The sequence below is a fragment of the Carettochelys insculpta genome, chromosome 1 (genome assembly GCF_033958435.1).
Source record: "Carettochelys insculpta isolate YL-2023 chromosome 1, ASM3395843v1, whole genome shotgun sequence".
Classification (NCBI taxonomy): Eukaryota; Metazoa; Chordata; order Testudines; family Carettochelyidae; genus Carettochelys; species Carettochelys insculpta.
Window position 1 is genome coordinate 114,215,077 of NC_134137.1, and position 144,179 is coordinate 114,359,255.

At 43.1% G+C, this 144,179-nt stretch overlaps 2 protein-coding genes and 1 long non-coding RNA gene across 5 annotated transcripts; 1 reads left to right on the forward strand and 2 right to left on the reverse strand.

Moving 5' to 3' along the window:
- Positions 1–5,509: 5,509 nt before the first annotated feature.
- EFNB2 (ephrin B2) lies at positions 5,510–67,872 on the reverse strand. Its single transcript, XM_074989905.1, has 5 exons — positions 66,937–67,872; positions 36,875–37,158; positions 13,265–13,357; positions 12,411–12,524; positions 5,510–10,807 (listed from the first exon to the last, which is right to left on the reverse strand). Exons 1-5 carry the CDS (start codon positions 67,062–67,064, stop codon positions 10,425–10,427), a joined length of 1,002 nt encoding a protein of 333 aa, XP_074846006.1. The 5' UTR covers positions 67,065–67,872; the 3' UTR covers positions 5,510–10,424.
- A 1,417-nt stretch (positions 67,873–69,289) lies between these two features.
- Positions 69,290–73,852, forward strand: LOC142006195 (uncharacterized). The gene is made up of 3 exons (XR_012643309.1): positions 69,290–69,332; positions 73,202–73,404; positions 73,498–73,852. It is a non-coding gene; the product is annotated as an uncharacterized LOC142006195 (long non-coding RNA).
- A 1,934-nt stretch (positions 73,853–75,786) lies between these two features.
- On the reverse strand, positions 75,787–87,800 carry ARGLU1 (arginine and glutamate rich 1). Of its 3 annotated transcripts, XR_012644963.1 has the most exons (5): positions 87,269–87,800; positions 81,435–81,660; positions 79,571–79,628; positions 79,066–79,149; positions 77,675–77,813 (listed from the first exon to the last, which is right to left on the reverse strand). XR_012644963.1 is itself a non-coding variant. In XM_074989918.1 (4 exons), exons 1-4 carry the CDS (start codon positions 87,616–87,618, stop codon positions 77,649–77,651), a joined length of 825 nt encoding a protein of 274 aa, XP_074846019.1. In that variant the 5' UTR covers positions 87,619–87,799; the 3' UTR covers positions 75,787–77,648. The 3 variants fall into 3 exon arrangements, 1 of the variants encoding a protein (XP_074846019.1); XM_074989918.1 differs by lacking the exon at positions 79,571–79,628 and having other exon boundaries at positions 75,787–77,813; positions 87,269–87,799; XR_012644957.1 differs by having other exon boundaries at positions 77,749–77,813; positions 79,066–79,628.
- Between the last annotated feature and the right edge of the window lie 56,379 nt (positions 87,801–144,179).

Genomic DNA, 144,179 nt, shown 5'->3' on the forward strand with positions numbered 1-144,179 from the left:
CTCTCTGTCATCCATTTCCAGTCTCTGACAACGAGGCTAGGGACATTATTCCTACCCATCCTGGCTAATATTCATTGATGGAATTAACCTCCATAAATTTATCTAGTTCTTTTTTGTATCCTGTTGAAGTCTTGGTCTTCACAACATCCTGTGGCAAAGAGTTCCATGGGCCTATTACGCTTTGCACAAATTAAAACTTCCTTTCATTAGTTTTAAACCTGCTACCCATTAATGTCATTTGGTGACCCCCGCCCCCGGTTCTTATGTTATGAGAACAAGTAAATAATTTGTCCTTATTCATTTTTCCACATCAGTCATGATTATATAGACTTCTTGCATGTCCATCCTTAGTTTTCTTTTTTCTAAACTGAAAAGACCTAATCTTTTTCATCTTTCTTCATATGGCAAAACACACCGAAACTTTTTTCAGTTTCTGAGTTTATGAAAATGGTAGAGACTTCTTGTCTTGATTTGGGCTGGTAAACATGCCTGAAATCTCCAAAATTTCCTGCCCACCTTAGCCAGGACCAAGGACAAAAAGACAGATCCCAAGACACATCAATCTCCATTGAGATCCCTCAGCTTAGACCAGAAAGAACACAAGGCTGTTTTGGCACATTATTGAAAAGAAAAAAAGCCTTTTGCATAACCCTTTGCTCTGTTGGAGCTCATGAATGACTCAGCATTACTTCTCACCATCAAATCATGACTGGAAAAAAGGAAGAAAAAAATCCAATTATAAATGATTTGCCCAAGATATGGAGAAGAACTCATTATAGACAAATGTATATTTAACATCTAGGTCCCTTGACGATTTGGCACAGTGAAATGTAACAGAGGAATTTTCCTGAAAGCCATTGTATGAAAGCTACATATACAGGTAAGTTGCCCTAACACTCACGTGTACCTAGGCATCAATGTATTTCTGGTGTCTTCAGTGAGGGAATGTTGTGCAAACTTTAGAAGCAGCCAGTTGCATGGAGAAATAAAAATGTGTGTGCAAGCACATTTCTGACAAATGCAATAGGCACTATTTTTATCTTAAAAGTGTTTTAACTTTTAGGGGTGGAAAGAAAGGGCGGGGAATGCCCTGCTGTAACAGACTGTTAGCATGGGGAGAAGGGGAATTTATGTTTTTGTTGGAGGAGCTGTGTTGGTATAGATTTCTTGTATTGTGTGTAATTACACAGGTTACACTGGCTGATATCCCACAGCCCCAGATTTCAGTTTTATCATTGTTTGTCATAAAAGATTGAGTGGACAGTGTCATATAAATAAGTCCAATAAGAAGGGTCTTCCAAAAAGGGGATTTCCTTCAGAAGGAGCCCCGTGTCCTTCCGAACAAGCCCCGTCTACATGGCTGCTTTGCTTCTAGAAGAGAATCTTCCAGAAGCAAGATTTTGCAGGGATATGCTAATGAGGCATGAGATATTCTAATCTGTGCCTCATTAGCATCTTCCCATCTGGTCATTATCATGCCCCTTCCAGAGGCTGGGGGTGGGAGGGGCAAATGTAGATGCAGCTAAATTGAATCAAATGAGATCATCTTCAATTTGTACTTAGGAATTTCACTGAATGCATTTTTTTATTCAGACACTCAATTTAATAAATCTAAAGTATCTGATTAAATAACATGGAAGTCAAGGTTAGTGGAGATTGAAAAATAGGGGTGTGCTAGAAAAGCATGAATATTTTCAAGAAAAAATTCTGATGAAGTGTCATTCAGATTCAGTCATACAACATGGAAGAAATTCTATGTTCAGACTGACAGGGAATCATTCTCTTTGCATCCTTAGGCACCTTTTGTACTGGAGCTTATTTTGGGCTAGATCTTCCTCTGGGGATGTGAATTTAAAGAATCTCTTTCCCCCTGCTGGAAGCAGCAGGGCATGATGTCACCTCAGGAAAACAACAAAGGGCACTGGCCAGTGCATCCCAAGCAAAAGAAAGCACGGTCATGGCAAAAACATGAGTCCATCTGTGACTAGCAACCAGACTGTAATGGGGGGTGCATTACAAAGCAGCAGCAAAATGCACCCCACAATTTGATCTGTAGGTTTGAACCAGAGAATGTGTTCTGGTCACACGAGTTCTTAGATCAGAAGATACATAGACCACTGTTCCTGCTCCCCTACCTGCTGACGCCAGGAAGGATTTTTCCTGTAACATCTACCAACTCTGTCTTGGAGCTGGCAATACTGGAACAATGGGTAAGTGACTGGGACACAGCTCGATGGAACGTAATTTAGCTGAAGGAAGATAATAATGTGTATATAAGATGACACCATTTTGGCAGACACCAGAAACTGAACTGGAGAACCCTCCAGAGATACAGAATGATTCTTTACAGCTAGGGTTAAGGAAGCAGGTTTTGTCACTAGGGTTGGTAACAGACTCACATCCTGTGTGGACCAGGCACAGAGAGAATCTGTCTCACACGCTGATGAGGGGAAGGGGATTATGCACGGAGGGAAAGGTAAGAGAAAGTGAGTAGTAGCTCATATGCAAGAAACGCATGACCAGTAGCGTCAACCTCACAAATTCAAAATTCATGAACTGGGCCCCCCAAAGTCATTAGATTGGCTTAAGAATTGCAGATTTTATAAAATAATAAATTTGGAGTCCTGCTTATTTGCCCTCTGGCTTTTGAGACATCAAGGTTGGTTGTTTTGAGACTTCCTTTGCAGTCAGGAAAACTACAAACTTATATTAAAACATAAAAAAAGAGTTGAGATTCCCTTGTGACCACAAATGTAGAACAGTGTTTCTTAAACTATGTTCCATGGAACACTGGTGTTCTGTGAACGACTTGCAGGAGTACCACAAGCGTTTGGAAAAATACATTGATGGTGTATATTTTCTGTTATTAAAACCAGATACAATGTTACTTCTTCATTGCTATGATACCTGATTAAATTACCTCATATTGATCTTTTTTTTTTTTTGATCTGCCAATTTTTTTAAAGGAAATGTTCAAAGGTGTTCCACATAAAAATATATTATTGTTTGGTGCTCTATGGTCTCAAAAACTTTAAGAAAGAATGCTCTAGAAGGAAACGTTTTAAAACAACAGATGTCATGAGACTCATAATAAAATTGCAATAGTTGGCAGCACTGGAAGCTCAGAATGTACAAGTGAAGAGATACTGTAAAAGTAACTATGGCGGCAGAGGCCGCTTGTGTGAGTGCAGAGTGTGCAGGGATGAGAAGGGACAGATTACTTGGTGGGTGGATTGCCTGACTGGAGCAGAGAGGGGACAGATCATCTGCATCTGATGGGTTGATACTGTGCCTGGTGCAGAGTTGGGCACAGTAAGTGAGTTTAAGTATTCAGAGAGGATAAAAAGAGACATTCATATTGAAACTATTTTTATTATACATTTGCTCATAATCCAGCCTACAACAGCTATTTTTGATAAAATTAAGTAGCAAACTGCTGTCAGTATCCAGTGAAATACAGATTACAATTTTGACATGGGGGGGGTGGGAGATAGCTCAGTGGTTTGAGCATTGGCCTGCTAAACCCATGGTTGTAAACTCAATCCTTGAGGAGGCCATTTAGGGATTGGGGCAAATAGATGTCACAGATGGTGCTCAGCCCTGCTAAGAGGGCAGGGGACTGGACTCAATGATTTCCAAAGGTCCCTTCTAGTCCCAGGAGAAGTGTACCTCCAATTATTTTTATTTATATATATGTATATAAATAAATATCACTTATAAACACATTGCCATTCACATGGTTTTCAGGCCAATATTGTAGTGCTACATGCAGTGACACTTCTATAAAGCCTCCTCTCCCTCCAGGAAGTTGGGATGCCCCAAGACAATCTAACCTATCCCAACATTGTCGATGAATGCAGAATTTAGGACTGTGAGAAGACTGAAGCAGATACTCAACTGAGCCATGTTAGTTTACACCAGCTGAAGATCTGGCTCAGGCAATACAAAAATATCTGTTAGCCTATAAGTACCAAGGACTTCTTGTTGTTTTCCCACATTTGAAACTCAAAGACTGGAGACATGAGGCCCACCCTACTAATTATTTAATTTAGTTGTATTCCAGCCACTGGTATTGTTTATATACTTACATAAAGCCCACAAACTCTGGTTATGAATAGGAGGGATTGAACCTACAACCTCAGGGGCTAAAGACCTGTGGTTCTCTACTACATGAGTGAAAAGCAGACGGGCATTTAGCTAAGGCTGTAGAGCAGATGTCACTTGCCCCTTGTCAGTGCTCTCAGCACTTCTGGATTTCACATGTATAAAAACACAGACTAGGCCTGTACAGCTCAGAATCCAAGTGGCAAGCAGGCTCGCACTTTTGGATCTTTTGTAATCTGGTCAAGTCCAGTTCCTGGTGACTCTGTATATGCCACTGGTTTCCACTTTGTTCTTGTCTGTGGCATATTTGAATGCTGGTTCCCACTCTCCTCTCAGTAGACATCGGCAGAACTGACTAGAACGTGGCTTCCCCCCCACCCTCCTGTTCATAATACAAGCCATCACCTGAAGGTCCTAATTTCCCTTCCCAGGGTCAGCATTCTTCTCTATGTTCAGTTCAGCAACATCTTTTCCAAAACTTTTACCAAGCCATCATCACCACCCATGACATTTCTTGTCTCCAGTACCACCAGAACTGGGTCTGACATCTAGGTCCAGTTTCACTCCCCTCTGCTCTCGCAATTACTGATTCTTCTCTGCATCTCTTCCTGCCATTCCTAAAACTGTTCAAATTCTTCCCAGTGTGATTCCGCCCCATCCTTCCGCAGGGCCCGCTGTCCTTTGCCCCATCTCCGTTGTGTTTCGGCAGAACCTTGCCCAGGTTTGGCAAGGATGTTAGGCTCTATTCCCACTTCTAGCCTAGGCAGATGTTCCAAGCATGAATAGGAAAATGCCATGTGAAAACCACACCTCCTTTCATCCTTCTTTGCATCATCCCTATCCCCACTGAATTTACTTGTCTAACAACTTCTAAGAGGAACATGAAGCCCTGATTAATTAGGCCTCATATTGTGCCTGTTGAGTTAAACTGTATGTAGATATAATCTCATTTTGCTAACAAGAGAAGAGTCAACAAGCCAAGCCTATGCAGTCCTTCAGTGACAACAGCACCAAGTAGATCTAATTCCCAGCTCCTTTCCAGGTGAGCTGGAACCATTTTTACACGTGGTCATGCCGAGAGTCATTGACCTAAACTGTACGCTCTGTACCTAATGGAAACCACTTCAAGCCAGGGAGCGCTGCAGCATTCCTAATTCCAGCACCTGTGCTCTCTTCTTTTTCCCCAAAGTCATCAGCCTACTTGTAATCTGATGCTCTTTTATTGAAGAAGCCACTGTGCCACCAGCGTATTTTGTACTTGACCCCCACCAAGATTTGCATTCCCCCTCGCCCCTCTGATTTTACCTTTAGTGGCTATAAAGACCAAGATCATCCTCAAAAGTCATTTTCCACATTTTATTGACTTATCTCATTTCTTGTGCTATCCATTACACCAGTATTTGAACAGAAATTTTTCTGTGTAAAGGAAATTTACAATGTTCACACAATCAACGCGTGTCACTCACTAAGCATTTGATCATTGCACCATTGGGATGTTCAAAAGAGAGAGAGAACATTTTAGTCATAGGAAGCAACATTTTGCTTTGTTTACTCTGTGAGACAATATTTCACGTAATAGATTCTCACTCCATTTTAGATGGATAACAACTGTACATTATAAATTTATTTGCCACTTAGCAGAGCCTATTGACTCAGACAGACTCCTACTGGGGATCCAGGCTTCATAATGAGGGCAGTAAATTTTGATTTTGTGCTTGTTTGATAATTAATACTGCAGTGTCAGCAACTGTGCAAAAATGCAAGTACATTTCTTTTCTCTGCATGTTATAAAAGATGAGCTGTAAGTCAGCAGTTTTAGGTTGGCTGTATTTCTGTAAGGCACAGACCATTCACCAAAAGAAACATCATAGACTGAATGTCTATTTACTGATATGCCTCGGCCCTATTTATTTATATGCCTCCACCCTGTTTGTATTCAGCATCTCACAATGGTGAATGCATACTCCCATGGTACTCTAGTAGAACAGTACAGCATTTCCCATATACAACTAGGGAAGGGAGACAAGGAGATCAATGCTTTGGACCAGCAAAGCATCCCAGCAACTTTAAGCATGAGTAGTTCCAAGTAAAGTCACAAATGCATAAGATTTTATAGCATCAGGCAGAAGTGACTTGCCTGAAAAGTCAGTGGAACTTAAGTGCTTTCCTGGAGCAGGGCCCAAGTGATTGGCCCAAGGTCATAAAGGGTGTCTATGGCACAGCAAATTAAAATCATTGACATTCTCCAGGTGTCCCTTAAGTCCGTATCAAAAAATGTGCCACTGCAACACATGCTTCAACTATGAAAGTTACCTTCTACCTGTCAACCATTCTTTCCCTGATTATTCAGCAAAGACAAATAATTTGACAAATGGGAATTACACGGCCAAAAGCTATGAACAACTAGCTGCCTTTCTCGAATGGAAACTCTTAAGGCAACTTGGCATCAATTGTTAAAGTGACAAAGGCATCTTCCCCTTCCTCAGACCTCCCCACATATTACTCTACTGATGATTGTTCAAATTACGTGCTTTCATGGTGGCTGGGCTTTGTGAAAAAAAATGACAGTGTTTGTTAAATGTGGGTGTTAGATGTTTTAGTGAAAATTATAGAGCAGCACATCCACATATTCTATGTTAAGGCTTGTGTTAGCTTGTATGGCATAGGACCCAATCCTGTAAAATCTTACACGTTTCTTTAACTTTACTGATGTGAGTAGTCACATTGATTTCATTAGAACTAGTCACTGACAGTAAAATTAAACATGTAGATAAGTATTTGGAGCATTGGGACTGTGAGCAATCCCACTGACTTCGAATTAATTGTCTGCAGGCCAGACACTAGGCCCTGTTTTGCAAGCTGATCTATGTTACACCTTAATGGCAGCCACTCCTTTCAGAGGGGCTTCACATTGGCATAATAATCAAAATGGATCAGGTTGCAGGATCAGGGCCCTAATTTGAAATGAAATTAGACAAGTTTCCCCTATAAAGTAGTAGTAGCTACAGAGAGGTTGTTGTTTTTGTTTTTTTAAGAAAAAGAAAACTAAGAAAAAGGAAAAAAATAACTAATCAAAAACCAAAGAAAATACTTAGAAGGCAAGATTTCCATAGGAAAAAAATATTTTATTTTTTAAGAACAAAGTCAGCTTGAAACAGAGGTGGAATGTGATTTTCATAGTTTTCATTTTCTGGGGGCTAATTGCAACGTGAAACTAAAACAGATTTCAAACCTATGACAGGCTAATTAAAAGAAAGAAAAAAGAAAGAAAATTATTTATAACTGAAGCGTAATACTGTGTTACTTACAAACTGGACAAAGAAATTCTTAAATAAATATTCATGGTACACACTTACAGCACAAATATGCAGCAATTTGGCAACCTTTTATACCATTTTTTTCCTCAATACAGTGCAAAGGGGGATGACACTGCTTTTAAACAAGCTGTAGCTAAATACATTGCAAAATTCAAATTTTATACAAAACATCCTGCTTAGACTTTATAAAAAACCAACATTGCTCTATATACACAATCTGGTTAAGAAAAGCCATTTCTATCTTGTTTTCATGTGTATTTTCTTTATTTAAAAAGGTGAATAAGGCTACTGTAACACCCCAAATCCATATACAGTAAATCTGAACCTATTTACAGCATCTTCACTTAGACATGATGGTGCAAATTCCAAGTTGGGTGACTAGGGATGATAATACAAGCAAGGCATTTACAGTAACTTTTCAAAGCTGAACCAACGTCAAATAAAGGAACAGTTGGTAGATTGTCATAATGCTGCACCAAACACAAAACAGAAGCACAGTACATTTTTTTTCAATTGGTTGCAGGTCGCTCTTCATCAATTCCTCTGATTTTTTTCACAGTTTAGTACATAACCAGAATGTAACCAACTGATGAAAGACACATTTGATTTAATTAAAATCAGACACACTATGCCTATCTTTTCCCTTTCTCCCCACTCCTTCAAAATAAAATCTTAATAACTTACAAGAAAATCTTGTATTGATGGATTCACAGATAGGAGGGGTTGTTGGAAAGAATTACACATGTACTCTACTTAGTCACCATGGTAACCTTCCACAGAATCATGCTTTTTTCTTCTCTTTTCTTCCCTCCCCCCCCCCTCCTTTTTGACCAACATCATTTTCAGGTTCAGAAAATCGAGAGAGTAATCATTTCTATGACAGTTCATTTTTTTGCAGATGCTTGCTGGAGGTTTGAGAACCTTAAAATGCTGTTGCTACATTTTCTTTCCAATTCGGAAAGCAAAGTGTTACCATAGTAACATGACTATGTTAAAGATGTCTATTTTGCATAGCACATAAAAAGTAGAATTTTTTCAGCTTGGAGGATGAGGGGAGGGAAAAAAAAAAACAAGCTAAAGCAGAAAAACTTTAACCTGAAACTCCCCTGCTACGTGACCTGCTGAAATATACAGAACACTTCAGTCCATAAGGCAAGGGAAAACACAACACAGAAAATAAATGCTGGAACATCTTGTCATTGTTAAATATATGATGTGCTAACACTGATTTCCTGGATTTCTGGGCTTGTATTTCCTAGGCTAGTGTTATGAGAGATGTCTTCACAGGGCTTTGTTATTTTTGCATTTGCTCAGATTATTGTTATTTTTGGAACAAAGTTGTTTTTTTTCTAAAAACAGTCATCCAATTTTTATTTTTAATGCTATCAAATTAAAACCATTAAATTGACACAAATTAATTTCACATCTTCTGGTGTAGATTCTGTGCAATCTCAAATATATATTAGAAAGCAATCTTTCACTTTATATTCTTGTGTTCTATATACCTATTATAAATAAGTCATATCATCCTTCTCCCTTTCCATGTCACAATTTATTTTATCCTTATGGTAAGAGGTTTACCATATGTGCTTTAATGTTGAAACAGAGCACCAATGAACTGCTGTGTCAATCACCGTACCTGCACTACACTGTGTAGAGATAGTCTCACCATAAACCAAAGAGTCAAAAGGCTTGATCTGATACAAAATCCTGATCTATTTTGAGAGAGAAGAAAGTATTTAATAATTCATTAGTGATGGAATTACAGATCTTTTGACCCATTGGCTTATAATCCTCTGTGTCAGATTTGGCTTTCTGCTATTTTCTTAAATGCTTTCCCTGTGTTTAATAAAATGTGTTAAGTATAGCAGCGGAGTCCGCTTAAAGGTCATCCAAAGCAGACCAAGATTCTGTGACAGCTTGCGAGCTGTATATCTTATTGCCAGTACCACAACAGTTCTTCCCGAACACATCATCAGCGGCTTACTACTGTCTTGTCCTCCAAATGCAATTGTTTTAACAATACCCCTTTGTCCTACTGTATTGAAGGTACTACTTTTTTTTTTCCTGCACATTGCTATTTGATAACCATGAGCCCCTTCAAATGCAGCCCTAATCCACTACACATGTTGTGTCTCCTACTTGCCTCTTAAAACTTAGCATACCAAAGTGCTGTGCTACCTACATTATATTTCTTCCCATCTTCTAATTCAGAGGCAGCAGCATTCAACTGCAATTGCAGTTGGCCCTTCCCTGCTACCGCCCAGTCCTGGTCTTGACTTCACTGACAGCCTAGCTTTTGGCTGGAAGGCTCCTTATTAGCAAACATAGTTTCTATAAATATATTACCCATTCGAGAGAGGCTGCTGTGGCAGATGGATGGAGTGTGGAACTCCAAACGTTAACGTTCCATTAGTGATGCAGATGGTGGAGTGAAAGGAAATCTCATGTGAAGGATGGCAGAACCCTGGACAACAGAAATAAATGTAACAGTGACAGACTAAAAGCAAGAGAACTTTAAAAGTCTTACTTATATGCCGAGGTCTGTGTGACAACTCCAGTCTGCACTGAGAAAGACTCACAAAAAGTCGTAAGATTGCATTTCAAGCCTGATGTCCTAGAGCCTGATGTCCTAGAGCACCTTCCCAGGATGCCTAGAACAATTCAACATCCACCAATCACTCCATCTTCCCTTGGTTTTGTACATGCCCAGACATCTGCAGCACATGGCTCTGAAGATGACAAATGTAACCAGAACACAGCAATCAGAGAACGGGTATCTTCTACGGAAAGTCTTCCAGCTTTTAGTGAATGTTTGGTCACGGAGACAGGAATTCTACAGACTAGATAAGCTGTCCAGCTCAAAAAGGCTCTCTGAGAAAGGGGTGCTGCCTTTCCCCACTGTGCCTGAGTCAGTACTAGCACACAAGGGGTCATCACCAACCCCCACAGAAAGCATCTGACCAGTAAGTTTCCTCTATCACTCAAAAGTACCACAGTTTGTCAGACTTTGTAATAAATGTTTGCTGGACTCTGAGGAGGCATCTCTTGAACTATATACACTGGATGTCCATAGTCTCCACTGACCTTTTCATAGTGAGGGCAAAAAACACTGTCTGCAGTCCTTAGGGGGATAATAATGTCACTGGGTTCAGAACCATTGTTGTTGCCACTACGTTTTGGGGTGGCTAACGTACTGAGCGACAGAGTCGTAGTGTGCTGTGGTGAATGCTTCCTGTGTCTTCGCCGGTACTTCAATAAGAGAACCACCAAAGTGATGATGATGACGATGAAAATGATACACCCTGATGCAATTCCTGCAAATAAGGCCACCTCTGAACCAAGTATACTGGAGTGCCCAGCTTTGCTGCCCTCTGTGCTGGATCCTAGGAAGAAGGGAGAGCACAAAGAAAAGTTATTGCTGCCCTGTGACCATGTGATGGTGGTTCAAAATGTGACGAGTCAGCAGGATGGGAAGAATGAAGTGGCAGCTAAGCTTTGGCAAACCAATTACCTTCTTAGGTAGCTAAAAGCAAACAGCTGAAGTCAGCAATCAATATTAAACAAGACTTTGTGTCTGCTGTTCTTACTTTTATGCTGCTCCCTATCCGCACTGTTTTCTTTTCATATATCATCATCCATCAGTAGCAAGGCCTGGGACTGACAAGGCAGCCTTTGATACATTCTGCATCTTTTAACAGATGCCGGCTGGCTCAAGGCAACAATCAGGTGAAAAAAAAAGCAGGGAAATGGCAAGTCTCAGGACAGCGGACACTATGGTATCATAGTTTTGCTACTTTCTCTTTCAAATACTAGTTAAAGTTAAACCACTGACAGTGTCTATATATTTTTCTTATTAATAAAACAAGGAGGCTTGAGACAGCATGGGAAGTAGATAAAAAAATTATGACTAAACCAGTTTTTAGTATTTAAATAATATTTATTGATATTATATATATATTGATATTATATATATATATATACGTATTTGGACAGCAGAAAAAAGCTCTTACACGGACTAACCTGCTGTGTGCGTGCCATCATGACATTGTCACAAGATTCAACACATATTCACTTGACACTTTCTTACTTAGAAAGCCTGAAATAACTTCCGTCTCCCAATGCACAGTTCCAGATGGAATAATGCTGCAGATGCTAAATTCACGTAACTATCAACCATGTCTACAATAACCTTAGCACAAAATTGCTGATGCCTGTTCAACAACTGCCAGCTCAAAGATTCATTAGCAGGGTAGCAAATAATGTAGCCAGTGAGGAAAGATCTGAAGCCATTGTTGAGAACCCAGAGTCGACCGATAACCAGCATGGTTTTGTAATGTTCTAAATTTGTTCATTCACACTGACCTTTACAATTTATATTTTTGCTTTGAGAATTAAATGCAGTTGGAAGATATAGGTCTGAAAATCATGAGCTCCTCATATCAAAAAGATACCTTTTAAAAATACCTTTAAATTTAGAGAAGTTTCAATCGGTCATTTCCAGACTTTATCTGAAGAGCTAAGAGATTAGAGCATCAATTATACATGTGTTAAAATAAACCTTACAAATGACTGTCAAGAACCACTTGATAATGGATCAGACAGGGAGAGAGAGAGAGAGAAAGAGAGAGAAATATTCTCTCATCTGCCAGGGTACGAGCATAAGGCAGCACTTTCCTCTGTAAAGCTATTCAGAGAAACTACTACCCAAAAACTTTCCTGGAAACGAATGATTTTCTTATAAGATGTAATTTATTCCTTCTGCAAAACGGGGTGAGGCAATGTGTGCACTGGCCAAAGAATACAGTTTCTAGTTGCCATCCACTGGTGCATCACAACACAATTTTGTTTGATTTCCCTATGCAAATCTTTGATTTTAACAATTTCCAATGCTGAAGTAATGACGAAGGAAAAACAAAAAACAATTAAAAAATGTTATGATGGCACTTCCCAAAACCAAAACTAAAAAAAAAAAATTCTAGCATGTACCTGAGTTATCCTTGACAAATGGGCTCGTTGTAGAGCTTTTTCCATTAGTACCAGCTTCTTGTTCTGGACGTTTAGTTGGATCAGTATTACGGGGTGATCCACCAGAATTGGGATCTGTAAGAAAGGAAAATGATTGATTTAGACAACTGAAGTTATTAAGCTGTATAAGGCTGCCACATATGATAAAGCAGAAGTAGCTTTGAATAGAAGATTCTTTATGCAAAGGGCTATGAGATAGAAGAATGTAATTTTCCTTTTAAAGCAAAATTGCTCCCCCGCCCCAGAGGTTTTAGACTTTGAGGCCATCTGCAGAAACTATAGGGATTCCTGTAATTGGCAAGAAAAGCTTTGCAGATGACATTTCAGTTTAACTGAGCAAGTTGAGTGACTCCTAAACCAACTTCTAATTAGAAGAATAATTCTTTCTTTCTGTACAATAGGTTATCTATATTCAAAAAGAAACAATGAACAAAAACCTCTTCTGTAGTTAGAATCCATAACAAGAAAACTATAGAAACATTAGCTTCCCTCCTTTCATTTATTCCAAATACATTTGAACAGTGAAGTTGTGGTTTTTGTTTTTAAAATAAAAATGACTGAAATACATTATTACTGGCTGTCCTTCTCTTCTAGGGACCTCTGCAATAAAGAGATGTTGTTACACTACCACTGCTCTTGTAGAAATCTGTCAGTAGCTTAGGTACAGAAAATAGGCTTTGCTCTCAAAATCTAAGGGAAGAATGACCAAATGAGACTCAGCTGGCACTGTTCTATGCTTTTAAAAGAAGCCTGCACACTAAGTGGGGTACTGAGACTAATCAAAATGATTTTGTGAAACAGCAGATGGTCTTTACCTTGTCCAACTTTCATGAGGATCTTCATGGCTTTTGTCTGGCACACCCCTCCCTCCTGGTTATCCAGGCCCTCTAAAGACCCATTTGATGTTGCTGATTAAAAACAAAACAAAACAAACAAAAAAAGATGTCAGAAAATCAGTAGGCAAAGTGATGTGAATATAAGTGCATGAAAAAAGGGATTCCTTTAACCTACTGGAATCTGTTCTTGTTGCTCAGGTTGACCTAGGAAAAAGCTGTGACATGTTGAAAGCCAAAAGAATGAATACATTGCTAAGTCGTACATTATGTACAAATGCTGGAATGAGTTATCAGATTTCAAATTTACACAGCCACTTTTTCTTCTATGTACAATTGACTGACTTACTATTATGCCCCTGGATGTAATGCCATCACCTTCCAAATAAAGGTAATGGAATCAGCTGAAAAAGAACCCTTGTCAGGCTCAAAGAACCTAAGTACTTAATTCACTCTTCTTTTTTTAAAACAGCATCGCAATAATCACCACAGTACACCTGCTTCCTCTGTGACAGATCTCCTGTTTAAGGAAATGCATGCATACAAAAGGCAAGGTGAAATCTGAGATTCCACATCGATTGGAAAATAGCATTTTATTTTTTTAAAACACAGTCTTATTTTTCTTTGTTTTCTTAAAACGAATGTTCTGCTTTAACCAAAACTTCAGCTTCCATAATGTTTAAATTGTTCTTTTTTGTCTGTGTGCTTTCTTGAACTCTGCACACCCACTTGCAGCCCACTGCTAGCTAGTATTTTAATCTGATTTGTATATGAAGCACAATTCCCTTCAGGAATTCATACAAATCAAGAGTTTACACAATTTTACTCTATTGCTAATATTCGGGGTGGGGAGGAGGTGTAGAGTTCTTCCATGATACACTAACACTGCGCTGTACTGTATTCTTAGGATCACAATGTATTGCATCCCTTACTAGCTTCATCCTTATAAGTATGCTCCTGACAGACAATATTGCAGACAGACAACAATGCAGATTAACCAGATACATTAACAACAATGCAGAATTGAAGAGTTGGATAGGATTCTAAATCTCCTTCACTTCATAATTTGTATGAGCTTTTTGCCCATTTCCCTTCGTTTCCCAAAGCACACACACTTTGCTACAGAACCGCCTAGTGCAAATAAATAAATAAATAAATAGACACACTGGAATTCCCATGATCTGTTTAAATTAAACAGAACTTCTCAGTCTTTTCATAGGAGAACCTAACTGAGCAAGGGTCCCATACTGTCCACGTCTTTGTTTTCAGTTCCCTTTTCCTCTCCGTTCAGCTTCCTCTGGAATTTCTTTTAATATAGCTTATGTGTATTTCCTACTTCCTTTACAGTGTCTTCCCAGTAGGATTTTAATATTTTTTTCTACTTTAAACTTCTCCTTCGCTGTGCAAGATGTAAACCCTTTACATAGAACCTACCTTCTGAACCTGTAAGCCTCTTCTAGTTGTAATTCCACTTCTGCCTCTTTTACATGTTACTTATTTCCCTCCCACTGTGTAAAATTTTGAACCCATTACTCATTCACATATACTTCTCTTTCTGTATGTTTGGACTCTCCCAGGTTTTTCCCCCTTTGCAACTAATCACATTTATACCTCCCTGACTGCATAATCACCACACAAAGAAAGTTGTTAAAAATTTCAGTTTTTTATTTCTAATCTTTTCTTTTAAAAGTTTTCAAAATAAAAAAAATAATAAACCCCAGCAACCCACACCACAATAAGTAATTTAAGATAAAAGCAGATATGAAATGTGCCATTGCATTGCCAGACTCAGAAAATAATGGAGACATATAGTTTGGGGGTTTTCTTTGTTTTGTTTTCCAGAGAGAGAAAAAAATCAATACTAAGAACTAGTTCTGGACATAAATCAAATGCGTCTTTGCTGAAAGTGTTTTTTATGACCTATTTGCCAATGTACAGGCACAAGGACAGGAAAAGAAGCAGTAAATAGAAATATCAAAACTGAGCATCATCTGAGAGTACAGCTAATAAACACTGACTTTATTTTGTTTGTGGGTTTTTGTTTTGATCTAGGCTACAGGGATTCATATCACTTTAAACTCCACTTTCTCAAGATTTTAATTGAATAGAGTCTGGCCCATTCTCAATATCAGTACTCTTTAAAAATATGTCTGATTTAATCAAAAGTGTCAGACATGACAATAAAATCAGAAGACCCACAATTTTAATCTCAGTCTAATACACAGAAAGTAAGATGGCAACTGGAGTGCAAAACCCTGCTACAATGCCTTGGTGTCCATTAAGATGGTCCAACATTACAATGAAGTGGGTGTGTTGTGCTTTTAAGAGTTCAAAGGGCCTTGTTTGCTTAATAAAAGAAAGCTTTCGGAGCTTTGATGCTGGGTGAATAAATTTGCAGGAGTATTCACTTTTTCCACAGTCCACAGGGTTTTTCTGAAAGATGGTGTTACAATTTTGGGAGATAACACCATACCCTGTGGAATGAGGAGTATTCAGTGAAGTGTATATTCCAGTGGCAAAGCAACTTCTCCTCTTAATTAAACTAACAATTAGCCAAGGCTGCTGGAGGAAAATATTTGAAAAATTTCATTAAGGCTGTCAAGATATTACCTCATATATGTGTGTGTGGGGAGGAAGGGGCAGTTTAAACAGTTTTAAGATCAAGAAAATAGGAATTTTCACTGAGAGAGAAAAACAAGACGAGGTATCAGAGAAAACATTGTTTCCCATTGAAAGCTTAGTCTGAAGAAGTCAAACAAGGGAAAAAGTGCAAAATATTCCTTCCTGGAATAATTGTAGCTGTTTTTATGTTTGATCGTTGAGTGAAAATTACACCTATGGTAATCTAACCTTCCTCTATTAAAACATACATACTTGAGGTGGGTAACACTGTCTTTGCAGTTCTGATCACATTAATGTTGCATCCTGGTTCCTAACAATTATTTAAAAATCATTAAAAGGTGTTTTCTTTGATGTTACAGGCAATGATCACAAACAGAAATCACAAAATTAATTACCTGCATTTCAAAGTAGCCTTAGTAATCTGAAATTTGTGTAATTATAAAATATTGAACCAAAATCTTAAATTCTCCTCTCAGTTTATTTAAAAAAGAATGAGCAGGTCTACTCCATAAAAGAAATTCAACCTAAGATCAACTCCAGCTATGAGAATTGCATAGCTGGAGTTGACATACCCAAAATCAAATTTCCAGCATGGCCCTAGTGGGTAGGTTGATGGGAGCAGTACAGCAGTCAACAGGTACACCCCATGAGACTGATTTAGCACATCCCTACCAGATGCACTAAACTGAATTCCAAAAGATTGACCATGCCAGTATAAAAATTCCACGTAGTGAAGACGTATCCTATGCTTGATCTGTTTTGGAAACATTTCCTCCAATTATTTCATATGACACCCTACTGTCATGCTAAGGAGAAAGAGCAATGGATACTTAATTTATTAGGCTCTAGTTCAGGGGTCCGCAACCCCCAGCATAGGTGCCAAGAGTGGCATGCAACCCAATTTTCATCAGCACATCAGGTGGGAGCTCAGGCCCATGCCTACGCAGCCAGGAGCTTGCTCAAAGCCATGCCGCCTGTGGATTAACAAAAGACAGCTAATACTATCTACCTCCACCTAAACAGAGAAGCTCTGCAGCTTAATTTATTTATTAATGAAGCTGTTGTAAGTAGGGCATATCATATATAGAGATACACATATCTCATAGAACTGGAAGGGACCTCAAGAGGTCATCGAGTCCAGTCCTCTGCCCTCTCAGCAGGACCACGGACTATTAGAGACTTCAAAAAGTATCACCAGCACTCCGACTGTACATAAAGGTCAAAAGGTCAAGTTTTGGCATTCCACGTCTGACAGGTTGCCGACCCCCGTTCTAGTTCAATGATGACTGTGATGCTGTATGATTGAAGATGACCATTTGTATCACTGTTGCTACCACTGTTATAAAATTGCAACAGAGTTTGTACAAAGGGATTATGCAAAGTGTCAACAGAAAAATTACAAGTTGTCAAGTATGATTACCCTGCTTAAATACATGTACCATCAATTATGGCTATTGGCTCTGTATTTGTTTCTCAAGTGTGCTTGTTCTTGGGGTAATACCCACAACGTAGGCTTCTTCTACACTAGCACTTCGGTCAATAAAACTGATGTCACTCAGAGGTGTGAAAAAGCACATAGAGTAAACCCTCGATTTTACGGATCCTGATTTAGCAGACTGTGGGAACAACGGACATCTGCCAGCCCCCCGTTGCTCCCCAGGTCTGATTAACTGTGGCCCATGAATTCCTAAATCCTGCTCTCCACCTCCAAAAACGTAAGGGGACTTACCTGAGCCACCACTGCTGAACCCTCCACCGTGGCTCGTACTGCTGCCACTGGAGCTGCCACACACTCCTCCCACCAGGGTGGAGTGCGTACATGGGCAGATGGCACTCGTGTATATGCCCCACCACTGGTGGGAGACACATGGAAGTCCCTCTGGCAGCACAGTGGGCCAGCCACTGCAGCCCACATGGCAGCAGGCTCTGGTGTCTCCAGCCACTGCAGGCCGGCAACTCCAGCACTGTGCAGCAGCAGGGCCGCTCTGGCAGCCCCAGGTGTGGTGGGCTGACAGCTTCAGTCCCGTGCAGCAATGGGCCCCAGTGGCTCCTCCAACAATGGTGGCGGGCTTCAGTGGCTTCTCCAACAGCAGCGGCTCTGGTGAGTCATTGGCATTTTGGGGACGGGGAGCTAGGGGGCTGGGGGAGCCTGGCGGGGTGGGTGGGCAGTAAATCCTCATATTTAAGGGAATTTGGGGTTTAACGGACACCCCTCCCCCATTAGTCCATTAAATTGAGGGATTACTGTATAACCAATGTAAGTTACACAGATAGAAGCCCTGTTGTGGACAGGCTATGTCATTTGGAAATGCTCTCCTACCCATATAGGTGCCACCCCTTGTTGTGGGTGGTTTAATTAGGTCAACGGGAGCAGCTACCTAAGAGATCTTATGGCAATGCAGTTGCATCGGTATATCCAGGGTGGATGTGGTGCCTGGAACAACTCCCACCTCCTCTGCCCCAGACCCCTTCCTGCCTCTGCACCATCTCTTCCCCCTCTCCTCCAGAACAACACTGGGAGACAACAGAACAGAGTGGGCTGGGGCCAAGTGGCTTGGCTTCCTGCCACTACCAGCGAATGCTGTCCTTAGCCCCACTCCCTCCAAAGTCTGGGGCTCAGGGCAGTTGCCCTGAACCATCCTATAGAAATCTTACCAGACAAAGCCAGGTACCCATTCTTTTACCAGACTTTCTGGTCAAAAGCCAGGCACCTAGCGACCCCAGGCAGAGAACAGAAGAGACACCTGAGATATCTCCATTTTCCCTCATTTCTGCTCTAATTCTCTGGACTGTGAATTTAGAATGAAAAAGAGGTATTTTGAACTATGGACAGAGGACCTTCCAATCTCTTGCAAGTTACCAAAGAGATTTTTGCAAGCCAGCAGTATTTTCATCAGTGTTATGGTCATCTATGATCCTCATCTACAAACATTGAAAATCACTCATCTGTGTGTCGTTCAATACCCCTCTTTTCCTTCATGCATAAAATCTCTAGTTAGTTTGCTAATGATTGGGTGACAGCACAATTTTTGGATAAGTTCTGAAATATATATTAACCTTTGGAGTAAGTATCTGATTCCTTGGGATTGGTAGAAACTCATCTATGGTCAACAGCGTTTTCAGTAACATCTTACCAGGTTACACCTACTTGTCTGGATGGGAGACAAGGGCTAGAATGCTAAAGGGGACTGACTGTGTTTGGCTTCTGATTAACTAAATGTTATAGAAACTCCTTTGTTACTGCTTTGGTGAACCTAATTATAGAATAAACCACCAGCTTGGAGGGACTGTGATTCTGTGACTATCTGTCCAGTTTCTTCCAATCTGCCCTGAGTGTGGCATTCTCAGTGTGGTCTAGCCCAGACACTCACTCACATTGACATTATCATCAGAACTACATCATTTTGCAAAGATTTACATACTTAAAGTTGCTCACAGTTGTGTTTTTGGGATCATGCCCGAGGTGTGTTATATCATATCACCAGCTTCTTCCAGTGCACTGAACCAAGCACAACAATGCAAACTGGATAAAATAGTATTCATTCCACATGCACATCCTTTCCTTTGGATGACAGCTGCATCTGAGCTTCTGTAGTCCAATCATACTCCCCTGAAGTCAATGGCAAAACTTCTCTTGACTATGGACAGATGCTGAACAAAGCAATTGGTCAGCAAGACCCTATATCCAGGCTTTGAACAAAATAATGCTTAAAATCTCTAGGAAGCCCACCTGTACCTACCCAAAGTTTAAGGCTAACAAGTTTTCAACAATAAACTGGCACTGCTGTTTGAGCCCAATGCTGGAAGTCTGAGTCAGAAGTATTTGAATTTTGTCAGAGATGTCAGAGTGCAAGGAAGGCAGGGTTGGGCTCAAAGTGAACTTGTCTTGTGTCACTGGGTTTTTAAGAAGTGGCCGTTAAAGAAACCTGATTAATTCTTGCTTTTGGGAAATGAATGTGTCTATTTGGAGCTATACAATAACATTCTCAATATGTCCCCTGATTTGCCAGGGGAAGTGATTAAATTATACAGACCAAAGCATCCAGTTCTAGTTCTGCCTTCTGTGGCTTCAAATACATAAAAATCCACTGGAAGTCATAAATCAGTGTTTGATCTTTCACATTTATTTGCTTAAAAAAATTCACAATCCCTGTTTATTGTGTGAAATGCATTAGCCTTAAATGCAGAGGTAGGGAATGAAACAGAATCAGCAGACAAGAATAGTTCCTAACTATGATTTCTATACGGTCCCCATGGAGAGGAAGTAATATTACATTTTAATATGTCTTCATTTGATTGTTATTACTCAGCCTCCCAGGAGGCTAAGCCGCTCCTTGGATCTTGGCTGTTTTCAACCTATCAGGTTGGTGACTTTGCTCTAATCAAATGGAGAATTAAGCTTCTGGATTTGTGCCTGTATATAGCTTTTCATTCACAAGGAGATTAGAAATGAAGGCAAAGTCACAAAAATCAGGGCTCATTCATTTTTATAGATATACAGTACAAAATTAAAAACTCCACCACCATTACTTCAAAGTGAATATTTCTGCAACAAAGTCTGAGGCCCTTATAGATCATAATTACCTTTCTATCTGCCACAGTTACACACACTTCAGTGCCTTTTAAGCTACAAAATAGGCCACATTAGTGACATATCCCTTAGCCTAACACAAATTTGTAACCAATTTAATCCAGGGTTGGATTGTGACATGGATTACACAACCCCACGGAGGGAAGTAAAAATCACACCCATTCCCAGCATGCCCGCTCCTCCTTCTCAGACCTTGCGTCTGGGCATGCAGCGATGAGCAAGTGCTTGCTGCGGAGTGCCTGCTTCCTCCCTTTCATAAACTGGGTGGGGGAGCACATGGAGCGCCTGTGAAGACCAGCACCACTGCAGATGCAGAAGCTGTTGTAATTCTGCTGCTGGTAGTGGGTAAGGACAAAGCAGGGAAGGAAATGTGACTCAGAAGGGTCTAATGAAGCACAAAGCCTCCCCAGGGATCTTCCTGGGGTAGTGAGCTCTCTGTGCCGCCTCTTGCTCAGAACTATACCGTAAGTCGCTACCCAGGCCTTTGACATTTGGGTTCTCACAATTAGAATGAAATCAAATCCAAAACCTACACATTTCTGATCCAGCTTTAACCCAGCACTCTCCTTGAAGACAGAAAAAGGAACAGAAAAATCCAAGAGACGCAATAAAAAAATAAATCCTGCTGTAGCTCTGTAATAAGAAGCTATTCTGATTACAGTGGTACACACAAACTAATATGCACTCACAGGAACACTAAGTACATGGCTTTTTAAATAAAAGATCATTCCTTTGCCACAGCATCCTGTACATATGCTTTTGCTGCTTTCATTTATTTTTGGTCTTTTTAAAGACTTTCTCAGTAAAGCACCAGACAAATAATTCTCCCCCATAAATTATCTACATTTACGAGACAGGTGTAAGAACACCAAGGACCACATTCCAAGAAAGCACAAATCAAGAAGGTTGTTTCTAGGACCACCGTAGTGATGAATAAGGCAGCTGAGGAGATATAAAGAGAGTGTTTTAATTAAATAGAATTGGACTTGCTTTTTTTTCACCCAGCAACAATGCCAGATCTTCATGAGTCTGGAACACTTAAAGAAACTCATTCAGATATGTTAACCAAAGAATGAGTAAGTCACCAGGTAGTCTGGTAGTCTGCAAGAAATTTTGCAGAGGGAATAAAATCTGTTTATTTTAACTATTTTAACTACAGGTAACTGATAGCTTACTTTTGCCTGTACAGGTTGAACCTCTATCTAGTCTGGCACCTTCGGGACCTGACTGGTGCCGAGTGAGAGTATGTTCTGGAAAAAAGGATGCCAATATTGTCTAGCAGCATTACCAACATTTCCACTGCTTGCCGGGCTCTTAGAAGACAGTTAGGGATAAATTACAGCTAAATAACAGCACCGAACACTGAAAGCTAGGATTGGTAGCTGTAAACAAACTTTATGGGACCACAGGAAACTTGGCCACACCCATGATAAGGGATCATCCGGCGACAGTGTGCTGGACTAAAGAGGTTCAACCTGTAGTTAGACACATCATATGCTTGACAGTAACACGCATTTTAAAAAAAAAAATCTATTGAACTGAGGCTTGTTCAGAGAAGGAATCAGCTTCCTTAATGTATCCATAAAAGGTCCCAGAGTTAGACCCTGACATTGGAAGTACATACCCCACTCATAATTTTAAACATATGAGTAGCTTCCCCAAATCAAATTAGCCTGAATGTGTCTACCTGGAATAAATTATAGGACAATTTTTCCAACTTTTTTCTTATTCAGTAGTGCCTTAGTTGGTGATAATGCCATTTACTCCAGTGGGATACAGTACTTCACAAACCATGGATGGTGGGCAATGTAAGCAAGTGAAGGCATTACCTTCCCAAAATTGCCTATACTCCCCAGCCAGCCAGAGAAGAGCTGGGGTCGCTGGAGAGGGACGGGGCTATGGCGTGTCAGCCCAGTTCCCCAGCCACCAGGGAGGGCTAGAGTCAAGCAAGACTTGGCTCCATGGTGAGGGGAAAAGGTTGTGGAAGGGGTGGAGCTGGAGCTTGCCTTCCCTACTTGAGCCTTCACCTGCTGCCTATGACAGAACTGCTACATCTACACAGAGCTCTGCCCAGCGCTGCTGCCAGTGGAACTATGCAAAGTGAGCTTCTCAGGATTGCAAATGGCGGCCCATATGCACACTCGTGAAACTCATTACCATGGTCCCGCGAGAGTTCAGTGCCAGCGGAAGCGGGTGCTGGCACTGCAGAGGCCATGTGGTCATGCCTCTGCCAGCTAAACCTCCCTCTGTCACCAGTCCCTTATGCCTTTGGACAGAGCTCCGTGTAGACCCAGCCAACCTGAGTATGGGTGACAGACATGGACCTCTATTATTAATTATTACTACCATTAAACTTAAGTCTTTCCTCTTCCTTTTAAGAGAAGTAACATTCAGCAAGGCTGAGTCCAATGCCACTTGTAAGCTCTGAATCTATTTGCTTCCATCTCTGTCTTGAAGAGAAAGGCAGCATCACTTTCCTCTTTGGATCAGTGGATACCGGGGTGAAGTGCAGTAAACAACAAATTCTGCCACAATTGCCCCATCTGATCCAGAAAAACATCTTGATTTAGCAAGCGGGCACTTCAGCGGCCACGGTTGTCTTTGTAAAACACAGTCATTGCCAGTCATTATCCACAGCAATGCAACAGAGAATGGATGACAACAAGTCCTTAGCAATGCTTAACCAGCCTATCTGCTCTTTCCTATGACGTTCAGATAGCGATGTCTGTAATGCATGATCCTGGTCACATTTAAGTTAATAGCAACACCACCCCTGAACCCCTGACTACAGCTGAAGCAGGATCAGACTAAATTGCTTCCTTTCCTATTAATGGAGACTGGAGAAAGGTGTGGGGTGATACAGAGTAATTTGTTTGTGTCCTCCATAGTTGCTGCCTCTTCCTCTCCACCAAAAACTATTTTTTCGCTGTTTTCAAGTGTCTTAAAATGAGTTGTAAAGGTTCTGAGTCAGTTAAAGAGAACAACGCTCAAGGATTTATTGATAAAAAGTTATTCTTGGTAATTCTAAAATAGAGTTATTTTTTCCCCAACATTATTTCCATTAAAAGGTTTTCATAAAGAATACTCTACAGAATTTTTTTTTGTTTGTTTGGTTTTGCCATAGTGATCCAGCTATGAGCAGGTACCACACACAGCTGCCTATTATTTACATAAAGAAATTATGAATATATGGGTGATGAACTAAACAGTACAGCAGGTATAAGCTTGCTAATTAAAATGGTTAACGCTAGTTTGAACTTTTTCCAAAGCAGACTACTGGATACCTAACTTCAACAGACAAAAACAGATATTTTACTCCGTTTGCCCTTCTTACAAGCCTGCTGCTGGCAAAAGCCTCACATCAATAGAAATAAATACCTCCTTATTGCCATAATGTGCTTTGCTTAACAGTTCAGCTGAACAGAGCTAATAGAACTAGTTAGCATTCAGGTTACACTCATTGTCCCTAATGACAAATGGGCTGGCTAGAAACAAGACCTTGTATTTTAATATTAAACAGGAAAATATTTTCTGTAGCACGCAAACTCAACAGGTTCCCTTATAAATCTGCGCCTGCCTTTAAAACCTCTTTGATTTTTATGACTGAAGCCCTTGGATGAAAAAAAGGTTATAGTAAAATGTTTATATTCAAAAAAACAAAAACAAAATAAAAAGCCCACTCTTGCTCATTCTCCTGTCACTAATTGCATGCAATGATATTAATGACCCAGTAATTGCTATACGAGTGCCAGTGAAGTGGAAAACATCATTTTGGGGCAGAGTTCAACTCTAGGTGGTAGGACTTCACCAGTGACTGAGTTAATGCCTAGTGACAGTTTAGAATATAACACTACAGATGAGAAAATGTGCCACTCTCATGCTTATAATAGTTGAGATGGACATGACGTTAGTTGCTTTGACTGCATAGAGTCCAGCAGTAACCCCAATAAAATGCCACAGTCAGAGTTTGCCCTACAGATGAACCCATTCCTTTCAAGGGAGATGCTCTATACTATAACAATCTAGAGCAATTTTCCACGTTTGTTTCAATAAAAGAATACCTTCACCTCTTGGTTTTACATCAAGCACAACAAAAACGTTCTTTATTGCAACACACAAAAAGCTACTTACATCATCTAACTATCCTTCAGCAACACAGTTTGACCACCTTTGTACTCAGATCAATTATGATACTACTGAATACCCCTCACAAAGCTAATCAGAAGTTAAGTACTGTTGTGAGTGTTGTATGTGTCTGTGTCTAGAATGATACATGACCATTACATTGATCAGGGCCCAAGTTTTCAAACCTGGGCACAGTACTTAAATCAAAGTGACCTGACCTTCAAAGGTGCTGAGTGCTTGTTATTCCCATTAACTTCAGTTGGAACTGTGGGCTTTCAGCCCACTGTGGAGATCAGATGCCTTTTACTTAGGCTGATTTATGCTACAGACCAGGGGTCAGCAACCTTTCCAAGGCAGAGTGCTGAAATTTGACGTTTGGATCTCTATCTACCATTCAAGAGCTGGTGAGACTTCTTAAAGTCATGAACAGTCCTACTTACAACACCTTCATAGAATCATAGAACACTAGAACTGAAAGGGACCTCGAGAGACCATTGAGTCCAGTCCCCTGCCCTCTTGGCATGATCAAGCATTCTAGACCATCCCCAATAGGTATCTATCTAACCTGCTCTTAAAAGTCTCCAGTGATGGAGATTCCACAACCTCCCTAGGTAATTTATTTCAGTGTCTAACCACCTTGACAGCTAGGAAGTTTTTCCTAATGTAATCTAAACCTCCCTTGCTGCAGTTTAAGTCCATTGCTTCTTGTCCTATCCTCAGAGGCTAAGGGGAACAATTTTTCTCCCTTCTCCTTGTAACCCTCTTCAAGATACTTAAAAACTGCTATCATGTCCCCTCTAAATCTTCTTTTTTCTAAACTAAACAAGCCCAGTTCTTTCAGTCTTCCCTCATAACTCACATTCTCTAGACCTTTAATCATTTTTGCTTTTCTCTGGACCTTCTCCAATTTCTCTACAGCTTTCTTGAAATGTGGTGTCCAGAACTGGACACAATACTCCAATTGAGGCCTAATCAGCACAGAGTAGACCAGAAGAATGACCTCTCGTGTCTTGCTCACTACACTCTTGTTAATGCATCTTCGAATCTTGTTTGTTTTTTTGCAACAGCATCACACTGTTGACTCATATTTACCTTGTAGTCCACTATGACCCCTAAATCCCTCTCTGAAGTATTCCTTCCTAGACAGTTGTTTCCTGTTCTGTATGTATGAAACTGATTGTTCCTTTCTAAGTGGAGTACTTTGCATTTATCCTTATTAAACTTCATCCTGTTTACTTCAGACCATTTCTCCAGTTTGTCCAGATCATTTTGAATTATGAGCCTATCCTTCAAATTAGTTGCAACTCCCCCCGAGCTTGGTATCATCTGCAAACTTAATGAGCATACTCTCTATGCCAATATCTAAATCATTGTTGAAGATATTGAACAGAATTGGTCCCAAAAAAGATCCCTGAGGAACCCCATTTGTTATGCCCTTCCAACATGCCTGCGAAACATTAATAACTACTCTTTGAGAATGGTTATCCACCTAGTTATGCACCCACGTAATAGTGGTCCCTTATAAGTTGTATTTGCTTAATTTATTGACAAGAAGATCATGCGAGACCATGTCGAATGCCTTACTAAAGTCTAGGTATACCACATCCACCACTTCTCCCTTACCCACAAGACTTGTTATCCTGTCAATAAAAAAAAAAAAAGCTATCAGATTGGTATGCCATGATTTGTTCTTTACAAATCCATGCTGGCTATTACCTATCACCTTATTCTCTTCCAGATGTTTGCAGATGAATTCGTGAATTATTTGCTCCATTATCTTTCCCAGCACAGAAGTTAAACTGACTGGTCTATAATTGCCTGGGTTATTTTTTTTTTCCCTTTTTTATAGATGGGCACTATATTTATAGATGGGCCCTTTTTCAGTCTTCTGGAATCTCTCTCGACTTCCAGGACTTTTCAAAGATGATGGGTAAAGGCTCAGAAACCTCCTCTACCAGCTCCTTAAGTATTCTAGGATTCATTTAATCAGGCCCCAGTGACTTGCGGACATCTAATTTCTCTAAGTAATTTTTAACTTGTTATTTTTTTTTCATTTTATCCTGTAAACCTACCCCCTTCCCACTAGCATACATTACGTAAGGTATTTCTGCATTGGCCTTCTTGGTGGAGACCAAAACAAAGACGTCATTAAGCACCTCTGCCATTTCCTAGTTTCCTGATTTTGTTTCTCCCTCCTCACTGAGTAGTGGGCCTACCCTGTCCTTGGTCTTCCTCTTCCTTGAATATATTTATAGGATGACTTCTTGTTACCCTTTATGTCTCTAGCTAGTTTCAGCTTGTTTTTTGCCCCTTCATATATGTATTGTTTGTTTATATTCATCTTCTGTAATTTCTCCAAATTTCCACTTTTTATATGACTCCTTTTTGATTTTGAGATCCTGCAAGATCGCCTGGATAAGTCAAGATGGTCTATGCAGTGGTATAGCTTGCTTTTGGGCCCTTAATAACATCTCTTTGAATGTCCCCTTTCATTAATAAATAAAGAGGCTGAAATTTACCGTTTAGGTGGTGATTGGTTGCATTAGGTGGTCTTTTGTTAATCTACAGGCTGCATAGCTTTGAGCAAGCTTCTGGCTGCATGGGAGAGGAAGGGCGGGGCAGGGCTGGGCTCCCGCGTCATGTGCTGACGAAAATTGGCTGACGTGCCACTTTTGGCACCCATGCTGGGGGTTGCTAACCCCTGCTATAGATCTTACAGCAGTGCACCTGTAACACTGTAGTCACTTTATGTGACTTTACAGGCTACCTAAGGCCAAATCCCACTCATTTTACCCATATCAACATTTATATTGATTTCTTTTGGACGGAAAACAGCAACTAAGTTTATAACAGAGCTGATGAGAAATCAACATGTTGATCATATTTTCTTCAAAATCGCTACTGTTGACTAAAACCAAAGATGGAATTTTGCAAACAATTTTACCTCAAGTTTTACATGGTTTTACAGACAGCTATACTCTACAATACAGATTGTCAAGCGCAGCTCTCAGACAAAATATTCTACGCTAGCCAGGGAAAGTATATCCTGGGAGAAGACATTTCTGATCCCAGGATAAGCAGGGCCTCAGTAAGGAGGGAAATTATTTTTGAATGTTATATATCCTTTATTTCATTTTTTTTTAATTCATAAAACTTCTGGGGATGTCTATGCAATTCTCTAGGCCCCCATTCCACTAATTAGAAATACATGGTATGCAATACAAATAATATAATCCAAAACATCGGAACAATACAAATGACCACTCATTTCACTTGATACATAAATATGTGTTAAAAGAAATGTAGACTAAATGAATGCGAGTGTGTTTCTGTTCTTAGGTTAATAAATATACTGGATCTTAATTAAGGGACCTACTCATTCACCTTACAATACAAATTGAGTCTCATTGATTTTAGCAATAGTTACTCAGATCCTGCAGCACAAGAATAGACTAAGGCCCTGATCCTGCAAAGACTTACACATATGCCTAAGTTTAGACTTAAGTAATTCTGCCAAAATTAGTGGAACTGCTCATACATCTAAAGATAAACATATACATAAGTCTGGGCAGGATCTGAGCCTAAGATGTTTTTTAAAAGCACTTCAATTCTCTCTTAATGCTGATCTGGCCTGATAAATAAATAAAAGATCCTTAGCAAGGAAATTGTTTTCCTTTGTGCATATACTACATCTCCAGCATTGTTAAATCATTTATAAAGCTAAGTGAACTAAAAAAAAATACTATAAATAAACAGTGGTTGAAAATAATAAACTGTATCCTATGAAATATTAAAAGCTGTTTCATTTTGAGCAATACTTAAATAATTCTTTCTTCCTTCTAAGCAATCATTCTTCATTTCCTGTCTGCTTATATATCCACTTTGCATATAATTTTTGTTCCTCACCGGCTCCCATCCTATTAACAATCAGAGCAATCTTGTTCTTTCATTTGCTGCCCTTGGGAACAGAGAAGTGGTACTTACAGATTTCCTGCTGTAGTACCTCTGCCTAGCTTTAAATGAGACAAACTGTCAGTAGATAATGGCACTGAATATGAACAAAGACCATTGATCTAAAATAATCTTATTCTCTTACAAACCCTGTGTGGTCTGGGACATAAACCCCAGTGGACCATGACTCTGTTCTTAAACTCTGATTGGAATTTGAAGCTGTACAGACACAGATTTTTCCCACTCTTTCCAATAATATTACTTTTATGAATTGTATACATACTTAATTCAACAAGCGTTCAGTGTTCTTGCTGATATATCCCTTAAAAACTCAACAAACTCGAAGACTGACCTTTGGATATCATTTTACTCTAAGAAGAGTTGGACGTAATTCATTTAAGTGCCTGAGGAGAAGAAGAAATAGGACAAGGAAGGAAGAGAATGTACTTCATGTATAGCCAGAGTCAAGGTGGCTTTTAAACCATGGGCTTTGCCTCCTGGAAAAAATATAAATTACATTAGAGTGCTACAAATGTAGGACCTGCAATAAAGTTATGATGGATTTTGTATAATGGGAAAAGGAGCGAAAGTCGACAGCAGCAGTTCTCAACTTACTTATCATTGTGGGCTGCATCCAATACTACCTGTACAGCCCTTGGGATGTCACATGGTACGGAATGAACCTCTCTTGTCCTCCACTCTCTCATCAGGCAACATCCATAATCCAGCATTATTTTAGTTAGCCAGACCTCTTATCATGGGTGTAACCTACTTTCCCATTGTCCCATAAAGTTTGTTTGCAGCCACCAGTCCTGCCTCTGTGTTCTGTGCTGTTGTTTAGCTGTAATTTACCCCTAAATGTCTTCTGAGAGCCCAGTAAGCAGTGGAAGTGTTGGTAATGCTGCTACACAATATTGACCCCCCATGGTCTAACAAATTTTCTTATTTGGCACCAGTCAGGTCCTGAGGGTGCTGTACTAGAGAGGTTCAATCTGTATCTGAACTGGCCTCTTTTGGGTATTTGAAAGTGCTCTTAGGAGCTCTTTGGCAGGTGTCAAAGGTTGCCCTCTGAGGGCTCTGTGCAAGAGGCATTAGATTCTTCAGCTTCTCTGAAAATCTGAAGATTAAAAAATTGTTCTGTCAGAATACAAAAATCAAACCAAATATTCACATAAATCTGCTTGGTCACACAAAAGGATCTACTCCATCCAAATGAGCAATATTTTAGGGCACAACCTGTACAGTCTTTTAATGTGTTCTTTGACAGTTATTGCCTTTTAATTGTAAGAGAATGACAAAATGATAGGATAAAAGCCTTATGGCTTTATTAACAAATCCACTAAATGTTAAAGATTCAGAATTAATGTTCAGTGCTTACAAACCACCCTGCCTTTAAAAGACTTTTCTGAGTGCTAGTACTGGTAGCCAGTCCAACCTTTTAGATGAGTGGGGGGATTAAAGATTTTTTTTTTATATATACAAATTAAGCCAGAGGCCAGTTTCATAAATGGGTCACTTAAAAAAGTTGACAAACAATGTTTAAGGAAAGCTGCATGTTCCATTTCACTAGTGTCAAAGCAAATGATCATCTAACAGAAAGCTGAGCTAATGAGGTTGAAGTCATACTAGCGGGTTCAGCGGAATTTTACCTCGGGCATCCTGTAGCCATTTCTTGGAACCCATAATTCTCTATTGAGGAAGAAAACTTATTTTTCAAATTGCTAAAATGCAGTGGTAAAATTGAACATGGCTGCTTAGTGCTTCATAGTCACTTTTTTGAAGACTTTGCTTCATACCACAGAACAGAGGAAGCGAACAGAAAACTTGCTCTCTTCGCCACATTTCTGCTATGTGAGATGTGGTGATTTGGGCAAAATGGACATTGACTCTTCCACCAACTCCATGGAAGTTCCTCCAACCTACAATTAGTGCATTTGGGGCTCTGCACTTTCTTGGACTAAAGACAAAGTAAAGTCACTATATAACATCACAAGCTTCCTGAAGTCAATGGGATTTTTGTCATTAACTTCAATGGGGCCAAGATTTTGGTATTAATCTTTTAAACTCAGAACAATTGCTCTAGTTAAAATGATTTTGCATTTTATTTTATATAATCTTGCTCTAGCTTTAAACAAACCTTCCCCTTCCATTTAGGGAAGATTGCCCATTCTGGAGGTTTTGGGCCTCCGCATTAAGACTCAGACTTTCTGGGATATCCTAATATCAAAGAGCTCTCCTGTACACGTGGGGACATACAAGGAGTAGAAGACACACCTCCAGCCTACAGAAAATGGCAAATACATGAGGGCTGTGTCTACACTAGGTCCCTACTTAGAAGGGAGCATAGTTAGTAGAGTGTCAGGAGATTATTAATGAAGTGCTGCGGTGCATGTGCAGCACTTCATTAAGCTAATTCTCCCCCACGGCAACTTCAAAGCACTAAACTTCAAAGTGCCAGCTTGCGTGTAGCTGCGGCTAACCCGCTGGTACTTCAAAGAGTCTGGGCAACTTAGAAGTCCCTTTACTCCTCAAAATTTTAGCTGCAGCTACAAGCCAGCACTTCGAAGTTTAACACTTTGAAATTGCCACGGGAGGAGAATTAGCTTAATGAAGTGCTGCATATGCCCCGCAGCACTTCATTAATAATTTCCTGACACCCGACTTACCATGCTCCCTTTGAAGTAGGGAGCTAGTGTAGACACACCTGAGGTGATTTAGTGGAAACTCCATAGCCTGAAACGTGCATTGTTTTATGTCTATCTTTGTCCTTCCCATGTATATTTATATTGTAGGGCGTGATTTAGGTCCATGCATTTAATTACAGATTTCCTTAGAAAATTAGGGTATGCTAGTTAAATAGCTGTATATTTTAGAGGAATTTAATGTGAACGCATTTCAAATCTCAGCTACATTTGACCACACCCAGCTCTGTTGGAAAGAAATTAGATAATAGAAAAAAAAATAAGATCGACTGGGCTATGTCTAGATTACAGGGCTTTGTCGACAGAAGTTTTTGTCAGAATATATATTCCGACAAAACTTCTGTCGACAGAGAGTGGCTGGACTGCATGGCTGCTCTACTAGCAAAACAACCAACCAGAACCACAGCCAGACAGGGCTGCCTGGTGTCATGGAAGCACTGTCTGTTGACTCAGGGCTCCCCCCTAGAATGCCCAGACCAACTTTCTGTTGACAGATCTCTGTTTACAGAGGCATTATGCTTGGTGGTGAGCAGGGTACAGCTTTCAACAAAAGTGCTGCATTCTATTGACTTACTGTCAACAGAGCGCCTTGGAAATCTGGATACTGTGTGGGTTTTGTCAGCAACAAAACCCTCTGGCGTAGGCACAGCCTTACAGTGAAATCTCAGGGTTAAGGGCACGTCGGGAATGGAGGTTGTTCATAACTCTGAAATGTCTGTATCTCTATAAAAACATTACAGTTGTTTTTTCAAGTTTGCAACTCAACACTGACTTAATGAAACTTTACCATGCAGAAGAAAAATGCTGCTTTCCTTTAGTAAACATCTTAGTACATTAGTTTACATCTAACACAGTATTGTACGGTATTTGCCTCTTCCTCTGTTTCCGATGCTGTCTGATTGTACTTCTCATTTCAAATGAGATGTGTTGACTGGCCAGTTCATAACTCTGAAGTTTTACTACTGTTTCCAACCAATTAACAATTGATGATAGGAAAGTAAAGTAGAGCAAGCACATTATTCTATCACTGTTAATTTATTTTTACAATAGCATGGAATATCATCTTTCCAATATTGCCATTAGCAGCATAGACTCTTCAGACCAAATTCTGATGCTCTTACATTGCGTAGTGCATCACTTTACCAGTAGTCCCACAGAAACACAAAGGATTCATTACAGATTAATGTACAACTCAGTGCAACGATGGCTAGCTTCCAATGCCCTGTGTTTTCTAATGCAGTTTACAGAGTCCCTGGGTTAGTGAGGTCACTTTTTACATATAATTATTTAATGGAGAAAAACTGCATCCCTGCCTTTGTACGGGGCTTGTTTATGTGGTACGTACCCAGGGTCCAAACTAGAGGGTGTAAAGTGTGCAGTAGTGTGTTGTAAACTAATTAATCTAAATGGACCCCTAAGACAGGCACTACTAGTGCGCCTTAATATAGTCCAGCTTCAAATAGCACTGCATTAATGCATACTAGAGAACTGTGTGTGTTCTAGCAATGTCCACATAGGCCCTGACATGCTAGCATGCACCAGGATTTACTCCACGCTGTTGCACACTAAAGCATCATGTGGACAAGCCCAAAGTAAGACTTTTGAGGAGACTTGTGGGTATGAAGCTCTCTCTCTCTTATATTTTCATCACCAAAATACCATGGGAAAGCATGAACTTAACCTTGCCTTTACCTTCTGGCACACGTTACAACGGTGTTTCTTTAGCCATTTCACTATTTAACAATGCCACCATCACCACGGTCAGGATCCTATTCTTTGGATCAAGCCACAGACAATGCCCATAAGTCTCCCTTCCAAGATAATGATTCCCACAATTTATATGGTCACCCTTAGTGCTTGCAAACCAGACTCTGTCAGATGGGATCATACAGTCAAAAAAGAAATGCAAAAAACCACACAGAAGGGGAAAAAGGTACAGCAAAATATGTGTGTTACTTGTGCAATTAATAGCTCAATGCTTTCTAACAGGGGAACTGAGCACCCCTAGACTGAAGATTCAGGAATCTGGATTTTATAGCCTACTTTGCATAGATAATAAATATGCATTGTGTTATTTATATTCCTGACAGCAAATATCTTGATTACAGAATTTACTTCTGACAGGTCTATAAAGAAACCAGCTTTACTGGGTTGGGAACTACTAAACTCCCAGCTGACTCTAGCATATTTCTGGGATGGCATTTAAGGAACTCTTTTTCTTTGAGACGCTGTCCCTGGTTGCTTCTTGTCCTGGGTCAAGAAAGGGCTGTTCTTGGGCTGCTTTCTTTGAGCTGGAAGGGCTACTTCCTTCTATCAGCTAGTAATTGTAGGCTTTGCCAGCACCTCTAATTGGTACTGAGCTCTGAATACCTGTTATATTTTGTTCACTGATGGGGATGGAGAGAAGGCTCTGCCTGTTATTCCCTAGCTATTGTCCAGCACTGGTCTTGCCATAGATCTAGGTCTCCGGCCATGGAAGAGTTGAAGGACTATGTTTTCCATCCCTGTGGTGAGAGTCTTCCATGCTGGCTCTCCATGGCTAGAGGCCCAGAATACTCTAAGAGACCCCCCCTCCTCACTCTTAGAGTAGCTCTGGCTGTAACAGCCTTGGGTATCTCCTCAAGTGGTCAGGGGAAACCTCTTGGACAGAGCAGGTCTGAATTTAATGGGCTAAAGGGTAGGGTTAGCAGTGGGGCAGAAAGACCAAGTCCTTGCTCCTGCCCAGATGACCATGCCCTTTCCAATCTCTTCCTTTTCCTGTAGCAGCGAGGCTAGATTAGTGCAGCAGTGCCAATTCGCACCATATTTGGTATTTTGCTCAGCTCCTATGGGCATGTGAGAATACATGACAATTTCAGCTTTCATAAAGAAAGGCCTCATGATTGTGGGGGAAAATTGCTTGAAAACATGATCTCTGAGCCTCAGAAGTCACAGAAAAAAAACATTTATTATTTTTAAAATCTCATGATTTAATTGATTTTGGAGTCTGACTTGTGATTTGTGAACATTTCAGACTGACAGTACTGTTGGTGGCAACACTGTCAAGGAGGGCAGAAGCTGTGGAGCAGACGTTAACACTACTCCAAGTAGCATTAATAAAAGCTGCATTTTACAGCCAGATTGCAAGGGACGTTCCTACCTCTGCTCCCCTGGGTTCATTCATCTGATGAATACTAAACCTGATTCTGGTTTTGCTTGCACAGATGTAAATCAGGAGGAGCTTTTCATGAACTAAGTGGAATTACCTTGATGTAGAACTGGCATATCTAAGATTTGACTCAGGCCCAATGTCTACTTCTGAAACACAGAAAAGAGGGGAATTTCAGATTCATAATACCTAATTTTCAGATCTACTGAGTGCTCACAGGCCCAGTGCTTTAGCTGGAGGCAATGGGTGGTCAGCACTTCTGAAAAACCAGACCTCTGGGCCAAGAGCCTCCAAGACATTTAGCCTACGTCTACACTAGTGTAGCTGTGTCTACACTAGCCCAAATCTTCTAAATGGCCATGCAAATGACCATTTCAAAAATTACTAATGAGGTGCTGAAATGCATATTCAGCGCCTCACCAGCATGCCGCCGGCTGAGGCTCTTCAAAATTGCTGCTTTTCACCGTCACGCAGCTCGTCCGGATGGGGGTCCTTTTTGAAAGGAACCCAAGAACTTCAAAATCCCCTTATTCCTATCAACAGATTGGAATAAGGGGATTTTGAAGTTGGTGGGGTCCTTTCGAAAAGGACCCCCATCTGGACGAGCTGCGTGGCAGCAAAAAGCGGCAATTTCGAAGAGGCATGGCCAGCAACATGCTAATGAGGTGCTGAATATGCATTTCAGCACCTCATTAGTAATCTTTGAAATGGTCATTTGCATGGCCATTTCAAAGATTTGGGCTAGTGTAGACACGGCTTTAGTTGCTTAACTAGTTAGGTGGGTAAATATCCTTGAGAATCTGGGCCATGGTGCTTAAAGGCACTGCCAGCGTAACACCCGGTAGGCCTTTTGTAGATACAACAATAGGCAGTGCTGTGGCAGGCCATGTTTCAGGCTGTAAGGTATTACACAAAATCTAATATGGTTTCTGAGGAATAAGTCTACAGGCCAAATGACTTCTACCACCAAAGAACATGGTAATTCTCCAGGAAAGGCAATGTCTATTATGTCTTATTGTTATAATGAAATAATTAAAAAAAATAAACAAAATGAGTCATACTCCTGGATCTACCCAGAGAACTATTGACACAGATATGACAGACCTGACTGTCAATCAGATTACATTTGTGCCCATAATTCTCAAGTTATAAATTATAAAAGTGACACTTACTCCATGATATTTGGTCTACTGTGAATTTTCCCCTGAACTAGCACTAAATAATGGAAATATTTCACCCTTAAAGCCAGCTTTGCATATAAATGGACATGGTTATGTTCCACATTTTCGTTGGGATTACATCCAACTCTCACAGCATCTGATCCTGCAGCTTTTAGACAGGCAAAGTTCAACAGACTTCAGTGGGAGCGTTGCCTGAGTTAAAGACTACAGGATCGTTTGTACCTATTTTCACAGACAGGGGATTTTGGTTTGTTTGTTTGTTTGTTTTTAGACAAACCCTCACACCATCAGCATACAGCATTTTAAATCTCTCACAATTGTCATTGAATCAGTTCTGAGACTATTTCACATTTTAGTTACGCCAAATGATTAGATATTTCTCAGTGACTTATTGCATATTTTACGTATAATGAAATTACCAGAAACAGTCCCCATAAATATTATATAATAGAAGAGTAGGTCTCCACTTTATTTTTATTATTTATTTCCCTTTAACGCTCAGTTTCACTGTTTTTGTTTTTAAATGATCTGTTTATTACATATGGGGAAAAAAAGTAGCAGAAATTACATGGAAGAGTCTCAGCATCTTTCAGGGACTGAGTTTCCAAAGAAAAAAAAACACACACACACACACACACACAAAAAGATAGGAAGATTCTAGGTTCACCAATGCCCAGCCTACCTGTAATTGTAGGAAACTGGCTTTATGGAGTACCCCACAACTCCTACCAGTTGAAGATCACTGCTCAGTTCTCCAGAGAAAGATGGAATGCCCACAAGGCTTTGAATGAGACACTGTGGCGTTAATGTAAAAGGACCAAATTGTTGGCAGGTGTAAATTAGCATAATGCCTCTCAAGTGGATTTTCCATTTTATACTCTTTAAGGCTCTAGGTCTTGATCTTTAATAAGATGTGGCTAAAGCCAGGTTTAGATATGTTTACTCACAATTGGCAAAATACTACCCTGCATGAAACCTCACTGACTTGTGTGGGACTTTTCATATTGTAAGGTAGTTTGAGCAAGGATGTATCTATCTGATGCTTAATAAGTACTCAAAGCTACTATGAGAAGATTTTTAGGCATAATTATGTATTCTATAGTGACTGTATCCAAACATGAAAAGATAGAGGCCCAGAGATGCAGCAGAAAATGTGAGGTGTGTTGTTGAAAACAAGTTGCCAAGAAAATATTTTAAAAGAAAAAACAAAAAACAGGTAACTTACTTGCATACAATGTATATTTATAAAAAACAATGTCACTTTGTACTTACATATGATGTAATAATCTTTGTTCCTCTGAAATTCCAGGCCCCAGAGATTAGGGCTGAACTCTTGAAACTTGATGGTAAATTTAACATCTTGATCTGGCTTAGCACAGTTGAGTAGAGGTGTATTGTCCTTTTTAATAGCACAGCTATCTGCCTGGTCTTTATCTACCATGTAGACTTTATAATACTCATACTGGCCAACAGTTTTAGAGTCCACCTTTGGGCATATAATATCCAGTTTGTCTCCTATTTGTGGGTATAGTACCAGTCCTTGTCCAGGAAGGAATCTAAAAGAACCAGGAGAAAAGGGAAAATGTGAGACATCTGATAAAGACTAATTCATACAAATGGAATATGAAATGGGCAGACAGGAGGAATCCACTGTTTGCAAGCCATACAGGACATAGTTGAATGAAGCAGCTGTTGCTAGTTGGTGCCTGACCATTTAAAATCAACAAAATTAGAGCAAGAGTATGTCTTATAAGCACTGTCCACTTCTGAGGACTTACAAAGACTCTGCATCCAGGGTACGCACTATTATTACCAAAGCTTCCTTGCACAGCTAGTTAACTCTCGTCAACCAGTGCAGGAATGGCAGGTTAATTACACCCTTTCTCCCTGTTTTAGATGGCAATTGTCTCTATCCTCACACTGCCTTGCATTTGTTTTGCTTGGCTCCTGTACAGGGAACAGGGAAGAGAGGAATTTCTTGTACCTTCTGTGCCAGGGCAGGGCACAAATCTGGCCCTCAGATTGTTCTAACATATCAGTTGCTATTATGTGTACTGCATAGCACTTAGGAGATCCAGCCATGGACTAGGAATCCATTGTGCAAGATGTTGTACAGACATAGAACAAAAAGGCATCCTACTGCCAACGCATCATAAGGTGACCAGATTCACTATCATAATATCCTCTTCCCACTTTTTGCTGCCCAGTCTCAAGAACGTGGTAATGGTCTTTGGAACTTCGCTAGGGCTTTACTACCCATATTGCAATGCAAACCTCCTCTGTTTCACTAGCATTCCTTTGGAAACTCTGGCACAGATTTCATAATTCTTCAGGCATCACAAGTGTGCATGCATTTTGTTTTTGTCCCACTATTATATGTTTGCTGTTGAAGCTAATTAACAGGCAAGCTTCATCAAGAACATATTGAGTTACTTATCATAATTAGTCACTCATCGATCAAACCACAGGATTTATTTTAAATTATGCCTTTAAAAAATGTTTCACACATCCATAAAGGAAAACTAAAAACAATTAATGGCAATGACACAAAACGAAAAGCCCTATTCTCATAAAGACAAAAGCCACCACACTTTTCTGCTAATCTTTTTTCTTAAGACGTATTTGTTCCAATTAATGCCTTGAAGCAAGTCTTTACAGCTGGAGCTACTGATACAATATCTCCTAATGCCTACAGCTAAAAGCCTCTCTTCCCTTTTTCTGCTGCCTGCCAGCCATATTGCTGCAAAGATCTTCCTTAATGGAGAATCACGCCGGAAAACTGAAACAATGGCTTCCTAATGAACATCCTTCTTTAAGTGCTTACACTAAGCAACACACTTAGAAAACCCAGCTCATTCATCGACAGTCATTCTGCAGGCTCATTAAAACATTAGAGATGGAGAATAAAGTTGTAAGCCTCAAGTACTCCCGTCCTTTACATAAATAAAGGAGTTCACCAGCTACAGAATTATTAATAGATCAGAAGTCCCTAACTCAAAAAGAGCAATGAGGCACCCCAACTGTAAATTGTGATTGCTTGGTCCTGCACAATGAGAGTTTAGGACTTCTGATTTGTACTAATGAATGGGATTGTTTCACTCACAAAGGCTCAGAAAGAATTACATTTGTTGTGAAGCAGCATGGAGCAAAAGAAAGGCAACTGTAATTACAAATGTATTTAAAAAAAAGCAAGACAGAGTTTCAGCAAGACAAGTGCATGTTGTTATAACTCACTGGGTCCTTCTCTCTTGTGCTATTTAATTTCAGTGTTACAAACATTGGGTTTGGCCAGGCTTACTGGGCACAGGTCTACCCTTGGGGCTAGCATGAAGTTTTACAGTCTCCCAGCTCAGAGTATACAGGAGGAACATACCCTGTGCTGCATTTCTACAGGGGGCTGCATGTACTCTCTCCATGGCAGAGCTGGCCAGAATGGAGAAGCCTTTCACCCTTGCTTTTTTAACCCCTACCGCATTTGGAGAGGCCCGCACCTGCACGGGCATTAGAAGGGAGTGGCTGACCCTGCACAGGGAGCATAAAGAGAGTTGGATGAGGGACAGAACTTCCTGTACCTCTCTCATATGTACCAGCACAGGGGCTGCCCACAATGTTGGGGCAAGTTGAAGATTACTTGTACTCTTCCCCGATTGGCCAGGACAAAGGCCATCAGCTGTTTAGTCCCAGGGCTGCAAACATTTAGTCATGTACTTCCACTGCAGATGATGGAAATACTTAATGCCATTTACAGACAGGCTTGCAGAACTGGGCCTTTTGTTTTAAAGAACGCAGTTTACATCTGAATATAACATGGACTTACATGTCGCATTAATTGGATTGGAACATATACCTGCTGACCATAAGTTTTGCTGATATGAATTTGAAGACCTTCTGAAAAATAACAAACAAGCCCTTTGAAAAAAGTCCTAAAATTTGGTGGCTCAGTAGGGATAAGAGACTTAAGTTTGGAGCACAAAAAGAACGCAGGCTAGGCCCCAAAAGCAATATCACAGGACAGTTTTTGATTAGAAACAGATGCACAATAGGGAAACATACTTTCTATTGTTTTTGTTTGTTTATTAATAAAAATAATACATGCAAAAGAATAAAAAATGGAACTGAGAAAAAAGGTTAAAGATTTAAAAGCCAGGAACTGGAAGGTAAAACGCAAAGGACAGACCAGCCCCATTATGCTGTATGCATGTTTTTACAAGAGCTTCAACTGATGCACTGGGTAGGCATTAAAGCAAAGAGAATATTCTGGCTACTTGTCTGAATGTGGCATATGCTGAAAATTGAACCTGACAAAGCTACTTCTACTCCAATTTTCAGACTTCTAACATTTAACACTGATGAGGTAAGGGAAAGAAAAAGAGGGTGTGAAAATGAAAAGGTGCTAGTAGTCTGATTGTGTCAAAACCTTCTCTACAGTTTGTGGCTTTGGCTGTGACCTTTCCATGAGCAAAGTTGTTGCAATTCACTTTCCTTGAGATAGTGATGCAGAAATGTGGGCGGAGTCTGTAAAGATTTTCCCTGGATTCATTCCAGTGCTATCACAGAAACATACAGTGACTGGTAACTGGAAACAGTTATTATACAGTGACATAAAAGTAAGAAGAGTTTCAAAAACATGAGATTAAAATTAGGCTTCTTGGCCATTGATTCTCAAACTTCATTGCACCACAACTCCTTTCTGACAACAAAATTACTATCTGACCCCAGGGGTATGAAAGGGGGAAGAGGATTGGCTCACAACCCCCCTGACTGAGCTAGAGAGAGGGTCCAAGCCCAAGCCAGGTGGGTCAGAGCTCAGGCTTCAACTTTGGCGCCAGGTCCCAGCATATATAATTAAAATGGAGTCACAATGCACTCTGACCCACGGCTGTTCTGGTGGGACAAGCCAGGGAGAGGATTTATAGCACAGACATCTGCCAACATTTTTCAGCTAGGTTCCGAAATAAACTGATTTTCAAAAGACTACTTACATAGAGTGCCTAAAAATGGAATTAAGTGCAGAATTCTAGGATCCCATTTTCGAAAACTCGCAGCCTAAATCTTTACATCAGTAAATGACGGACTGCATTCACCCATGGTGTAAGTTAGCTTGTAATATTTTTATTGTTGTATCTACTGTTTAAAATTTTTAAGTGCAGTGAGCCACCCACCTCCCTGTTGAAAAGTATGAAGGGCAGCATAATAAAGTCATTAAGTTGCTCTCATCCTATAGTTCTAACAAAAAAATTCAGTGTTTTAAGCCAACTAAGCAGCAGGCTGGCTGCAGTGTTAAGACATTCACACATCCCAAATCCATCCAAGTGCCCTTGAAGTGTTTGAAAGGTGTGTATGAGAAGGTAACTTCAACTAATTAAAAGCTTGTGTAGCATAGAAGCGTAACACAGCCTATCAAAAAGTCTTCTGAAACCCACGAACAATGCCAAAGCAGCGGTGCCAGTGGCATATGTTACACTAAAGATTACACTCTGGACAGAGCCTCACAGCAAGGGTACATTAATTAAGTCTGAAACAGTGGGGGCAATTTCTAGAGCAAAGATATACAGAATGAGACTTAAAGGCTAAATGCAAACCTCATAGTCCCAAATGCTATGCTACCCTCCAGCTGCCTGCTTTTGGTGCAGATTTCCATTAGTTGCAAATTGAACAGGCTATTTCTGTTAATCTATCGAGGAGGTACAAGAGTACAAACAAATACTAAAGGGTATACACACACACACACACACACACACACACACAAAGTGGGAACAGATCTGCTTCCATTGAAATCAATTGGCATACAGCCTGTTTTCCACGAATGGGAGTTTTAGAGCCAGCAGTGCAAGACCAAAGGAGACTGAGGGACAGTTATTAATTTAATCTACTTCCAACCCTTCCTAATTCCAGGAATTGATTGCAGCCCCAGGGATATTTTAATTTGCACTCAGTAGCTGTCTATGGTCCTAAGGGATGGTTCCAGCAGCCAGAGTTTGTGCAGGAATCTCCCTTATACTGCCAGCCCTACACCAATGAAGAAGTCTCCCAGTTCAGTGTAACCCTCAGGGGAATGAGCTACTAGTTTATGGCTGCTTTATGCAGGGAATCAAAAGGAGGTTGATGTATGATCAAATATCAGTCCCACAGAAATCATTGGATTACTTTGTGGAAAAGCACATAGAAAATACATTAGGTATAAGGAAAGCCGTTCATTGACATTAATGTACTTTCTCTGTAGGCATGTTCATACCAACAGTGCATTTTAGCTGAGGAACCACTATTGGTTGACACTCTTCAAAATCCCCTGGACACAAGTCCCTTCCATTTTTTAAACTATTCACTCATCTTGGCCTAAGAAACAGAAACACATTGAGTAACACATTCAACTTTCTCAAGAAAACATTCTTGAAAGAAAATATTCATATACCCAAAAAACAAAAAATAAGTTAAGATGTTTGGATAGAGAAGACAACTGAGATGAACAAGGTCTCTGACCTTCCACTTCTAATAATTTTCTACACTACACTTTGTGCTTCTACGGTAAATCCCAACCATTTCCTGGAATTAATCTACGACCCTGATCAAAGTACTACATCATTTAAATTTGATTTAAGATTTTTGTACAAAGGCTCTCATTTTCTGTGAAACTCTATACAGTTTTAAGACCAGTTTCTTAAGAAATTAAATAATTATTTTTTAAAAGTATTACGCTCATCCCTATTAAATTATATAGGTCCACCAGGGTAACTTGTCAAACCTGTCCTACTTCCTGATATTAGACTCTACTAGAATTAGGGGTACATCTGTAAGTGGAACTTTTCATTCAGAATATGTGCTATCCTCACAACATAGCTACTTCTGAAACTGTAAAATAGTCAAGGGAAACAAATTCTTAGACTACATTAATTAATCCTGACACCAAAAATATGTGCTGCTGTGCTTTTCCCAACAAGGGAAATTGTATGTACACTCAGCTTTAGAATTTCCCAATAATGTTTAAATGAATACAATTATAGAAAGCATGCTAGTACCTATTAACCTTGAGTATGTGACTGGGGAAATTGTACCAAATTTCCATGCCCTAACATCTTATCTGAAATGGCTGGTATGAACACTGAGTCTTAAATTAACATGATAAAAATGACAATAAACATGTGAACAGTCAAGTTGCTCCTTTAAAAATGAAATATGAAACCTTCTGCTAAAGAATCCCAGCTACTTAACTTTATGAAGTTTAACTACCATTCTGACTATAAAGTTACCCATTGAAAAGTTGCATTAAAGAAATGTCATGAATACTAATAACTTAATAGGTTGGATGTGGCCATGTTATTTGTAAAAATACACATTTCAGCAGACTAAAGAATATTAGGCCAAGTATATCCCCTTATTTTAAAAAAATAAAGAAAAACAATGGCCTTTACATTTTAATGTACACACTCATCCCTCGCTGTATGAGCACAATTAGTTCCTAACTTTTTTCTCGTAGGCGAAAACTCATAAGCGGGACACTAAATTCCTACTAAAATACTTGTAAAAGTCTCTGATTGGTTCCAAGTGCTCGGAGTGGCAGCAGATGGTGCTGCTTTTGAAAGGTTAAGTGAGCGTGGGGTTGTAGGAGGGTTAAAGGTTGGGGCAGTTTGGGGGCATGAGTGGGAGGGAGGGTTAAAACATGGTGGCAGGTTGGGTCCGCGGGGTGCAGGTGGGGGGAGTTCAGACTGCTGGAGGTTGGGTCTGTGGGGCCAGCAGGGGGGTTAAGGCTGCAGCGGTTGGGGTGTGTGGGGCCGGCGGGAGTTTAAGTTTCATTGGTCCGGGGTGTGCGGAGCCAGCAGGTGCGTTAAATTTCAGCAGTCCCGGGTGTGCAGGGCTGGCGGGGGTTTAAATTTTGGTGGTTCGGGGGAAGCGGGAGGTTTAAGTTCCGCCAGTCCAGGGTGCGTGGGGCTGGCAGGGATTTAAATTTTGGCAGTTCCAGGTACGTGGGAGCAGCAGGGGGGTTTAAGTTTCAGTGGTTTGGGTGTGGGGGAGGAATGGGGGGGTTTAGGTTTCGGCAGTTTGGTGTCTGCGGAGCCGGCAGGGAGGTCAGGCTGCAGAAGGTTGGAGACGCGTGGAGGGAGTTAGTCTCGTATTAGCAGGGAGAGTTCACTCATTGAATGAACTAGGGAAGGTATGCGTGTCCCTCGTTTAAGCGAGTGCTTGTAAATAAAGTACTCATTTAATAAGGGATGAGTGTATATTTTTAAAATAATGACAAAATTAGTATTTTGCATATCATTTTGCCAATGGCAGGCACAATGAAACTAAGCAAAAGCTCTGAAGGGTGGATCCAAAGCACACTAATGTCAGTGGAAAGGCTCCCATTGATTTCATCCAGTTTTACTCAGGTACCAATGATCGGATCCAAAGCCCACTGAAGTGAATGACAGTCTTTCCATTGATCTGAGTGGTCTTTTATTCAAACCTCAAATAACTGTAAACAAGTGAATGAGCTCTCTGTTCAATAAAGAAACACAACTTTTTACATATTTCGCTTTATTTCTTTTCACATTGTATTATAATTTGGAGGTACTGCATTCCTTACCAGATTTTCTCTCTTTACATTTTCAGAAGCAGTAACTTTATGGGTCTGATCTCACCATAGATAAAATTAATGGGAGTTTTGCCACCAAACTCGATGGAAGTAGTGTCGGACCTGATATGTACTTGTCTCCGCGGCAGCTGATGTGGTAGGAGTTAAGATGAGCTGCATCAAAAAGATGGAGGAAAAGCTCATCTTTCAAAACTCACATAGAATCTGGGGGGTTTTTTGTTTTGTTTTGTTTTTTGTTTTGATTTATTTTTAAGCCAGTAGTCTTGCACAAGTACTCTGAGAGAAAAGTTCTCTGATTGTGGGATTGGTACCAAAAATATAATGTGATGATTGAATCAATTTAACACACACATTACCATAGTACATTTTGAAATTTTAAAGGAATGTATTCCATTTTATGTGATTTCAATACACTTAAATATGGTTTGGTTAGGATGCTATTTTCCTTGCCAGTGTTATGTTAGGCTATTAGAAGCACATAACAATGTGTGACAACAAATTTTAAATGAGAAAGTGGCTGGAAAAAAGTCAACCCCGATCTAGCTTCTAACCCACTAAATTCTTACTCACCCCAGTAGCTTTGGATCAAACATGACTTCTCACTTACAGAAATGGGACTACTCATGTGAAGAAGGATTAATTGAATTAAGACAGGATTGCAGGACAAGGCCCAAAAAGAGACTTGATAAAAAAAAAAAAGCTATCAGAGGGGTAGCCAAGTTAGTCTCTATCTTCAAAAAACAACAAGAAGTCCTATTGCATCTCATAGAGTAACAGATACTTTGGAGCATAAGCTTTTGTAAGCAAAGACCTGCTTCATCAGATGCATCAGTGTATCTCATGCATCTGATGAAGCGGGTATCTGCCCACAAAAACTCATGCTCCAAAATATCTGTTAGTCTATAAGGTGCCACAGGACTTGTTGCTTTAAAAAATAAGCTCAGTTACAACTAAAGAACACAGAAAGTAAAATTAACAAATTGCAAAATACCACCATGAAAGTTTCTAAAACTGCAACTTTTATATTCTTTTCCGTGAACAAAAAAATAATTTAAAAACAGCTCTCAACAAAAGTACTTTGGGGACCTGGAAATGGTGAACCATTTGAATACACAAGCTTCAAAAATAGCATCCATTGAAACAGTCGATATTTTCCATACTCTATTTTAGTTTATGAAGCGCCTGCTCACCCCTTCTTCTATCCAACACATTACACCCTAGATAGGAAGAAATACAGGCGATGTGTTGGAAAAGGCATGCGTCAGATGTTCATCCCACTTAGGACTTGTCTACACAAACATTTCACTCATAGCAAGCTGGGGTGCAAATCTAGTCCTCTTCGAAACTACAGTACATGAAAGTGCACTGAGGAACTGCCAGTGCATGTCCACACAGACTTTGGCATGCAGCAGGCTAATGCTGGGCAGAAACTGCACATATCCAGCAGCAAACTACATACTCAGGTAGACAAGTTTCCATTATGCACATAAATTAGCCACGCTGCCACCAGTTAGTGTGAGAGAAGTCGCCACAGCAGCAGACAGGTCATAGTACTTTATGGAGGACCAGATCCTATTCCAGTGAAGTCAGTTGCAGCATGTCCACTTAAGTGGCAGATGAGGGTCACGTGGCAACAGGGGTTGTCATAGGCTCCTCCTGTGGCTAAATGCTTGGCAGCCTTCCCACAATGTCCTTGTGGTGTTAGATTTAGTTTACATGAGAGACCAAATTTCAGCTGCTCTCATTAGCAGTTTCTGGTAAATCACCTTTTCACTAAAGGATACGGGGCGGGGAGGACCAGAACGACCACTGTAGTACTTTTGCATGCGTGTCCTTAGGTCTGTAGATTTATGGACAAATTAGCTTTTACTTTGGACAGTGCTACAGAACTGTGCAATGACTGTCAGACAGTGCCACTGTAGCACAGGCCTGAGGACAGGACACTGAGAAGTCATACAACCCCAGCTAGGCAGCCCATAGTGACACTGGGAGGCATAACATGGGAAGGAGAACAAAGCCTTTGTGCCACCCTTTAGGAGGATGCAGCATGCTCTTGCTTCGTAACCACTGAGCTCAAAGGCTATTGCCAAGAAGGGACATGGGTGCGGGGGAGAGGGCAGAAGGGTGTGTGTGTGTGTGTGTGTGTGTGTGTGTGTAAACTCCTCTAGGTGACCACAGTTGTGCAGACGAAGGAGCACTAAGCCTCCAAACATGAGCAGATCTTGTGTGGGGAAAGACCCCTCCTCCATCCTTTGTGTAAATGCAAGGGACCAGCCACAATCTGGCACTGAATCTCCTCTGCTTTGGAGGTACCTTTAGATCCTTTATCCTTTGGTGTGAAGATGTGGTTTTAAAAAAGTGGTGACTTCAGCTTAAAAATTAGCTCTTGTTCAATGGAAACAATGCATTGTGCCAAATGTAGTGCAATCCAGGCTTTCTACTGTTGCTACCTCAACCCCTGGTCTGAAGCAGTGGCCATTAATCTACTGCACCTTCAACCCAGAAGGGCCCAGCAACTGGAGCCATGTAACTGAGTAGACGGTGACTTATTACCCAGCATTTCTCTCTGTACTGACCTATTCAAAGTCAGCCTCCTATAGCCATAAAGTGCAGAAGCACTGATAAATGGCTGCTGTACCTTCAACATCCTCATGCAAGGCTACCACAAGATTTTTGGACTACATCTTGTTTTCCATGTGTGCTCAACCAACTGGGTGAACTGCAACCACAATGCAGAAAAGGTAAGATTTTACTTTGCTGGGGAACCTACTTTTCCCTCATGGTCTGACTATCAATTATGAAAAAAAAATAACTAACCCATACCCACCATCACCCTTCTTAAAATTAAGACAGACTCATGCTTTACCTCTCACTACCAGACAAATCTGGGATGAATGAATGGCACAAAATGTGCCACACAGATAGGGAAAACTGCACTTCCTTCCACCTGAAAAACAAAAATACTCCCACAACAAATTCCTATCTGCCTTTTTGCCTTTTTTTTTTTAAAACATCAGGATGGGGAGTAAAGTCTGACTTTTTTCACACCAGACTGCAATAGCCTCACTGAAGATTATTTACTACCCCAATAGTAAGGCCTGAGGTTATGAAAGTGTAGGGTCTAGCCCTTTAACAGGGCTGGTATTATACGTCCATTGAAAACTACAAATTTTATATTCAGCTTTCTTACGTGACCTCCACATCAAGTACTATTAATAGCAATTAACTTTTTTGTATTATTGTGCAGAAAGCAATTACTGCAGTGGCCTTAGAATATAAAGCACTAGAGAATTCTGATCCATTTACTAAATCAATTCTAGTTAACACAAAAGAGAGCTATTGTGATGTAGGTTTGGTCTCCAAACTGAAGAATGTTATATGAATATTACCAACATTCTATTTGAAAATTGTGCTTGAGTATATTACCAATATTTTATTTTCAATGGTACTATATTTTCAGTTGGGTAACAGGTCAGCAGAAGAGGTTTTTAACAATTAAAGAAAAATGCAAGTGGCTGCAGTGGAGAGTAGAAGTCAATCTGTATAACTGGCTATTCGGTGGAACTTCTGAAGAGAAAACACTCAGTAGGTGCATTGTAATTAGTTGCTCTTTCTAGTTACCTCTTGATAAATGATGCATGTGGCTCTGGATGAGAGCCCAACTCTTGACCCATGACACTGCTACACACTTAAGTACTTCAGCCAGGAATCCCAGCCTCGGAGTTTTTTGTTTTGTTTTTTTACACAGACGCAGTGCTGGTAATACACAAAATGAGCACTAGATGCTATTAGCAAAGTTAGACTTCTTTCAGAAGTGCTTTATGTAGTTATGCTCTAAATATGCTTGAGGAAGGATTTCTGACTCAGTCATTACAAATGGGGAGCATGTTTCATGCAGGGGGTAAGGGACAGGACACAGAAATGCACACATCTAACATTTACTGCCACAATGTTTAATGGTAAAAAAAAATTACCATTTAAAATTTTAAAAAACTGTAGCAGGCATGCAGAAAATATTGATAAATACTGGTTACTTTAGAAACAGAAAATCACAAACCTAGGGAGAAATGCAACTTCAACCATGAAAAAGTTACTCTTAAAAATCAACATTTTTGGATAGCACTTTACTGCCCCCTTTTGCACTTTAACATTAGAACAGGTTTCAGCATGAACTTACTTACATGAAACCACGTGTGATAATGGGGTGTAACAATAGGGCATTAGGTTTACACAGGATTATTTTATCACACACTGCTTTTGGAGTTTCTTGCAATTACCTACAATATAAACAAGTGAGGTGTTGATCTCTTCCCATCCTTCACTCTGCCAGGAACAGATCAGTAATTGGAGGCTTGAATGGACATTTCCTATTTTAATCTGCTTACATGTGCGTGCTTGGGTGATTGTTTGTTATCGCAGGTGGCCCTTCTTTCACACTTTCCCAAAGCAATGATCATCTGCAACTTGAATCTGGCTTATTCATGGGAGAGAGAAGAGTGACATAGGGTCATCCCGTTTGGGAGCCATTAAGGGGTTAGCAATCCTTGTGCTAGACATATGGGTGTGGTTTCAAAACAGAACTTCTCAAACTGGCACACAAAATATTTTCGTGAAGGATCAGGACAAGACGCTTCTCTAGAGTGTCAAATGCCCTGCAAGCCCAAGGGCCACAAACCCATTCTGCAGCTCTGCACAGCAACTTCAGTAGTTACTGCATTCTTGTATGTGTGTCTGTCTGTGTGTATATAGTATGAAAGGTAATAAATCCATAGTCTAGTGGCTAGTTATTTACAAAATATTAATTCATGATGACAGAGCCAGAGGGGGCTCACTCTGCCCCAATAACCTTGACTTTCATTTGACAGTCAATGTGCTGTTATGCACATTTACACTCAGACTTAATCTATTTTCCTCTGTCATCCTACAATTACTATACAAGTCACAACAATATTACATTTCACTGCCTACAGCACCACACAACTGAACCTCTACTGTAATGAAAACCGAGTCCCTTTGATATTAATGCTTGTGTTTTTTTCCCCCATTTGCTAGTCACAAAATACAGGAAGAGTCTGACGTTGACCTAATTAGAGAGTTTTTGTTTAAAATAAGATGCTGGAAACATTACACTAGTTCAAGTTGTTTATTTGTTTAAAATTTCGTGTAACACAACCCTGGTGATCCTCGCAAAATGCCCAAGAATACTCTGACATGAAAATGAGCAGCACAGCATTTCCTTGAAAAGATGCAGAGCTGTAGTGTGCATGGAAAAGAAAGTCAAGCCAAACCATGTGTCTTTCTGAAGAAACCACTGAATTCTCTTCTCAGAGTAAGCTAAGAGAGACCAGCTGGCATCTGCCAATGAATTGGCTTTTAAAGGACACTAAATCACAAATTAAGGCTAGTAAAGACACAATAAAAACAGACTCTCTCTTGTGTTATTCTGTGCTGTACTTTGTTTTTATTACAGATCCAAATCTGGAGTCAGCCACAATGCGAGGAGGTGAAATAAAGTTTTCAGTCTCCTTTCTCTTAAGCATAATTTGTTTGCACCTGTGCAGTCTTGTTCCAAGCAGTGCTCCCAGGAGCAGTCTATTAAAAAAGAGTGGGGACCACCATAGTTATTTGGTGATTTGGCAGACTACTACTTATCACTGACTACCTCTTATTAAATACATGCAGATAATATTTTCATCTGGTTCACAGTTGTTCTGAAATAAATTATTGTATATTACTTGTCTGCATAAGGAAACTGTAGAGCTGGAATAAGTTCCTAGTTCATGCCATTTCAGTCTGGGATATGCAATATCAGCGGTTTGTCACATTATAGGATGAAATAAGCAAACACTTTGATAATATACAGTCATGCCACAACCCAGAATTTATCGGTGACTTTTTCCAGAATACCCATCCTTTTCATTTCACTTCTTGTGTCATCTTCACATGAGGGGAAAAAAAGTTTCACCAGGAATAATACAAAGAATTTCCAGTTAAAATAGCTAAAGGCCTAAACCAAAAGTCATTCAACAAAGTCGAGGTCTAAGTCAGAACTACATGTCTTTGTAAACCCCAGATTCAATCACCCTAAACTTTCAGGATCTGAAATCCAGATGTAAATCAAAATTTTCCCAAAAGTCAGGCGCAGCTGTGATGGGGTTCAGGGGTCCCCCTGCACTGCACCCCGTCCGCTGGCAGGAGTGACTCTCACTCAGCAGGTACAACAGCAGGTTTATTAGGCAACAGATGTCCAGTTTCTCACAGAAGCAACAGCATAGCAGCCAGAGACAGTCCTTCCAACCTGTCCTGGGGGGAAGACCCCGAGGGGTGCCCCTCTAGGGGTGTAGCTTTCCCCCTCCTCCGGCTGGCTGCCTTCCAGCTCTCCCTTTTCCTCGCCTCTAACTGCCGCCCCTGATTCAAAACCCAGCTCAGCTCCTCCCTGCTCTTTGTTCAGGCAGAGGTGTTATCTGCCAGTTGTAGCCCCAGGGTCATCCTTAGCCACTGGGAGCTGCTGCTTGCCTCGGACATCCAGCCTGACTCACACATGCACGCCCCCCCACTCCATCACAGCAGCTTTCAGACTCAACATTTTGTAGGGTGATGCTGAAGCCTGGATTCTGCCTCAAAGATATTGACTGTGTTCTGGAATAACCCAGATTCAGCACTGGTGGCCACCAATCAGTGCAAGGCACTGGCCTTACTGCTACCATCAGGCAATCACATGCAAAGGTTTGCTTCAACTGAGCAATTCATGGAGGATTAGAACTTCATTAGAAAAACTGAGGTACTCCTAGGTTACCAGATAACACGTGGAAAAACTGGGCTGCGTTTTTTTTTCTGGGGGCAAGGGAGGAGAGGTATAGTTCATGTCAGTGTATGTAAAACAAAGCCCCTATTATTGAGATGGTCCCAACAGTATGATGACCGCTAGTCATCCTTTGTACCCTCTCAACTTGTCCTTACCTATATTAGGGGTCTGCACTGGTTCAGCTACATCAGTGGCCCCCAAACTTTTTCCCATCATCACCCCGTACCCATAATACAATCTGTCTGCATCACCCCCTACCCAAGTAAAACCAAGATGAGGAGCCACAGCCAGGAGTAGTGTCAGGGCCAGAACCTGAGGCAGCAGCTGAGGCTGCCGACAAGAGCCCGGGAGTCCAGGGCCAAGAGCCAAGGCTGGAGCTAGGACAACAGCTGGGAGCAGATCTGCAGCTAGAAGCTGAGCTGCATCTGGGGCTGGGCCAGAGTGATGCTGGAAGTAGAGCAGGGCTGGGTGGCAATCCTGGCCTGCCCCCAACAGAGTTGGCCTCAGTACCACTGCCTCCGCTCCCAAATGTTCCTCCATACCTCTCCCCAAAGTTCGGGGACCACTGAGCTACATCAATTACTAGGGCAACCATACCTCCCTGTCCCAGATACAGCACAGGCAGATATTGGGGGAAGGGGTGGCTCCGCCTGGCTACACCAAGCCCTGGGGAGCCAGGAAGGAGGCAGCACCTCCGGCCCTCCCCGAGCACCCCGGGGAAGCGGCAGGGACTCAGCAGCAACCCACACTTCCCCCACTTCCCTAAAGCTCAGGGAAGTGACCTACTTGCTCTCTGGTCTGCGTAGCTGCTGGTGGAAACGGTCAGCAAGGGAGGACCTAATTACAGGACAATGAGTCTCTTCTACAAAATAAGCAGAGATGGCTTTTTGGAGTCCCAGATACAGGACCATCCTGCCAAATATGGGATGGATGGTCACACTATCAATTACGTGCTATGTCTAGGTGATGCAGGGGCTCTGTCTACACTACAAAATAATTTGGGAGTAGAGCATCTAGACACAAAACACACCCTCCTTCACTTCGAAGAAGGCTTTCCCCACTTTGAAGTAAAAAGCCTACACACAAGTAGCCCCTTCTTTGAAGTAAGGGGCCAGGAAATGATGCCGGCAGGGGGTCGCATGGCCAACAAGCCCTTCCGGGCTCACAGCCACCAGATCCCTTAAAAGGCTCCCCCAACACCCATACCCTGCACATGCTCAAAGCTGTCAGGCTGCAGACAGCAGCAGAGCATGGGCTGGGGAGAACAGCCAAGCAACATGCCCACTCCCACTCTCTCCAAATGACGAGGTCCTCTCTACCCTGGCCAGTCCACTGGACATGCTGGTCACCCTGCTGTTCCAGTGGTGCAGCTGGGTAGCCCACATGGGACCCAGCCTGCAGGCCCTGGCCATGGCCTGCTGCCAGTGGGCCTTTGACACCAGCACCGAGTGAAGGGACTGGCTGGTGCTGGAGGACTGGGACAATGAGCGGTGGCCGAGGAATTTTTGCATCACCCGCCAGACATTCCAGGACCTCTGCCACTGGCTTGCCCCAGTCCTCCAGCACCAGGACACACAGATGCAGCCAGCACTCCCAGTGTGGCAGAGGGTGGCCATTGCACTGTGGAGGCTGGTCACCCCTGAGAGTCACTGGTCCATTGGCCACCAATTTGGCATCAGCAAGGCCACAGTCAGAGCAGCGCTGATCGAGGTAATTCCAGCCCCCACCACAGACCCACTCTGGGAAGCGGGCCTCTGGTGGGGAGGGAGCAGGGGGGCCTCCCAGTCAGGTACTCATGGATGTGTCTTCCTCCTCCCCCTCCCCCGCCCCCCACAAGTCATCAACACTGCTCCTGCGACGCGTTGTGACCCTCGGGTACCTGGACACTGCCCTCGCTGTGTTTGTGGACCTGGGCTTCTCCAATTGTTTTGGAGCCCTGGATGGGACACGTGGCGATCCAGGCTCTGGACCACAGTGGGGGCACCTACATTAACAGGAAGGGGTACCACTTGGTGGTACTCCAAGCCCTGGTGGAGGTGAGGAGCAGTTTCCTGGATGTGTTGGGGGGGGGTGGCCGGGCAGGGCCCACAATGCCCAATGTTCTGGAATTCGTGGCTGGGACGCCCCATGCAAGAGGGCACATATGTCCCCCTGCGGGAGCTCCCGCTTGGGGAAATCAATGACGCCCTGAATCATGGCCAATGCCACGTACCGCTGCACCCGTGGCTCATGCAGCCCTATACTGGATGCACCACACCATCCCAGGACACCTGTAACAGTTGCATCAACCACGCCGGGGCACAGTAGAGCAGGCATTTGGGAGGATGAAAGGGAGGTTTCGCACCCTCCTCTCCAGGCTGGATGTCAGCCTCCCAAACGCTCCCTCAGTCATCACCACCTGCTGTGCCTTCCACAACCTTGTAGAGGGTTGGCAGGAGCCCTTTATCCAGGGCTGGGCCGCAGACCCAGGAGCCAACTATGAACAGCCACCCACCGCCCCATGCTGCCAGGCCAAGAGGGATGGGGTCAGGGTCTGGGAGGCCTTGTGCCAAGCCTTCACACAGGGCCTGCCCTGATCCTCTCAGCCACACTCCACACCATGAGCCCCCCACTCTCCCACCCCTCACACTCCCCCACCAAACACACCCCCTCCCATTTTCCCCCTCACCATTTTCCCACAAAACACCAGGGACACAGGATTAGGGTGGGAACAATAAACTTTACTGTGGGCAATAAATGTAATTGTAGAACAAAACAGAAAAATGTGGTAAACTATTAACATCTCATGGGGGAACAGTCCACAGGAGGAAGGCGGGGGCATAGGTAGGGTGACTGAGCTGGGAGGGGGGCTGGGATGGGAGAAATGTCAGTGGCCCAGGGGCATGTGGGGCCGGGAACCATGTTGGCCATGGCTGCTCCTACTGCCCCAAGTCCAGGGCCCCCTCTGGGGCTGCAACAGGGCTGGGACCATGGAGAGGCAGGGCTGGGGTCGGAATGCCGCAGGCTCAGCCTCTGCAGGGTGTGCGAGGTGGGGGGCACAGGGGCTGGGCCAGCAGCAGCCACTGAGCCAGCTCGAGGTGACAGGCGACAGGTCCACCAGGCGGTCAGAGGATGCCAGAGGGATGGCTGGCGGGGTGGGGGGGGTGCAGCTGTGGGCTGGGCTGGCAAGGGGGCAAGAGGTTTGGCAAGGCAAGTGGCCAAGGCATGGGCTATGGCATCCAGGCTGCTGCCCAAGCACACCCAAATGTCCCGCTCCATCACCAGCCAGTTCCGGAGCACCCCGGTCATCTCCCGCATGACCGCCCTGTTGGCGGCCGCCTCCTCATCCCTCCAATGTTGTCTTCGGGAGGTCAGGCCGTGGCCACAGGGGGATGCAGGCTGGGGCCTCCTGGCCCCCTGCAGCTGTGGCCCAGTCCGGTGGGCTGCAGCAGCTTCCTGATGAACCTGTGGAGACAGAAGGGAACAGGGGGACAGCCCATGAGTGCTGGATCCCAACACCAGGGGAGCTGGGACCCCCTCTCCACTGGCCCCCACCCCATTCCCCTGCCACCTGATGGCCTGTGAGCCCCGTGGGATCACAGGTGCCCAGAGGTTTCTGCCTGGTGAGGGTTGGGCCATGTTCCTTCCCCGTCCCCCATCCCCAGGGACGTGGGCTATGGGGCTGTTCCAGGGGGCCTCACCCCTGTCCCTTGCCACATCCTGGTCACCCTGTACATACCAGCTGCAATCTCCTGGGGCTCAGGTGAGGCCCGGCTGGATGAGTCTCAGCCGGGTGTTCCGGAGGGGAGGGCAATGTCGAGGGTCCCGTTGCCAGAGCCCTTATCGCCCTCAGTCTCGGCGGGCTGGTCCCCATGTGGGGGGCTAGTGGTGATGGAGGAGCCCGCCTCATCCTCGCTGTCCACCGTGGGGGGGGAAATCAGCCATGTCGACGAGGTGCTCCAGGGTGGCTGCCTCCCTCGGCCCAGGAACCCATGCAGCTCTCAGTAGTGGAGGCAGTGCACAGGCCATGCCCCTGACGGGCTAGCAGCACTGTGGGCTTTCACATACGCCTGCCTCAGTTCTTTCACCTTCATCCACATGCTGCAGCCAGTGCGGTCGGGGTGGCCTCAGGAGGTGAGGCCACGAGCCAGCCAGTTGAAGGCCTCAGCACTCCTGTGGCAGGCGCTGGTTTGGCAAAGGACCTCCTCCCCCCCACAGAACAAGAAGGTCCTTTAGCTCGTCTTTGGGCCAGGAGGTTTCCTCCTGACAGTCCTTGCCCATGTGCTGTGAGCCCTCAGACTCCTTGTCCAGGGCCCCGGGAGGTCCGGGGGGTCCTGGCATGCTGCCATGGTGGGTGGGGGTGTGGAGGCTGGGTGGTGTGTCAAGCAGGGGCAGTCCAAGGGAGAGCTCGTGCCGCCCCTGCTTGTGGCACAGTCACAGCTTCCTTTCTGGGGCTGCTGGGGAGCTGCTTCCTTTCAGGCAGCTGGCTGGGACCATAGAGCCCTGCCTGGACTGGCCAGACTGTCTCCATCCTCCAGGGGGTGGGGCTGGGGGAGCTGCCTCCTTGGCGGACCCCTTATTTCGAAGTAATGAGTGCAGAGCATCGACATACACTTTACTTCGAAGTTAAACTTTGAAGTGAGCCACCACTCCACTCCTGGGAATGGAGTAGTGACTTCGAAGTTAGCCTCCCTTACTTTGAAGTGTGTGTCGATGCTCTGCAGCCTACTTTGAAGTAGCCTCTTACTTGGAAGTAAGTTTGTAGGGTAGACGCAGCCAGGGGCTATTCCAGGGTACAGGAAAGGCCTCAGGCTTGATTTAAGTCCATCTCTAATAAAGGATTTTAAAAGCTAAAATGTAACAAGAAAATTACATTATTCATTATCAAAAACCTTCTCGCTCCAGCTTGCACTCAGGGAAGCACATAAACACATGCTTAAATCCCTCCCTCTTTTGCAAAGCAGTTAAGAACATGCTTAAGGGCGTTGTTGAAGAGGGCTGCGTCCCTCAATCAGGGTCTCTAAGGCTACAGTTACACTAGCAAGATTTGCTGGTAAAACCTTGGTTTTGTCAAAAAAACTAGTAGAGTGTGACCACATAAAACTGGGGAGAGAGATAGCTCGGTGATTTGAGCATTGGCCTGCATAATCAAGGGGCATAAGCTCAATCCTTAAGGGACCATTTAGAGAGAGGGGGCAAATATATATTATTTAAAAAAAAAAGCTGTCAGGGATGGTGACAGGCCCTGTTGTGAATGCAGGGAACTGGATTCAATAACCTCTCAAGACCCCATCAAGTTCTGTGAAATAGATAGTGATTTGTTAACAGTATCTCAACAAAACACAGCACTTCTGCATATAGTGTTCTGCCTCAAAGCTATGCTGCTGTCAACAGATTCAGTCAACAAAAGAAATGTTGTGTGGAACACCCCCAGGGGTCTCTCTGGACAGACAGGGCACCCACAACAACAAGCAGCCTTGTCAGCTGTGTGTTTGGGTGCCTGTTTTGTCAAGAGAGCAGCTAGGCAGTCCGGCCGCTCTGTCAACAGAGAAAAGGCTCTCCCCATTGGCTTTTGTGTGCGGCAGCACTCTATCGACAGAAGTTTGTCAGGAAATCTCTTCCGACAGTGACTTCTGTCAACAGAGAGCTGTAGTGTAACTGTAGCCTAAGAGCACACATACTTAGGGACAAAATTTGCTTGTCTACCCTTGCACTGAGACCCACTGAACTCAATGCACTATGCATGTAATTAAATTGTATAGGATCTGGCAATTATCTTTAATTAAAAAAAACTCATTAAGATTCAGTTCTGTAAATTCACAGAGATACAGATTCTCCCCCAAAAAGCATGTATTTAAAAACATGCCTAACTTGGCTGCCAACATGCTTCCCTGCTCAGCTAACCTATAGAGTCTGGCATTACCTTGAAAGCCCCCCAAAGGTTAACCATTACACAGTGATTAAAGCAGGCTGCTCCTGAACTAAACTGAAATTAATTAAACATAAAGAAAGCAACTGAAGTGTGGACAGTAAATGTAATGGGACTGTCAAGCCCTAAAAGGAATCAAGATGTTCCTAACGCCAAATTTGCTCTTTTATCCAGTCTGGTCTAGCTACCAACTGGCGTGCAGGCTGTAAGAAAACAGATGGCAAGCACCAGTGAAAATGGAAATGCAAAATGACGCACCACTCAAGAGTCAAAACTGCAGCTATGTATGGTTTCACCAGTACTCACTGCATAGGTTCCTTAAGCAACCTGCTTCAAACTTGCAAAACATCAAAGCCAGATGGGTCTTAGGGAATGAACCACAGGCAAGAAGCCAGGATTCCAGTCTGCTGCAGAAATAGGCCTGGACTTGATTTGAGTCTTCTCAGCTCTGACAGGCTGGAATCTGGCACCGTTCCCAAACCCAGAATAACATGGTATTCAATTGTGACTTGACTTTTTTATTTAAAAAGTCACACTTTCTCATTACCTTTAACACACGCTTACCCTTAATCCAGCCATTACCCATTGCCTATCTTATCCCCACTGCTCCTTGACAAGGGTAACGAATAATATATTAAACAGAAATCTTATGAGAGACAATACCATGCTAAGAAATAATTCATAAAAAAATCAAAGGTTTCAAAGCTAAAAGGGGTCATTGTGAACCTAGCCTTCTGCATGAGGGCCATCACTTTACTTTGCAATATGTGTATTTTGGTTATTATTTAATACATGGTAAGGCCTGGTTCTGGTGAACAAAAATTTGGAAATGTTAATTTAGTTTTTTAGACAAGCACCATTTCAAAATTTCTGTAGATGTAAAAAGTCCTACATAGATATGTATATGTCATCCACCAGGAATGCTTTACCTAGCAATGCAATCTCCTCCCATTCTCTGTAAATCATTCTTGGCTGGGGAATGTATTTAAAATCAGAAGAAAGCCTAGACTATTACATCACAGTTTAAATCAGCTGCATTATAATTATCATGCTGATATTGCAATGAAACACTGGGCGTTGGCTCCTCAGGGTTGCCTAAAAAAGAAAGACAGAGGTCCCGCTCCTCTCACTTATATTTAAAATACATATAATCATAACAGCACAACAATCCTATAATATCACTACTGATAGAAAAAGAGGTGGCATGGTCTCTTACACCAGATAGAACTATCTACTTTCAACACTGCTAGTAAATAAAAACGTCTGGACTATCGTTCAGATAAACTGTAAGAATACATCTGTGAAAACCTAAACTATAAAAGAAGGTGCTAAACAGCAGAAGATACACGTTAAGTTTTTCCTCTTAACGTCACTGGGAGCTGGACTAGGACCTTACATGTCTGTCTTCCTGAGAACGAAGTAATGAAATGGATATGGGCATGGTTTTCATAAACGAATGCCTAAATCTGAAAATCAGATCATGTATCTAGCCACCTAAATATACACAAAAAGAAACTATTTCAATTACCTATTTTTGAGCATTTCAACCCAAGACACACTCATCAAATCTTGTAGTCATAGTTTTAGTTAAAGAGGCTGAATACAGAGAAGTATTTTGGGGCCTGAACCTGTATGATTGGAATCAATTGTTGCCTTCAGTGGGAGATCAGGCAGGCTGTTCCTCATGCAGGCTGTTACTGAGACAGAATTAAAAGGCAGGGGTGGGGTAGTGGAATACAGTCTCATCTATTCTAAATGGTGCTGGGAATCCTCTATTCACAGAATGGGCTGAGAGCAATGGGGTTTGTTTTCTTATGAGTTTCTCCCACTATTTATTTTCTACTGGAATCAGACACTGCAGTCAACAATTGCAAAGTTCCCTTTGCAGAACTACTTGCAGATGTTTGTAGGAAATCTTTAAACTAATGTATACAGGAAAAAAGTATTTTAAGAGGGAGTAGGGCCTGCTGATTATTCTCAACAGGAATAACATAAACAGGCATACCTGACATTCCCTAGATGGGAAACATTACATAAATGATCACCTACTCTTTCCTATGCCTGGCCAAATACACGAAGCATCATTTAGTATGTTTCTGAAATGCAACATGACAGGTAGGTTCGAAAGCTAAATGTTGGATAATGGTTAGCCAACAAAGGACATTGGTTTGTACATTATTTCTTTAATCACTTTAACCCTTGTTCTAACAGAAAGCATAAGGCCAAAGTAATTCAGCTTCCTCTTTTGTCATTTGCCTGCCATAAATATGCACCAGTCTGCATTTGAAAAGCTGAAGGAGGCCGCAAGCTTGCTGGACATTTATCATGCTCTGTTCCTTGTTAACAAGCAAATACTTTAGTTGAATGGCCCATTAGCAATCATTGTCAAATGCAGAATGCAAGGTGCTTGGATGTGACCAGCCTGTAAATTAGAGGAGGGTGCCCCAGTACTTTGCAGAATTTCAGCAAATGAAATGGATCTTTTGATGAAGACTTCTGAAGCTTAAACTGGAATAGAAAATATGTTCTGAGTGCTTCAGATTTCATATATTACATTAATCTGCTCAGTCCCCTACTGTACAATGGTGTATACATTTTGGTTTGGCACTCTGGTTTTCTGTCAGAAATATGTTAAACTGATCAGCTAGGGCAAAATGGCAAATTTGAAAATGCAGCTTAACATCTTCCTCAGGACTCCCTGTATCAAAGAGAGCGCAGAAACCTAGAAAGCCACTTAGCCACTGGCAGCAAACAGCACTGTGTTCCATTTTCTCAAACGCACCCAAGGCCCACTTCATCCGCAGAGACAATAGTTATGCTAGGCCTCAGAGGGTTTTGCTTTGTCTAGACTCCCCCACTTCCCTCCACCCCCAATTACACACAAATGAACAGTCAATGAAGCAAATATTGTTTTCTGGAGTGCACCTGTAGTTGTTGCCCAACAAGCAACCTAACAGGCTGGTCTATGGCCTTTTACTGTGTTTTTGGATATGGTAATGGTGCACACAATGCAACAACAAGAGTCTAAGTTACTTACAAGAAGTCCTGTGGCACCTTACAGACTAACAGATATTTTGGAGCATAAGCTTTCAAGTGGGTCTTTGCCCATGAAAGCTTGTGCTCCAAAATATCTGTTCATCTACAAGATGCCACAGGACTTCTTGTTATTCTCGAAGATACAGACTAAGATGGCTAAGTTACTTATAAGGCTGTTTGGGACAAGAGGCAATGAAGGACCAAGGTAGCAGCAACAAGTACAATCTTGTCTTATTTTTACAGCTAGAGAACACTAAAAACACATGTCAAAAGAAAGTGCCAAATTCTTTGCTGGACTAACACCTCACCTCTGCAGTCAATAGAGCTAGGCCAACAGAGATGTTGGGACAATGATTTTAAGTTGCAAGGGGCCTATCTCATTCAAATGTGGATTTCAGATGGCCTTTCAGGAGCAAATACCACCTGGACTAAGCCATATCAATTTGGCCATCAGTAGCTTTATTAGCTAATTTGAATTAAAGCTGGATTTTTTTCCCTTTTATACGTTTGCAGGATGGGAAACAAAAACTGTACAAGAATCATCTCGCTAAGGGAAAAGGACAACGCGGAATGTTTATCTTTGCCTCTCCCATGGAGTGTGAGATTGAGACCACAGTCTGAAAGATGGCTGAAATCAAAAGGGCTGTTTTCTTTTCAGATAACCCTAGTCATACCTATCCCCTCTGCTCTCTGTTCCTTGCCAGCATGGCACTGCCTGAAGCCCAAATAGATTAAGGAAACAAACTCAAAGTGCTGCTAATCCTACAGAGCGGCGGCTGCTGCTAGGCCAGGAGTTAAAAAGGAAAATCTTCCACATCCTAACAATTGCAGAGATCTGAAGTTTTAATCAGTCCAAATCTTAATAAAAAGCAGTAAATGAAATCTACCTTTACCATATTATACACCACCAATGAGCAAGAACTGAGCAGCTTTTCTTTACTGCTTTAACCAACCCAAGCCACAAGCAGGCCTTTCATACTTTCTAATCCTGGCCTCCAAGTTTTGTGTGGTTCTCACATAATACCTTACAGCCCGGAGCAAGGCCCTTAGTTTCTAACAGCCCTTTCAGAGACGTGTCATTTCTAACATCAAGCTAATCTATATGTTGCCATGGCATCACTCTTTATCTGCCTTTACATCTTATGAACTGCATGGATTTACCACATTATTTTTATCTGAAAGACAGAAAGACAGAAAATGGTGGTTTTATTGCCATACAATCAGATTACTGCTGCTAGTTTCTCTATGCCTTTTTACCATACTTCAATCAAAAGGGATCAGTTTCTTTATACTCTGCCCTTGATTTACATTACATCTGTAAAGACCTAGTCTGAGTTGTAATCCCCTTATTAACTATGACCAGGGTTGATTTGCCTAAAAATAAAAGCAAATTGTGTCAGACCTTTTCACTTTGTTTTTGATTCGGAACTACAAAATGGATTACTAAAGAAATCTTCAGAGTTCACACGGCTGGTATAGTACTGAATTTAAAATGAGAATTAAACAAGTTAAACATGGGAGCCGTGTCAATGGTTTACATTTTCCATCATGGGAGAAGAGCTGAACTGCGTATGTCTTTGTATTCTCTGGCTTTAAAGAGACAATGAAACCACAGGAGTTTTTCCAAGCTGCTCTAACACTGTCCATTTACCATCCTCCCCTCCTTCGCATTTTCATATACCAAAAATAAAATCACCCAAAGACCTAAGTCTTGGCCAGAAGTTTACAGTTCTATGGGTATGTGTATTTTAATTAAAACATTTTAAACAGTTGAACACTCCTATTTAAATCTCCAAAACATCACGCAAAGGGTGAACTCATAAGCAAATGTATGTAGATGTATGATAAAGAAACCTGTTTTTCAGGTCATTTATGTCAGAAACCAGGGAAGGCAGAGATTAGAAACACAAGAATAACATTTTAACCAGTATTTTCTCAGAAAGCTTTTCTCTCATTTGCAGTAGCTAATTTTGAGTAATTCAGGTTGCATGATACATTGACTAGATCGCTAAAAATTATGATTATGCCTGCTACGGAGGTTCCTGAAAGGACTACACCTCCCTGTAGTCATTTTGGGATTACAATGAATTTCCCTTTACAGGAATGTTTTGTGAGCATGAGATATACCCTAAATGTCATATTAAAGCAATGTGAACTTGTTACACTGAAACATGGGAGAAGAAAAAGGATGAAAAAAAATGTAATGATTTCAGCTTGACTTTCAGGCACTGCATGTCTAAAGACAATTACAGCACTAACGAAAGTGCTTTTCCTGAGTAAGGTTTACAGATAAGAGGCTTTAAGATAATTACTATAAATAATATAGCAATTATACTCCAACCGATCTTGTGTACAAAGGGCTGTACAAAATCACTGAATCAAAAAAAATCATCTTTTGGCTTGTTCAAGATTTATATTGCTAATTCACGTGAGCTAGCAGTTGGCCATAGATGCCAGAAATACCTAATGGGACAGAGAACACCGTTCAGATTTCTTTGCACTAGCATGCCATGCATCAGCAACTATGTTTTAGGCAAGATTTAGACACGTGTTTACATCATTTTAACCTTCAGTTCCTGTTTTTTTGTACTTGTTAAGGTTAAAGAGCACAGTCCCATAGCATAGGTTTCCCAAATAAATTCATGTCTAGAAAGAGGAGACCAAACGTTGTGAAATAATGTTTTAGCAAGCTCTTTGTGTTTTGGCTGGCTCAGTTGTCCTGTGAAACAACGACTGTCCATTACCTACAGTTTATCATCCTGACAAAATGTGAGGAATGTAGATGTGAAAGCACTAACAATTCCACCCCTGGTGCTTTGTCCCTTTCTCTCTCTATATTAAAACCGACAAGATTAACCCAAATGCAAACTGCAGAGCATAGTTCAAGGGGCTATTCAATCAGTCGTGAATGTGCATTTGTTTATCTACAAAATAAGAATTTCAGATACAATGAGAGGCAGGATGCTCTATATGCTCTTGAATAGACTGTTTAAACAGGCCCATCAATTGTAGTTTATTTGATCAATCTCTGACACATCAGTATTTATTCCAAGGCTATTTGTGGCAGATTCCATATATGTTGGGTTATCACAGGTATTATTTAGCTATCATTTGTCTTCCCCTAATATTAAAAATACAGCTTTTAAAGGAGAGCCTTTGTGTTATGAAAGAAAAATGCTTAATAGCTCAACCACATACAGTAAACAGTGGCCTCAGACATAAGAAACACTGTTCTTGATGAGTCAATCTCCATAATGTTTGACTAAAATTAAAAAAAAACAAAAAACAACCAAACACATACATTCTGAGACGCAGTGATTGTGCACCGTGAGATCAAACTGAAGAGATACACAATTTACATATCATTTCTCTACGTGGAAACAATGTACAAGGGGAAAATATTTCCTGATTGAAATGTGTCAAATAAAAGGAATTATATTTTCATAAATCATCTGTCTTTATAGTCTTGAGACCATGGCTTAATGGCAGAGAACCTTGAAAATGAGAAGTGTAGCATGAAATCAGTCACTACAATGACATCTAATTGAACCATTCTCCCCCAAAATGTAATGTCATGGACAATAGATTATTCAGTCCTTTTTACCATGTTTTTTTTAAATTACATTTGAAGAGTTAGCCCAGGCAATAAAAGTGACTCTAAAGAGACTCTAAAGAGAGTCTGTAATACGAGAGGGAGACTTGATCTTATGTTCCAATGACTACCACGAGTTCTCTGGCCCAACCACCTGCTAAAAATTATGACCTCTAAAACTAAACAGAACACAAATGTAGTTTATGTTCCCTTCAGCCTCCATTTATTATTTCACCCTTTATATAAAACTGACTAATAAATTCCCAGGGTATTTAATTGCCTCCCTGTATGGATGATTTATATACTGAAACTTTCAACAGAAATATACATACAACTTCCATAAATAAATTAACTGCAACACCAAAGCTGGTAAATATTTATTACAGACAAAGAAAGCATCCTTAACATGGCTCTGTCCTCAGATACTTCCTGCACCCACAAGAGAAAATTTTCTAATTTCTCAACCTACCATTGAGCGTGTATCCTGTGAAACAACGACCTTTTCTAAGGAGAAATTATTCAGTATCCTTCAGCCAGAGCATTGTGACAAGAATTAGAAAGAAATCCTGCTCCTGAAAAGTGGAGCAATCACACCAACAGCAATATCCTTAATACATTTGTAAGCGTCTTCAAACTACAGGCCTCCAAGTGGCCTATAAATCACTAAGCCCAGCATCTGAAAAAGACTAATTTTAATAGTGTTCTTCATTGTGGTGATTAAACCTCAATGAATCACTCAAGAAAACTCAATTACATCAATGGGCAGAAACTATTTTTCTTTAAATGTGTAAATTTAAGTTGAAAAAGTAATTAGACAGTATCGTTAGAACTGCCATCAATAACGTTCAAACCTTTCTGAAGCCAGATACTTTAGAATTAGCAAAATTAAAACCTTTTATTTGCTGTGATAGGCACAGAACCTTGTCTGATATCCAGGATTATATTTGGTTATTAGGCATCAATGAAATGAAAATATCTAAGGCAAGCTGTCAGTGAAAACAAAAAAAAAAGTGAAGGCTGGCCAGGAATGGAAGACCAGCATAGACGAAGGTCCAGTGCACAGTGTTCTGTATTAGAAGAGTGACCTCTATAGGAACAAACTGATCACTGGACTGTGGACACCTGGTGGGTACTTTGGTTACTCTACCATTGCACTGAAATTTCTCTCCACAGTCCCTGCATGCCTGTTAATGCAATGCAATATGCTGGTCTTACCATCCAATCTGATAGTTCAGGAATGCCCACGGTATTTTAAAATTGTCTTGTATGTCTGATTCACAGATTTGGTGTTTAATCTTTCTAAGGTCAGAAAAATGATTTAACTAGGTAGCACCACGTAAACCCAGATCTATAGATCAGGCTTAAACTGTGGCTTTGTTAACTGACTTTTCATCACACAGTGTATAGGATCATTTATCACGTAAAACTAGGGAAAAAAAAAAACAGCATTTGAAATGTTTCTGTAACAGTAATTATTTTCTATGTTTAATGAAAAACTATGCTGTCTTTTTAAATTTTCCTGTGAAAACTTTACAAAGGACCTTAACAAACTCACATATCTTTCCGTTCTTGAAAAATGTCAGGAGACATCTATAATGAATTATCTTATAAAACCAATGGAAAATAAATGCTGAAGCTAGTATGTGATTTACATTTTTTCAGCTCCTAATCTAAATGTATGTGATTTCGGTCAGGGTTTTGCTACTAATGTAGCTTGTTCACTGATTCAGGAAATACTCCACTCTTTTCTGAGTACTTTCCAATATGTCTTAGTCCTCTAAGGGCATTTTTACAGATATTCACTAAATGGGAAATCCTAAATTCAGTTAATACACAGAGTGTGCTGAAATTTACATTTGTGATTGAATCTATCAGGTTTGTTTTTAAATACATTTAATTAAAATTACACATTATTGGCATAAAACTTTCTAAATTCATTGCAAACTATCCTTCCTGATAATACTGTGAGAGGGGAGTTCAAACTGTGCTAAAGAAATTTGTTCCATGTCACAAATGTTTAGGTAGGTTTCAAGTTTTATCAAACCTAACTTCCAATATATGCATCAGTATAATAAATAAAATATACTGGAACAATCCATATTTTAAAGCAGGAAAGGTCTGAGCTCTTTGCATCATTGGTTAGATATCTCTTCACCAGGATTTCTTATGCAATTAAAGAACCCTATTTTCAAAAGCAGCACTCCTAGTACACTTAAGCAAGAGAGACTTTCAAAGAATAAGGCTGTTTTAAAAATGCACCTTAATAATGAAGTCTTGTGAACACACACCTTACTCCCTGACTTTGTTCATCAGTAGAGATATGAAAATGCTATCTGATGGGCACTATTTAATATATTAATCAGAAGCATGTGCCTTGTTACCATCAAGTTCACTGGTCAAATTTAGCCCTGCTGTCAGCAGGTGCAATTTCACTGAAGTCAGTGTCCTGAATCTGGTCCTGCATTTCCACATGGAGAAGCTGAGCAGTAGTTCTCAGAGTACGTAAAGCAGTGCTGCTCTAGGGAAGTGGGACCAACCTGCACTCCCGGCTTTGCAGGTGAGGACACACAAGGGCGGGCAAAGAGCCCCACTAACTCTGTCCCTGCCGGGGATCTGTATGCTTTCGAAGGCTCCTCTGACCAGTGGCTCTGTCCTCAGCCCTGCCCTCTCCTGGGAGGACAGAGCCGGGCTGGAATCCAATCATTCCTACAATGACTGAAGTCCCCAGGAGGCCCGGTCAGATTTGGCGTTAGGAACTATGCAACCTCATCTGAAGCCATGGCCCCTCTCCCCCTGGCGTAGGCGCAGGGAAATCCTGACCCCACTAGAGCCAAGGGCAGAATCCACAGGGTTAGCAATGGACTTCAGTGTGGGGATCCTCCCTTTCTGTTCTCACTCCCACGCCCCCCCCCACCCGCGCTCTTGCTCCACAGCCTGGGCGGGATCATTGCGCTCCTCGCTGAGGCAAAAGGCCCGCTGACTTCCAACCCAGAAGGCGGCCCTGGCCGAGTGTATAAGGAACAAAAGGCCAAGAGGGGCTCCCGGGATCCCTTCCCTTAGGGAGGCGGCGCCTGGGACACGGCCTCGGTGCACAAATACCACCACAGGGTCTTGGGGGGCATCTGAGGGGCGCCAGGCTCCTGAAGCGTCTAACCTGGGGGAGCGCTCTGAGCAGAGAGGGGGCAGGGCGAGGGGCTGCCGGTGCCCGGGGAGCCACGGCAAGGTGGCTTGGAGACCAGGTCCCTCTCCCGGGCCGGGATCATTGCAGTGCCCCAGCGGGGTGAGATCAGGCACCGCCGGGAGCCCAGCGCGTCCCTGGCGCTCGCCCTCTCCCAGCCCCGCAGAGCCTGTCGGGGCGCTGCAAAGGGACTCAGCCCCCGACGGCGGCGGGCAGGGAGGGAGCAGAACGGGGCCAACTTACTTGGGGTTGGACGAATTCCAATAGATCGGGTCTAAAACGATGGATCTGGCCACGGCGGTCCTGCAGAAAACCATCACCGCTCCCCAGCAGTACTTCCACAGGGAGGCGGCGCCCCGCCGCACAGCCATGGTCGCCCGCGGCTCCAAGTCCCCGGCCCGAAGCTCGCCAACTCCTCCGGGCGGCTCCCCGCACCTGCCCAGCACCGGCGGGCGGACGCCCGGGATTCCCTTCCCGGAAGATCTGCCCGAGCCAAACCCACGCCCCCACGCGGTACCAGGCGAGCCGCGTTACTGAGTCATGTCGGAAGCGCTCAGGCGAGATCCCCCTCCAGCCGCCGCCGAAGTAACACTCCCGCCGGCAGCCAGGCGAGCGCCTCAGTCCTCCCTCCCTGCGGGGGGCTCCCCGCTGGCCGGCCGGGCGCCGCTCGCACTGCCCGCTCCGCTGTGGCGCCCGTGAGCCATCCACGCTCCGCCGGCGCTCAAACCCCGGCCGCGCCGGCGGTGGGGGCGAGGGAAGGGGAGAAGGGGCCCGGCCTCAGCCCGGAGGATTCTCCCCTCTGGGTCTCTGCGTGCGCTCCTGGTTCCCGCCGCGTGCAATCCGTGCGGCCGCGGCCCGGGCTGGCGAAGGGGAGGTTCGCCCTATAAATCCACTTGGAGGATGAGCTGCTCCCGCAGGCCCTGGCAGGCGCCTCCGCAGGGCTCCATCCCCAGCCCGCCGCGGGGCGCTGGTCCCGATCGGGGCAGATAGGGGCCCCCTCTCCTCGCTCCTTTCCAGCCGCGATCCGCCGCCAGCGGGCAGCCCCAGCGAGACAGACAGGAGCCCCCGGGCTCGGCTGCCCCTGCCGCTGAGCGTGTGTCACAGCGAGAGGCGAGGAGGGCGAGCTGCAGCCTTCCCCTCCCCTGCGCCTTCAGGCTGCACCGCGCTGCCGCTGCTGCCGCCGCTCGGAGTCCTCGCCGCACGAAAGTAACCGCGCCTCTGCTGTCATAGCAATATAAACCCGGCCCATCCTCCCCGCCGGCCCGCGCTCATAGGGCTGCTGCAGGAGCGGCGGCGCTGGTTGGGTGCCGCGTGTGTCACTTCCACACCTCAGCTCTCGACCGTCCGGCCCCGGGTGGGGCCTCGCGCGTGACAGGTGATCCCCTTACGCCGCTCGCCAACCCGCACAGGCACACCACGCGGGAGCCCGCCGCTGCTGTTCGGTTGTCACCATCGTAGCAAGGGGAGGGGGTGAGGCGCTGGCCGCGGGTTTACACCCGGCATCCGACTGGAGCGTGGCAAAGAACGACCCCAAGGGGGAATACTTGTCCCACGTCTTGCGGCCCAGGCGCGGTGGGGGCGGTTTTCCACGCGAGCTGCACAGGATCGCAGTTGCGCGTGTCCCTCTCTGCGTCCAACCTGTGCTTTCGGGGTAACTCTAGTTCCCCATTCGGAGACCCTGACTTGAAGTACTGTGGGGGCGGGGATCGCTACTGTGCAACTTCAAGTCGAGTTTCTCCTAGGGGAGCCCCACCTAGTATATAATTCAATGGAAGAAAATTTTCCTTCTTTCGCTCTGCCTTCGCCCCCCAGCCCCCGGTCAATTTTCTATATTTCCAGACGGGATTTTCCCCCAGTCCGCCACGTTGGCCCTGGCTGTCAGCCTTTCCCACGGGGGGCTCTAATTACAGTTTTCCACGTTGATTTGGTTACAAAGCAATTAGCCACGGCCAGCCCTAAATAAACAGGCTTTGGAAACGCCAAGCCACTTCAAAGAGATGGGGGACTTGAGCATGCAACAGATAATTAGAGCCTCTCAGCGCGGGCGTGAATTCCCTCGCCCTTGCTCGTCTGCCGCTCGGTGCCACTTTCTTCCCCTTTGCTGGGAAGAGAGTTGGCGGGTCCCCGGGAAGCTCAACAGCACGGGGCCACAGGGCAGGAAATGGCACAGCAGAGTCACCGATGGGGTCAGATCGCCCAGAGGTTCCTAGAGCCCGGGCTCCAAAAGGGCAAGTCCGATCGAGGAGGGAGCCAAAGGAGGCACCGAGAAGCGGAGGAGGTGGCCGGGGGAAGCTTGCGAACGCGAGCGTCTGATCGCAGCCCGGGAGAGAGACTTGGAACCGGCAGCTCTGATAAGCCCTTGTACATTTCCACAGAGCCACAGCGCCCACTAGCGGCCGTTTGGGCAACCGGCCTCGCTAGGATGCAAAAAGGGTCCACCCGGGGCTGCGCCCCTTCCTGCGACTTCTTCCCTTTTCTCCCTACAGCCTCCAGCTGCACCCCCCCGCCTGCCCCGCATATGTCACAACCACAACCACGCTAATCCGGCGCAGATGTTAGGAAGTAGTCTGGAGTGGAGGGTTGGCGCAGGACGAGCGGTTCAGGATGATGGTGATCCCAAGACTCCATCGTAATTATAAGTAAGTCAGAAACAGTTTTTATTAGAATTAGGCCAGTTGCCAAAATTCTTCACTCGGAGTTCTGTCCCCCCACAAAGTAAATACAAGTCAGATCTCGGTGAACGGCGCTGTTCTCTCCTCCCTTGAAACATAATCATCTCCCCTCGCTGTTTCAATGCCACACAGAAAATCAAAGCCGCAGAAAAGTAGCACTTGAAAGACTAACCAAATGAGTTATTCGGGGATGAGCTTTCGTGGGACAGACCCGCTTCTTTAGATCAAGCTCATCACGGGATAAATCATTTGGTTAGCCTTTAAAGTGTTACATTTCTGATGCTTTGGTTTGTTGGAGTATAGACTAACACGGCTGTCTCTCTGTGGCTATCAACACAGAAAATCAGTGAGCAAACCCATTCTCGGTCCACAAGATACGTTTTAAATCGCTACAGTTCATTCTCTTCGAACTGAAATAGGAAAAAAGGGTATCAGAAGGTGACGCGACCTGGCCTTTTAATTCACTTCCTTTTGGACAAAGCGGCCACATTTCCACTTCGTAACGATTTTGGGAATCAGGCTTCACAGCCGTGTCTGGCACAGATCGCTCAAACCGCTAACAACGCAGGGAAAGGAGCTAAAGGCGCGTTTGAGGCTTCGTGGGTTGTGCGAATTGCATATGGCAGTTCTCTAAGGAAATCTCCAAGGAGCAGGACAAATAAGTTTGCTTTTCACACAAAACAAAAACTGTCTCTTAAGCAAACTATTAAGTCAATTTCATTTGCACTGGGGTCAGAATTGCAGGAAAGGCTCTGACTCCCAGGCTGAGATCCTAACACCCGAGTGAGAGACAAGGGTTGGGTCTTATTCAGATCCAGGGGTACCAACCAAAAGCAAACCTCCTCTGTCTGGGTTTGGTGTCGCATTATTACTTCTTTAAAAAAGAAACGGTGTGATTTGTATCCCTCAGTGAGCCAACATAAAGAGGGAGTTTGAGCAATGCTTCTAGCAACAGAGAAACGTAAAGTAGACCAAACTCGCTATTTTGTTATGCGCCTACTTTTGTTTGGTTGGAAGCAGAAGGTTAGGGAGCGGTGTTTTGCAAAAGCTGTGAGTAAACGGTGACCTCTCACTCTCCGTATCCTTGTTTTAAGTAAACCAGAGGAAATGAAGAGCTCTGCATTGTCTGCAAAGATCCTTTAGCGGCTAAAAATACTTGTAACGCAGCAGATTTGGGGCGCCCAGAGATTAATCATGTTTCTGCGCAAATGAAGTGGTTTTAGCTAGTCTTCCAAACAACAAAACATTCCTTATTCCTGTTGTGTTCCCAACCTCGCACGGGGCTCGCTCGCAGCATGTTTCTGAGACAATATCTGCAACAATACTTTAAAATACAAATCCAGCAGTGTGCTGGGTAGCACATTGATTCATTAGTTATTTTTAAAAGGATCGCCGATAACTTGGAGATTATTTTTTCCCTCGTGGCTGTTTAAAAGGATTTGAGAATAGCCTTGTTTTCATTTCAGAGCCAGGCGTAATTTTCTAAGGCTAAGCGGCTGCCTTGCCCACAAGGGAAATGCAGTTTGAGCGGGATCAAACTCACACGGGCAGTGAGTTTTCGACGGGGGCAGGAAACCATCCCAGCTGCGGTCTGTTCACCCTACCCAAGCGCCAGACTCTTGTCTGGTTGCTCAGCGCTGGTTACTTCGCGGGATCGGGCCCTCGCTTTTCTGGCTTACCTCCGTGCAAACCAGAAATCGCAGCTTTCGAGAGAGGGACAAAACTTTGGCTATGAAAATAGCCACGGGGATCGCTTCGGCCGAAGCTTTTTTAAATGTGTAACCGGGAATGGGAATATGCGCCCAGGGTTTTCCCCTGCATCGAAAACTTAGTTTGCCCCTTCCCCCCACCGTCTGAATTCTGGGGATCAAAGCTCGATCTCCCGCGGAAAAATCGGGGCATTTTTGGGGTGGGGGCGATCCTGAATGCCTAGCTCCCGTTTTCGGTGGGGGTTTTGCGTGAGCGAAGGAGCAGAGGATCGGCCCCATCAGCAGGTGCAGAACAAGATACATGAAAGAGAAAGGGCTACCCGTATTCAGCTTGTGTAAAAAGCAAACAAAAACAGAACGATATGATTTGCTCTGCGGAAGTCTTTATTTCCTTCTTTCGTGCTAACCACAGAGCAGAAATAATATATTTGTCTCTGCATAATTCAGCCCCCTCCCACCCCCTGCAGAGAGTGGCTAGTACCGCAAATATCGGCTGTGATTCTACCCGCAACGCAACCTTTACCAATAAATAAATAAACAATCCCCCTCTCTGTTTTTTTAAAGTAGGGAAATCCTAAAATTGAGGAAAAACTCCAACCCTCATTTGTCATTATCTGAAATACCACAGAAGATCTAACTCAGTTGCCACAGTAAATAGAGGCTTCCTAACAAAAGCCAGCAAAAATGATGGACTATCGATGCTTGCTGCTTTTAAATGTTTAAAGGTTCATTGTTTGTGTAAGGCCACGTATGCTGAGCACTTAAAGATCCTAAAACGCTGACCGCTCCATCACTCAAAACGTAAGATGTGTTTTTCATGTTTCTGACACTCCAGATCTGAGCTATTAAATGAATCCGCCCTTCCCCTGTTTTGTAACTCAGAATAATTTTGGTTCCCCTTGTTTTTCCTCAACATGCTGCCAGAATCCATGCTGTACAACATGACAGTGAGAAAAGTTAATCTCATGTTTTGGGACACTACATTTGAATTATTTTTATACTGACTCCCAGAGGAAAATTTAAAAAAAAAAAAAAATCTGAAACAAATAATTCTTTTTTGAAGACGCTGGGTGGGGCAAGGGGAAGACCCAGAGAGCAAAGTTCATCTATTTTAGTGGCCTTTTAAAAGGGCGTACGTCTACTTACGCAGAACTGATGACTGAGCCAGTATAACCTTTGGTCCTTCCAAGCAGATAAGGGTCATATGGCTATCCACTATGGAGACATTAAAAAAGAGGCTCTGCTCTCTTCACTGCGACAAAAATTAAACCCTCGGCGATCATCAAAGAAGCATACAAAGGGGAAAAATGAAGTCTACATCTTGGGCAGCTGATGCAAATATGAAATTATATATGAATGCACAGGCCTGGAAGAGCAACTCTAGTTTCGGCAACTGCAGAACTATCTCAGGGCTGGGCACCTTTCCCTCTTCCTGGCCTTTGCTGTCACGGACAAATGCAACCTCCACTGTTATTTCAAAAAGAACTTCCAGAGCTTACAAACTGGAGTGTACGTTTCTTATTTGGTTTGAATTTCTTCCTGCACTATAAGGGCCCCACCCTGTGCCCATTAAAGGGAGCAGCAAAACTCCCAGGGTGTCCAGTAGTGCAAGATCAGGCCCCACACAAGGGAGAGACAATTGTTTTCCTCTCCCCAAAGGGACAAAGGATGGAGTATGGTCTAATGACAGCGCAACACTCCACACCTCCCTCAGTGCTTTTAAATGGTTAAAAGAAGACATGCACATGGTAGCCAAAGACAGCAGTTTCCCTAGGAGATAAGGTTAAAGGGCGCGTTAAACGCAAACCAACCATGCCTGATTTTTTTTGAAAAATTGTTTGCATCTATGACTACTCAGAGTGAGTTTATTCTATTCTATTCATGTTGAGTTTTAAAAATAAAATCCAACATACATTTCCTGAAAAGCAAGGGTACCATAACAGGCACAGAGAAATTGCTAGAGATAACCTCTATTCGTGAGAAACAATTGCATCCACATTCTTGGCAAACACAGCAGAGCATGTGAAACAGCACAGGGAGAAAAGCAGGTGATAGTATTTGGGGCAAGTGGAAATGCAAGGAGAAACAAAACAGAGATACATGGTGATTCTTTTGTCTTTTTTCCAGAACGCAAGCTCAGAACTGAACTCTATATTAAATGCCTCAGGGTGTAGTGATACTCGCTTTGTCCTATGGAATGGTATGGCTTGAGGCTGTTGCTCACTGGCCCCGTTGTCTCTGCAGGCGTCAAGGACAGCAATTCTTCAGTGCACTTCAGAACAGAAGTCAATTTTCATCAGACTAATGAATGTCATAAAGGATAGTTTATGGTAACTGCAACAGTAACCTCTCAATTTTGAAGAAACTTGTTTGAATCTACGGCTAAAGTAGCAACTCTAATTTTTCCACCCTATTTATTTCAGATCCAACAGAACCACCTGAAAAGCACGGATACTGAAGACAAATACTATCTGTATTATCTGATGAAAAATGTATAGTACACACAGCTTTTGTGTATATGGACACAAGCATGACGCACTCCCATGAAATACTCCACAAACAGTTCAAAGAAATGTTGATGTGCGTTAAAAGCAGAACTTAGCACCTTTTCTCCACTACTTGAGAAATAATCCTCTGGAAGAAAGTAATAAAGTCAATGAGAGCTGTAGTTTACCATTGTGACTTCAGCACAGTTCTGTGTAACTAACTAAAGTAATTTCTGAACTTTTTACAAAGCATACACCCACCAACTCGTGTCATTTTTTCAAAGGTACCCAGGGTTCAAATTGAGGGGAAAGGACAAAATGATTGGTATGGGTCCTCTTTCATCAGCTTGTCTGTCTCCTTCTTGCCTTGCCAAGGGGTATGGAACACTACAGCAGTTGCCCCCTCATCTCTCTAATCCCAGCCCAGTGCTGAAAGGAGACCCAGGGAAGAGGAGCAAGCCTGTCCCCTCATCTTGCAGCTATGAGTCCAGTTCAGTGCAACCTAGACTGCGGGGTTACAGCATCTTTTATGCTTGGCCCAGCCACCTCATCTGCCCTGTCAGGGAGATGGGTGAGCCAAACCTGAGCAGCACTGCAACCCCAAATGTCAGGTTGCAGTGCCCGAAGTGGGGAAATAAGGACAGAAGCCATCACTGGCATGTTGCAAAGGCAGGTTCACTCCCTAGCCCTCCCTTCTTGCAACCCAGCTACACCCTTCTCATGACCTATTCTTTAAGAAACACTGACTTGGATTAACAATCTGACCCGTTTACCTGTTGTCTGAAGGGTTCTGGGATTTGTATTTGTAGCAAGTGTTTTGTTAGGGACAAATATCGATGAGGTGAGGTGGGGTGGGGTGGAGGCTTCAGTAATTTTTGTGACAGGATGTCAAACATCAAATAGCAGTAGAACTGAGGCTTTACTATAGCCCTCCAAGGATTGCAATTCTGCTCATGGCAAAAGAACATACATCTGTATAATAAGGTGACTATTCCCCTCTCCTCTTCACAACTCTAAGTCATCACAAACTGACAAAAAAAGCACGTGTATGGGTTTTTTTGGAAAGTAGGGAGCATTAGAAAGACATGAATCTCTCCTTACACAAAACTGATAAAATACTAGCTGGTAAGCTGAAATATTTTAATTTAGTTGTTTCAATTATTCCAACCAGCTGAGGATCCGCTCTTATGAGCGACACAAATATAGCAGTGTAACAAAAGTAGATGGATTAGAAACCTGTGTATATATCTGGACTGGACAACACTGAAGAAAACTTTTATCATAATTTTCAACATCAAATCTACAATAGCCAAGAGTTTATGAACTGTAATGGTAACTTAAATAAACACGTAAGATGCATCTACACGGCCCCTCCCTTTTGGAAAGGGCATGCAAATAATGAGACTGGAAATGCAAATGAGGCATTTAAATCTCACACCTCATTTGCATATTCCCATATGATCTGACTTCCAGAGAACCATTGCCAGAAGCCAAAGCAGCTGTGTGGATGGAGTTCCTTGGAAACTTCCCTTTCAAAAGCAACCTTCTTCCAATTTTGTATCAGGAAGAAGGGTCCTTTAGACAGTGTGTGTGGGGGGGGGGGGGGGCGGGGGGGTGTTGTCCTTTCAAAGGAACCCTGTTCACATGGCTGCTTTGGCTTCCAGAAACAGCTCTTTCGGAAGCCAGATCACATGAGAACATGCAAATGAGGCACAAGATATTTAAATCCGCACCTCATTGGCAAGCCCCTTCCAAAAGGGAAGGGCCATGTAGATGTGGCTTTAATGAAGTGTGAAATGACTAACAGATGCTATAATTTTCTAGACAAAAAAAATATTACAGCTACAAATCTGCATAAGGGCAGATTTAGTTCCTTGCATTCAGAACAGGAGAGGAAACAAAAATACATAGGATTGTTTAAGTACTGATTTTAATAGCTTGTTTCTCATATAAAGGAACAAGGGGAATCTTTATATTTTAGAATAACATGTACCACTTGAGTGTCTCAATAAAGCCTGATGCTTATTACAGATCACATATATGGTTTGGTTTCAGTCTGAGTGTTGCTTAATGAGTAAACAATTTCTGTAACAATGTATAAAGACAAATTTAAGTACAAGTACTGTTGTAGCTATTTTGTATTTTTTTTGCCTCTTGTGATACTGCAGGCAATGCAGAAAGTGTCAATCTGCACCTGATTTCAAGTTCCAGACAAAGACTGCTGCATACTGTTACAGATACGTTCAACCTATTCTATTTTATTTCAAATCTACAGAAACAGATCTGGTGAAGTATCAGGAATTATTTCCTAGTCTGTAAATCTTTCAAATGCTTTGTCAACAATTACAATCTTTCATTTTATAATGGCTATAGATGCTGTAATATCAATAGGAATAACTGAATTTTAGAACAGGACACTACAATAGCTGAAATTTCAACAGACGAGTTAAATAAAAAAAGGGGATTTTATATATCATTTTCAATCTGTGTTTGTATTTGTCAGAATAAAACCCACCTATAAATGGATAGTATTCAGGATGCTGCACACGAATAGTTAGTTTGTGTCTAAAACAATGTATTTAAAGAGAACTTCACTTCTGCTTTCCATAATCTTGCAAACGTGCTTGCCCTTCAGTTTATAAATACATTAAGGGTTTATTTGCCCCCCCTCCTAAATCTGTGAGATCAGTTATATATGGTGATAAGCCTAAATTATAACATACTATATAATGAGGCAAACTCAAGAGTTACGGCTATACTAGTGAGTTTTGCTGGCAAAAACGTGGTTTTGTTGACAAAACTCAGCACTTCTGCCAGCAGCTTCTGCCTCTCAGCCATAAGACATAACATTGCTGTTGACAGATTCTTTCAACAAAAAAGCTCTGTGGATGCTCTGGGGGACCTTCTCTCAACAGACAGGGTATCCACAACAATGGGGAGACCTGTCTGCTGGGCTTCAGGGTGCCAGTTTTGTCGAGAGAGTAGCCAGGCAGCGTGGCCACTCTGTCAACAGAGCAGAGTGCTCTTCCAATTGATTGACTTTTGTGTGTGGCTGCACTCTGTCAACAGAAGTTTTGTCGGGGAAATCTCTTCCGACAGTGACTTCTGTTGACAGAGTGCTGTAGTTGTAACCATAGCCAAGGCGATTAAATACTGAAGTACTTCTCTGGATTTACTAAGATAAAAAAGCCCAAAGTGGCAGAAATGGACATTTGATGAAAATAGCAACATCCCTTAATATTATAAACTGAGTTTTTTAGCTGTCTGTATAATTTTTAAATTCAAGGTAGGAAAGCAAGCTTTTTGAAGTGAACTTAAAAAAAAAATCACTATATTTGTGAATTTTGTAAAGTGAACTGTCACCCCTTACTGTAGTTATGCAAGTGTGCTAAAAAATTTACTTAAACATATGACTTTTAGATTTTACTTTATTCAGCAAATTGGTTATGTACACAATGGGGAATGCTGGTTGAACTTTGTCAATGTAATAAAAACAAATCTAAGAGACAATACTGAACTCTCAATCTCTCCATATATATATGTGTGTGTGTATATATATATATATATATATTTGCAGCAGATTTGACCAACTGTTTCCTTACCTGTATCGGGAACATCAAGCGCAACAGTATCATAGGACACTGATTTAACAATAAACCAAAGAGGTCTAGTAATACTTTGGGAATTTACTGACGCATGTACACTAACTTTTTTTTGTTATTAAAAGTCAGCAAAACCAGCATGAAATTTGGTCGAATATCAGAGTATAACTCTGAGATTAGCAAGGCAGTAAAAACCTTATCAGATCACACACAATTTATAAAGTGACCTGATCTGCTTCAAACCACTATTACGGAACAAATGAATGAGAACAGATTACTCTCTAAAAGGCAACAGTGATCTGATAAGGATTTAACTTAATGGAAGTTTAAAAAAAATATTAAGAATTGCAGAGCACAGCCCCTATTAGAACAAGCTAACTTTCCAGACTTTTAAAAAAAAAAAAAAAAAAAAAAACACTTCAACATGAAGCTACCATACAAAGTTTTTCTGTTTTGTTTTTCTTTTTAAGAGTTCACAGTTCCAATTCAATCCTGGCTCTTTAATGAGAAGGACAGTTTTGGCCTAGACTTTCCCTTGCCCAGGATTATTTTTTGCTCTTCCTTTTGCTGACGTTGTCTTTCTTGTTCTAGTTTCATCCTCTCCTCATGAATCTTTCTTTGTTCTTCAACAATTTTCAATTGTTCTTCAGCCTGTACATAAAATCAGTAGAATTTAGAATACATAATATTCTGTAGTCACTGCAGTAGTGATTTCTAAATCTCAGTTTTACATATATTCAAACATAGGACCCAAATCTGCAAACTCCAACACATTACAAATCCCATTGGCTTCACAGACTTGATGCATATGCAGAGTGATGCTCTTAAATGCATACCAAAAACCATATAAACCACTTGAATTCTATTTTCAATACACTTTACAAATTTACTGTCTAGACTTTTTTAATGCATATAAATATAACATTGTTCCTTTTTTCATTAATAGGGAGCTCAAATTAATCCAAAGGAGTTATCAATATAAGCAGAACCCTGCAAAGCCTTCATCTACTTTCTTTCTTAACCTGTAACAAATAAGCATTTTGGCTCAAACCATGTAAGCACTCACAGTATGAATGGAATGACTCAGGCAAAATGACTTGTCTCTATTTGCACTATTCAGGACATAATTACTAATAAATGAAAGATCAGAAGAACAAGAGTCTGTATTTTCAGGGTTGTACTTGGTATTTTGTTCATTTCATAGTATGTAGTTTACAGTTAGTGTGAATATTTTTCTCTGTTTGTGTAGTTTTTTTTCATAAAGTTGTCAGAATATAAATGTGGTTGCAAAATCTCAAAAATTGACAGTAGGATTTTAAATAGGTATAAATCCAGAAGCCAATTTTACCCAAGGCCTTATCTAAAAAAATAAAGCTGACTTAGTTTAAAAAAAAACAAAAACCTGATTTTACACAACTTAGTTAAACTGCAGCAAAACACCTATGTGACCTTTCTTTAATTTTGCATTATTTTAATCTGATCAACCAAAATAAAACGACTCAAAACAAACCAACAGTATCCACACAAGGATGCACTGATCTAAACTGGTTTAAAACCCACCCATTTACTTTAAACTAGTGCTACTTTCATAGAGAGAACTCTGAAGCATATGGACAGACAAAGTCCTCACCACAAATGCACACTGGAATTTCACTTTTGTCAAATATGTTTATACCCAGTCTGTTACGCTAAGAAAGTTACTCACCAGTCAAAAACCCAAAGGATACTTTGGGAGCTGGAAAGTGGTTATTTGCCATCACAGCCAAGAGGAGCTTGACTTCAATGGGAATAGGATTAGATGTTAAACAAAAACAAAAACAAAAAAAAACATCCCCCTTATCTAGCATATCAGGCAATAGTATCTGAACATGTCACTATAAATGTAAACATTATTTCTACGCACCAGTTTAGCTTGTGCTTCTGCAATTTTTCGATTATTCTCTTCTAATATTCGCTCTAGTTCCTCACGCTTTGCACGCTCTTCCTCCTAAAGTGGAGGACAGGGTAAGATGTTAGAAAAGTAAAATACTCATTTGTGTGTCTTCACTAATCTTCCTCAGAATTCTTTTGTGAACTGACTTACGGGGCAGCTTTACAGCCACCTACTTTGTCTCAAGAGTAAATTGTGCAGCCACTAAAATTGGTCTCAAGTACTAATTTAACTCATCCCTCCCAGTCCAAACAGCAACCAACTAAACCCTCCCTAATCGTACATTCCTGACAATTTATAACTAGTATTTTAATACCACACAAATGAACAAGGACAACTACAAAAACTGGATAGTATTTATCAAATTAAAATAATATATAAAATATAAATAAAGTGAATAGTTTGTCTCACCAATTAAGTATACCTACGTATTCTTTACCTATACTCCTTTAATCAGCATTAAAAGTTGAATATTTACTGTCTTGTCCAGTGTCCTGCAGAGTGTGCTCCTCGGCTGCCATACACGCCAGCTTCCTCTTTAAAATGATTTGTACTGTTAGCTTGGCAATACCTGCATCAGCAGCTCAACCATTTATAAAGAAACAACATACAAGGAAGGCTGAGCTGAGGAATGCAGATGTTTATGATAAGAAGGAACAAAAATATGTAAATCATTCCTAAGGCAAACAATTAATAAGAAAAATACATTTACTGTTAGTGAAAAATACAAATGGTAATCCATACTTCATGGAACTAAGGGCTTCTTTCGTGGGGAAAATGGACTTAACATTCAATATTTTGACAATTTTAAGACAGCTTAAACTGTCATCTACAGTTTGAACTGGAATTCAGGGGTCCAGGGAGGCATGATCAAGGAAATCGAGCCTTATAAGTTGCTGTTTCCTTGGTGAATTTAATAAAAGTTTGTTATGCAAAACGAATATGAAGAGTACGTGAAGGTTTCTGAGGTGCTTCAATTCACATAATGACTATCCAAATATTTTTATATATTTGGAAGATTTAAAATCAGCCAGAGGTTTGTGTCTGTGTAAAAAGAAAAGTTAATATGAAACAAAACAAGCATATAAAGAGAAAACTTCTTACGATGATTAGTAATCAGCTACTAGTGAGCATGCCATATCCAGGAATTAACATTTATTTTACATGACAGAGCACTGATGAAACTACTCCGCATCGAACGTAAATGATGGGTTTTAAAAACCGTTTTTTGTAATGGTGCATCCATTTAGTCAACTGAAATCCACTGTACACTAATTTCAGCAAACTTGTGTCTAAAGTAAAACTGTATTTCTCTTAAATATAAACTTTGAATTGCACACACAAAATCTGTATGGCTTAATTCTCAAGAAAGAATTTTATTTCAAAAATATTATATTGGCAAACAAATAATGTTTAGCCTGAAAGGGAAAGCATCATTACTAACAGCTTTCCTATCGCAAACTATTCAAGTTATTAATTTAAAACAACTGGTAAAAGTAGTACGGAGTGAGAGAGTTATAGAACACTCAGTGCTATTTAGCCGAATTGTCTGTAAAGATTTAAGAGTTTGACTTTAAATTTTTGGATCCTGGAGTGATTAGTGCAGACAAGCATCAAAGCTTTAGTAGCAAATTACTGCTTCACAGAAAGACGTTTTTCAGCTTTTTCTCCAGCTGCTGCTAAAACAAGTCACATGTTTAGCTTGACTTCAGACAAAAACAACCTGCTCCTTAGTAAATTCTAGAGGGGGGAAAAAAAGGAGTTAGTAATTATTGAAAAATGGATATTATGATTTGGAATTAAATCCTTGGTGAAGACGGTGGCTGGACTTATGTTCAAAGTACAGGAATTAGTCCAATGTATGCTCAAAAGGAATGTGTGTTTTAAAATGATGAACAGTAAGAAAACCTAGTTAAAGACAGGTACAGTGCTGGACTCTGCTGTTTTCCTGACTGAAGGCAAAAAGCCTCTTACAGTCTAGGTAAATAAAATGAAACAAACGAAGGATACATAATTATAAATTTTAACCCTTTCCCCCCAAAATAAGAAAGGATTGTTGATAAATCCTGCAGCCATGGCAAAAGTTTCAAACAATTCTCAAATATGTAGGTCAGGTCCATTAAAATTCAAGTATCCTTGTACAGGTTTTAGGAGAATAACTGTTTAAGTATCAGTGAGCTCCTCTGAATAGGTAAAAATTAGTTTCGCAGCAATGCAAGTTTAGACGAGAAGGGAATTAGATTTGCTGTATTCCATCTCTTTCTGAACCGAACAGGAGGCACAACCAGACACTGAAAGTTTTGCCATGGACTGTCTCTACTTTCCAAACGACCGAGCGTTACCTCTCTGGCTTTTTGTGCCGCAAGTTCAGCTTGTCGCTGTCGCTCGAGTTCTTCGAGCAACTGTTTTTCCATGATGCGCTTAGCTTCCTCCACCCTGCGGAGAACCTCTCGCTCAATCTCATCCTTCCGTTTCTCCAACTCTTCCTCTACACGCTTAGCCACTAGCTCCTCCACTCTTCGGGCTGTCTCTTCCTCTATGAGTTTTTCTTCAATTTCTTGTTGGCGTCTAGAAAGAGAGACATGGAAATAATAATTAGGTATGTCAATAATAAAATTTAAATAAAACTTTGAATTCACAGATTGACACAGAAGATTATGGCTTATATTATATATTTAAATGTTTCTCTTTATTCTTTGTTTGCACATCATTCAATCAAAAATATCCTTTACAAGACAAGCAGTCATCCTCTTACTCCCTATGGGAAACAAAAACAATTGCAAAATACTGTATTTAACATCTTAAAATGTCATGTTTAACAAAAAACTTAGCATTTTGAGGAGGTTGTGATATAATAAATGGATTATATTGACTGTGAATGTTACTCAAAAGAAAGTAACATTGAAACATAGCTATCAGCTAAAGTACCCATCCCCCATCAAAATCAGAATATTTTAGATTCTATGGTATATGAAATAACAAAATACTGCCTTAAGACCTCTGCCTCAAATAAACCAAATTGGTATCTAACTAAAAGACACAGCAGAGACAATAAAATTTATAATTTGAGTATTCTGAACAAAAGCTCCAGGTGGTGTTGTAATCTAGATTTTCAATAATTTACCTTATCACATATCAAATACTGCAGACCTGCTTAATTTAGTTTTGATGATATTGAGTGTCAAACACAATTACACAAAAGAAAGATTAACGTTGAGTGCTATAAAGCATTGTTTTGGTGTTCTGTTTTTATGAGGACTTCCCCCGTCAAGAGTGTTTTACTTAGTTTTAATTTTTAGTAAGATACTAGTTTAAAAAACGCTAACACCTAATATGATAGGATAGGCATAGTCACTTAACTGTCAGCCCCATCACAGTTTTACTGAACAGTAAAATATTGGGCTGGAGCCTATAAACCAGGGGAGGGGAACCTATAACCTGTGGGTCAGCTCAGGCTTGCGGGCTCTGCCTGGCAGGGGCATGAAGCAGTTATGCACTCTGCTGGCTACCATTGCCTGTGGGCAGCGCCCCCACTATTCCCAGTGGCAGAGAATCACCATCAATGAGAGCGCTTTCCTGCAGCACAAAGAACCACACAGACAGCTGTGCCCTCTGGGAGCTGCACAATTTCCTACCTCCTCCCACAGTTACTGTCCTGCCCAAGCTCCACTCCTTTCATGCACTCTCTCTCCAGTCCAGACCTCTCCCCCAACTGCTCCTGCACTTTCCCTCCCTTCAAGATCATGTTTCTGCAGTCTACTCCCACACACGGAATGCCTCATTTTTGGCCCAACCCCAGCACCCCACAAAAATCTACTAGCACTGAGCTCTAAAAAGTTAATCCAGGCGTGGGAACAAGCCCGGAGGCTCAGTGCCTGCCCCTACTTCCCTGTGGGGTTAGAGTATGACAGGAGTGTCTTTTTTCACCCCATTTCTCAGTTGGGGACCACACTGGTGAGACTTTTTTTTTTTTTTTTATCCTTTTTACCTGGGGACTAGGTAAGTGAGGGAAGTTATTTTTTTTGTTTTAATTTCTCATTTATGTGTTGGACCCAACTGATTTTTGTGTGGGTCAGTGGCCCCCAATCACAACTATAAACATGCAATACTTGCTCTTGTGCTTACAAATGATGCTGATGAAAAGGCTCCGCATGAAAGTAAGCACTTGTAGGATTGGGCCTCTTTTTGAGTTATATATTCATATACTAACAGGATGCCCATTTTACAGAAAATGATATTCTATAGCTATCACTTAAATGGCATTCACTTATCAGAATTATTATTTTTATTCTTCCTGATTTGTTTTGTTTTGTTTTTCTGAAGTGAGAGTTAAGCACACTAGCGAAATGTTGACCACAAAATGCTTTAAAAAAAATCTCAATTCATCAAGCAGGACCAATGAACTGGGGTTCACAATACAAGAGCTAAACCAGTGCTACTTCCAGTCACTTTTTTGTTAAAGTAGAAGTGTCACGTTATTCACTCATTTATATTTTTAATATAAAAACACAATTTCAATTATTTATACATTTTCAGAAAAATGATACATTTGTCAGATTTTGGATTTCCAAAATGTGTATTAACCTGAATGGACTATCTAAATAACCAATCTGAAAACCCCTTGGGATCCCTGAATGCATAAGTCTAAATCTCAGTAGAATCAATTTAGTCTTTCATTCTACTGATGTAGATGTTGGCTCTTTCTGATGAAACCTTAAAACAAAGTTCTCTGCTTTAAATGGATATAAAATATGCCATGGCCCACTTCCTTATCCTACTTGCACTTTCATTCCACAAATAACTAAAGTTGGAGCTTCTAAGAGCCTTTAGCCCTGCACCCTTGGCAGGTGCCAAACGAGAGAATGTGCCAAACCATGGAAGGTCAATATTGCCAAGCAGCATTACCAAGACTCCCACAGCTTACTGGGCTCCCAGAAGACACTTACAGGTAAATTAGAGCGAAACAATAGCACAGAACACAGACAGCCAGGGCTGGAGGAAAACTAAACAATTTTTATGGGACTAAGGGATGGGTAACTTGGCCAAACCCATAAGTGAAATCATGCTGGATTACAGTTGTTGCCAGATGGAAGTGTGCCGGACTAGAGAGGTTTAAACTGTATATATATTGTAAAGGATTCTCAAAACCTTCAGGAACAAGGTAGATACTATAACAGTATTACATTACCCCGTAGGCTGTAACTGTGCTGTAAAACTTGCTTCAAAATAAGCCTTGGTATACCAGGCGTCAGTATGTACAAATTTGTATTAAATGTTGCCCTGTTAAATATTTGAGCATGAGAACGAATTAAATCCAAGTATTTCAGGTAATTAAACACAGGTGAACTACTCACAAGAGGTGAGCAAGCAAATTACACTGTGCTCTAATTAGCACTGCACTTTACAGATCTCACCATCTCCTATTCTGGCGAAAAAAAATTAAGATTAATAAATTTGGGAACAGCATTTTCATTTCTTTCCATACTTACAATTATTTCATTACACACACAAACACAGAAAAAGTTAGTGTCAGGAAATATAAAAACTATGCTAAAAAGTTGTGTTAGAAAGAACAGGACTACTTAGGAATTTATTCTCTAAGATTTAAGTTCTATATTAGATCACCACCACCATGCATACATTTGAAGATTTAATCCTACAAATCGCTGTTGCAGATTCTGAAAAAATGCACCAACAGGCCTACATATGGTGGCATAGTTTCTCTCTCAATAAGGTATTTTCTGTTTCAGGTGTGCCCAAGTCTTCCTATACAGAGAAAAATCAGCATCATCCTTTAACATGCAACACTTTCAAAAACATGAGAAAGCAAAAACTTGTTTGTGTCATATTTTTCAGAATAAGGGATGAGATGCATATAGCGTGTATTTGCAATTTTATGGAGAGCTGCACGGAAGTGCTTATGATTCAGTGGCTTCCCTTCATAAAAGTTTTCACATGCATTTATTTGTAGATCTTAAAATTAAGCATCATTGCAAGAAAGAGAGAGCAGGATAAAGCACAGTGGTCCTTTACATCTCAGAAGACATTTTATACAGATTCAGAAGAAAGCCATTTTCAGTATATTCTGTTGCCTGTCAGTTGGCAATTTGATAAGTGACATATAAGCCAGTATTAAAGATGAAGTGTTTAATTCAACTAATGGAGTGCAAAATGTAAATGTAATATAGTTTGCAACATTAGCAAAGCCCAAATGGAACGCTATCACCAAACCTCCCTCATCTAAACCCCATACCCTAGCAAAAATTGGAAGTTCGAAAGTGGTTTTTGAAGTTCACCACACTTAATTAGCCTGAACAACTAGAGATTATTGTGCACCTCTCAAATCATAATTAGAGAAATAGCAGAATTTTGTTTGCTTAAATTCCTCTTATAAAACAGGCACTACACTTTTCACTGTTGCTACTCCGACGAAATCCCATATTGTCCCCCCCAGATCATCAGTGAAAAGTATTCCACCATTTTTCATATGTAACAAAGTCGTTCTAGAAAAACACTAAAACACACGTAAAAGTGGCAGTTTTTCTCTTTAATAAGAAGTTTCAACCTATTCAGGCAAAGAGAACTAGAATTGTTGCAAATTAAGGTTTTAATGGCAAAATGATGGTCAATTGCTTAAGTATCTGATACAAATATTTTAAACATTTCACTCTGCCAGCACTAGAACAGCTTCCAACCTCCTGTTAAGAAGTCATTTTTGGCTTGGTAGTAAATCAGACCTTTTTGATAAGAAGGCATCCAATTACTTTAAAATTTGTAAATATTTCACAAATCACAATCTCAAATATTTGCATTTGCCTTCCAGCTCATAAGAATTTGATAAACATTAAGATTCCAAATTGAGGTGAGACTAAAAATTTAAAAACAAACAAACAGAACCTAGAGCTCTTCCCACTCTAACAACTCTAAATTAACTGATATCAACCAAATTAATCCTGATTGGTCCAGATCTTACATAAGAACCAGACCAACTGTCTCAAAGATAAAATATTTAAAAAAATTTTAAATGTGTGTTCTGTAATCTTACAACACTTGATATTGCTATCAAACTGAAATCAGCATAGATAGAACAAGGAGTCATGGGAGCAGAATACTTTAAAATAGAAATGAAAGAAGCAATATGGGCAGATCAGAATTTTGGACATATGAGTAACTTATAATTATTTTATTCATTATGATATTGTTAGAATAAAGCCAAAAGAAAATTACCTTTTGTAAAAGTAATGGAACTGGTTGTCACTATTTGAGTCTGCCTAAGCATTTGCTTACAAATGCAGGATCACAAACAGTATTTTTATCTTCGTAAGTCAGTATTTTTGCAAAACAGATCAATAGATCAAGATGCTAGGTTTACTGGACATTTAACAATAAGGATAAGTTTACTATAATTATTACAAGTTTTGTCATCGGTGAGAGCAGGAAATAGTAACGAACTCAAAAAAATAAATAACGGGGCAGGGTGAATTTTTCGAGAAACAATGGCTAATCTGTAACAAAATGAAGCAATGCCAGCAGCTGTTATGAAATATGACAAGTGCCACCCAGACACATTCTGAACATGCTAGTTCCGTTTAACTGGGCAACTGTTCCATGAAAGGAAGCCTCTCGGATTCAGCACTAACACAGAGACAAACCCGGAATCAGCTTTCTTTCCAAGGCAGAACCACGTGTGTGAGTTGGATGTCGCCCCGTAGCTTTTACCACATGACCCAGGCTTTAACTAGAGAATGTTCTTTCATTTTTGGCGACTCCTGGCCAGTCCTGGAAGACTGACCAGCCTACCCCCACCCCCCCCAGCCAAACACTGCCCCGGACAACCAGGAGTGCCTCCGCCTAAAGAATACGCTGCTTGCAGAAAAGGGGAGGGACAAAAGGCGGCCCGTGCTGCACACAACCCCAGAGACTACCAGGCCTGGGAGGAACAGAGGAAGAGACTGAACCCAACAAGGCCCCGAACGGCTGCACACTGGAGGAAGCGGCCGCCGCCAGAGCGATGGATGGGGAGGGAGAAAGGGAGGCACAACGATAGCGGCCCGGGGTAGCTGTTTTCGGGCGGGGGGGGGGGGGTCCTGGCGAGCCCCCCAGCGGGATGGAGGCGAGCGGAGGGAGCCGCGGCGCGCCAGGGCCGAGGCCGGACCCCCCCGGGCGGGGCACTCACATTTTCCGCTGCCGCTCGAACTCCGCTTTCTTCTCCTCCTCCTCCCGCTTCTGCTTCTCGTCCAGGCTGCTGCGCTTGCTCACCGTGCGCCCGAAGATGTCGATGCGGTCCGGGGGGGACGAGGCGCGCTCCCGCTCGCGCTCCCGCCGGGACGACGGGGCCGTGTTGGAGCGGGACCGGGAGCGGGACTCGCGGCGCCGGTTCCGCTTGGTCTCCCGGGACTTGGAGCGCTTGCGCGCCCGCTCCTTCTCCCGGGAGCGGGACCGCGAGCGGCTCCGGTTCTTCTTGGTGTGCTTGGAGCTCTTGGTGTGCTTGGAGCGGGACGAGCTCCGGCTGCGGGACCGGCCCATAGCGGCGCCCCCCGGCCCGAGCCTGGACGCTAGCGGCACGCGAGAGAAGCGCAAGGGCGCGCGCGCATCGGCCTGGCTGGCTGAGGAGAAGGAGCAGGCCCCGGAGGCGGCAGCAAGTCCGGACGGAGACAAGATGGCGGCTCCAACCCAGCAGTGACTCGGCTCCTTCCCACCCCACAATGCACCGCGCACGCCCCGCCGGCTCCCTCCTCTTTTCTGGCCACCGGAGATGGCCGAAGGCGCTCGGAGAGGTTCGGGGTGTGCTGAGGGAGAGGAGGCGGTGGGGGTGGAGCGAGGTAGAGGTCCCGCGCATGCGCACAGCCTGCGGAAGGGGCGTTGCGGCGCGGATCCGGCTGGAGGTCCTGTGGTGGGGGCGGGGCTGAGGGGAGCTGCCCGTCTCGTCCGTTCTTTTGCGCCCGGTTGTTCCTCTGCTGCAGTTTCCGTGCGCGTGAGGTGGGGAGGGGGGAGCTCAGCAATTAACAGAGGCAGTGGGGAAAGTTTCTGTGCCCCCGCCCCTGCACACAGGACGCCCCCCCCAGCCCACTGGTGTGAGTTGTCTCCCCGCAGGCTGCTCCCCGGCCCGTCGCTTAGGCGGGGACGTGTCCTAGCCCAGGACGAGCTCCTGCCAAGCTGAGGTGCTGGAACAGCTCGTTCATAGCGCCACTGATAACTCGTGCCACAATCTATGGTGTAAGAAGCGATTTCTTCTTAGACCTACCTGTTAACTCGCTGATGCCCTGAAATAAAAGCTGTCAGTCTGCAGATCTACACTGGGGGAGGGACAGCTCCGTGGTTAGAGCATCGCCCTGCTGAATCTCAGTCCTTGAGGGGACCGTTTTGGAGCCCTGTTGAGCTAACTGAGAGCGGGGCGGGCAGGGCAGGCAGCCCTCCCACAACTAAAAGGTCCCCCAGAAGAGGGGGGTTCATTAAAATAGTAAGGTTCCCAAATGAACACGGGACAACTAAAGCAAGAATAGGAAGGGGAATGGGGGTGACAAGCTAAAATAGGAGAGCCAGAGCGGGATGCCGAGCAGAGAGCTCCAGACAGCCCCCACTGCTCCTTGAAGGAGTCAAGGGAGCCAGCGAATGCTGCCCGGAGGAGCTCTGCCCAAATCTGTGAATGGATGGTGGAATGGAACTAGGCCCCACAGTCACATTCCACTCTGTTGGCCAGCCTCCTCTCCCTGGTCTTACAGATGGCCACCTTGGCTGTGTCCAGGAGGAGGCTGATGAGGGGTTGCCCTGACTTTGTGGGGCCACAGATGGGGTGTGCCAGGATCAGAAAGTGGGGGGAGAAGTGCAGCCAGAACCTCAGCCGGAGGTTCTGGAGGAGCTGGAAGAGGGGCTGCAACCTGGCACACTCAAAGTAGATGTGTCCCAGGGGTCTCCCTCATGCCACAGAAGGAGCAGGTGTCTGGGGTTGGGGTGAACTGCACCAAGTATATGCACATGCTGACCATCTTGTGGAGGATCCTCCAACTGATGTACCTAGCAGGCCATAGGATCAAGATGGAGTACAGGCTGGCCCACAGGGGCTCCCCACCCTCTGTTGGTGACAGGAGGTCCTGCGATTTGTGGTCTGTGTGGGGCGTGAGGGTAAGGAAGTGGAGTTTGTGGAGCACGAGTGTGTACAGATGATGTCTCGGTGTGGTTTGGAAGGGGACTGCCTGCGAGGCATGCACCTGGCTGGGGTGATGGTGGGGTGGGAGGTCAGGAGGGCTCATGGGGCCAAGGGCCCACAGAGAGGTCCGGAGGGCCAGAGGTGAGAGGGGGTGAGGTGCACCCTCTCAGAGACCCAGTTAAGGTAAACTTGAGCAGCGGGCGGTAAAGCAGCCCTGCCCTGGAGCATGCGCCGGGGAGTGTGTAGGGTGGAGAGCCCATGTGCCAGGCAAGCCATTTTGGGGTTTGGGGCAAATAGATTTTAAAAAAGAATGTCAGGGATGGTGCTTGGTACTGCTGAGAGGGCCAGGGGACTGGGCTTGATGATCTCAGCTCTATGAGATTGGTAACCACTTTTTTAGGGGGAGGAGAGTGTTGAGAGCTGTTGAACCAAACTGTGTATTATGGAAACCACTTACAACCAGGGAGTGTGACAGCCCCACCCCTAATTCCAGCACCTGTGCTACCCAGGAGGACCTGCAGACATTTCCCTGCTCGCTTCCCTCCTGGCATTATGTTCAGTGTGGCCTGGATCCTTCCCTTGAAGGCCCCTTGCCTGCCTGAGCACCCATCCACATCAGTGCCCAGTGTGACCCATGTGGGCACAGTGCTCCACCATCTGATTAGAAGATCAGAGCCATCATTTGTCTTTCTCCACCCTTCCAGCTAAGCCAGGTTCAGCTGCACCAGTTGCTGACCACTTAGGTTATTTATTAGAGTAGACAAGACCTGGGATGCACAAAGTTCTTCCTAAAACAGATCAACTAATCATGTTAGGGCAGGGAGGTTATGTCACATTGCCTATGGTTAACAAGAGCAAGTTTTGCTGGCAAAACCCCGGTTTTGTCAATAAAATTTGTGGAGTGTGCACACACAGCACTTTTGCCGGCCCTGTTCTGCCTCAAAGCTTTGAAGCATAACTGTTGTTGACAGATTCTGTCAACAAGAAAGTTGCGTGGACCCCCCCAGGGGGCCTCTATGGAAAGACAGTATCTGCAACGATGGGCAGCCCTGTCTGCTGTGTGTCTGGGTGCCTGTTTTGTAGACAGAGCTGAGCCCTCTCCCAGTTGGGTTTTGTGTGTGGCAATACTCTGTTGACAAGTTTTCTTGGGAAATCTCTTCTGACAGTGACTTCTTATCTTCAGTGAGTAAATTTACTCAACTTCCTCTGATATTATAATTGGTTCAGATAAAATGGTGGAAGCACTTGGTAAAGCAGTTCTCCCCTGGTTGAACACCCACTTAAAAGAATAGGCTTTGTCAATTCTTACATCTCATTACTGTGTATAGTACGTAACAAAATGGAAGTATAAGTGGTAAAGTATAAGGGGAAAAAAAGTTAAAATACACTTTATTGCAGGGGTGGATAATAACTGGCCCACAGGCTAGATGTGGTTCACCAAAGTTAGCAGCTGGGAGGATGCCAGATGATTTGTTTACATGAATGTCCACAGTTATAGCCGCTCACAGCTCCCATTGGCTGAGAACAGGGAACCTTGATTGCTGTGAGCAGCCATTTCTATAGACATTCAGGTAAACAAAACGTGTGGTGGTCCGACTACCAGTGGCTAACCCTGGCGAATTGGGTCCATCTTGGGGGCCACTTATTGTCCAGTCTTATCTCTGCTGTGTTACTTCATTTAACTGGACAAACAAATGCTGCTTTTAATAATGATTAGTTAAAGATGACTGGCAAATTATTGATAAAAATATAATCTCTGTGCCCTTTTTTGCTTCTTTATGATGTATAAAGGCCTGATAAATGTGTAAGGTTTTATTCCTGTTTGTTTTACCATGTCAGGGAAGTAAAGTCTAGTCTTCCTAGATTTACGGGGGGACCTCTTTGAGTTCTTGGACCATGTCTAGTAAATTCTCACATCTTAATTGGGGGAATGGTGGTCATTCAGTCTTTAACATTGACAAAAATGTTGATTAGTGACAGTATTTAAATAGATATTAAAAACAAACAACAAACATCTCAGAATTCAAAAGTCTTGACAAAAGTCTGCATATGCATGGAAAAAATTAGAGGGGACATTGCCTGAATGTCCTGAGGTCCCTCACGTTGATGCAGTCCATTGGCTCAGAGGCAGCTGAATCCTTGGATTTCCAGGATCAGTGCTAGTGGCTTGCCCCACAGCTATAGACCCTGGAAGCCTGGGCTCCTCAGCAGTTGGATAGGTTAGCTGGCAAAAACTACACAGGTTTTCCAGAGGATCTTTGTCAAAATTGAACTGTCAGTACTAGCGGCAAGTTTCAGTTTGAACAAATCAGTACTTTCTTACCAGAAACATTTCACTGAAAAAAATTTTTGACTAGTTTTATTCTTAATTTTAGTAGTACTTCAGTCATTGTAGCATGTATAGCTTTTGAACTTTAATGTAGAAGGGAAGAAGAAAATTATCAAATCTCTCAGGACTCCTTTAAAAATAATAAACAAGCAAAAAAGGACACACGCTTCTCATTTTCCCTTTGCAGGTCACCATTAGCAGTACAGTAAACCCTTGATTTAATAAACTCTGATATAATGGATTTTGGAAATAACAGATGCTGTCTGCCAGCCTCCCCGCCCTTCCGTAAATAAATGCCAGGGACTCACCAGAGCCACCAACACAGCTGGAGGAGCTGTCGCAATGGCTGGTGCCTCCAGGATTGCAGAGGCCACCAGAGTGGCTGGGGCCACTGGGGCCAGAGGAGCTGTGGGGGTGGGGCACTGTGTTAGGGCACAGGAGTTCCCTTCCCCCAGCCCTGTGTGCATGAAGCATGTTGGTGCCCAGCCACCACTGCCTGCAATGGCACTGAGCAGCAGCCGTGGTGTCAGAGGCTGCTGCCCATTGGTAGGCTCTGGGCAGCCATACTCTACCTTCGTATGGGTGACTCAGAGCCAGGGGCTGGAGGAGCCACAGCACTGAGAGCTGCAGGAGGTGGAAGGAGCCAGGCTGGCATTCAGCTCCTCTCCTGGTAATTGGGAGAGGGAGATGGAGGTGTGAGGGGAAGAATGGGGCAGGAGTGGCGGAAGGGAAGAGGGGGACAGAGGACGGGAGTGATGATAGGCTGGGGAGGTCAGTGCATTATCATACAGTATAACCATTCAGATATAATGGGCTTTTGGCATTAATGAACACTCCTTCCCCCCATTAGTCTATTAAATCAAGGGTGTGTTGTATCTATATTTGCCTTTTCTAATCCTTTATGTCACAGAACTCTTCCCCATTCTACGGAGAACCACTTTTGAGATTGTTGGGTTCATGAATACAGTATTATACCAGCCCAGTGTATCATCGTAATTCTTTATGTGATTTGATCAGTTTGGTTGTGCAATAAAACAATTAAAAAGGTTTATTGTTCACAGAGGACTCCTTTTGCTGGAAACTCAGGATTGTTTAATTATGTTTTATTCCTTGTTTATTCACAAGTGAATGAATTCATAGCAAAAAGTGTTTCCAATACAAAAGATCAAACCATCAGTCCATCTTCTCTGTTGTTTAGGTTTTCGTTACGGCTAAAATCTGATGTGTCATTATTTTAAATAGAGTAAATTCTTTCATATCTGACATTCTGTCATCCAGAACTCTCAAGTAACTGGCATTTTAATCATAAGTAAATTTTAAGTGGTAGTCTTGTTAGCCTGTATCTGCAAAAACAACGAGAACAAAAACAACCTGTGGCACCTTATGGACTTGCAGCTTCATTGGAGCATAAGCTTTAGTGGGTAGAGACCCACTTTGCCATCTTATGCTCCAATACATCTGTTAGTCTATTTGAGGCTACAGGACTTCAACTAAATTTTAGTTATGTTCTCCATAAATGCAGTATAATGCAAGTAAATACAAATAAATAAAGCATATACAGTGTAAGTTTACAGTCTACAATACTACTGTTGGTAAATGAATTACTCTTCATACATTGTTGTTTGTTTCTTAATATCTAATCTTGTTTTTCCTTAGTGTTATGCATTGCTAGGTATACCGCTCTGTTATCCAGAATAGGGGCTGCTGGATATGAAAGAGTTTACTGTAGTGCACCTATCAAGCTATGCAATGTCTTTCATTTCACTGCAATTAATATCCAGTCTTTTGTACAAATACAGCTACAATATGTTTCTTTTAGCAGTGAGCTCCACAGGTTCATTACATACTATGAAGATAAATATTTCTTTTTATACATAAATGGTAAGTGGACGCTGTCTTCAGGGATGCTAGACTCTGGTCCTGCCCATCCAACCGGAGCAGAGCCCTGAGGCTATCTCATCTTCCACAACAAGAGAAGTGCTGGATCTATTGGAATCCCAAGCTCCTATCACTGCTGGTGGAGCTCTGGGCCAGCCCCAGCAACTCAAACAATGCCAGCCCTTGGGTGGCCTGAATCGCACTGGATGGAGAATGGGAAAGATGCCAGAAGAACACTGAGCTTCAGTACTGAGCATTTGTTTTGCCTCCATTTTTTTTAATGCATCACATGTCCCATTTGCTTCTTAAATAGCTTTTGTGCACTTCAGAAACATAATTAAGGGCCAACCTTGGCCTGGCAAAAGCAACATCTGCTTCCATACTCACTTGCCCTGGGTAGCAGCCCAGGAGAGAGTGCTATATTTCCCACCATGTACAACCCTAGGCATACTGGGATATCCATGGCCAGGTGCTGTGTTCTGACAATCTTAGGCTTCATAGCCCATGTAACTAGGTTATGCCAACCTCTGATTTGGCCTCCAATCAGGCTGACTGTCAGAGGATCTGAAAAGATCAGGGAAGCCACCTTTTCTATTCCATTTGAGGGTACTGCACAGAATTTAGCTCAGTTGGTCATGTGGATCCAGCCCCAGGGGTTTGAAGTGGGAAGATTCTGCTGTGCCAGCAAGGAGAAGCCAGCAAACCATAAACCACTTGATAGGTATTTTATGGTGATCTGAAATAACCTTGTCCCATAATCGTAAGACGAAACAAGGTCAGGAAAGCAAGAACCTTTAACAGCAAACAGGTTCAAATATTTATCCATTATTTCAAGCTAGATGTTGTCAGCTTTACTCAGTTGCCTGTTGTTTATTGCAGAACCAAGGAACTGTTCCACTGTACACAATTTAAAAAAAAAGTGTGAATGGTCTGTGTGATTTTGTGTCATATTTTGAATTACCAAGATAAGGCACATACCTAAGTAATATTGTTTCTTCACATATACTACTAAAAATGGTGGGTTTGAGCATTTTATGTCAGTTGCTTTACTTTTTTGCTAGCAGCACCGCAGACCTCATAGTAGTTCTACAGATGCAGGAGAGCCAAGCATCTGGGAGGTCAGAACAGCTGTGTGGAAGCATGGAAAAAGCACAGTAGGTGGCAAGGAGGAAAGCAACCCTATTTCTCTTTAAAACTTCTTGTGAGTACGGACCAGGTCCTTAGAATTTTTGACTAGGGAACTACTTTAGAAGGGGAAAATGGTTTAATTGGAAGATGAGGGGCAAATCATGTAAAACTACAAATGACACCTGTACAAAGGTGTTTTCACATTTTATTTCTACCGAACGAGCTACGTAGGCTGTAAACATAAATACAATCACTAGCTCAACACTGTAGGGAGAAGTAAAAGACAGTTGATACTTATATGTAGAAAATAGGCATATTTTTAAAAATAGACAACACTGTTATGCAGTTGGCACTATATTTCATAACACTAATACAGAAGAAGCAAAACTTGTTTCATCAGAATGATGTGCATATGAGACTATGGTTCATTTAAAATTGAATTTTATTCCCAAACAGTACATTAGTTAATTTTTATTAAACTAAATCTGAGATTGTGACCAATAAGGTAATTAAAATCATAAAACACTAAACTGGAAGGGACCCCAATAGGTCATCAAGTCCAGTTCCCTGCCCTCCTGGCAGGACCAAACACCATCTAGATCATCCCCAATAGGCATCTATCTAATTGCTCTAAAATATCTCCAGCGATGCACATTCCACAGCCTCCCTAGGTAACTTATTACAGTGTTTAACCACCCTGCCATTAGGAAGTTTTTTCTAATGTCTGATCTAAACTTCTCTTTCTGCAGTTTAAGCCCATTGCTCCTTGTACTAAAATGGTTTTAGATAAGCTAACAGAATAAAAATATTTGGGGTGGATGTATTATTGTTTAATTTTATAAATATTGAGGTTGCTTATGGGTGACACACACCACATAGCTGAGCTGCCAGCTCAGAGGGAAACACAGTAGGTGCTTTAGCAGGTAGGCCTTGTAGTCACCGTCCCTGAAGGGTCCTACTCTCTCTATTCCAGTCTCAATCAAGCCAGTTGGAATTGTATGGGTTTCCAGGCCAGGCTTAGTTAGGTCAATGGAAAAATTCTTCCCTACGCCAATGTTAGAGCCAGTGGAGATGCCAAAACTGGTCTACTTAGGACAAGTGTTCCCCATCTAATCTGGGGGTTATGTGGCTTCAATAGTTCTTTGTTTGAGCTCCAAGGTGTAAGAACTCATGCTTTCAGCTGCAGTATATCAGTCAAGATGATGGGTGCCTCAGATTCAGATTGCTGTGGGCTTCAGATACTTGGGATGAGCTTCCTCTGTTCAGAGGAAGTATACAACCAAATTATCAGTTTGTGTTACATTTCCCTCTGTATGCTCAATTCACATGGAAAGTGAGTCTGCTACTGTGATAAGAATATGAGAATGACTGCTCTTGGTCAGACTAAAGGTCCATCTAGCCCAGGATTGTGTCTTAAAATGGTGCCCAATGCTAGATAATTCAGACACAATGAAAAGAAGGTACAATCATCAAGTAAGCCATTCCCTGTTGTCCATTCCTAGCTTCTGTCAGGCTGCATCTGCACGTGCACGCTACTTCGAAGTAGCGGCGCCAACTTCGAAATAGTGCCCGTCACGGCTACACGTGTTGGGCGCTATTTCAAAGTTGAAATCGACGTTAGGCGGCGAGACGTCGAAGTCGCTAACCCCATGAGGGGATGGGAATAGTGCCCTACTTCGAAGTTGAACGTTGAAATAGGGCACGTGTAGCCGATCCTGCACGTGTAGCACGTTTAGCAACATCGAAATAGCGGGGTCCGCCATAGCGGCCATCAGCTGAGGGGTTGAGAGACGCTCTCTCTCCAGCCCCTGCGGGGCTCTATGGTCGCCGTGTGCAGCAGCCCTTAGCCCAGGGCTTCTGGCTGCTGCTGCTGCAGCTGGGGATCCATGCTGCATGCACAGGGTCTGCAGCCAGTTGTCGGCTCTGTGTATCTTGTGTTGTTTAGTGCAACTGTGTCTGGGAGGGGCCCTTTAAGGGAGCGGCTTGCTGTTGAGTCCGCCCTGTGACCCTGTCTGCAGCTGTTCCTGGCACCCTTATTTCGATGTGTGCTACTTTGGTGTGTAGACGTTCCCTCCCAGCACCTATTTCGATGTGGTGCTGCCCAGCGTCGAAGTTGAACGTCAATGTTGCCAGCCCTGGAGGACGTGTAGACATTATTCATCGAAATAAGCTATTTCGATGTAGCGTGCATGGGTAGACGTAGCCTCAGTCAGAGGCCAGGGACATCCATATCATGGGAATGTATCCCTGACTGTCTTGGCTAATAGCCCATTGTTGGACCTATTCTCCATAAACTTACATACTTCTTTTTTGTGTCTTGTTATAGTTTTGTTCTTCACAACATCCTCGAGCAGTGAGTTCAACAGGTTGACTGCATTGCATGGAGAAATACTTTCTTTTAGTTGTTTTAAATGTGCTGCCAGTTAATTTGATTGGGTGATCTCTGTTCTTGTGTTAGGTGAAAGATTAATAACATGTCCTTATTAGCTTTTTCCACATCAGTCACAATTTTATAGATCTGTATTGTATCACTTCTTAGTCATCCACTCTTTTAGATGTCTACTCAAGAGGAAGATGTTCCATATACTTAACCATTTTTGTTGCCCTTCTCTGCACCTTTTTTAATTCTAATATATCCTTTTTTTTAAATAGAGTGACCAGAGCTGCACACATTATTAAAGTGTGATTATATCATGGATTTTATATAATGGTACAATGTTTGCTTATCTTCTTATCTTTACCTTTCCTAATGGTTCCTAACACTCTGGTGGCTTTTTTGACTGCCAGTGCACCTGTTGAGCAGACATTTTCAGAGAACTATCCACAATGATGCCAAGACCTCTTTGTTAAGTACTAACTGCTAATATAGAACCCAATATTTTGTATGTACAAATTTGGGATGATATTTTCCAATGTGCATTACTTTGCATTTATCAATGTTGAATTTCATGTGCTTTTTTGTTGCCTAATCTCTCAGTTGTGTAAGATTACTTTGTAACTCTTCGCAGTCTGCTTTGGACTTATCTATAAAATCTAATTATTTATCTCAAGATGAGAAGATTTATGGTTGTCGTTTTGGAGCTTCCTGTTTAAAGCCTCAATGTACTGATCAGAATAGTGGTCATTGCACAGCTACAGAGGACAGGTGATTTGTGCTTCCTCTTTTTAGGATAGCATTGCTCAAAAGTGGCCATTATGGGGCTTTTCACAAGGCCATGGCAGCCTCTGGGTGGTGATTTGTGTGTGTGTGGGGGTAGTAGTATTAAACTCTACCCTTGCCTCTCTGTAGTTCCTGGACGTGCTGCTTGGCATCACCTCTGGAGATAGGTAGAGCACAATGCTCCCAGAGCAAGGTGAGTTTTTAACCTACCTTGTGGGGGACAGGGGACAGGGCTCAAGCTTCAGGCTTGGGATGGTTGGGTGGCAGGCTCTAACAGTGGGACTTCAGGAGCCAGTCTGTGGGATTTTGGGGACCTTTGGGGGAAACTGTATAAAACTGAAACTTTTTGAGTAGCATTCTCCCATAAAATATGGAGGTTAAAGTGCAAGGTGCATTGCTGCAATTATATTATCCCACACTGATGAGGTCAGGCCTCTGGAGCCTGGCGCACAGTTTCCAAATTACCATTTTTGTTACCATAAAAACTAGAGTCCTCAAATTTTCAATTTTAGTGGTGGCAAAAGAAGATTCAAGTTGGATCCACTTTGACTTCCTGCTAGTAAATTCTGTAAGTTGATCTGCATAAACATATGCACACCTTCCATTGGAATTCCAGCCAGAATTGGCCGAGGAACAAAGGTGCAGATAAAATAAGCCATAACATTCACAGTTCATCAGAGAGATATTCAAAGACTTAAATGGCAGAGTTGGGTGCCTAATTGTAATTTCTACCTTTGAAAATCTCCCTTCTAGGAATGCTAGCACTTTAGGTGTACAGGGATTAGGCCGGAATCTAAAACAGTTAACAGATAGAAAAAAAGAAAAATCCAAAAAAATAGCTGAGATTTCCCCATGATATCTTGCTTTGGGACATCCCCAAATAAATTATAATAATGGATGTATAACACACCTCTAGGCTACGTCTACACTAGCCAAAAGCTTTGAAATGGCCATGCAAATGACCATTTTGAAGTTACTAATGAAGCGCTGAAATACATATTCAGCGCCTCATTAGAAGGTGGGCGGCCGCGGCCCTTCAAAATTGACGCGGCTCACCACTGTGCGGCTTGTCCAGACGGAGCTCCTTTTCGAAAGGACCCTCCATCTGGACGAGCTGCGTGGCGCTCAGCCGCATCAATTTTGAAGTGCCGTGGCCGCCCACATTCTAATGAGGCTCTGAATATGTATTTCAGTGCTTCATTAGTAAACTTCGAAATGGCCATTTCGAAGTTTTTGGCTAGTGTAGACATGGCCCTAGTGGTATATAGTGCTAGATTAAAACTCCTAGGGCTTGTTTATACTTGCTCCCTACTTCGAAGGAAGCATGATAAATAAGGTGTTGGGAGATGATTAATGAATTGCTGCGCTGCATGTGCAGCACTTCATTAAGCTAATTCTCCTCCACAGCAACTCCAAAATGTTAAACTTCGAAGTGCCAGCTCACGTGTAGCTGTCTGGGCAACTTCGAAGTCCCTTTAGTCCTCAAAATTTGGTGTTCCTTTTCCATAAAGAGAATACACAGCTAGATTTTGGCCAAAGTTAAAAAATAGAAATGAAAAGTTAGTCCTGAATTAGAAATGAAAAATGTGCCTGATTTCCAAAGGTGCTGAACACCCAGTAGCTTGCATATAAGTAAATTGCAGATGCTGGGTGCACATGACACAAAGATAGTGCTGGCCCTTCTACAAGTTTACAGTGTATGGGTACGTCTCCACCGTAGATCAATAATCAGTACCCATGTTTGCTTAGGTTGGTCTGAGCAGCCACACCACAAACCTGTACTGCACTCCCTGCTTTTGTTGCTAGGACCTCTGGGGGTTCATCCCAGGGTTCTTTGTTCTGCAGTAAACTGCTGTATGAGTTGTGCCCAGGGAGTTGTGGGAGAATATGTCCTGATCCCCACTGGTGCAACTGTGGGAAGGCATTGGTGTACTAGCAGCACTCAGTAATTTAGTTTGTGTCCCTGTTGCAAAGAGTATGGTTGACTGCACCAGGAAACTCAGGTGCAAGGGGTTTGTGCGTGGATAGGAGGCAGGCTGGAGCGATATCTGCAGCTAACATTGCAGTGAAGATACACCTCTATAATGGCTAGCTAGCTTGTGAAGCTATCTGTTAGGGGAAGTGAAGAACTGGGTGATCATAATGAAGCGAAATTCATCCTTACCAACACAACATCTACAGCTCTGCTTTAACGCTTCAGGCAGTGTACTTGCCTTCCTGTGTTTACAAAGTGGCAAAGCTGTTGGTTGTGCCTGTGCTTCCATGGGTGTGGATGGAAGCAGTCTCTGGACTGCAGCTATGCTTAGCCCTCCTGTGTGCCACCCAGAAAAGGGGGAGGCTTTTTACTTCTGGTCCTCTCCATAGCCTGTGCACCTGCATAAACATTAGGCATTGTCTAGCCCTCTAAATTAGTTTACAGTCTTCTGTGATTGTTTCTTGTCCTTAAATTAGATGACCAAGAAAAAGGTGGGGGAGGAATACATGTTCTGTGTTTTGGAATGTCTGTTCCAAAGACAGATAGTAAAACCAAAATAGTGATACAAATAAGGGTCATTCTTTCAACCTCAATTTCTTATTTGGAATGAAAGAAATTATGCAAAGCTGCCTTTCCTCCAATATTAACCTTTTTCTATTTTGCCTTCAGCTTTTTAGTCATTTTCATATTAAATAATATCTCTTTTCTTATTGAAAGATAACTAGATCGTAACTACAGTCCTGGCTTTAAAACCTTCTGTGTATCTTTTTATGTTAAGATTGAGAGTGGTCATCATGGGTATCCTTTCATAACACTTTACACAGAATTGCCATGTTTCACTTTGTAGTGAAGCCCATATTAATTTATGAGTTTGTCAGTTTTACCATTCCTAAGAAGGTGGGTAAGTGGCCTTATTTCTGATGTAGCTCGAAAAACAAAGCTCATGTTTTTGAAACACTTTACCAAAGTTCATGGTGGTTTTTCCATCACTGATAATTTTTAGATCACAATTGGCTGCTTTCCTATAAGTTTTGCTCTAGGAATTCTTTTGAGGATGTTCTATGGCCTATGGAATACAGTAGTTCAAACTCCCTTTTGACCTCAATTTCTCCACGTTATCCCTTTGTCACTCTGCCTGAGGGCAGAGCCCAGGAATCCTTGTATCCCTGTATCCACTCCTGTCATATAGTTATGACATATTTCTTACAGAGCATGTCAGTGGGATGTCATGTGAAATGTCATGATCTCCTGAAGTACGGTGCTCTGTCTGGGTATGTGTTTCATTGGTAGGGATGAGGTATGAGGTTTTGCTGTATGGTTGTTCTAGAAATGTGCTGTAGGTTTGCTAGTGACATAAAAAGAAAACAAACTGCTCCCAGGAGGGTGCTCAAAGACCTTTAAAAGTTGTAATCCAGTAGTTTACAATGCAGTGAGGGCTGCCCAAGCATTACACAATGGGGACTCCTCAGCTCTGTGACTCAAATTGCGCATGACCATCCTGGGGATTGCTGAGTCCAATGTCTCAGCAAAGCCTGTCGGAAAATACATGGGCAAGCATATTCCAGGCACATGGACTAAGGACATAAAATAGGAAACTGCAGCATCATGCTTCTGCTTCTTCCCCTTTATATGCTGGAAGCAACAAAAATGCTGAGAAAAAAGAAGCCTGTGCTTTAAGAACTGTTACATCCAGCAGAATGAGGAAAGTGCTGATGTAAATACTGCTTACCATAATAAGGTTTAAGATTTAGATTGTGCGTTTATCTTTTATTTTCTTTGGCAGCTATCTCTGACCTTTTTTGCTTACCATGTATTATCACTTAAAATCAATATTTTTGTGGTGGCAAACCTGTTCTGTGTTTTACTTAACGCAGTGAGTTTTGCTTGAAGTGCTTAGAAAACCTCAGCTCATGTGATTCATGAGTGGTTCTGAGAGTATTTGTATCATCTAGCTGGGTGTGGGGCTCCCCTGTGTTGTGGTGTTGAATGATAGCAGCACCTGCAGGGGTTTGCAGCTTGTCACTAGCAAAGTATCATGAGAGAGAGTCCTGGCTGGAGAATTAAGGGGGCACAGCAACACCCACTTCCTGTTTTTACCCTGGGGAATTCCTTCCAAGCCTCACATTAAAAAATTAGGATGACAAAGGTTTTTTGCATTTGAACATTCAAATCTTCACTTGTGGGCTAAAAGCACCATTGTTAGGACTCATTCCAATACTTAAGGAAAACAGTGGAAGGATTCCCATGTGTATCTTTGAGACTAGTGCCAATCTGAATGTACAAATGTAGTACTTTCATGCCCTGTTTAAAAACTCAGTTCAGCAAGGGACTAACGGATGTGTTTAAATATATCTTTAAGTCTACCCTTATTCAGTGCAACACTTCAGCAAATGGAATTTAAGTACATGCTTTAATGCTGTGCTGAATGGGAGCTGAGTTGAGCAAGTGCTTAAAGTTCCTACAGAAGTGGTCTATAAGTGAGAGAGATTGCTACCGTTGGTTAGTTAATAGATTAGGTGCCAGTAGATGGCACTCACGAATACATTCCATAGTTCCTCAATATTGCAGGGCCAACAATTATTGTTGTGCACAGTAAATGGTTTCCTGTTTATAGCTCTTTGCATGGAGCCCTTAAAAGAAGTTGAGCCTGTGCCTAAATGGTTTTCTTAAATGGGGCTTAAGGTACGCATATTTCAAAAATTGACCCCTATGAATGCAAGTTGCACGTTCCTTCTAATGGAGGTTAGCAGCCTCACTCGGATTTCCCAATTTTTGTTTGTTCATGCATTTTTTCTTTTTTATCAGAGAAACACTTTTAAGTGATTTTGACCATTTCAGTCTATAAAAAACCCCTACAATTAGAATAATTAGAATTCACAGTTAGAGGAACTCTGCTTATCATTCCAAACAAAGACAATTTAGATAAAAAGTCTGTAAGAGGGTCAACCTTCGGTGAGCAACACTGTATTTCCTGTTTCATGGGATTACACTGTTTACTCCCTGGCCTTGGTTGATAAATGAGCTAATGCTTTGTCTTTCCCCCAGTGGATGTGGGACCTGGAGTGTGATTAAAGTTTCATTTTATAAAAAAGCACAGAAAAAAAATTCTTCAGTGAGCATGAAACTAACACCTACCATTACTGGTCCATCAGAACCTCCACCCATTTGTGTGGATAAGGGAATTGGCTCTATTCTTAACATAATTATTAGTCTAGACTGGAGACATATCAATTTTGTATTTCCACATACAGAAGTTTTTCCCTTCGATGCCAGATGGTGGCTTGAGTGACTGTACTGGATTCTGGAAACAGTTCCTAAAAAGAACACAGTTTGGTCACAGGGTCAGAGATAAATGGTTTGGGAACCAGTCCCAGAAAAGGAAAATGTGATTAGAGGCAAGCAAAGTTGATTCCCTGTGGAATGGAAGAAGAAGGGTTAAGTATAATGTGGACTGAAAACATGTTTGCAACCATGAATTTCTTTTCAGCTCTGACTCTGGCCTGCTACTGTATGTATGCTTATATGCTTAACCATTTGATGAATTTTTGGTGATATGAGAGAGCAGATTATGCCAAACCATAATTACACCCATGTGTGATTATTAGGTTGCTCCTTCTTGTACCCATATCAGATAGATATTTTGGGGTGTCATATTGTTGGACACATGTGAAACAAATGGTTTATCTTACATTTGCTCTGGGGAAAAAAAACTAAAAAACCTGGCGATGACATTTCAGCCCTTTCTTCAGAGTTTATCTGCTGTAATGGAAAAAGTTAAGCGAAGTGCTTGCAGTGGTAGTTCATGCTTCATTACCACATCTTATAAAACATCTTCACTGTCAGCTTACAACAATTCCCTCTTCAAAGCTATTCTGGGAAGTCAGGAAATTTGCAAGATAGTGATTTGTGTGGTTGGGCTGTAAGGGAGGTATCTGCACTGAACTGCAAAGCTGTGACATGAAGCTCTGTATATCAAAGTAGCCTCAGATGCTTATAAATTGCATGTGTGTGCGTGTGTGCCTGGCTAGCACTTAACAGTCTGTCAGCATTTCCATTATGAACCTTCATTTTCAGAGGCTTGTACAGTAACAGCCTCTAAAATTTCTTTCATAGCAGAAACTTGAGATGTAAATTCTCAGTGCAATTGTTTTTGTGTAATTTTTTTAACAAATCGGTTTGGCCATTTTTATGTTTTACAGGAAGTAATAAAAAGAAAATGTCTACTTTTAAATATTTTAGTACATTCCTGTAATATAGTAACACCTTTCTTAAAAACTGTTTGTAGCTCCTAACATGAACTAGTATATTAGCCTTTTTTATGCATAATTTTTTTTTCAAAATTAGAAAAACACTTACTTTGTGTGTGCTATTTTTTAACATATGAAATTTCTCCAGAAGAGCAGATCTGCTCATGAAATACTTCCAACATATGTACTGATAATGCACTTAACAAAGTACACTGTCAAAGATCTGTAAATTAAGGATTCTGTGAACATTATGTTCAAATTGTGAGAATAACACTTTTGAGTTAAACCTAGGCTTGGTGTACATTTAAAGCTTAGATTGATGTAAACCATGTCTACACTACAGAGTTAATGTAAGTTACACCAGTGATCATAAACTACTGTAGTTGCACTGTTTGTGCATGCTCACACAATGCTCCTTGTATCAATAGAAGGCATCCCCAGCTGATGCTGTAGCACTGACAGAGCACTGCACTGTGGGAAGCTATCCCACTGTGCAAATTGCCATCTTCTCCTGTTAGGAGTTCTGGGAATGGATTGCAGTGCATCAAGGAGGGGAGGGATAACTGCTCTATGGTGCACTCTTCCCCATCCCATAATTCTAAGGGCTTCAGTTTTGTGCTCTTTTCAATTGTTCTGTCATGGGGTGAGCAAGCCCACTGCCCATGTGGGGGGGTGATGGCCTTTGAAGTCCTTCTTGGCTCAACCCATGCACAAACTCAGTTGGGAAAGATACGGGGCAACTGTACCCTCTCCCAATTTACGATCCTTGTAATTCTTCCCTGGCTGTTGGACCTGGTGTTGCAGTCTGTAACAACACCCTCCTTCCACAGGGCAGCCAAGCCTAATGGCTAGATTCGATATTAACACTCCCTTCCTGTAGGGAAGCATGGCCTAGCAGCCAGAGTCAGTATGACAGCTCTCTTCCCAGAGGACAGTGCAGCCTAATGGCCAGAGTCAGTGTTAATACCCTGTTGGTGCATAGCAGTGTGGCCTAACCTCCAGAGAAAGTGTCATTGGGCACCGTTCCCTGCATGGGGTTGGTGGGGTAGAGGGATTCTAGCCCCGCTTTCCACCAAGTCATAACCCAGAGTCCTGTCAGCAGTGGAGGTTTACACCACTAGCTTGGTGATGAATCGTGCTGTCATGAATGAATGCCTTTATAGGGTTAAACCCAGAGATAGTAGGTTCTTTGTTGGCCAGCAGCCAGGTAAGCCAATGGGAAGAGAGAGGGAGACTTTGGAATCGAAGCAGTTACCTGCTGCGGGAGTCTTTTTTGTGACCAGAGGAGACAGACACAGAGATGGTTTAAGTCTGAACCAGCCTTGGAGGATTTCTGTAAATATTCAGGCCTCAAAAGAAATCTGGGCATACAAATATGTAAGTAGAAAGGAAATGTTTAGTCCGATATGATCAGGTTATTTTCTTATTTTGGGTTTGATGTGGGACTTCTCAGGCTGGCTGATGTAACCCCTCTCCCTGACTCCTCAACCCCATAGCGACTTTTAAACTGACTCACAGGGAAGTAATTCTCTGTGCTTTAATCTACCTTTTCTTTAGTTGCCCTGTAGCACTTTGCAAGCAAGTATGCTTTCTCATGTATGTTTATTTCCTGTGTCCTACAGGAGGCTCTGTATGTATGCATGCCAAAGACTGCTACCAAAGACTGCAGTTTGCTTTTCTCTTTGTTTTCAAGTTCTCTCCTAAGGGAGGGTTAAGAGCTGGGGACAGAGAGACATCCCAAGTGTGTCTCCCTGGGTTCTAAAGAGGGGATTTCTCACTTGGGTGGTGGCAGCTACCTCCTAAGGTCAGGGAATCTGTGACCTTGGGAAGCTTCTAAGCAGCAGCCTATAGAAGCAAGGTATTTTAAAGGTCTCTTTCAGGTCCCCACCCTCTGCATTCAGAGTATCAGAGTGGAAAACAGCTTTGCCAACTTCCAAAGCATGCTGAGCTCTCCGAGTGCAATTCCCTGCCCTGGATAACTTCCTACTCAAAGAGCTGATAGAGGAGGTATGGGAACTTTTAGCTTTCATCTTTGAAAAGTCCTGGAAGTTGGGGGACGTTCCAGAAGATTGGAAAGAGGCAAATATAGTGCCCATGTATAAAAAAGGGGAAAAAAGAACAACTCAGGAAAATACAGACAATCTAACTTCTGTGCTGGGAAAGATAATGCAGCAAATAATTAAGGAATTCATCTGCAAACACCTGGAAGAAAATAAAATAATAGGTAAAGGACAAATCATGCCAGACCAATCTGATAGCTTTCTGTGACAGGATAACAAGTCTTCTGGGTAAGGGAGAAGCAGTGGATGTGGTATACCTAGACTTTGGTAAGGTGTTTGATCTAGTCTCTCATGATCTTCTTATCAATAAAATAGGCAAATATAATTTAGATGAGGCTACTGTAAGGTGGGTGCATAACTGGCTGAATGACCATTCTCAGAAAGTAATTATTAATGATACACAGTCATGCTGGAAGAGCATAACAAGTGGGATTCCGCAGGGGTCTGCTTTGGTACTGGTTCTATTCAATATCTTCATCAAGGATTTAGATATTGGCATAGAGAGTATGCTTAATAAGTTTGCAGATGATACCAAACTGGGAGGGGCTGCAACTGCTTAGGGCATAGGTTCAGAATTCAAAATGATCTGGACAAACTTGGGAAATGATCTGAAGTAAACAGGATGAGTTTAATAAGGACAATTGCAAAGTACTCCACTTAGGAAGAAACAATCCGCTTCATACATATAGAATGGGAAACGACTGTCTAGGAAAGAGTATTGGAGAAAGGAATTTAGGGGTGATAGTGGACCACAAGCTAAATATGAGTCAACAGTGTGATGCTGTTGCAAAAAAAGCAAGTATGATTCTGGGATGCATTAACAGGAATGTTGAGAGCAAGACATGAGTGGTCATTCTTCCATTCTACTCAGCACTGATTAGGCCTCAGTTGGAGTACTGTGTCCAGTTCTGGGCACCACATTTGAAGAAAGTTGTAGAGAAATTGGAGAAGGTCCAGAGAAGAGCAACAAGAATGATTAAAGGTCCAGAGAACATGAACTATCAAGAAAGACTGAAAGAACTGGGGTTGTTTAGTTTAGAAAAGAGAAGACTTCAAGGGGACAGGGTAGCGTTTTTCAAGTACGTAAAAGAGGGTTATATGGAGAAGGGAGAAAAATTGTTCTCCTTGGCTTCTGAGGATAGGACAAGGAGCAATGGGCTTAAACTGCAGTAAAAGAGGTTTAGGTTGGACATTAATAAAAACTTCCTGTCAGGGTGGTTAAACACTGGAATAAATTGCTTCAGGAGGTTGTGGAATCTCTATAGCTGGAGATATTTAAAAGCAGGTTAGATCGACATCTATTGGGGACGGTCTAGAGGCAGTGCTTGGTCCTGCCATGAGGGCAGGGGACTAGACTCGATGACTTCTTGAGGTCCCTTCCAGTCTAGTGTTCTCTGATTCTACCTGTCTTTCCAGCATGGTATTCCTTGGCTTTTCCTTCCAGAGGAGGTCGCCTCCTATTGTTCCTGACTGACTGGCTTCCTTGTTTTGGCCCATCAGCAGCTCCTCGTCATCCCTGACTGAGCTCCTTCCTTGACCTTTACATCTGGCCTCCAGGTGGATCATGCTTGGCAGGGTTGTAGGGGTGGGGTCCTCCTTGGCCAGGGGAACAAGGCTAACCCTTTCAGCCCCAGTGTCAGGTTGGTACACCTTGTCACGTGCCCCTTTAAATTTTTAGCCTGCCATCTCAACCTGAAAGCATGGATCTTGCACTACATACCAGTCTTACGGTTACGAATGCAATGAAGCTGATATTGCAATATTTCATGACTTGAAGTGCTGACTTGGAGTTCACAGTGCCTACACTGTTGTGTATCATGGAAAAAAAACAATTCCAGGTTGATGCTGGAATTCACAGAGCAGCTTCACATGAGGGACTGCTGCTATTGGATTTGGGAACTAGCACCAAGTGGTGGAATCAGATTGTAATACAGGTTTGGGATGCTGAGCAGTAGCTGCAGAACTTTTGAAAAAACAAAGTCAACTTCCTTGATATCTGTGTGTGTCTTGTCCCTGCTCTGCAGCACAAGGACACAAGTTTGAGAGCTTCCTTAACAGTGGAAAAGTATTTAGCAATCATTTGTGGAAACTGGCAGCTCCAGACTACTACTGGTAAATCAAAAATCAGTTTGAAGTTGGGAAGTCCACCACGAGGTTGTGTTAATGCTAATGTGCAGGACCATTAATCACCTATTGTTATCAAGGACTGTGACTGGGAAATAGTGGATGGCTTTGTAGCAATGGGATTTCTGAACCGCAGTGGGGCAATAGATGGCATACATATCCCACTTTTGGCCCCAGATCATAATGCAAATGTGTACATCAACTGAAATGTGTATTTCTTTATGGTCTTTCAGGTGCTGTTGAATTACTGGAGTAATTTAACTGCTTACTGGTGTGAGAGTGTCTGGCTGCTCAAAATCAGTGATCAGGTGATCCACCTCAATGCTCTACCCCTTGGAGCTTCACAAATCTTATGCAGAGCACAGCAGGCTGCTATGACCCTGAGAATATTTTCCTTATTGAAGTCTAAGTTGCCAAAAAGAACAGCTAGCTACACGTTGATTTACCAAAGGCATTTTCAACAGTCATTCTGCAAGCCCAGACCCTGGTGTTGAAGCCCTTCTTATTGCTGGTAAGGTGTCTGGTGTAAGGTTTCATGAGCAACAGGAGTAAGGAGTAGGCTGGTTTTACCAAGATCACTGCTGGTCTTGAAAGACAGTCCCTGAATGCAGTTTTGTATAACGTATTCATCGCGTACCCTCCTTGACCACCACACAAAAGCTGCCTGAGCTGCAGCAAAAACTGGTAGGGAGCTCTTTAAAGAGCTGACGTGGACCTGGGGTACAATAGGATAGTACTTGTAAAAATGCTTAAGATACTTTCACCACTGAAATTAGCTGAAATGTGTTTTCTACTCTGAACTCATCTTGACCATTTGTTCTAGACCAGATAAACTTTGTTGCAGAAAATCTGCATTTATTCAGTGTCTTTCAGTTCTGAATGTCTACTTACGGTACACTTGGTCTTGCTCACAAATTGGTATATTATATTATATTATATTATATTATTTTTACTTTCTTTGGTAGATATCTCTATTTTTATATTTACCATTTACAATCACTTAATATCTATATTTCTGAAGAAAATAAGCCTGTTTTATGTTTTATTTACTTCATGTTCTATGTTTTCCTTAAAACAGTGTACTTTGCATGAGGTGCTAGAGAAACCTCTACTCAGTATACAAAAGCTGGTAGTTTTTTTTCTCGAAATTGAAGGACGGGCAGATTGGATAATAAATGTACACTGGTCAGACTTCTGACCGGGGCTAGATAATTGGCTGGAATCTCTCAATTTTTGGTTCATGAGTGATTGGGAGAAGCATTCATGTAACACAGCTGAGTGTCCCCGCCTGCAGATGTTTGTGTAACTGCAGTACCTGGGAAGGTATACATCTTGTCACAACATCACAGTGTGAGGGGGATCAAAGGTTGGTAAACCAGAGGGCTCAGTGGTACCCCAGTTCCAAGTTGCACCGAGTCAAACCATCACAGAGGACCAATCCAAGCAAGATACTTCTGGTTTCATGATTGTTATACTCTCAGAATCCTCTAGTTAATAGTCAGGTATTTATTCTTTGATTGTAAGGGTGAGTCTTCACTGAGACAGACTCTAGCAAGCATCAGTAACAGCAGGAAGCAGTTGCAGAGTTAATAAACATTCCTCTCCTTACTTAGTACAAATACACAAAGTAATAGAGAAAGGGACTTTTGGTTGTTGAGTTGCTATATAGCCACCCCATTGGCTTGTCATATACAGGAATTTCAGATGTACAGGAATTTGAGACACTGCCATTGACAATTCTGAATTAGCAAACCCCACAGGAAATAGAATTATGCCAATTAAGTAATTGTCTCAATCTGTGAGAGTCTCATAAGAGTACACTCAGAAGGAAGAGATACTCATTAGATTTATTTTTATCTTTTAAATAACTGTCATAATTTAAAGCACTAGACAATTGAAACATCTATATTAAAGTCACGTTATTTTCTTTAGCAGCTATGGCTATGTCTACATTAGAGTTTTGTTGACAAAACTAGCATTTTGTCAACAAAACCCACAGAGCATCCACATTCCCAAGGCATTCTGTCAACAGTAAATTGACAGAATGTGACACTTCTGTTGACAGCGTTCTACCACTTCTCCATGAGACAGAACACCTCTGTTGACAGATTCTGTCGAGAGAAAGCTGGTGTGAACATTCGGGGGGGCTTTCTGTCAACAGGGCTTCTGGAACACCGGGCAGCCCTGTCTGCTGTGTTTCTGCTTGGCCACTCTGTTGAGAGAGAGGCCGGGCAGTCCGACCACTTGCAGTCTGGCCACTCTCTGTTGACAGAGTGGATTGCTCTTTCGATCTTCTTGGCAGTCTGTCTGCGATCTGTCAACAGAAGTTTTGTCAGAAGATATTTTCTGACAGAAACTTCTGTTGACAGATCACTCTAGTGTAGACATAGCCTATAAGAGAACATAAAGACGTGAAGGTTTGCAGTATTTATGCCTTATAAACTATACCAATTCATGCCTTTGCATTATTTAAATTTAAGAAATTCATTATACAGAATTTGGTCCCTGGCTATGATCTCAGGCAGTGTGTTGTTTTTTTCAGGATGCCATCTCAGAAGCGTGTAATACAGTAAAGCAGTATGCAGCATGTTTGAGAACTTTACTGTCGCAAGTGCCAATAAGCTGTAGGCATTGTAAAGGCTTGCAAGTTCCTTTTTAAGCCATTCTGAGTTTGTGAGTTATATAGGAATTCTTATACTGCTATATTCCTACATCAGGTTAGAGTTATATTTGGCCACAGCAAAATACAGCACTCAATATATATTTTTTTCTTACCGAAGAGTCCTACATGAATAGTACAGTATGACAGAATTGAGAAACCCATTGAAATTATTGTTGAAAACTTTTACTGCTGGACTGAAAGTTTTCTGTGCATTATTTTACCGGATGTGTGTTTTTGGGAGTCACTTATTTTTTCTGTCTCTACAGTGAGGATAACAGTACTCACTCAGAGATGCTGCCATGTTAGTCTGTATCTTCACAAAACAAAACAACAGTCATGTAGCACTTTAGAGACTAACAAAATGATTTATTAGGTGGAGAGCTTTTGTAGGAATCTGCTGATCTTAAAAGACAGTCCCTGAAAATGCAGTTTTCTATAAAGTATGCATCATGTGCCCATGTACCACTTCTTCAGATCTACAAAAAAATCTGTTTTGTATCAGAGATGCTGTGAGGGTTGACTGTTCAGAAATCATAGGATTGATTTTAAAAAATAATAAAGATTGCTTTCTGTTTTCTGAGATTATAAACTTCATGCATTCAAGCTGTTCTCTGCCCTCATGGAGGCTATAGACTTTTTTGTTTTGTTTTCTGAAGGCTGTGTCTCATATAATCCTATGACCACAGGGGTTGAGGCTTTAAGAAAGCACCAAATATCATGGGACTTATGATGAAATCATGGAAACGCTGGTAGGTATTCTCTGCATTTTGCTTTGACCATATAAATGTGTTTTGTTTGTTTACCACCATTGGAACCCTCATATCTGGCTTCTCTATAGGGCTGCACTGAGCCCACAGCACTAGTAGGCCCAAGCAGGGGAGCTAACACAATTCCTGGGCCTTTGGGAAAGCGGGAGGGAGGGAGGGGGCAGGCTCCACACTCCAAAAGTGTGCAAGTCTTGGGAGGAAGGGACAGGACTGGGGCTAGATTCTCCCAGCCAACCATTCAGCACTTCCTGGAGTATGCTGTCCAGGGCTCTGGTGGTGATTTAAAGCACCCAGGGCTCTGGCTGCCATCAGTACTGCAGTACCCATGGCAGTGGCTAGCAGCCCAAGGAGCTTTTGAATTGCCAGGCCCCTGGGCAACTGTCCTGTTTGCCATCATCCCAAGGCATTTGGCCTGATCTTTATGGAAATGATCCTGCAAGGTACCGAGCTCCCTTTCTACTGAATCTGCTGAGGAGTTGCTCAGCATTTTTCAGGCTTGTAACCTTTTTTCCTGGCAATCCTACGCTCAGCCCCATAAGGTATCCATTTTCCAAGGAGTCAACTTTATTACCTCCGAAGAAGTTGTTATGAAATGAGTCAAAGTGAACTCTGTGGTCAAGCTCAGTGTGTGAAGAATTTTGTTTGCAGTGACCTCTTGTCCACTCACAACAGAACCCAATAATGTTCAATTCACCATGAGAGGTGTGGATAATAAATGAATGCACTAAATGTTACACATCTTTCAATATGGTACACAAAGTATCTAACCCAACTGATCTGCTAATAGAAAGCTTTGGCAAAGAAGTGAGAAGAATATCACTGAAGGTATTTGTAAACATAATTGAAAATAATATTCTAAGTAGGTATGTAGGCTTTTTATAGAGCAATTATATTACATTAATCTCTCTGTCCTACATATTGCACATACATACTTTTTTATGAAATATATATTTTTAAATACACATGATTGAAGGAGAGACGTGTTCAAAAGGAAAAAACCTTGCAAAGCAGATTTCAGTGAGTGATAAGATTCACTTAGCACAACATATTGCCTTCCTGTTTGCTGGTCTAGAACCAAGGGAACAGAGATATGTACCACATGTCATTGTGATATCCATAAGATAAAATACATTTATCAATGCACATTTGCCAGTTTTGTCTGAACTCTGTCCACTAATTTAGCTTTACTGCTTTTAATACTTCAAATTTCTGAGTAGATTCTAATCACTTCTAGCTAAACAACAACAACAAATCCTCTTAAATATACAGCCCAGCAAAGATGTATTTCTGCGGTTACTAAGTCATGCTCCTTTAGAGCTACATAAGGAGTGGTCCTTTCTTATGTAGATGTCATCCTCTTCTTGGGGAAGAGAGGCTCTGATGTTTCCCAAGCACTCCTGCTGAACCCAGGCAATTCACACAACCACAGACAATGTTAACTTTATTGCTGATCTCTTCTCCTGACTACTGGGACAACCAGGACCCATCATAGCCAGAATGGGAGGCCCTGCCCTTGTGGCTCCAATACATGTGCACTGTCAGGAAGCCACCATTGCCAGAGCCGTTGTCAGGTATAAAAGTTAGGTTGCCAACTCTCCTGTATTAAAAGTAATGTCCCTTATTTAAATAGAAAATGGTCCCATACTAAGTCGGTATGAAATGCCTTTTATACCATATTTTAATAATGGGGGCCAGTACTCAAGGTTGCATCTTCTCATTATTATCCCACTCCTGGTCTTTCAGTGCTGCTCACAGAAACCAGACAAGGCTGTGCTCAAGGGCCAGGGTCAGAAGAGGAGTGGAAAGATGTGCCTGTAAGAACTGCCCTCTGGTGGACATGACCCCATGCTGATTCCAGCCCTTCAGTGCAGCCCTATATACTTTCCCCATGCAGGGACTGTCTGGCAGGGCAAGGGGACAGGGCTGTGTTCGCTGAAGCTGTGCTGAAGGATCAAGGTCAGGAAGGGGCTGCTTGGCAGGAGCTGGAGAAGGGATGGGGTGAGGGTCAGTGCTCTTGGTGTGTGGCCTCTCCACTTGCAGTCTCTGCCTACATCTCCAGCAGGATACAGAGAGCTGCAGCAGGCAAACACCAGCAATGCAAGCCCCCAGCTCAACTCCTGGCACCTGTGCAGAACCCAAACAGGAGTCACCATGGCTAGTGGTGCAGCGCATGGGGCTCTGGATTCTCTGCAGCATCCAGAGTTGTGGAGAGCCAAACCTGCGGAGCACAGAAGTAGGGGAGTGGGACAGGGACTTGATCCCAGAGCTTCCAGTTAAGACTGGGGACATCTGAAGTCAGGCCCATATTTTTTAAGGACAGCGTTGGCAACCCTAGCTGCTGGCCTCCATACGGATGCCCCTGACCTCCTGTGGTTCCCAGAGAAGCCACAATATTTGGAGCAGATTTTCTATGGCCCTTGGTGTACAGGAAGAAACTGCCTTGCCACTCCAACCTCGGCATTGTGGGAGTAGCTCTGCAATGAGATTCTCATAGAGGTTGGGTAAAAAGTGCCCCCACTTCCCATGGCTTTCATCATGGGAAGGGAGTCAAGGGACAGTCCAGATCCAAAACTGAAATCTCCCACCATTCCTCAAAATTATATTAGCCAGTGGATCTTTGGAACTGTGAAAAACTAGGCAAATGAATGAAAATAAAAGAGCATTAAAGGTTCCATAAAAAGTGTAGAGGAAAATATGGTTCCCATTTGTATAGTTTTGCTATAGTTCCTCGTAAAATTTTAGCTTTTGTCAAGAAGCATTCAATGGGTGGGAAGGGACAAGAGAAAACCAGGAAGGCTCTTTTGTTATTTGTAGTTCTTTATGGGAAGGTACAAAGGGCTCATTATATGGTGTTTCTGCTATATTCATTTTTGTTTATACCTGGAGGTGAGGTTACTGTTTTCTTTACAGCTGCTGTTTCTCTTTTCTCCGACTCTTTTGAATTTTTGTTCCCTTGTGCACTACAAAGTGAACAATAGAAGCATTACTTCTGCTCTCCCATATCATTTTTTCATCATCAAACTCATATGCAAATAAAAGATATAGTATTTGTCTCTCTTGTAATTAATTTACCTGTAAATTAAGTTCTTCAGAATGTTGTACAAAGTGTTTCTTCTTCCCCATGCTAAGTTCTTCTGTTCTCTTGAATGAAAACAAAAATCTTCTGCTTCATCTATTGTGCTTTCAGAAAACAATTTACAGGAGAATGTTAGATATGCATACACATAAATTATACCTTTATTTAGTAACTTTAATATATGAGTGCATGGCCTCTTTCATGTGCTAATGGAGTTAATTAAAATTTTGGCTATTAAATATAAATCATGTCTGCCCATTAGGTGTTCTGTAATTTCTTTTCATTTGTACTGTGTCTCTGCAGCATTGTAAATAAGTGAAAAGACAGCAAAATGAAGGAGAACATTAGGATAAGTAATAATAAAGCTCTACATTTATATGGTACCTTTCTCCCCCAAGGGTCTCAAATTGCTTTGCAAACCCTGAGTCAAATATCAGGCAATAGCCAAAGAACATTCACAGCAACTGAGAAAGGGAAATGTAAATATGGCTTTAAGCCACCTCTGCACTCTCTCAATATTGGGCTTTTCTGGGTCAAGTCAGTTCCTTGGTGGAAGTTAGTGCATCCCTCAAGCTCTTGTAATTTGCACTGCCTGGTTGTGTTCTCAAACACCATGCTGCAGTGGATGGATGCCTACCCAGGAGCCCATCACTGGTTGCTGTGGGAAAAAAATGGCAGCGTAGGAGTACAGTCACTTCACCCACTCAAGAGACCCCTGTGCAAAGGGAATGCCTGCAATAGCCAGATAAACCAGCTTAAGGGCAGCTTTATATCAGCTTAGTGCAAGAGGCTCTGGCCTATTAGGATGGGGAGAAGACCTGCAGCACGGCCACGGCTGGTTGAGGACTGCTGATTGAGGCTCACAGGACTTGGGTTGTGGGGCTATAAAATTTCAGTAAAAACATTCAGGCTCCAGCTTGAACCTGAATGACTACACTGCTGTTTTTAGCTCTACAGCCCGAGTGTCATGAGCCTGAGTCAGTTGGACTGAACTCTAAGGCTCATTTTTTATCACTGTACTGTATAGCTATACCCTTACATTCACAGAAATCACTGTGATGGGTTCTCCCTGGCATACTGCCTGGAACTGGAGCACCACTGAGTCACCTAACCAACCAGTCTGGGATCCCATTTGTGACAAGTTGCAGACCCGCTCCCCGCCCAACTCACATTCACACAGATAGGGACAAACCCAACTGCAGTTACATGGAGGCTCTGTAATCAGCCCCTCTATAGAAAGGTTATGCCTAAGGCAGCTCTCAGCTCCCCAGGCATGCACCCTCTCTGGAGTATAAGCCCAAAATTATACTTTTGTGCTCTTGTCCCCTCCCTCAGTGTGGTGAATATGCAGCAGCTTGTGCCCCTTCAGATGTGATTTTCATGTACTTCAATCCAACTTGGTGGTTTAGATAAAGCAAAACCAAATTTATTGATGACAAAAAAATAGATCTTAAGTGATCTATTAAGGGATAGCAGACAGCTCAAAGCAGTAAACAAAAACACAAATTAAGCTCAGTATACAAGATAGATTGGCTATGAAAAGCAGATTCTTACCCTAGAGGTGATACAAACAAGCTGCAGTTTACAGCTTGGATGGCCCAGGTCATCCATACACAGTCTAGAAATTCCTCTAACCCAAGCTGAGGACTTCTCCTGTTCAATCTTTGTTCCTCAAATATTTCAGAGTCCTCTTGGGTGGGGGATGAAGAGCCACAGATGATGTAACACCCTGCCTTATATAGGGTTAGCACAGGGATGGGCAAAATATGGCTCATGGACCAACGTGCCAAACTACCAAACTCTGTCTGCTGCCACCATCCGACAGCCCAGGGGAGGCCATGAGCTATCTGCTTTCTGCATGCCCTGGTGAGGGTTGGGGTGAGGGTGGAGTTGGGGCTTTCACACAGTGCCCTTGCTCCCAGCACAATTTCATAGTACCCATTGCTCAGCAACTGGCCAATAGGAGTTGCCTGGACTATGCCTGTGGTGAAGGCAGATCATGGAGGGTGCCCCCTGCATGGCATAGCTCCCAACCTGGCACCCTACTCCCTCCCAACATTCTCTACTCCCTCCTGCACCCCTGTTTCATTTCACAACTCAAATCCTGTGCACCCCTGCTCCTGTACCCATGCCACCTCCCAGGCCCTCAACCTATCCCCTCCTAGACCCTGCAGCCCAAACAGTTGCCCCAGATCACAGCCCCCTCCCAGGCCTTGCATCCTTTCCTTCATGTCTCCTCCAGGTCAGAATCCTTTCCTGCATCCATATGGTCTTCTGGATCCTCTGCCTCATCCTGCACCCCAATCCCTTGTCACAGGTTACAACATACTCCTGCTTCCAAATTCCCTTCCAGACCCCACATCCCCTCCTACACCCCAATCCCCCACCCCAAGTTCCTTTCTTCTACCAACTTCCATCCCAGTCCCCTGCACCTTTTCCATTAATATCATGGAAGACAGTGACCCTTGACCATTTAACATATTTCTGGAATGCCTGCCCCACCTAAAAATATTGCTCATCCATGATTTAGCATATGGAAGGAACTTGGTTTGTGAAAAATGCTGACATCCCAAGATGGAGTCCCGAGGCATGTGCTTTGGCCACATGCCCTTGCAGTGTTGTAGCAGCCATTGCTTACAGAATGGTCAAAATGTTTACAGGAAGGTTCATTTCTTCCAGGGACCATTGTCTTTGCTGAGGGGCCATCACCGCTGTCTGACTTCTTCATTGTTGCACTAGAAACGCTAGCTGTGGATGTCACCCTGAGATGATTGAAATACGGACACATCGTTAATACTACTAACTTTAGATATGAAAGCGATGGATGCAGACAAATGGGATAATTAAATGCAGCAACTTTTAAACTTTTCCAATGACACCTCACATGACCCCTCTTGTACAAAATGCATCATAATTTTGCCATAATAATAGCATGATGATATCACTGGGAAGAATATGAGGTGCAGTCTCACAATCACTTCATCCATCACTGTTACCTGACACTGCAGCTGTTTGATGGTGCACAGCAACACTGGAAGGCAGTTGAGGACAGCAAGTGAAGGATGTTGTATCTAATGGCAACCAATGTGGTGGTTGCCGCTGAATTGGGCAAACAGGATCAGCACACTGTAACTATCCAAACTGGAACTTGAGCAGTACATACAGGCTACCCTGCTGCTTTAGCGAAAGATGCTATAAGATATTTTGTGGTCACAGAAGGTCAGGTCCTCAGTGTACGTCTCATTTCACATGTGGGTCTTGAAGTATCATAACATGTCCTATCACCGTGCTGCATTAGTGGTTCAGTACTAACTCAGAAGGATGAGTTCCATCAGTTTCTTTCTTGTAGCATTCCCATCCAAGTGGTGACCAAGTCTGGGCTACTCAGCTTGAGATATTTGAATATAGCATGCCATAAAATGGCATGGTTGAAAGCTTATTTGTCTTACAGAGAAGCCTGCCTGTATGTCCAATTTCCTCTCCCCCCCATCACCATGTTGTATTTCTGTCATACATTGTAAACGGTGTTGAACAATAGACTATGTCTCTTTAGAATGCATTTACTCACTTGGAACTCAGAGATAAAAAAAAAAAAAGGATATTTCCTTGCTTTCTTCCAATATGTCAATGGACACTTAAGAGGAGAGCATTTGCCCTGTGTGCAGTTCAAAAAGTGTGAGCAAGCCAGTGATAAAAGAGATCAAAAGCTTCAAATTGTAGTGACACAGGAAAGATGCTGTTGAGCCAGTTAAAAAAAGCTATGGCAACACAACTATTCTTTAGGAAGTGAAAACTTAAAAGGAACTTTTAAAATGTGTATCAAACAAAATCTAATGTGTGTTCTCTAGGGACGGTAGGGAAAATGCAGGCTGTCTGTCTCTCAATGAAATGAAAACAAAATCCCATTTGTTTGGGTTTCTTTTGTACTCCGTAGTTACACAGGAGAAAGATATACAAGGGACAAGAACCTTGAAGGTCTCTACCCAGAAAACTTTATTGTTCAGAGAGCTGAGTTCTAAATGACAGGCTGTATTTCTGTAAACTGTAGATTTGCAACCACTTATATTTGAAAGAGAATTATATTTTATGTAACTGCACATCTCAATGTAAATATTCTCATCTTTTGGCTGACCAAAATGTAACCCTTCTTATGCGGGGGCCGGGGGGGTGTCTACACTAGCCGGCTACTTCGAAGTTGCTGGCACAATGTTGAAATAGCACGCGTCACGTCAACACGCACCGTGAGCTATTTCGATGTTGAAATCAACGTTAGGCGGTGAGACGTCGAAATCGCTATTCCTATACGAAGATGGGAATAGCGCTCTACTTTGACGTTCAACGTTGAAGTAGGGTGTGTGTAGACAATCTGCGTCCCCCCTATGTCGAAGTAATGGGATCCTCCATGGTGGCCATCAGCTGAGGGGTTGAGAGACGCTCTGTCCAGCCCCTGCAGAGCTCTATGGTCACCGTGTGCAGCAGCCCCCAGCCCAGGGCTTCTGGCTGCTGCTGCTGCTGCAGCGGGGGGTCCATGCTGCATGCATGGGGTCTGCAACCGGTTGTCAGCTCTGTGGATCTCCTGCTGTGCAGGCCGAGTGTGTCTGGGAGGGGCCCTTTAAGGGACCAGCTTGGGGCTTTGCTGGCCCCTTATTCGACAGGGAGCACTTGTGTGTGTGGTCGCTCTGCATTTCCTTCTGGGGCAGCTCCTTTCGACGTTCTCCGTCGCTACTTCGACATTGAACATAGATGGCACCAGCCCTCGATGTAGAAGATACACGTCGAAGTAGCCTATTTCGATATTCTTACGTCAAAATAGGCTACTTCTACGTAGTGTGCTAATGTAGACGTAGCTGTGGTGTGCCAAGGTGCCCCCTCTGCCTTGGCTCAGGTCCCGTGCCTCTTCCCTTAACAGACCTGTTGGCCTAGCTTGGGGAGGGGAGCCAACTGCTCCTCCCTTCCAAGCCCTTCTGTCAGTACTCTTCTCCACCTTATCTGTTCTTGCTACTTTTCCTTCCCTCACAGAGTCTCTTACACTCCTCTTCCCTCTCTCTTCCTCCTACCCTGTTAGACTCCCTGCTTTTAAACCTTCAGGCAGTTAGGTCCGCTGAGCCTCACTAACTGATTACCTGTGCCACACCCTATTGCCTGCACCTGGGAGCTTAATTAACTCATTCTGCCTTTTCCCTAGGCCGGGCTGGGTTCAGGGCTCCCTTTCACCTGGGGTCTGCTGCCCCGACCCTGTTACATTGGGTAGGGAGTTGTAAGACCCAGGTTCAATATCTAGATGGCCCTCTTAACAATGTAATACAGAACTGGCTTGACCCTCCACCCAGCTTTCAGGGAAAATGAAATCTCACCTCTGGGCATGTCAAAGAGGCAATACTTCCCTCTCACAAACCCTGAATCTGTGTATAGCAGATAAAACTGCTTATACAAAGGAGAAAGTAACTTGGCATTAATTTGGAAAAACACCACAACCATGATATGAATAAATCAGACTGAACAAAACTCTTGCCCCCAAAATACCTTTGTCAGTCTCTGTTTTCTCCATTTCTCACCCTGAGGTGTGACAGTCTAACAAACACATCTCCTTTTAACATGCCACTCCCCTGTCCCGCTGCCACATCCCACTTAGAGCTGCAGTCCTTGGCTGGTAAAGACCCAGAACTGACTGGAGCATTCATGTGTGTTCGTGTTCCGCTACAGGTGCAGGATGGAGAGAAACATGAAGCAATGCCTTCACCACTGCTGCCATTGCAACTGGCTCACAGTTGCCACCACTTCCTCTGTGTCACTGCCCCTGCCCCTGCTACACCATCATTCGCTCCGTTGCTGTCATTCATTGTGTCACTCCACCCTGCTGTCATCTGCTGTGTCAGCGAAGGCCTTGCATCATCACCTGCTGCTGCTGCTGCCTGCCACTGTACTGTAACCTATGAGTTGATCTCTTTAGGTTCCTCCAGCTCTCAGTGATTTCAGCTGTCTGTGGGGTAACCTCACTTCTGTTGCAGGCTGGTCAGACACTTCCACAGTACTGCATCCTCACAGCAGACCTAAGCAGCATTTAGACCTGATGAATGGTGATTTCAGCTCCAGTGATCATTTAACCACACAGGAGACTGTCAATGGAGCATAATTAGCTCTATCTTTAACCAAGGGAGGCAGCAAGTTAAATGGCTTCTAGGACTCAGGCAGAGCTCACCTCTTCAGTAAGTAACTACCACACCTTCTGTCACTCTCAGCTAGGGTCTGGTATTGGAAAGCCTGTTTAGCGAGTTTGGTTTAGTTGAGAGCAACCCCTAAATCAGGACAAGCTAAACATAGTTCTGCTGCCCTTCACTAATAGAGTCAGGATTACAACATTTCATGACCCCTGCGTTCAATGCTAACCCCACACGAGCTGAAATTAATCAGTTAGGCTATGTCTACACTAGTGCGATCTGTTGACAAAAGTTTCTGTCGGAAGATATCTTCCACCAAAACTTCTGTGGACAGATCATGGCCAGACTTCCAAGAGGAGCAAAAGAGCAATCTGCTCTGTCAACACAGAGTGGCCGGACTGCCTGGCTGCTCTCTCAACAGAACAGCCAACTGGGACCACAGCCAACAGGGCTGCCTGGTGTCCCATAAGCCCTGTCTGTCAAGAGAGGGCCCCTCAGAGGCTGGGTCTGCACTAGAGTTTTGTCGATAGAAGGGGCCTTCTGTCAACATCACTTAGGGAGCATTTACACATTTAAAGCATTCTGTCAACAGAGTCTTGACAGAACTCTGCATTTTCCTCGACAGTATTGTCCCTCAAAAATTTGAGGCATAACAATCTCTGGACAGAGTACTGTCGAAGGAGTGCAGCGTAGACATTTCTGTTGACAGAGAGGGCTTCCACTTCCCACGCATCCCTCTTTGCCGAGCTGCCATTTCACTTGGTTTTGTCGAGATTTCCTTGTTGACAGTAACGTCTGTTGACAGATGCTTCTAGTGTAGACATAGCCAGAATGTCGAGACTGGCTTTCCATTGAGGCATTTTGCCTCATGGGGGAGCAGCAGAGCACTGTCTACAGAAGTGCCACATTCTGTTGATTTACTGTTGACAGGACGCCTTGGGAATGTGGATGCTCCATGGGTTTTGTCGACAAAGCTCTCTAGTGTAGACATAGCCTTAGTCAACAGAGCTGTGTATGTTGGATACCTAAAATTAGTTGGTATGTTCACGTAGATGCAGTCTGGTCCTGACATCCCAGCTCATCAGTAATTGTCAGGGGAACATTCCTCTGGAGCTTGCTTACATCAACTGCAGTTGAAACAGGGGAAGTCCACTATATTATCTCTGGTACTAACAGAGCATTTCATGCTGGCAAAATGGTTTCAGAAGATGGAGGAAATAACCAGGGGAGCAGCTATTTTTCACATGTTTCTAATCAAATGGGAGGAATTAATTGTGAATCCAAAGATGTAAGGCATCTGAAGTGAAAGTGATCATGAAATTATGGGCTTCATAATTCTAAGTAAATACAGGAGTAAGACCAGCTGTATAAGGACAGTAGACTTCAATAAAAACAAACTAACAAACTCCAAGGACTGTTAGGTAAAGTATCATAGGACGAAAACTTTAGAGAAAAAGGAGTTCAGGAGAAAGGTAGTTTTTCAAAGGTGCAAGAACAAACTATCTTGACATGAAGGAAAGCTAAGAAGACTAGTTAGAGGCCAGTATGGTTCCATTAGGAGGTCTTTAATGGACCGAAAATAATAAAAAAATTAGAAAATCCTACAAAAAGTGGAAACATGGATGAAATGCTAAAGATGTGTGCAAAAATAGCACAAACATGTAGGGACAAAATCAGAAAGGATAAGGCACAACATGAGTTACACCTAGGAAAAGACATAAATGGCAATAAGAAGAGGGTCTATAAATATACAAGGAGCAAGACAAAGATGATGGAGAATGTAAGTAATCTATTCAGTGGGGAAAGAGAGATAATAATGAATAACATTGAGAAGACTTAGACATTTAATGCCTATTTTACTTCAGTTTTCACTAAAAATGTAAATTATGAGCAGATACTTAATCACAAGATGGAAAGAACAGAATCCAAAATAGGAGAAGAACAGATTAAAGACTATGTTGGTGAAACAGATACATTCAAGTGAACAGGGCCTGAAAAAGTGTACCGTAGTGTACATGCAGGTGTGAGATGTAAATTCATGTGATTGTACTGCCAAACTCTCGATCTTTGCTAACCATGGACAGCAAACTGTGAATGGGGGTGCAGCAATGGGAGAGGGGAATGGTGTGCTAAAGGGACATTTGCTTTTCAGACTTTCACACAATGGCTGTGTCTACACTACCCCAAAACTTCGAAATGGCCATGCAAATGGCCATTTCAAAGTTTGCTAATGAAGCGCTGAATTACATATTCAGCACCTCATTAGAATGCCAGAAGCCACAGCACTACGAAATTGACGTGGCTTGCAGCCGCATGGCTCGTCCACATGGGGCTCCTTTTTGAAAGGATCCCAGCAACTTCGAAATCCCCTTATTCCTATCTGCTGGGGGATTTCGAAGTTGGTGGGGTCCTTTTGAAAAGGAGCCCCTTCTGGATGAGCCGCGTGGCTGCAAGCCGCATCAATTTCGTAGTGCTGTAACTGCCGGCATTCTAATGAGGTGCTGAATATGTATTTCAGTGCTTCATTAGTAAACTTCAAAATGGCCGTTTGCATGGCCATTTCGAAGTTTTGGGCTAGTGTAGACACAGCCAACAAGCTGAGAAACTGAGCTAATGGACATTGCCCAATGTATGTTGGGTGAATATTTGCTTATAATTATATGCTTTTGAACTGTGATTGTGATATTCTCACAAATTAATGTTGGGTCCCCTGTTTCCCTTTTAATAAAAGTTTTATTTTGTTATTCATAGACTCTGTGCTTAAGAGTTGCAAAGTATTACCTCTTAGATGCACTCATGGACAGGGCTTTTATTGTGCCTGTACAGGATAGTATGCCATGCCAGCACCTCAGCAGTCCCAGCTGGGATCCCTGGACAGGTGGCGGGGGAAACACACCAGCCCCACAGCTGGGAGTACTGTGTTTAGTTCTAGGTTCCACACTTTAAGAAAGTTATGGACAACTTTTTAGACCTTCTCACCAATGTTTCAGAAAAACTGTTATCTTTATCAATGTGTATGATTGATATCCAGGGTTGGCTGTAGCCAGGGGAAGTAGATATTTAATATTATTCCTTACATTGTTGTTTTACTATCAACAGGAGAAAATGTATGAGGCAGCTTTTCCACCTTAATGGCACAGAGGAAAGTCTAATAACGGCGTTAACTGACTTTAACTTGCCTGAGGTTTCCTTAGGTCCTAGAAACCCCCACCGCCATTTAATATTACCGTATCATTAGTTTTCTCTGGAGAAATAGTCTTCTCCTTAGCATATGTTCACTGTGCCTCAGGGGACAGATAACCTGGATTCATCACCAAATGTGGTCCACTGGTTGGATCATTAGCTTCCCCAGCCCAAGCATGGCCCATTTCATGTGACAAGACCACAGGTCCATGCTCCTTCTCAGTTCTTCTGGAGAAAGAATAGCTTCTTTCTTTCTGCTAAAGAGATAAACACATTTTGTTCTTTAAAATAGGCATGTCTGATAGATTCAATTCCTTATATTTAGTCATGTCAAGATTTTGATACTATTATTATAGAGCTTGGTAATATCTTCATTTTTGAATAACTGCCTGTTCTGTTTTGAGACAGAATGTAGACTATAAAATGACAGCTGCATAGTCCGTCTGCTTTAAAACCCTGGTATTTATCAACTGATGGAATACTTATATTAACACAACCCCATAAACAGAAATGTCATCCTTTGGGACCATACATTTCCTACTAACTCTCCTCCTGCTAACTCTCCCCAATATGTCTTTCTGGGTCTGTATATTTGTCTAGCTCAAGTAACTGCTGTCTTAAAATGTCTATTTTCAGCGGTCTTCTGCTTTCTGCCCCTTCCTTTTTTGCAGGTGGTAAGTACATTTAACCCCTGCAATGTTTTTATTCTGTTGTTTCTTCATTACTTGTGAAGAAACATCTCATTCTATCATCCATTTATGTATTTTAATAGAGATGAATACAAGGTAATGCATCTAGGAACAAAGAACGTAGGTTACACATTCAGGATGGAGGACTATGTCTTGGAATTCAGTCACCCAGAAAAGGATTTAGGGGTTCTGGTAGATAATCAGTTGAACTTGAGCTTCCAGTACAATGCTGTAGCTAAGAGAGCTAATTTAATGATATTGAGAGGAATATCAATCAGGAGCAGAGAGGTGCAGTTACCTCCCTCTATATTGGTGCTAGTAAGACTGCTACTGGAACATTACATCCAATTATTGCTATCCAAATTGATGTTAAAAATCATAAACAGTTTTAATGGTGCTACCAGAACAACTCACAGTTTTGAAAACATGTCTTATAGTGAGACACTTAACTCAGTCTACCCAGTTTCAATAAGAAATGGTTAAGAGGCGACTTGATGATGCTCTATAAGTACCTAAAGATTTCTGATCATAGATTCATTTTTATTACTGCCAAACCCCACAAAAATGTTGAATGGTAGCATAGTGATGCTTGGGGGGCCACACTCAACCCCTGGCATGCCCTCCCCTTCGCTCACTGCTTCTGTTGCCGCCCCTCCCCCCAGGGTGATGCACCCTGAGAGCAGCACTCTCAATAATCCTAAAACACACTGCTCCAGGGAAGGGAGGGATTACCCTGAATGCACCAGAAGCAGTGGATGGGGATGGAGCAGGGTTGGGGGGAAGGCCATGGGCAGACAATGGGTGTGGCATAGATAGAGAAGGGGAGGCGAGGGGCTGAGGCAGGGGCACATGGCAGGTGCCCCCCTTAGAGTCCCCACACTGATTACATCAGAATAGTGGTAATGGCTGGGACATAGGCAGCCAGTCTAGTGATATCTACTGGGCTGGGATCAAAGACAGAAGACAGGACTAATTACCAATCTGAGTTAGGAGATGGGTACCAAGGTCCAGCCAGGGGTAGCTGTGGAGGCAGGAGTTAGAAGCAAGACAGGGCAAGAGACAAGGTCTGCAGCAGTAGCAAGCTAGTGTCCTCATCATTACACAAATAGCTCTCTGGGGAGAACTCTTCCTGGTTTAAATAGGTAGTGTGTACCTGTCACATGGTTGCAGAATCTGTTGTGGTAGCTTCTTCGGATGGTAGTTCCTAACCCTCTAGGAACTGTGTGGTGGTGTTGGTCACCCAAGACCCCACCCTGCATTCTAGACCTATGTATCCTTCCGGGAATAAAGTTTTCCTGACTTTTTAAGCACTTGCAGCACATACTTTGGCTGTGGCTGTGTCTACACTAGAGAGTTTTGTTGACAAAACCTGGGGAGCACCCAGATTTGCAAGGGCGTTCTGTCAACAGTAAATTGACAGAATGCAGCACTCTTGTTGGCAGCTGTATCCTGCTTCCCATGAGGCATAATGCCTGTGTCGGCTGAGATCTGTTGACAGAAAGCCAGTATGGGCATTCTAGGTGGTCCTCTATCAACAGGCAGGCCTTCCCGGACACCAGGAAGCTCTGTCTGCTGTGCTTCTGGTTGGCTGCTTTGCCAATAGAGCGGCTGGACAGTCTGGCTGCTCTCTGTCTACGGAGCGGATCACTCTTGCAATCTGCTTGGCAGTTTGGCAGCAGTCTGTTGACAGATATCTTCCAGCAAAAACTTCTGTGGACAAATCACTGTGATCTAGCTGTAGCTGTAGAGAATAGCAAGTCTAGGTGTCTTTCTAAAAGATATGCTGTATTACATACAGAAATTATAACAGAGAGGAAGCCGTGCTAGTCTATACACTATCAAAACAAAAAGCAGTCAAGTAGCACTTTAAAGACTAGCAAAATAGTTTACTGAGTGAGTGTTCGTCTGAAGAAGTGGGTCTGTCCCGCGAAAGCTCACCCAATAAACTATTTTGCTAGTCTTTAGAGTGCTACTTGACTGCTTTTTGTTTTGATACAGAAATTATGTGCTTGATTCTGAGTTTACGAAATGAGAAAGTTTGGCTTGTGTTGTGCAGGAAATCCCATCAAATGATCATTATGGTCCCTTAGAGTTCATAAATCTATGTAACATTTTCATAAAATAGTTCTGTTATTCCAGAATTAATAGGCATGTGTCAGATTCAAGGGCTATGATGTCCTAGAGGAAGATAAATTCCAGTTCTACTTTGAATGATCTGTTGACCACTTGAACACTGACATTCCTGATTTTGGGTAGTTTTGTGTAGCTGCGTCTACACGTGCATGCTACTTCGAAGTAGCGGCACCAACTTCGAAATAGCGCCCGTCGCGTCTACACGCGTTGGGCACTATTTCGAAGTTAACTTCGACGTTAGGCGGCGAGACGTCGAAGTCGCTAACCTCATGAGGAGATAGGAATAGCGCCCTACTTCGACGTTCAACATCGAAGTAGGGACCGTGTAGACGATCCGCGTCCCGCAACGTTGAAATCGCTGGGTCCTCCATGGCGGCCATCAGCTGGGGGGTTGAGAGATGCTCTCTCTCCAGCCCCTGCGGGGCTCTATGGTCACCGTGGACAGCAGCCCTTAGCCCAGGGCTTCTGGCTGCTTCTGCAGCAGCTGGGGATCTATGCTGCAGGCACAGGGTCTGCAACCAGTTGTCAGCTCTGTGTATCTTGTGTTGTTTAGTGCAACTGTGTCTGGGAGGGGCCCTTTAAGGGAGCGGCTGGCTGTTGAGTCCGCCCTGTGACCCTGTCTGCAGCTGTGCCTGGCATCCCTATTTCGATGTGTGCTACTTTGACGTGTAGACGTTCCCTCGCTGCGCCTATTTCGATGTTGGGCTGAGCAACGTCGAAGTTGAACATCGACGTTGCCGGCCCTGGAGGACGTGTAGACGTTATTCATCGAAATAGACTATTTCGATGTCGCAACATCGAAATAAGCTATTTCGATGTTGGCTGCACGTGTAGACGTAGCCTGTGTGTGTGTGTGTGTGATGCACACAAAGATAAGGAATGTTTGTGCTTGAATGGTCAATAGATCATTTAAACTAGAGCTCATGTTCCTTCTTTGGAAGACTGTGGTCCTTCTATTAAATCCACTGCTTTACGCTTGAAATGCTACAACTATTTTACTGAATCCCACTTATCTTGTAACACTAATTTTCTGTCTCAAAGGTTATGGACATGCATTATCATTGGCTTTAGTTTCTGTGCATATTTCTGCAGGAGACCTATAGTCCAGGGGGTGCATTTAATTTTAACATCGCTATTATTAGAAAACAAATTATTATCAGATTATGTGGAGCCACATCACAAATAAAGAAACCAGATAATTGTTCTCCATTTCCTCTAGTAATCCAATAATGCAGATGTTCTTCCTGTGTTTACCTGGTTGTTTAGAAGTCCTTGATATACTATTAAAATTCCTTCCTGGTTTCAATAACTGTAGTTCTTTGGGCTTATTATCTTTTCTTATCCCCACTATCTGATAGTCATTTTTTAACTTTCTTGCCCAGTTCCTGAATTGATTCTACTTTTGTTACAAAGATGCTGATCTCATTTTCCATGGGGGAGAGTTTAGTATCTGAGGCCCTGATCCTGCAAAGACTTACACATGTACTCAAATATATTCACTGTGAATGGTCCCTTTATTTCGGTGGAACTACTCACTGTGCATGTAAAGTTAAGCACATCAGTGAGAACCTATGCAGAACTAGGGTTCATGTTTGCTATTACGTTCCATCAGAAGTTTCTTCTATCTATACCATACCACTGTGGAGCTGTTGGCCTTATCTTAAGAAGATGCTCTTTACTCTTGTAAACCCATCGCATTCTCAGGGTTATGGGTCATACAAACACAGAATATTATAAACAATGATCTGAGACAGGACAGAGAGAAAATCTGGGGCTGCATCATGTGAGTAATCTGTAGGTGGGGAGGTCAATAAATTCCAGAAATTTTTTGCAGCTGTGTTTCCTTCACATACAGATACAAAACTAGCTTTATACAAGTTTAGACATGTTATCCGGTCTCTCAATCTTTCATAGAACCACAGTCTGTGACATGAGTCATAGAGTTTAAGGCTGGAGGGGTCCACCTGATCATCTAGTCTGATTTAGGGTATATCAAAACCAGAGGCCCCTAACATGGCAGGGAACTGAGTAAGTGAGATAGACCCAGATTATCTTGGCTAATGACCTGCACTGCACACTGTAGAGCTCACTGAACCACCCCAGATGTCACTGCCAGTCTGACCAAGGGACAATTGTGTTTTCTAACTCCTCATATGGACACAGTGAGTGTTTAAGCAAGAGCCAGACAGCCAAGCACTTGAGAGAGGGAATATTTGGCACCAAGTATTCTCTCTCTTAGCCACCTCAGAGCCCTGGCTCTCCCCATCCATTGTTCCATCTCCATCCATGGCCACCTATGACACCTCAGTGGAAGGAGACACAACTCTTCCTGCCCAAGAATGCAACGGTGAAAGGAATCTCTTCCCGACTCCTGCGGGTGACCAGCTGAAGCATGAGTTTTGGGAGCATAAGACTTAAACTGGGAGAGCCCCTCAGGGTTGCTGAGCCTTGCTGCCCACCATCACAAGCAACCTGATCATGCAGTCCCACTCATAAATTCACCCAGCACTCAGGTTCCCTGCCCTCATCAGAAGCCTCACAGGGAGCCTGACCTAGGGTCCCACTGGGCTGCTGGCTGGGAGTCTGCACCTGGCACCCCACCCAACCCCCGACCCAGATCACAACCCAAACTTTCTGCACTTCTGTATTCTGACCCCTCTGCCTCTAGTAATAACTCCTTCCCAGACCCCAAACCCTCTCCTGCACCTCAATCCCCTCACCCAAGCCACTTTCCACACCCAACCTCCACCCTAGACCCTGCACTTACTCCCTTACCATTATGGAAGTGTGCAGCCCTTGACCTCTTACCAAATTCTTGGTGTGGCCCCTCATCAAAAATGATTGCCCATCTCTTCCCTGAATGCATGACCTTGTACATTGTGCCATTGACTTTCATCCTATTTCTGATACACATGAGTGGCAACTATCACAGGCTGGGGAAAGTTAAGCTGCTTCTGACTCCTCCAGGTAAACTCCAGCTTCACACTCCTCCCCTGAACCTGGGCCTAGTGTGGCCTGAAGCTGGGACTGGGGGCAGCTGGGTCTGGTGCTCATTCTGCACAGCATTCCAGGGTTGGGAGTGCTGGAGTGCTGCCTTCTGCCTGGTGCTCTGGTGCTATGGGTAGTGGCCAGGAGGGTGCTGTGGCACTGGGTCTAGGGATGCTGTAAGTGTGCTTCTTACTGGTGGTGCTCCAGCTGTTGCACACACCTGGAGCTCTTGGGCTGAGTCAGAGAGACCGTGGACGAGGGGTGAGGCCTTGGGAAGAAAGGGCATGGGTCAGGGCTAGCCTGCCCAATGGGCAATTCATGTACCACCCATGCTGTCACCCCAGATTTCAAGGTTCTCCAGATCTTCCTGTATAATATTCTGATTCTTTTCTCTATTGACAATGCCTCCAAACTTTACATCATCAGCACATTTCATTAGCACACTCCTACTTTATGTGCCAGCTTCAACAATGAAAATCCTGAATAAGATTGCTCCTGAAATCTTGAGGAACTCCTCCTTCCCGTCTGCCAGGATCACCTCTCAGCACAGTGCGCTACTGTCTCCCCTTTAGTCAATCCCTTATTCACCTTGCAATTCTTGTTATAATCGCACCTTCTCTAATTTAAGTAACAATTTTCAGGGTGGCCCCCTTATCAAATGCTCTATTGAAGTATTTTATATGAATTGTTCTAGTTCTCAAACTGCAGTCAGCAAGATGGGCTCCAAGGCTTGGGGATCACTCCCCTTGCCCCTAGGAGGGAGCACACACTGGTGCTCCTGTCTTGCGGTGCCCCCTAACCCCATGAGATTCTTGTCCAGCACCAGCTTATGTTGTAGGCAATGTGGCAGCCCCATGCCTCCAGCTGAATCTGGCCTGCAGGAGGATTTGCGGGGTGGGGAGAAGTAGCTCCATGTTCTGTCACTCCCCATCTCCTCAGCTGGGTGAATGCAGCACCAGAACCCACTCACGTGAGGGATTCCCCACTGCTCCCATTGGCCAGATTTCAGACAATGGGAGCAGAGGAGGACAGCACCTGGGAGCATCAAGGAGCGTGGAGTCAGGTAAGTGACTCCCTTCTCCCGTCCTGGCCAGCCCCTACTTCCCCATCCTCCTCATGCATTCCCCTTCATGCACACCTCTCCAGCCGTGGTTGGCTCCTGAACTCTCTTACTGTCCAGTTCTCCCAGCCCCAGGCTGCTCCTGGACTCCCCGTCTCTGGTTTGCTCCTGGACCAGCCCCCCATCCAGTTCCTGGACCTCCCACCCCCAACCTGCTCCTGCCCCGTACCCTCCCCCTAGGCTAGACACTCTATCCTCAGATTGCTGCTTCACCTTCCCTACCTTGCAGACCTCCCACCCGCAGTCCTCTCCTGCATCTTCCCTCCTGGCCAGATACCTCACCCCCAGCTCACACCTTTCCAGACCCCTACCCTCACCCACATCTTTTCCCACTCCCTGGCAGCCCCCTCATGCACACTCAACCTCTCATTTTTGGCCTCACCCCAGAGTCTGGGGGCAGGGATCACAAAACTACTAATCCTGGGACCTCAAAAGAGTTCATCTGGCCTGCAGGAATCCCTGACGCTTGGTCCTCCCTGTCTCTTCCACACCACCTCCATGATGGGGCTGGAGTGCCAGGGGATTGAGGTAGCTCAACTGTGGGGCTACATCAGTGAGGACTGGGATCTTGGGATTTTTCGGGGAGTCACCTCCCACTTGTGTGGCCTCAAATAGATTTTTCTGTAGGTCGGTGGTCCCTGACCCAAGAAAGGTTCCCTACCCCTGCCATAAATAAAGACAACATTGAAACTCTTTTTTGAACATAAATTAATGTTTTGCTATATTGACACTGAAGTTTGGTAAACTAACATGATCAAGTTAAAACACTTAATCTGTTTAATTATTTTTATTGTGATTATTAATATGTCCTTTCTTACCCATTATGTTACAGCTCCAGCAGACTAATATGAATACTTTCATATTTAAGGTATTTAGAGGTAAATGAAGGCATTTTGTCATCATGGGTGGTTGGTTGGTGGTCCATGGGAAAGTTTGCTTTGAGTAGGGTGGACCATGGGCCAAAAAATTTGAGAACCACTGATCTGTTGCAGTGCTCTTACCAAAAATATCAGTTATTTGCTCTGAGAAGGAAACCAGATTAGTCTGGCATGATAAACTTTTAGGAAACCCACATTGTATTATATCCCCTTTTCTGTTTACATCCATGAATTTAATCATCCTTTCCTTCACAGAGGCTCCTCAGAGGAGTAAAGGGACTTCGAAGTAGCCCAGGCACTTTGAAGTACCCGCAGATTAGCTGCGGCTACATGCAACCTGACACTTTAAAGTTTCCCACTTCATAGTTGCTGCGTGGGACAATTAACTTAATGAAGTGCTGCATATGCACCACAGCACTTCATTAGTAATCTACCATCACCCTGCTTACCATGCTTGCTTCGAAGCTGGGAGCTAGTGTAGACACAGCCAGTTTGTTCCAAAGTCTGACATATACTGTGGTTAGATTAACAGTTCTGCAATTGTGCAGATCACATTTCCCCTTTCTTAAATACAGGTATGATTTATTAAAAATCCTTGTTACAGGACAAGCAATCTCATTTGCCAGTTCTTTCAGTATTCCAAGGTGGAGATTATCTGGTTTTCCTAATCTGAGTGTGTAATAGGACGGGGTTTCTGGGCACAGCTAGAGAATCAGTCCAGGGTAGCTTTACTTAATATCTGGGCTCCTTACAACTCCAGGTTGGGATTTCCTTCTCACTAAGGCAAATCCAATCAGCCGCAAAATACTTCTGCCAGCCCCATTGGCCATCCAGAAGCCAAACAAGCAAGCCTTCCGACTTCCCAGCTGTTATACCAGACCAGAGCAACAACCCCAAACTTAGGTGTGAGGTTCTTAAACCTGTTTTACCAACTCCACACGTATTCTTCTGGGCCTCAAAGGGCCGTGTTACATGCTGATTCTTGAAAGTCTCTGAAAGTCCATTTAGGTTACACAGTTACTGGAGAAATATAGATCCAGCCTGCTGGGGTCCACATGCTGGGGCATGGACCCTGGGAGACAGGTCCCAGAACAAAGAAACAAGATCCAGTCCAAGATGAATATTGCTAGGTCCACACCATGGTTCTCTCTTTTTCAGGGGCAAAGCCCTTGTCTTTTACCCATTAGGCTCTTGAGGGTCAGAAGTCACCTGACCCAGGTGAGCTGTTGTAGCAAACTGCCATTGGTCTCTGGTTTGGCCAGCATGCCCCAGTCATTTACATGGCATGTGGAATCTATGTCTGGGTATCTCATTTCAGTTTATTTGCTTAGCCTAGGTCACCTGTCCAGAGGGCTGCATTCCACTGACAAGTCCCAAATCTCTGGAATGTGGAAACAAAAAAGCAGTCAAGTAGCACTTTAAAGACTAACAAAATAGTTTATTAGGTGAGCTTTTGTGGGACAGACCCACTTCTTCAGACCATAGCCAGACCAGAACAGACTCAATATTTAAGGCATTGAGAACTAAAAATAGTAACCAAGGTTGACAAATCAGAAAAAAAATGATCAAAGTGAGCAAATCAGAGGGCAGAGGGGTGGAGGGAGGGAAGTCAAGAATAAGATTAAGCCAAGTATGCAAAAGAGCCACTATAGTGTTCCAGAAAATTTGCATCCTGGTTCAAACCACCTGTTAATGTGTCGAATTTGAATATGAAAGAGAGTTCAGCAGTCTCTCTTTCCAAAGCAGTGTGAAAATTCTTCTTCAATAAGATGCAAACTCTTAAGTCATTAACAGAATGGCTCTCTTGAGTGTCTTCTGGTCTGGCTATGGTCTGAAGAAGTGGGTCTGTCCCATGAAAGCTCACCTAATAAATTATTTTGTTAGTCTTTAAAGTGCTACTTTACTGCTTTTTTGTTTTGATATTATATAGACTAGCATGGCTTTCTCTCTGTTATTAATCTTTTGGAAATTGATACAAAATTCTGGGTTCCACCTGGTTTGGGGGGTCTATGACAATGGGGCTATGTTACTCATTTGGGAGGTCTTAATGACCCATAGTTCCAACTTGGCTTGGACTTCCTGCTCTATTGCATCCTGCAAATGGCATGTGAAAGGCTGGGTGGTTTCTCCCACTACCTCCCCCAGGGGGGTGCAGATGGCACGTTAGAGTTGTTCTGGTACAGTCATAAATGTTTGGGCAAAGTTCTCCAGCAAGCATCTAGTTTGCTTAAACTACTCCAGGATGAGAGTTCCTGCAAGGAGAGGTTCCTCTTTCTCTGTCAGAATGGTGATCTGAAATACTAACTCAATGTCTGAACAATATGGGGCTATCAACAGACCCTCCTGGTCATGCAAGGCCTTTAACAGGTTTACATGCTAAATTTGGTTCTTCTTCCACTGCCCTGTCTGATTTATTTCATCATTAAACAGGTCCACCTGAAAAATGACTTCACAGGGGCCTTGCCACTAGGTTAACAGTTTGGATTTTTTGAAGGGAAATAATACTAGGACCTGGTCCCTGGGTTCAAAAGCATTCATTTGGGTTCCTTGTAGGCTTGGGACTCCCTGGATGGCTCACAGACTCTCCTTTGCCAAGATGCCAATGTGTCGAAGGTTCTCATGTAATCAGAGATCCTCTGCTGGGAAAAGGCTCTTGTCCCAGGTATCCCAGAGGAGGTCCAACAGCCCCCATGTCTGATCTCCATAAAGTAACTTGAATGGGAGAAACTGGATGAAGGCGTAGGGTACCTCTCAAATGGCCAGTAGTAATGGTGGAAAGAGTTGGTCCATCAGTGCAGTTCTTCCAGGTGGAATTTTCACAGGATCTCCTTTAGGGGCCAATTGAACCATTCAATGAGGCCATCAGTCTGAGGGTGATAAATAGAAGTTTGCAACTTCTGGATCCCCAAAAGACTGTAAACTTTATGGAGCAATTGGAAGGTGAAATATGTTCCCTAGTCAATTAGTATCTCCTTAGGTAAACAGCAGGAGAGAGACATCCTGCTCCTCTGGCAGCCCTTCCCCAGCTGAACTACAAGACTTGCCTTTTATAGTCCTGTTTCCTGTCCCACCCCTCTGCTTCTGAAAAGGCAGCAGGCATCCTGGTTCTGCCCATCAGGGGGTGTTTTTGGGTCTCTGCGTGTCTGACTGGATGGGAGACCATGCCTGCTTGCTGCAGTAGGCTTCAGACTCCTTTTTTTTTTTTTTAAGATTTTTCTCCTTTGTTGCGCAACATAAGGGTGTAACTTCATTTGTGTCCTGGTCTTTTGCTAAGCTCTGTGAAGCTGCCTTGTACGAGGGAGAGAGATATGAAACTGAGGAACTAGCAGCTAGGAAATATGTTCAGGTAAGGAAGAAGAACCATGTCAGCCCCCATTACAATGCCCACAATAATCACAGCACTCATTTATTTACACTGTTGTTGCACCTTTTAGCCGCAATCATTGCCCAGAACTCTATTATACTAGGCACAGTAAAAATACAGAGCAAAAGGACACTATCCCAAAGATCTTACAATCTATACACCTTTCTCCTAGAATACTTTTTGTCAGATCTTTTCCTTGCCACAAACACTGTTTGGGCACTTTTAAGGTATGAAAGCAATCGGTTTCAGAGAAGAAACTGTCACTAAGGCTGTCTAGACTACAGGGATTTGTCAGCAGATGTTTGTATTGGAAGATGTCTTGTGACAAAATTTCTGTTGATAGATCGTGTCCAAACTGCAAAGCACATTGAAAGAGTGATCCACTCTGCTGACAGAGAGTGGCCAGACTACCTGGCTGCTCTACTGGCAAAACAGGCACCCAGAACCACAGCAGATAGGGTCACAGGTCACCAGTTCCTTCCAGGACCCCTGGCGAGATATGCCCTTAAAGGACCTCCCCCCACTGACACCCATTTCCTGCCTGTTCTGTGGGTGTGCCTACCTCCTCAGGGGACAGCACAGCTAGGGTAGGCCTTTGCATCTTTGTGGATGACACATCTGATTCCAGGGAGCCATGCTGCCAGAGCTGCCCACGGGCTTGCACTGGCCCCACATAGAGATGCTGCAGCCGCTTCTGAATCTCCTGAGTGCCATCCTCCACTTCCTCATAGAGGACAAGTCCAAGACCACCTGCCAGGACCTCACCTTGGCTGCAAGATGATCACACCTGCACCCACTCCTACCCCCCGGTGCATGGGTGCCTCTGGAGCCACCACACCAGTTCCAACAATTCCGCTGCAGAGCGTCATTCATATGGGAGACATTGATAAAGTTGTGGCTGGATTTGCCAAACTGGGTCAGGGCCAATGATGGGACCCATGTCCTGACAGATGCCCTGGAGCATAGTGCAGCCAAGCACATAAACTGCAAGGGCTACTTTTTGATGGTGCTGCAGGCCCTGGTCAACCACCAAGGACAATTCATGGACCTATACATCAGGTGGTCAGGCCTGTGCCGGAGGGTGAAGGCGGGCATATTTGTCCCTTGCCATGAGCTGGTAGTCAGGGACGTTCAGATGCCACTCTGCATCGTGGGGTATGCAACCTATCCCCTTGTGCTCTAGCTCATGAAACTTTACACTGACCAGCTGGACCCCAGGCAGGAACTGTTCAACACCCACCTCAACCAGGCCAGGATGCAGACCAAATGCACCCGGGGCCATCTCAAGGCACAGTTCAGGTGTCTGCTCACCAGCCTGGATGTGGGAGAGCACACTGTGCACCAAGTTGTGACAGCATGTTGTGCCCTGCACAACACTGTGGAGAGGAAGGGAGAGGCCTTCCTCCTAGGGTGGAGGGGGGCAGATGCGGCCACAAAAGACGTGTCTGAGCAGCTGGGGACAGCTGCTGTATTCCAGGCTCATCAGGACGGGGTGTGGATCCGTTAGGCCCTGAGGGAGAGCTTTTCCTCAGTAACCCTCCCCAGGTCACCCCTATCAGGGGCATTGGGCCCACAGCCCTACCCTGTCCCCACCATGACTCCTCCGTTTATCCCCTCCCCCACCCCACTTAATAAAGAGGGACACGGATGTAGTGAACAAATAACTGTATTACTGAAACAAAGAAAAAACGGTATAATAACAAACTATTTACAATAAAGTGGGGAGCAAGCAACTATGAACAGTGTTTGGGGGACTTGGGACGGGGTGGAGGGCCTCAGAACTTGGATGGGGTGGGGTTGGGACAGGGGATGTGGAGGGGCCACAAATCTGAGAGTGAGTGGGACCTTGAGCATTGTTGTCCTCAGGATCCCCTCCCGCTATGGGTTCGGGGCCCCCATCAGGGCTGAGATGGGACCAGGAGCAGGGAGGGGGTACAGGCAGAAAGTGACTATGGCAGGGTCAGGGTAGGCAGGGGGAGCAGGTGGGGCCTGAGGTCAGGGGAAACAGCCGTGGCCAGCACCCATTGCAGCAGGTCCAGGACACCCTGCAGGAGGGCCAGTGGGGGCCAGAGTGCTGGGTGGGGGGGTGAGTGCAGGGGTGGGAGGGGCAGCAGAGATGGTGGGGTGGTGGCAGGGGGGGGCAGTGGGGATGGTAGGGTGAGGAGCAGCCATAGGTGGTGGCATCAAAGCCAGTGGTGGCATCAAAGCAGGACACGAGTTGGTCCCAGACCCATGACCACCATTCCATGTTGGCCCTCAGCCACTGCTCCACGATCTGTGTCATGGTCCACAAGGTGGCATTGTGGTCCTGATGGAGGTTGTCGTAGACCCTCCAATGTCCCCTCTGGCTGTGGACTCAGCCTGGTGGCAAGGTGAGTGTGACTCAGCCCTGAAAAGGCATAGGTCCAGCTGTGAGGAAGACAGGGAGAAGAAATGGCGAGTCATTCCTGAAACACAGCCCCTGAGGCCATGCTGCCCACCATGAGCACTGACCAACACCCCACAGGCCAAGGGATGGGGATATCCTGGGAGCAGAGCCATGTGTGGCCTGCAAAGTGGGCCCTGCCACATGGGGGGATCTGCAGTGCCTCCAGGACCATGCTGACTACAGCAACTCCGCCCACACATGATGGACTAGCAGGCAAAAGGGGTGTCCAACCACAGAGAGGGCCCCTCATAGGTGACAGGTGAGCTGGGAGAAGCCTCGCCCTCCCTGGGGCCCACACACACATGCCTGCAGCTTGCAGCACTGTCCGCGAGAGCAGGTGCTGCCTCTCACATGCGTGTCACGTGCTGAACTCCTCGGTGGGTCTGGGGTCATGCCAGCACCCTTGTGGCTAGCCTGCTTCCTGCTGTGGCTGGTGCTGGGAAGTCCCTGCCAGGGCCTGAGGCTCATCCAGCCACTGTGAGGCTGGCAGCAGGATGGTGTCTGTGCCCAGGGGCTCTCTGCTGGGTTGGGTGGGGCACGCTCCCACTGCCTGTGGTTCCACATGCTGGCACCAAAGTATGAGGGCTGGCTTGGGCCGGCCGAGTGACGCTTGCACCATGCCCTGTCTGAGCCTGCCACCCATGCCCAGGGTGTGCAACACATGGGGTGCTCAATGCAGGGACCCTCACCCAGCTCTGAGGATGCCTGGGGTGTGGCCTGGCTGCCAGGGACCAGTTCCACAGCCAGGATAAGGCTCCTGGCTTTGAAATTCAGCTTCAGTGGGGGTTGGGGCTGGGATGCTGCCTCTTCTTCCTTGGCCTGTAGGGGATGCTGCTGCAGTGGGGAAGCCTTGAGCCCCATGTCAATGCACATATCATGCCCCCCTCCCCCCTCAGGAGAGTGTTGAGCTCCCTGTAGTAGGTGCAGGTGGCACGTCCTGCCCCACAGCGTCGAGCAGAGTTCCGGGCCCAAAAATAGCCCTGCCCCAGCTCCTTGACTTTTGCTCTGACCTCCTCCATAGTGTGGTGGGGAGGGGCAGTCCCACACAGACAGGGTGGTCGCCATCCTGGTATATATTAGGGGCTTCCACCTCTTGGTCTTGGGGTCCTGGAGGGTCTCCACCTCCCCTACAGGTCCCAAAGGGCCTGGACCTCTGCCCTGCTGCAGGAAGAGGCCTGCCTCTTGGAACCCTGGGGTGGCTCCTAGGGCCCTTCAGGCTGGTCCCTCAAGGGCCAAGGGAGGGTCTTGGGAAGCCTCTGCTATCATGGCCAGAGAGACAGTGTGGCTCTGAAGATGCTGGATGGAGCAGCTTGTTGCTCTGCTGCTTGCACACTCTCAGCTTCCTGCCACAGGGTTTCCCAGGCTCCCTGCAGCTTTAAGAACGGCCTGAGGCAGGAAACATGGAGTGCTGCTTGCCGTGGACAGGGTGTACTCTGGGGCACCTGCGTGTCACCCCAGTGGTCTTTTTGGTCAATAGAAGTCCCTCTCCTACCTGAAATGTCCAGACCAGCAATTTGTCAACAGAGCTCTATCGACAGCAGCATTCTTCCTTGTGGCAAATGGAGTTTAGCTGTTAACAAAAGCACTGTGTTCTGTCGACTTACTGTCAACAGAACACACTTGGTGATCTGGATGCTGCATGGGTTTTGTCAACAAAACCTTTGAATCTAGACATAGCTTTAGATTCTAAAGCATCTGTTTGGTTTACCTGCTTGACCCTGGGCACAGATATTCTGAATGGGAACTGACTCCCTTAAAGGAAAGCATTTATTCTGCCTTGTGAAAAAGCAACTTTCCTGTGTGCTTGAAGTAGGGTTGTAGGTTCTTATTGTTTCTGGAATCAATACAACTCAAGGGTGAAATTAATAAAGCAGTCACTTTAAGATGATGTCAGGACTGCTTTGCAAGACATCACTAAAGCACCTGCCTGATACCGCTGGCTATGTTCCAGGCAGAAATGCATGAGATTACCATTATTTTCTAATTTTAGATGTCTAAGTTTTAGGAACACAAAGCTAATTTAACCTTTTACAGCAGTGCAGCCTTTATGTTGTCTTTTGTTAATTTATCAGCACGGTTTCCATTGTTATTTTTTTTACTAATGGTAAATTGAGATTTTTTATGGAGTGCAGAGTCAGAGCAATTTCCTTTTTCCAATTCCACTGACTTCCTGGTAGTATTGTCTAAAGTAGCCAGACGCTGATGTGTAATCCAACTGTTTCCCCAGTATGTGGGAAGCAGTAAACTTTTTGTTTGTCTTGTAAACAGTTCTGGTTGTATGCCTTCTGCTGTTTCTTTCCCATGGCATTTCTGGTCACATAAGATTAGCATAGACTGTTCTCACTGGCATAAATGTAATGCTTTTGAAACTGGTGATGAAAACATTCTAGATTTATGCTATGAGTACAGTTCACAGCAACAATGACTTAACTGATTTGTTTTGAGAGTGTTATGCTAAATGCACATATAATTTAGAGATGGGGAACTGTGAAGAACTTTGAATTCTGTGATCACAAAATGCAACAAAGTTGTAGAATTTGACTTAAAAACTCTTTCCATTATGGAATATTAAACATTTAAAACTAATAGGAAAGAGCTGAACAAAACATTCTGTGGAGACTTTTCCTTAATTCTTACAAGCCATAATAGCTAATGCCAAGCATGAAATAATCATTTAATCATTTTAAATGAGGCAGTTAAAAATTACAGCCAAGGTGTGAGAAGCACTTTTCACCCATTACGAGTATTTACAGCCAGAGAAATAGTTGCCCAGCTAAGGAGTCCACTCTCTTGATGTGGCAGATGTGGCAGAAATTGGTTCCAAATCGATAAAATATCATTTTGGTTTAAAGTCTAATCGTCTCTGCCTTTGAATCGCTTTTAAAATAAAGTAGCACGATGCTGAACATTGTCTAGATAAACTTACAAAACTCATATATCTGGGTAGCCTCAAAAGGGCCAAAAGCTGGAATTGTCCCTGATTCGTGAACTAATGCTGTAAACGAGAAAAGTCTTGTATATGTATGATGGTCCACTTCTTGAACCCAGTGGCTCAGTTTCCTTGACTCCCATCAAATACGAGGGTCTGACAAGGGAACAGACAAAGCTTCAGGCAAAGCTATCACATCTGAAAGAGTGGGTCTAAATTTGTTAATCTTTACGATGCTACAGGACTGCTTGTTACGTGTAAAGTGTTATTAATTATTAACACTATTTTAGTATATATTCGAAGCTGAGTTCTAGCAGAAGCAAGTGTTAGCACCTGGCACCAGATATTGCAATAAGGCTGAATTCTATTTTCTACATGTTGTAATGCCTATCTGGCCAGAAAAAGGGCCTCTGTTCAAGATTGTTGATTCTGATGAAGCAGTGTCAGCATCTCCAGGGCTCAAGAGTGCCAACTTTTTGCCTTATGTTCATTGAGACAGCCCCTCTGTTTGGAACAGACAACTGCGATGTATGTCTGGCCTTACAAGTCGTAACCCAGGTCAGTCCCCTGATCAGGCTCCCCAAATGTTATCAGAGCACAAAGATCTTAAGTGTTTTTTTTAAAAATTCATGTATAAATGATGATCTGTCATAATGTTTCTTGTAGTTACAACAGGATGGTTGGAGTCAAGGCTCCGCTGGGTGATATTCTAGGGTCTGATACTAGCTCGTTCTGTGACCATGGACAATTCACTCCACTTGTCTGTGCTTCAGGTTACTAATATTTACCTACTCCACAGAGGAGATGTGAAGGTTAGGTCTTGTCTATACTGGTAATTTTGGTGCTTATGTAACTACATATTATAGCAGCATTGCACACAAAGAATGCGGATTCATCATATCAGTGTAAATGTAGTGCTTATGTGCTAACGTAGTGCAACTACATTCGGAGCTTGCACTCAGGCTGCTTCATCAGTGGAACTGCATAGCACCTAAATCTCTATTGCAAACAAATCCTGAATTTATTGCTTGCAAATTGCATAGAGATCTTTGAATGAAAGGTTCTGTAGAGCTGCAAACAATTGGAAAGTATGGTTCCTAAATTTTTTGATGAATAGGTGTTTGTTGGCAGTTGTTACTGTTGTATCACAAAAATAAACACATAAAAATAAAACCCAATGAGTCTTCCTGTGGCACCTTAAAGGCTAGCAAATTTATCTGGCCATAAGTTTTTGTGGGCTGGAAACCATTTCATCAGATGCAATGGAGTACTGCATTTTTCCCAATCCAAAGTAAGAAATAAAGATATTGGATCTAATTTAGATGCATGAACAGTGAGGGAGCAAGTAAGGTAAGTAATTGTCACAATGTAATGGTGAAGGTGCTTAAAGGAAAAATGATAAGATACACCAATAACGCAAAGATGCTACTTATTTTACTGTTTTTCTGAGTGTTCATATAAGTATATTGTAATCAGTGTCCGAAAGCTAATTAAGAAAATACAAGGTATTCAAATACCAGATATAATTTAAACAAAGAGCATTTGTCCTCATTAATATTAATCAGTAAATAACGTTAGCCTTTGAGCCAAATAAAGGACTAACAAGTCAGACCCTCAACGATATAGATGATTTGATAACGTGGTAACAGTATATGAAACAAGTGGGATTAAGAATAACTGAGAATCTCTCACACTTTGGGCTGGTGACAGCTGAATATGGGGGAAATGGCAACTAACTCATAAAGAACCTTTTAAGGAAACCATGGAGAATTGTAGAGTACACTGCTGTGTCAATGGCTTTGGGATGTGAGTGATTTGTACAGGAATACTGGGTAGGGGAATCATAGCAACAGGTCCTGGAGAGGAAAGGAAGAGGGAGAGTTGATGCCTTTGTGGGTCCCTGCTGGCATAAATAGAATGGAAAAAAGGAAATGGGAGACACACCAAAAGTTACTTTTATTAAGTTCTAAGTAATGGCCTTTGTCACTAGGATTTTCAAAACAACAAGAAGAAACAATTTAAAAATTAAAGAAGTCACCCTTGTTTGGCACGGAGAGAAATTTGGATTCTGAACTGAACACTGTAATGAGGGAGAGATAATAGGTGTGAATTGAAACTAATTGGTGTTTCAGCTCATTGAGCTGCTTCAAAAACCATTTGTGATGAGGACTGTAGAAGTTAAGTCTCTTTTCAATGCCTAATTAAACACACTTTCACCCTGAATGAGAGAAAAAATGTATTGCCACTTGCTGCTCCGTAGTCATCCAAGTGATTTAAGTGGACAGTTGTTGAAAAGACTTGGGTTTTTGAGTAGCAGAGTCCCTTTCTGATTTGTCTAGTATAGTGGCTTTTTTGAATCACACACATATTAGACCAGGGCCCAGGAAAAGTAAGCAAAATGGTCGGGAAGCATTGTATATTAAAAAGGAAAGATGGGGGTACAGGGGATAACAGATTTATAAAAGTCAGAGAGGTAGTAGACATGTTAGTCTGTATCTTCGAGAACAAGAAGAAGTCCTGTGGCACCTTATAGACTAACAGATAATTTGGAGCATAAGCCTTCATGGGCAAAGACCCTCTTCATCAGATGCATGATGCATCCCTCTCATGCATCTGATGAAGTGGGTCTTTGCCCACAAAATATTTATAAATGGGTTGTTTTCAAATCTGAATGGTCAGCTTGGGTGCTAACACCCTGTCTTTTTGCTACACTTCTATCCTGGAATGTAAACATACACATGTGTGGACAGTGTTAATAGTCAGGCCCACCAAGTGGGGGGTGGGGGAGAGGGCAAGGGGGCAATTGCCCCTAGGCCTGGTCTTTCAAAGATGCCCAGAGTGCTCTGGCCACCACTGATATTTTGGCAGTGGTGACCAGAGCTCCAGGCCCTTTGATATGCCATAGCAGCACTGCTCTAGCTGCCTGTGGCTGTAAGGGAGTCAGAGGGGTGGAGGGAAGGAGGTATCAGCTCTGTGGTCCAGGAAGCACAGAAGACTGACTGCCCTTGGTCCTGCCCCTTCTGCTGTTGGCTCCACCCCTTCTGGGGCATGGAGCCAGGCCTTCCTCCCATCTTGCCTTGGAGCCCATAGTGGCAGTTGGCAATGCTGTTCATAGTAGGTAGCATTAAGGTGATTTGAAGACGAATTTTCCCTGATAGAAATATCCATTCAAAAGCTTGAGAAGCAGCATCCCTCTTCCAAGACTGGCATCTGTCTAGAACGCTTGCAAAATAAACTGAACAATTTGAAATGTGAGATCCATTTTTTGTTACCACTCAAAATCCTGACTTCACTGTCTGTGATTCAATAGGAAGGGTAAAATGAGCAGAATAAACACCAGCGACACAAGTGAGTGAGCTAATATTTTATTGAATCAATATTAACTCACCCTTTCTGTCTCTCTAATATCCTGGGACCCAGATAGCTACAACAACACTGAGTACAGAATAAACACAGTCTCAGGGCACTCTTTCGAAAGAGCAGGGGCAGGAAGTGCCACGGACAGAGTCACGTGGCAGACGAGCCCTTCTGGGGCTGAGGCCCGCTGACCTCTTAAAGGGCCCCCCCCATACCTCAGCCTGCACACGCCGAGGGACAGCAGCCCTGTCCCCAGGCAGTGTGTGAGAGAGAGAGAGAGAGTGAGAGTGAGAGCAAGAGGCATCGG

Excerpts from the sequence above, each read along its gene's own strand:
- EFNB2 (XM_074989905.1), bottom strand. The coding sequence starts at position 67,064 with ATGGCTGTGCGGCGGGGCGCCGCCTCCCTGTGGAAGTACTGCTGGGGA. Across the intron at positions 37,159-66,936 it reads TGGAATTCGTCCAACCCCAA|ATTCCTTCCTGGACAAGGAC; the intron begins GTAAGTTGGCCC and ends TGGTTCTTTTAG. Across the intron at positions 10,808-12,410 it reads ATTTGTCAAGGATAACTCAG|GATCCAGCACAGAGGGCAGC; the intron begins GTACATGCTAGA and ends CCTTCTTCCTAG.
- ARGLU1 (XM_074989918.1), bottom strand. The coding sequence starts at position 87,618 with ATGGGCCGGTCCCGCAGCCGGAGCTCGTCCCGCTCCAAGCACACCAAG. Across the intron at positions 81,661-87,268 it reads TTCGAGCGGCAGCGGAAAAT|ACGCCAACAAGAAATTGAAG; the intron begins GTGAGTGCCCCG and ends CTCTCTTTCTAG. Across the intron at positions 77,814-79,065 it reads CAGAAGCACAAGCTAAACTG|GCTGAAGAACAATTGAAAAT; the intron begins GTGCGTAGAAAT and ends TTTTATGTACAG.